Source organism: Diadema antillarum, unplaced genomic scaffold (assembly GCF_040938485.1).
Source record: "Diadema antillarum isolate AM-2024a unplaced genomic scaffold, OU_Dant_1.0 seq00001533_RagTag, whole genome shotgun sequence".
NCBI lineage: Eukaryota > Metazoa > Echinodermata > Echinoidea > Diadematoida > Diadematidae > Diadema > Diadema antillarum.
Window position 1 is genome coordinate 1,905 of NW_027272265.1, and position 113,009 is coordinate 114,913.

The following is a 113,009-nucleotide window of genomic DNA, read 5'->3' on the forward strand; positions in this document are numbered from 1 at the left end:
ATATCGATTGAGCAGCAAATAGACTTCATATGATATTGTAGATGTCGTAGACAGGTAACATCCCTGAGCTCTGAACCATGACAGGGAGAAGAGGGAGTGTGCTCTCGCAATTTGAAAAAGAGAAAATTTGAATTACCTCGACACTTGAATTGTGTCATTATGTCATCTGAAACCGCTATTACATATGTTTGTGGCCCATATCATCACATTAGATGGTAATCAACATTCAATTGATTTTCTCTTTAGAACATCGAACCCATCCATGGGGAATGTGATGAAAAAAAAGGTCATTGTCTGTGTGACAGTCACTCCATATGATGTCTGCACGCATACTTTGCATACAAAAGTCGGTCATTGCCATGTTGGGAAAAAAAAGGCAAGTGTGACAGCAATGAAAAGAAACATCATCACTGCAACACCCTTGTATTTTATCATGGGAGAATCACATTCAGAGGGGAAAATTATGTTTTATGATAAAGGCTGTCTCGAAATGGACACCAACATCAGTGAAGAGAAAAATTAGGAGAATGAGACTTGAGGGGGGAGTTTTGACTGAATGTATTAAAAACAACAACAACAACAACAACAACAACAACAACAACAACAACAGCAACAACAACAATAAATCCTCTAGTGCTGAATTATATGGGCATATATATTTGTAATTAGGCTACCTTTGGCTAGGAAACAATAAATTCATAAGTGTAGAATTATCACTGTTTCCTGTACAGAAAGGAAATAAGTAAAAGGAAAACAAAGAATAAAGGATGAAAGAATCAACAATTTTCCTTGCTTTTTTTTTCCTCCTAGATTTGGGTGAGAATGTGGTTTTACTAACATTTTTTTTTGTATGAATCGAATTGCAAGGACTCATCAAGCAATTGCAGCAAGTGAGGGGGTGCACGCACTCCTCCCCCCCCCCCCCCCATTTTTTTCTCTTGTTTAAAAATAAATAAAAAAATAAAGAGGGGGTGCGCGCCCAGTGCCCCCCCCCCCCCCCGATCCGCTACTGTGACATCACAATCACATGACACATAGTAACATGACAAACTTGGCATTCCTTTACCCCCCCCCCCCCCCTTTATGGTGTCATATTACATAACTTACTACCATTAAAATACCTATTACTGTTCCATCATCTTTGTTTCATTAGTTTCATTTCAGGTGATGGACTTTCCTCCTCTATACTGCCCCCTCTTCTAAAAATCTGGATAAAGAAATAAATCTGCACACATGTTCAGTACTTGGCTCTTGCCGCAACTAAATCCAGCAAAACGTGGACTATAAGTGCATGAAGGTCAGTAGTAGGGTTGTGAAATCTACTAAGGCAGGAAGGGGCATCTCCCTGGTCTATTCATGGTAAATGCATTTGCATAAAGCTCATTTATGATGTAATGAAACCAAAACAAGACTTGAAGGTCCTCCAGAGTAATTTCTATCAATTGACTACTTTCATCCTGGTTGTTTCCCATGGGGGTAATTCTCAATCGTATAGGATAGTTTCAAAATGAGCTTATAGCAATGACCATGAGAATCATTTCAGTACAATTCCTGGCCAATCACACCCAACTTTTTATTTATGATCAATGCAGGAAGTTATGTCTCACAGAATACTTCTAAATTGACATAGTTACTACCATGACAATGCAGAAAGATTTTTTAGGGCATTAAATCAAATAGTACATTTTTTCTATGCCAAAATGCATGATCTTCTATACACTCTGGTTTTGTCAGTTGCACGTGATTTCATGATTGAAATATTTGCAGGGTAATTCTATGCATCTAAAGTTAAAACCCTGCCAGCAGTTTATGATCATCATCATAGAATTACCATCACTGATCAGCAAACATAATCTTTTCTGGTCCTTTTCACTCAAGGTATTCTGATATCTTTTAGCTCCAAATAAGCCTGCTATTAATGTTGTGGTATGCTGTTTTGGGTATTTTTTATACATGCAATATGTCACCTGGTGAGTACTGCGTACGTGCTACATAGTTTAAGGCAACACCAATTAAGACATTTCAGCATAGTGGCCAAAATTACTTCAGGGTTTTATTATATTTTTTTTTCACTTTGCCTTGCCTTGCTTGGCTTACTACCCAAGTCAGAGACTGCAAGGCCAGTATATAGTCAGGGCCTGAGTCACAACTTCTGAATTGATCTGGGAAAAAAAATGATGAGGGGGGAAAGAGGTATAAACTCCTTTTGTATAGAGAAAACAATTCAGACAGGACTGACAATGCATGATGTAATTAATTTCAAGTTCTCACGGATAAACGGTACAAAAAATTTAACATACAGAATGACAGCAGAGACATGTACACTAAAGGAGAATTAAACCCAAATAATGGATATGTGGATTGAGTAAATGCAGCAATATTAGTAGAACAGATTAAAAATGAAGTGTGAGGAAAATCTGTCTATGAGATCCTTGATGCCACATATTGACAATGCCTATATAATATATTAACAAAAAAGAATTCAACATTAGACGCATTTTTCTAGCATAAACAGAAAGCACTCGACTTTCAATAGTCCTCTTTCAGAAAGTAGGGGAACTTTTAAATAGTACCCTTAACATTTGCCAGTATCAAGAGGAAGGAATGTGTACTTTTCATTGAAAATGAAAGTTTCCAGATATCTTTCTTTATTTTCTTTCTATCATTGCCCATGCATGATGTCATGAACCATTGTACATGTACAGGTAGTGTCCTCATCCAGCAATGGCAGCTCAAAAACTTCAAAACTCAATAACATTTGAACAGACAGTCAGATTTCTTCAAACTTCACTGCTGTGTTCTACCGATATTTTTGCATTCACTCAATCCACAGATATATTCAGATTTTGTTTCCCTTTATTAACCCTCTAATGACTATAGGCAACCCAGTTCTCCACAATGTCAAAGGTATCTGCAGATGATGGTCATCAGAAAGTTAAAACAAGGAGACAGATTTAACAGGGCAGTGCAGATCTTACCAACAAAAAAACAAAACAAAACAAAGAAAAAATCTGACAGCTATAAACTACAATTGCTTCTCCAGAGTACTCCTTTGGGCTATTTGCAACAACAGCAACAACAACAGCAGCAGCAGCAACAACAACAAAGCTATGACATACAAAAACAAACAATGCTTTCAGAATACAATGTACTCCACTACTGTATCTATGTCACAAATGCCATATTTTGTCACATAAAACATCCATGACTGCTCATGAAAGTTCAAGGGAAAAAATGTTCACTGCTCATGGTTCAAAACAGAGAGTTCCAATCAATGTTAAAAGATGTAAATTAAAAAAAAAATAGAGAAAGAAGTTGGTAAAGCAAACAAAAGAGGCATCATTGTCATATACTTCAAGACATACATGTCATTCAGAGTTGGGAAGATGAGTGTCTTATATGTATATTCTCTTATCATTTGGGTGTACAACTTTAAAAACGGCTAATTAAATGTTTTGAATGTATGTAAATAGGATAAGGAGGTGATGTGAGTTGATGGTGATACAGTGTAGTTATTCATTTCCTTGCTTTGCATGTACTATGATGTGCTAAATCATTGGAGTGCTGTGATGTATTAACAATGTCAATGTCAGTTAAGATTGTATGCATGATACTTGAAACTCCACACAATGTTTTTGATGAGAACAAATATTGAGAGAAACATTCTCTCTGGAGTCTTAGTTGGGATTTAACATAAAATCCCACTATCCCTTCCTCAGAGATATCCACTCTGTTGTTTGTAAGTTCATTTGGGCACTTGACAGGCACACAGTATGAAAATATGCCACCAGGGAAAGAGTTCCTGCCTTGTCCTTATGTCCCCCCCCCCCCCCACTAGTTTGCACAAAATAGATAGGTTCCTGTTTTTGTTTAGTTTTTTTTCTTTGCTGATGGTAGACTAAATAAAGTCTAAAGGTTATGGGAAGTCTTCCCATAAATGGCATAACCTTTATTTAGTTTATTATTGGTAAAAAGGAATAGTGGTTTGTTCGTTTTGTGCAAGTTGGTGGGGGGGGGGACATAAGGAACTCTTTCCGGCAACAGTGATATGCACTCTTTTTTTCAGTCAAAATGATGTCTCTTACCCTCATTCTCTGTGGTAGTCTTCAGAGGGATGATCTTAACTGGCTTTATCCTTCCAAGACCATAATAGTGAAGATAATTTGCTGGATTGTCTTCTTCTTTATTGGTAGCAGGTTTGGTTTCTGTCGTGAATGTGAGCACATTGATCTCTGCATTGTTATTTTTTGACAGACTCTCCTTTCTTTTTGCAGTGTTTGATGCCCTTGCAGGTAACCAAGACTGCTCGATGTAATTGTTGTTGGGCGAGCTTGTTTTCACGGGTTGCTTTTTATCGTCAGTTCCTGCTTTAGCACAATCATCGCTGGAAGTTTTGTTTACAGCACTCTCTGCATTCTTCGCAACGGCGTTAAATCCTATGTATCCTGTTTTGCGCGTTTCGCTGGGTTTTCTTCCATAATCCCATTCAAACTTCCTCGCTTTCAACGAAACGGTGGTCGGCGTCGAGGTTTTGGGCGCTACGGCTGGAGGTCCTTTCACAACTTTCTCGCTCTCGAAAACACCTGTCACCGAAGCGTTCCTCACGGGGCCCCGGGCCGGTAGAGCGGCGCCGGAGCTGCCCGTTCGAGCGACTGAGGTGTTATATTTCGGACCCACCTTGGTTGTTCCCCGAGAGCCTTCATTTTCTGAGTTCGAATCCACTTCAAATTTCTTCTTCAACAATTCTATCCGCGACGACATGGTGCCGAACCGCGACTTCACCTATAACCATTCACTGTCAGATCTTGAGCATCCTTAGCTCACGCCATATCCAGAATACAATCTGCGTTCATCGATGTAGTGCCAAGTGAAATCTACTAGTATTTCGATTGCGTGAAACCAGGAAGTGGAGCGAAGCGCATTGTTCGTTGTTTTCGCTTGGCAGTAGGGACAATAATACACGTGCGCGATGTGAATGTACTATGTTGGAAAGTTGCATAGCTGCCACCACCCGAGCGAAGTGGCTTATCAACTTCGAAAGAAAGCGCGCATACGTGAGAGGTTTCTGAACTGAAGACCGCTCCGCTCCACAAGTGAACACCGCGGCGGGTTTCGGAGATTTACCTGTCTGACGCTAGATCCGTGTGACAAAAGATGTAGGCCTATTAAATGGTGGTAATCGCAATTACTTCTGCTTTCAATTTCACAAATCCCGTCTGCATGATGGAGCCATGCAAAGTCGAAGAAAGGAGGTGAGAATGTATGAGATGGTTGGTTGGAACTTCCCCGCTGCTCTGCGCATACTAGTAGTTGCGGTTTGAAGAGAATTAGGGAACTGGAAGTGGGGGGGGGGGGGGGGCTCTCATAGCAACCCCGTTTCTGAGAACAGAGCTTTCTTTCTTTTTGGCTGACACGTTTGAGTGGCGTTCTTATCTTGATGCTTTGCCATCAATCAGAATATTGGTCACTCCTCGCCGTTGGTTGATGAGGAAAATATAAGAGGACAAGGTCAAACTTGCGGTCATGGGGCAGTCTTGTGGTCAGAGACCGCCCCACTTCACTTTCCTGGAGTTACAAGTATACGGCCACAAAATTTCGCGTCCTAATACATTAGGCTACTATCTTTTTAGACTTATGAGGAATACACAATATCAAGTCGCAAAATGAGTCGAGGGTTGACTACATTGTGGATAGCCTTCATGAGCACCTCTCTTTTTTCTTTTTTTTTTCTTTTTTTTTGAGTACTTCTTCCTGATGCACAATCATTTCTATTTTGGAAGGAGAAGGTAATTGACAGATTTGTCTGTAAAGTTGGCTTCAGGCCAAGCCTCCCCCCCCCCCCTCTCTCTCTCTCTCTGTTTTTGATCATTACTGAAACACACGTATACAGTGTATCAATTTTTACATTCGGAAGCCCGGAGTAAGGAGAATTGCCGAAGCCCCCTGAGTCTCAATACTGTTTTTAGGCATATCCAAAATCTAATATAATAAATTAATGCAATATCTACAAAAATATTCATTTTGTTAGCACAGTTTATATTCACAATGTTAAGTATCCTTACCCTTGAGGTGTTTTAGTATTACATGGCAATATACCAGTTACACACAAGCAAAACTGGCGCAAAAAAGTTATATGAATATAAGTGGACAGATATGACAAACGCATTTTCAACATGTGGGTATATATGTGTGTGACACTTTTATAGAACGAGGCATTGAAAGAAAAAATCGAAAAGAGAATTTAATACGGGGAGAGAAGTACGTAAGTATAGGGGCTGCCAGGGAGAAGGGGGTCGACATTCAGTCATTAATAGAACGTTTAGAAGTTTGAAAGTGGGAATTCGCTATCTTTGTATCATTCGTATCATTGGATTTAATTGACACTTTTGCATTTTACTATTGCCAAAACTCGAAATATGTTATTCAAGCCGCGGTCTGCAAAGTTGTTCTTTATGCTGTTGTGCATGCCAGGGTTAAAACTGGTGAAGGTCAAAATTCCTTCAGATTCAACAGGCAATTATAAATGAATGAAATTGAATTGAAGAGAATTATGGACTCAGTTGGAAAGACGATGTAGAGAAATTTCAAGCCCAAACATTATATAAAATTTAGATTGCTCAAAGAGTAACTAGCTATATTGATACTCGTTTGTTTATCTGTTTGTCTGTCTGTTTGTTTGTTTGATTGTTTGTTTGTTTGTTCGGGGTTTTGTTGCATTTTGTTGCTGTTTTTGTTGTAGTGCTAGCTAAAACTTTCCGCAGAGTATGTTACATAATATAGAAGTTTAATTCTATTTCTAACTCAGGATATTATGAACGTGGCCCTTACATGGCATTATTATTTTTTCTAAACATTACAGCAACATCACACAGTGGGTTGCATGCGGCAGTATACAGGGTTTGTTTTCTGGTTTGGTTTGTTTGGTTTGACAAACAAACCCCATATCCGGCGGATATGAATGAAGCATCTCACCTGCCCCCCCCCCCCCCCCCCCCCCCCGTAATGCGCGAAATGAGTCATCAACCACGTAATTATACATGATTGTACAAAATACGTTGAATACGAAACACACAATGTTAATTTTGTTATGTGTAATAGTAAATTGTGTTGGAAAGAGAGTTGTCATACAGGCCACACACTCTATTATCTTTCGCTCTCGCTCTTTCTCTCTCCATTTCATTCTTATTTCGTTTCTCCTCTTCTCATTTTGTCCAATATATTCAGTCTATGAATGTTTTTTTCTTTCTTTCGATGATTGCCGCTATCAGTCTTTATGTACCGTTTGTGTATGAAACATTATTATGAATAATCTATTTCAGTTGAAACGCATATGCACTGAATCTACATCTTTTCGTCTATTGATCTATCTATCTATCTCTTTAAGTTAACTGACTTATCTCTTTGTGTTAACTGATTTCTCCAATTCACAAATTGTCATTCCTTTAATTACATAACCAAGTAAGAAATAATCTCACATCCGCATCTGGGAATCTACACCCTACAAACAATGCTTCTATGTAGATTCCTCATATTTCACATGTTTTATTGTCTTATAAGCTGTACTTGACAATTCATCCAGGCTTTTGTACTGTGATGTTTATGTTTTATGTATTTGTTGAAATGTGGAATATGGAACGATAAAAAACAAAACAAACTTTATTTTCGTCTCTTTATGTTCCTTGGAATACGTCCGTTCTTTACACTGTCACCATGTTCATTTCCTTTCACTTTCTTCCAATCCACGTCTCTGACAAGTCTCCTTTCCTTTTCAAAGTCTAGCGCTTTGAAGAGGAAATTAAAGTGTAATCTGCGCATACAGACGAAAGGGGGAAACGACTTCACAGTACCATTGGTAGAAGTGAAAGTTATTCATTATGACGTAGACTGTGGTCGTACAAGAGCCAGTAATAAAAGCACACACGAATGACTATAGCGTTTCGGTTCCAGGAGTATAGGAAAATTAACGTTGATGGCGCTATTCTACTTTTATTCCCAGAGCCTTCAGGCTCGGTCTGCTTACTCTTGGAGGTTGCAAGCATAAAGACAATAATATTTTTGTATTAGTATCTTGCTTGTTGTTTAATATTATGGCGTTTTCGATTCAGAGTAGATAATAATTTATTCCAGAAACATAGTTCTTATTTAATTTTTGTTTATTCAGTGGTTTTGATAATGCATCAAATAGATGTGTTCCCTTTATAACTTTCCCCTTTTTGGCCCGGTATGTTGAGCAGGCTTGCTGCGAATGCAAAGCAATGCCTAGGCAGTTCCAACACCCCGTGGGAATGAGTCAATACCCGTAGTTATGGCAAAGCCACTTATACGATGGTAAAAAAAATAGATGAATAAAAGTTCCTTCCCATTAGTTCAATATCATTAACACTTTGCTAATGAATACGCAAACAATTTTAGCTTCGTGTAGTGTGCTCCTGCAGTATGTTATTTTCATTTACTTAATAGGTTTAAAGAAAATTTAGGTTTACAGAAGAGTAACTACGTCACAAGGGATTCGTGAGTTTTTTTTTTTCTGGTTGAGATCTTGTAAGGGGGCATTAGTGAAGCATGAATTAGCTTGTTGTTGACAATGGATATATTTCATACTCTGTCATTTATCAATCGAGAGAGAGAGAGAGAGAGAGAGAGAAGAGTGGGGTGATATAGAGAGGGATGGGGCAGAGAATGTGAGATGTATATCCTTTAAACCCTTTGCATTTACAAAGACAACCCCCCTAAGAAAAAAAAAAAAACAACAACAACAAAAACCAACATGTAGTTACAGGCGTGCGTAAACTACCTAATGATCGCATTCAGCCGACAGTGCTGAGAGGTCGACGTTAAAGAGTAACGGTGTTTAGCGGCTACACTGTCATTATTAAATCTGCTTTCCGTCTCCCCGAATCGTCCTCGCGATTACTAAGGAAGATTACACGTAGATTATCGTACAAGTTGAAAGTTGCGAAAGTATCTGACATTCCCCGCTTTCACAGCGCCAATTAGTCCCATTTTGTTTTCACACAATGCTTCCGGAAAGGGGGTTGACAAAGTTCTTTTCATGTGTACCGAAGGAGATCAAAATGAGTGCTTCCGTTCACGCGATTTCCTGTTCAAGACTATAATTAAACTTGGACAGCAGATCGATAAAGCACGGAGTAATAATCGTCCGACACAGCAAAGACTCGAGGGAGCGGACAAATCAATGCGCAGTCTTAAATAACTAACTATACACTCTCAGGAAATAGGTTTAACTTTGCACCTTTAAGCGTGACACAGTTGTAGCACCTTTACGGGTGCAACTTTGCTCCTTTCTGGTCTGGAAGGCGCGAAATTGCACCAGCAAATGTGCTGCAAATTGTGTTACACGTAAAGGTGCAAAGTTGAACCCATTTTTCTTAGAGTGTACACGAGGTACCACAGTATTATTTTGTAAGGACTGGACGGAGTTGAGTTCAGAACCAACATAGAAAGCATAACGTTATACAGGTATTGCTATATCTCCCCCTAAATTCAATAATTAAAAATGGAAAATGTACCTGTACGATCTACCGTCTGTCATCTTTTCATTTATAACAATTGCAATTCATCCTTTTCCTTATTCTTTATTTTTTTTTTGTCGTTGTTCAAGTCGATTCAATCCTTTTCTTCTTTGGCGAAATTCGCTGACAGCATTATGCTGTAATGCTGTACAAAACGTTTGTGCCGAGAAAATATGGCAATACCGCATAGTAATATGAGACTATAGTGACGACGGTATCGTAAAAGGAAAAAAAAAGAAGAAGCACACAACAACAACAACAGCAACAACAACAACAACAACAACAACAATGATAATAACAGAAATTGCATACTCATGTATCATATATTGTGCTGATTAATGATTCATATTTCTTTAAGGTCGCAAATGAATACACTAAAAACTAACGCCCTCTCAGTCAGAGTGATTGTTCACTGAATGTAACTGAAAACACCACTGATCTCTAAGTATACATAGAGATCAGTGAAAAACAATATGGGAGCGCAGACCTCCGCCAAGCACTTCATTTCCTCCCATTTTGTGATTTCCACCCCAAAATAATCGAGACAGTGATCTGGATCACTACCTAAATTTACTCATCTGATCCTTGTGTCATTATCAACTTATCCTGAAAGGATAATCTAAATTTGTCATAAAGTTTTGACAAACCAACGCCGGCTAAAACATAACCTCCTTGGAGGAGGTAATTAGGTCATCGTAAGCATTTTTACATAATATCATGACTTGTAACTTCTTTGACGTTGTCGCTGTATCATTTGAACGCCCACAAATGATTAGATTAGCGCCTAATGAGTTGCAAGCAAATTGTTTGTTTTGTTACAAGTCCTTCGAACAGTGCTCTTTGATTAATCCTCAACTGTTCTAAGGGAAATAGCGCCATCTAGTGTAGTCCCTCTCTCTCTCTTTCCCTTCTCATCTAATCAAAATATATATATATTTTTTTAATTCTTGTTCATTTTCCCGTCCAGTATTCCACACTGGCCACATTGTGTGTTTCAATCATGATTCTCCAAACAAACGTTTTAGTAGTTTTTGAAAATCATTATAGCACACGAGGTAGCGCTTGTACTGAATATCACTGACCATGTTATTATCATTATTATCATTATTTCAGCAGTTTGAACTACATTAAGTCCAAGTACCAAAAAACCCAACTTTATAGTGTGTGAGAAATAATTAATAGTAAACAACATAAGAAAAAAAAACTCGTTTGAAAATTTAAAAAAAAGTAAAAGAAGTTGTGAAGTACCTTTTTCTTTTCTTTTTTTTTTTGGGGGGGGGGGGGTGTCCTGATACAGCCAACCAAACAAAATCACAGCAATCATTTGATTATGAAGTAAGTATTCATGTTTACTTACTTGCAACCACGTTAAGTATTGATTTATTTAATGCCTAACTGATTAGTTCACAATTCATGAGAAAAGTCATGAAACGTAAATAATATAGAGGGAATGTCATCACCAGAGGCATGCAATGAAACCCTTACATAATGAACTTTCGAGTATTATTCATGTTGAACCATGCACACCCACAAACAGTACAGTACTCTAGTAATATACAGCTGTATATACATGCATATGAAGAGTTTGTTCACAAAAACCGATAAGTCCATATTTGCCAAATGGAGATATTTGCGATTAAAGGTCAAGAAAAATAGAGAGAATAATAAGAAAATTTTTGCTTCTTTTGACCATAACTTCAAAAATTTACCTTTATATGTAGTGACCAATATATCATTTGAAAGGTATTATTTTGTACTTTATGACAGACACCGTACTTCAAAATCTTCAAAAATGGACTTATCGGTTTTTGCGAACAAGCTCTTCATATATATGTATATACATATATACATATACATATATATATATATTTATTTATTTATTTATTTATTGTGTGTGTGTGTGTGTGTGTGTGTGATAGCAGATTATGAGATATCTGTGTATTCGTGAAGGCGATGCTTGGACTGAAACAACAATATACTGTTTATTACGGGACTTAAAGGCATAATTTCCCATTTACAGATTGAACAAAAACCCAGCATTACTGCTTCAAAATAGTTCTAAAATGTGAGTTATGGATAGAAACAATCAATGTAAAAATTTGAGCCAGTATTAATCGATGTTACGTATTGTTGAACATACTAAATTTGAACAATAGTTATAATAAAAATGCTTCCAGACTAAACCGTCTACAGTTACCGTTTAATGAGAAAAAATAATGATATCTCGTTATTTTCTAAGCTCTATTGAGAAAATTTTGTATGGTTTGATGTTTTGTGATAGAACTGACCGACACATATGCATCAAAAGTGATATCTTGAACATCTTTAAAATCACTACTCCCAAAGGTAAACAAGACCTTTAAAGCCAACTACACGACACATTATGTAACAATGTTCAAATTGGTAGGCTGTTGTGGGATTCTATCGCCTTGAACCCTAAAACAGCGTACCAATGGTACTCAAGGAAGTGCTGGGTAGCGATTTTCCCCTGTTTGCAATCGTATCACACAGTTTCGTTTCAACTGCCCTGCCTTTTGACTGACCAATGAACAAAGCCGAGCGCTGAGATTGCCTATGACTACAAACTTTTTGATGAATATTCATATGACCGGCTTAACGCACGCCCACTTTCTGTCACGTGATTCAACAAACCACAACCAGGTACGCGTACCACCTGACCGAAAATCGTGATCATCCGGCCTGTGCCGACTGAACAAACTCGGTTTGTTACTGAACCCGCAGAAAATCTTACAAAGATGTCGGCCTTTAGATGTCCTCCAGAAGCAATACTTCGTTCTGCCGTTAGGTAAGCAGTCATTGTAGCTGCATGTCGTCTTCATGACTTGACACTAAATTTTAATGCAGCTTGCTGTGCGATCGTTATGCCACCTCGCGACACGAATTTCGCTACTGATCCACCACCGTGGACCGCGGCACACGGCCACGGATACACAACACTGCTACAGCAACCCGGCGGCACACACATCCACTGTATGTGGGATGGTATAGCTTTAGTCTACGTATAGTATGAGGCGAGGCAAAGAGACTTTGCACTCAGTCCGATTCGTAGGGATTCATGCTGGATTATGAACATAGATGCAATTTGACTGACTCCATAGCCAAAACAAGCGTAATCAAACTCTTGTTTTCACAACTCCGTACTCTGTCTTATGACATGATGTTGCAAAAATGAAGATCACTCGCTCTTCCACCAGTGTTATGTGCAGAAATGTAGCTAAACTGAATTAGGGTATCGTGCTTGTTGGGTTCAACAAAATGAAATGTAGATCTATTCCATAAACACAACACAAGCATAATCACATCACTGCTCTAGTTAACTGCGACCAGCAGCCCCAACGTACAACGTACAGTGTTGGGGCTGCGCCGTTTTGGCCTCGATATTTTAATGTTGTATCAATCGGGTGCCGTTCCGGCGCTGTATTTCCTTAATTTTTCAACAAAAACTACTGGGAATACTTACATGGGTGGACTAAACCTAAATGATTCACATCGGCGACTGTTTGATGCATTTCATTGCTTATGATACAGAAAATGCTGTCTTATAAGGCAAATATCTTCAGCTCACCGATGCTCACTAAAACTCACAATCACTTGCACATGCGCACACAATGCATTCAGTGCAGTGTATTGACAGCTGTATTACTCGCTACATGATGCATATTCACCGTGCGATGATGCATTATTCATATCCTTTTGCGTCCGTAACGTTGACGTCATTGTTTACGCATGCGTAGATGCGTACTGATGGATATACACGTTCAAAATAGCAGCAAAGCTCTCCACTAGGGCAGACCACCTACTCCTAAAAAATGTGGAAAATTATTCAGTTTCCAGATAAATTGGTGAGAAGGACCAAGGCAATGGGGTAGTGTATATTTCATTTTATATTGTCACTGTGTTTATGATGGACATTTAGCCATGGTTTATTTGTGAAGTTGCCGTATATGTGGCAATAGGGAGTTGTTCGTGATTCTCACTTGAACGAAACTGCGGGGTAGCCGCCAGGACCCCGCCGCAGAGCGGCGGGTCTCCGGGGCTATGCTCTAGTCTGTAGTCGATATACTATAAAACGTGGAATGTTCGCGTGCATTTTAATTTTGCGAGCATTTTAATTTCGCGAGCGCTAAGATTCGCGAAATTAAAATGCACATGCCCGTACTTGTCTACACTACATCTACATGCATTGAACGCCAGTGGCAATTCACGAAAATTTCAGGCCACAATACTAAAGGCCGTCATCAGCACCAATTCGTGAAAATTTCATGCCTCGAATATATCATGTTTTACAGTAGACTACTGGATTCCATACATCACATGTTTATTTTAAAGTGCTCACACAGTTCTGATAACAACTCTAGCCCACTCAAATGTCAGTCCCACTGTCACCTGTCACAGTCACTGTGATCTCACTAGGTTAATGTGCTACATTTTTACTCGAAAGCAAATATAGATCAGTTCGGGAAACCCACTCACAAGGGGGGCCCCTCCTTATAAGTAACCCGTCCCCCTTATAAGTAACCCCGTCCCCCTTATAAGTAACCCCCGGGGCACCCCTTATAAGGAGTCTCCACGCTTTTTTGCAATGCAACGCGAAAATGAAAGGACTGCGGCAATTCGCTTGATTATGTCCATAAAGCTTCACAAGTTTCCTAGTTACTCACGAAATTTGAGCAAAATCGGTTTGAGGCATCATATCTAAAATCATGGATTTAAATGCGATGTCAAACGACCCATGCGAATGCTGAAATGCGAGCGATTGCTGGCGTGAGTGTCGCCAGGCGCGGCGGCGCGGCAATGCTTGAGTGCAGACGTGGCGACTGAGTACTCAGTCGCCACGTCTGCACTCAAGCATTGCCGCGCCGCCGCGCCTGGCGACACTCACGCCAGCAATCGCTCGCATTTCAGCATTCGCATGGGTCGTTTGACATCGCATTTAAATCCATGATTTTAGATATGATGCCTCAAACCGATTTTGCTCAAATTTCGTGAGTATCTAGGAAACTTGTGAAGCTTTATGGACATAATCAAGCGAATTGCCGCAGTCCTTTCATTTTCGCGTTGCATTGCAAAAAAGCGTGGAGACTCCTTATAAGGGGTGCCCCGGGGGTTACTTATAAGGGGGACGGGGTTACTTATAAGGGGGACGGGTTACTTATAAGGAGGGGCCCCCCTTGTGAGTGGGTTTCCCGAACTGAGATACAGATATCGGAAACTTTGTGGCTCTGCTCTGGTGGTAGGAATGATGTCAGAAATACACATTTTAAGCGCTATGATTTAGGTATTGATTTGTGATTTTAGAGTAGAATGGAGTTACTGTTGCCTGTCGTTCGCAAAGTCTTCTTCATGAGTGAATGTGCATCATTATTCTAATTCTGGAGGAAATAAAAATCTGATAAATATTAACTAACCAACTCCATCCTCATGTCATTTCCAGTTTATCAATGTATCCGACATATCAACAAATCCTGAGTAAGTGACAGAATATGGACATTACAATTTTGGTAAATCAGTCAATTTTTCCTGATTTCCTACCTTTTCACCGATATTTGATTTGTCTCAATCTATTTCCAATAATCTGCTGGAGAGATGGTGAAAATATCAGCCAAGAGATAAATCTGTTCTTGAGATAATTCAGTCAAAAGTTTGGGTGCAGTCACTTGTATGTACAGAAGATTAGATATCTGAGTGCAATTGGTTTATCAATGCAAATACAAATATTACCACATTAACATGCTTCATTTATAGAAGTATACATTTTTTTTTCTAATTTCAGGTTATTCATAGAATTTGAAATCTAAACATGCCTTCAGAAAGTCATTTTTTAACAATATCAAAGCTTGCTTAAAATTCAATTCGTATGAAGATGTCGTTTTTTTTTTATATTCACCTTATCTGTGATGTTTTCAGAATAACATGGTAATGTGTCACATTATCCCCATCTTCCATGCTGCGTCTAAAAGTCTATCATGCATTTCTGTTCATCTGCATTATTTTCTGTGTGCGTAACCTTTCAGATATGCATCATCATACCATGCTAGGACGCCTCTTGGAAAACATCCCTGCGTCAGGTAGATATACTCTCTACCCCGCAGCAAGATTTGCTGAAAAGGGTCAGAAGTAGACATACACTGCACTTCTCCTAATGCACGCTTTGGCTGCAATGACTTTCCTCACACGGTGCAACTAACTCAGCCCCCCTTCATATTTAAAATCTATAGCAGAATCATTTGAATTAAATGCAGTGAAATGTAAAAGTTTTAGTGATTTGCAAATACAGTAGTTATCATAATTACTGATGTTATATTTCTCCAACTGTTCTGCTTTATATTGAAGCAGTGTGACTGTATTACAATTCCATAGATTACTCAAATTGTAATTGTGGAAAAAAGTATATATAGGCAGAACAGAATGTTTCATTTTTGGCTGTAGAAGAAAGTTTGCAACACTGCATTTGTCATCTCTTTCTCTAATTTCATTCAAATATTGTCATCTTTCTCTTTCTCTCTTTATGATTAATCTGTAGCCATGAAAACCACTTCAGCTGAAAGACTTTCTCAAATATGGAATTACTCCGTGAAAGAGGAAATTGCTTCATAGGTGAAAAAAGAAAATACTTTATTGTGTTTTAATCCATGAGGCCAACATAGTATGTTTCTGATCAGTGCAAAGCATATTGTCCTTGGATCAAGGTGATTCTAGTTTAGATGATTGTAGAGGCCATTTGAAGCTGTACTGCAAGCAGTTATAATGGTGAAGTTTACACTGCTAAAAATAGTGACATTGCTATTGCAACAGTTGTCACTAGAGGGCAGCATGCTTTATTAATAGATATTGGTTACTCTGACAATGGTTGAGTTTATGGTGAGATGCAAATACAGTATTTGTGTGATACATTCGAGCATAACAGTTTTGCTAAATGGCAGTGTGTCAATCAAAAATCTATTGGTACATTTTTCAGTCTGTTTATACAGGATTTTTTATTTTATTTGTTTGCTTGTTTCTTTGTGTGTTTTTTTAAGAGATCAAACACACAGGTGTGCTCTCAGTTCAGACAGGCATACAATGTAGTTCTGAAGCTCAGTTAACCATTGAAGACATTTTGGACTACTCCATATCATTACACAGCCACCTCTGTTTGTAAATTAAAATAAGAAGATGTGATTTCATCACTGATGGAAACATCTTTGAGTACATGTTGATGACATACTGGCAGAAGTCGGTAAGAATTGAAGGATTACAATGATTCATAGCCCTGTATTCTAAATTTTGTTATGATGTCTATAATTCTTAGTTCCTTTCTCTTTGTTTTCTTTCCTGTCTCCTACCTAGTGCTAGGAGCATCTTGAACCAACACACTTTTTTTTTTCTCATACTTCTGCCATTTTTTCTCTATAGTGTTTAATTATCATCATTATAGGAAACACAGTTCTTCTGCTGGCAATCATCTAAAATTTGTTTGCTTCAAATGAGTTTAACTGAAATGAGCCAAAGTACTGACCCCCGAGAGACATACTTATTACTACTACCGATTAGCTATGATAAACAAATCTATTTAGCTGCAGTGTAATAAGTCTTTTTGGTTTGTAGAGTGCCAGTTAATAAATACAGAGAGTATCTGCATGGTATATGGCATATGAATTCATTTTTTCCTTTTTTTAAAAATTTTTTTTCTCCAAGTTTAATTGTAAATACTTACAGTGTTTATCAATTCATCAACAGTGTCAGGGTCTCTCCCCCCCCCCCCCCATCAAAGTTTATTTTACTCACTTTAAATTCTTTGTTGTTATGGTTGCTGTTGTGACATTCATAAACAGGAAGCCAGGATGTACAGGTTGATGTACACAGCCATGGATGCAGCAATCATCTGCAGGGTATTTGTATGCTCCGCCTTTGTGAACAAATGGCTGTAGTGCAACAGCCAAGCGACTAATCAGCCAAGTTTGGTGTAATGTTGTCTACTTGCCCTATTTATATACGCCCACAAGGGGAACTTTTTTTGGGACTGGATGCTTCGAAGTGCCAGATCTGGGCTTGGATGTATACATGCTCCTTTTGGGGCAATGCCATGTCATCTTATGGTGGGAGCACCATGGGTATAGTTGATGAGACCAAAGATTTCTAAACAGAATATCATGGGTTCAAATTTTGCCCAATGCATTCATCATTGGGGAAGATGTATTGCTCAGTATGTGCTTCTTGACCCAATAGCATCAATCGATGTGTGTGGGTAATGCTGTAGTAGTAATAATGACAGAACCATTGAGAAGAGCAATGCTGATGCAGAAGAGGCTCTCCTGCATAGATAACAAATATTATCATAATTGGTATTCGTGATACTGTAAAACGAGGAATGTATGCGTGGATTTTAATTTTGCTAATTTCTTGAGCACCAACATTTGCGAAATTAAAATGCATGCGAAAATTCTTGCCTACACAGTATGCATTAGATGCCAGTTGCAATTCGCAAAAATTTCATGCTGCGAGAAAGGCCATCGGCTGCAATTCGCGAAATGTTCATGCCGCGAATATATGTGACCATGTACCTCAAAACGAACATAAAGTCGCACACACTGATTTTGCGTGAGGACTGAAAATGAGTGAAATGAGTCAACCTACCCGAACTTGACTTTTTCATATATTCTGAAAGAGCAGGTCTTATTTTACAGTATGCTAAAATTTGGTATCATAAAATGGGCAGGAAAGTGTGTTTTTTTAGCAGTTTATCTCGAACATTTTTGGTAGAATAGTGTGATTAGGTGTATCTTTAGAATCCCTTTTTCATTTCTGAAAAACCTTGCCCACACTCTTCACTTTCAACTCTAATAACTTTTGAAAGGATAGTGCTACTGCTTTGAAAGTTGGCATTAATTATGGACAGAATGTGTTAATGAGGCGTGCTTAATTTCAGTTTAATCTGATAATCCCTTCATTGTTGTTACTCTGGTGGTTTACTTCCTGTTTTTTGTCCCATTCATCGCACAGCCAGCACGGTTTGGTAAAGATTAAGCGCTTGAATAGACACTGTACTTCAGAGCCTCTTTTCTCAGTTCACACTTTTGCTGAGTTTGTGCTTTCTTTCCAATATTTAGATAGGTTAGGAGAGTCCATTTGATTTGAGTTTATACATCATTTTAAAGCTTAAAGTCTGCTCTTTTAGAATATGTTTCTTAACTGAAAAATTCATGTCTGGCGACTTTTTTGTTTGTTTTGAGGTGCAGGGTCACATATCGAGTTTTTACAGTAATGATGATGATAGTAGTAGTAGTACTAGTTGTTTGTAGTAGCAGTAGTAGTAGTAGTAGTAGTAATAATAGTAATAATGGTAGTAATAGCAATAATAATAGTAATAATAGTAATGATAATGAAAACAATAAAAATAATAATAATAATAATAATAATAATCATACTAATGATCATAATATTACCTTGATAAAGTTTCAAATACTATTTACACGGGTTGTATAAAGCTTTGAAGAATTTCCAATAATGTAATATTATAGAAATTTTAGACAATTGATTTGGGCTTTTAAACAAAACAAAGCATTGAAATATGATACCTTCATTTCCTGTACCAGCCGCACAGAAATGCTGTTAGTGGGGTTTGTTAGCGCTATCAAGTCACTAACAAATCAGCCACTAACAGCACAGGCAAAATGACCGCACAGAAATGTGCGTAATGATCTATTTATAGATTGATGCATCTTGTTGATGCAGCGGCAGCACAACGCAGTGCATTGTTGTCTTCGTGAGTGACGTGTATTATTTTATTCGTTCATTGTCGCCTTCTTGAGAGCATGGCTGGCGCCACGTTTTCAAAAGTGGGTGGGGGGGGGGGGGAGGGGGGGGGGAGGGGCCCATTCTGGGTTTTCATGAGCTAACAAAAACAAAACAAAACAAAACAAAAACAAAACAAAACAAAACAAAACAAAAAGGACATTGGGTGCCACTTCCGAGTTTCTTCAGCTGACAAGCAAAAAAAATAGAATTAAATAAATAAATAAATAAATAATAATGATAAAAAATATATGTCTTCAGCACATCTTTCTCATTCCACTCTGGGTTTCTTCTGCTGAAAGGAAAAAAAAAAAAACCTAAAAGAAAGGTCTTCAGGGCAAAAACAAAGGCCTTGCCGTGCTCAAAGGTTTCATTCCTTTCTTCTTTTTTTTTAGCATCACTTCCGGGGTGACCGGGGCCCAAAATGGTGACACCCTATGTAGTCCTACGGGTGCAAAAAAAGCCCCCCCCCCCCCGCTTCCACCGGCCCTGCAGAGCTGTATTTGAATTGTTCATAATGGTGCAGAATAAAACAAAGAGAGTTGATTTGGTTTGGTGTGGTTTGGTTTTATTTACGCATTTCCTTTCTCCAGATACAATAACAAATGGAAACAAAGTGATGAACAGTGTGTAAAAAAAAGGAGAGTACAACATACAATGTAAAAATCAATACAAGAATTTCTCAATATTAAAACAACATCAATTTCTAATAACGTATAAAAGAAAGTAACATAAATTATGTTCAGGCATACTGTGTTTATGTGTGAACAAAGGAAATCAATTCCCCAAGGGGACAGTCATCATAACCGGAGCTTGACGTGGATGAGGCCCTATCTTGTATACGAATATAATACAACACCAATATACCTACATGAAAAAAAAACAAAACCTCGTACCGGTAATCTTAACGTTGTATACCAATGCCCCCCCCCCCCTCCCCCCCCAAAAAAAAAAAAAAGCTCCAGACTACACTGTTGATGGATTAAATGTTACATGGAGTAGGCCTACTACAGTTTTATAAGGCACAACGCCTGTCAGGAAGCATTGTGCAATGATGCTACACAGATGGTTAGACATTTGTTCAAATGAAACTCATTTCAAGGAAAAGAAACACACTCAACACATGTGTGACAAACATGTCATTTTATTTCTTTACCAGTTATGTGAAACTGCCATCTTACTTTGTCAAGACGTACTCTAGACATACCTATAATTGGGAAAATCATGCATAATGATGGAGGCAACCTGTCGCCATAGCGGCATTTCTAGTTACATATTATGTATACAATACTGTAAAACATATATTCGTGGCACGAAATTTTCGCGAATTGGAGCCGACGGCCTTTTTCGTGGCATGAAATTTTCGTGATTTGCCACTGGCGTTCAATGCATATAGTGTAGACAAGAAATTTCGCGTGCATTTTAATTTTGCGAATCTTCGCGCTCGCGAAATTCGCGAAATTAAAATGCACGCGAACATCCCTCGTTTTACAGTAGTTGTAATAATAAAGTTCATCATCATTGGCTTTTATGGGTATGTAGCCTATTTCACCATTAGAGGACAAGTCCACCTACAAATGTGGGTTGAGTGAATGCAGCAGTATTAGTAGAACACATTGATATGATCTGTGAAAGTTTGGGGGAAATCAGAAAACAGGTTTAAAAGTTATGAATTTTTAAAAGTTTTTGAAGTCACTAGATGAGAAGACTGCTGCAGTGTATGATATGCGTAGAACGATATAAGGAAAATATAAAGAGAATTTCACGAAAAATTTTCACAGCAAAATCTAAGTCGCCCACTACCCACCACATTCTTAATTAGGTCTAGGTCGATCTATTTTGAGGTATGTCCACATGGTATAAAAAAGGAGACAACTGAAGTTACAGCGCACGCAAGAAATTATTCACTAACATTGTCACAATCGGTTCCCCTGGCACTGTTAGTGAGTTGCACCACTGTACCACTGTTGTTAGCTTCTGTGCAGCCTTGCGCTGTTAGGCTAACAGCGCTGTTAGTGAATTTGACTAACAGCACGCTTCTGTGTGGCCAAATCGTCGCTATCAGTGCTGTTAGTGCGCTGTTCGCGCTAACAACGTTTCTGTGCGGCCGCCCCTGCTGTATGAATTTCAAAGCATATTGTTATTTTTTTTAAAGATAGATTTGATAAAAATCAGTGTTGTTTTTTTTCTGAGCCATGCTGCTATGGTGTTTGAAATTGTCCTTCTATATTTGCAGGCCTAATCTCCTACAAGGTAAATTGTGTCTAACCTTCAATGTCTATTTTCTTTAAATATTCAAAGTTTTCAACTTCTGGCTGTCTTTTAATTGTGCTATCCCTATGGTGTTTATAAAAAAGGATGAGGTCAAACAAATCATACATACTGGAAAACATACTGAACTCCAAATGCTTCCTGAATTCATCGGGCAGGCATAGCATTGGATTACACTGTCAATATGATCCATATATAATGGATGGAAAGCAAATGTCTTAACCCACTGAAGACTAAACCCTACTATACTCGGACAGGTGTCTATGGGAAATGCCTATTATACTGTAAAAGCGGATATTTTTGCATGAGTAATTTTTCGGCTGGGTAAGACGAATTTTGCATGTTTTTAATTCCACAGAATCAGGACATTAATTACTGGAACATATAGCATGCAAAAATATTAGAGTGCTTTTATTTTTGCGCTAGCTTCTGGTTGCGCCAAATGCATGGAAATTTTCATTGTTACAGTGGCAAAATCAGCTCTTCCTCAACAGGTTAAGTGAGACCCAAGTTTGACTGTATACAGGAGTATCTAGAGCATTTGATATGATGCTATGAACAGTCATAGGCTGGGTTGTGAAAAACCTAACTTTGAGTTAAACATGACATAGAGTGGCAACTTTGATTCATTTCCTGGTGCACCAAGTGTTTTATACTCTCTGTCTATTTTGGGGTTTCAGATCCTCGCTGATTTAATACAACCTTCAGCCCTTGAGAAGCTTTTCAACATGACACATGCAATTTGCATCAAGAATCTTTTGCTCGGCCGTACTTCCTGTCAACTCGCGAAAAAAGGTTGAAAAGTGCAAACGAGCAAATTTGCAGGAATTAATCAGGCCGACGTCGAGCACCAATCCACATCCATGCTCTGCATTAAGCAAATTTAGACTCTCAGTTTTACTTAGTGTGGATTAGAAATCCTTGTTCGGAGGAAATAACCCCAATTTGTAAGCAGTCAGATACTCAAGGGGCCTTAGAAGAGAAAATTGGTGTTCAGTTTAAGTTTTGATGGAGGCTTGTCAACTCCTAAACAGGACTGCATTATAAACACACTGGCACCTTAAATACCCTCCGTATCACTTGTGTCGTGCAAGGCCTACATATGTAATAAGATTCGGAGCATGTTCTTGTATTAATGTTGGTTCTGTGCAGTGCATGAATTTACCTTATAATGTATCTATAGTTTATGCTATAAATTGATATTAAATGGCAGGTCATTCACACCTGACCTACATAGCAGAAGATGAAATAATTTTTGACATTCAAATTTTCTACGTTCTTAAAACTGATGGTTTCATGACACATATGGTATTTGCTGCTGTACTCCTGAACATGAATGTGTACTTGGTACTTCTATTTGCCATGCATTGTCACAGTTGCCAAGAGATTTTGTTTAGCGGTCGTATTTACCTGTTTACGCATTGCAGTTTTTTTTCTTTTACTTTATACTTTGATCGTGGCTAGTGCAGACCCCAAGGTTGAAATCCTAAACGTTTCCCTATTCTCCGTGGTATTTCTGATGACAAATCAGTAATTAGTGAATTGAGTCAGTTACATCAGATTGCAATGTTTGTGCAAACTGTCAAATTCTTGTATAGTTTTCCTGCTGAGATGGCAGAGAACCTCTCTGTGTTGAGATGTTTATTTTGCCGCAGCTGATATTGTTGTCAGACAGAGCCGCAATTACAGATTGTTGAGATGAGCCATATTGATAGCATGACATCGCCTCATCAATTGGTTGTGTAATGGGGATGTTGTAAATTTGTCCCCCCGGCTAACCCGCTGCGCTGCACGGAACGTCCAATACACCTGTCTCTCCACAGAGCTATTTCGCTGCTGTTCCGGTACGAGTTGCATGACGTCTGTATATATGGCTTGCAATTGCAGATGTCATCTGACCAATTACAGTGGTCAGTGGTAATTTCCCTTCTCAATTTCAAGATGGGCTTGTATTTAGAGGAATAGCGTTTCAAGGAAAAATGAAGGACAGTCGACTGTATTCATTATAATGAATGTTTAGTAGCATTTCATCAATCAAACCCGATGAAAAAGTCTTGTTACAAAAGATGATTTCAGTTGGGTTCCCCTTCCACATGTATAACTATACATGTATGTAGTTTCTGACAGAAATTTTATCTAGATGTCATTAGATGCCTCTTTTTACAATTGCAGTAGATTTGATTTTCTGCAAGTTACCTTTTTGCATATATTTTTTTTTCCAGTTCTTGGCATGCATGTGTCTGATATTTCCAATTTGTTGAGGAATGACACGACTCTTTTAAGACCTTGACTGATGATAGCAATTTAGAGAAAATCTGGGAAAACAGAATAGGATGTTGAATCAGTTCCAAACTATTTTGAGCCTGAAACAAATGGTGTATGGCTTGATCGAGAGCCAGGTACATGTACTCCCTCTTCACATCTGCTCTGGGATAATTAGGTGATCCGAGAATCCTCTCGGATCACCTTCTGTATCTGTACTGATTCTTTGTTCTTCTTCTTCTTCTTCTTCTTCTTCTTTATTTCTCCGCAAAAGTTGTGTAGAGATGAGCTCAGAAAGTGCATTGCCTATGAATGTCAAACTTATACCATATGTGTATCATGTCCCAAAGACGACATGTCAAGTAAAATCGTAGTGATCAGTCGACCGTGACGTCACTATGACGTCATTATATGAAAACACATTTTCAATCATATCTCATTAATGGAGTGGAATTTCTCAATGAAATTTACGTCACATAAATTTCAATTCAAGGGAATTCTACCCATATTTTCAAAATTCCTCGCATCGTAAAGACGTGCGCGTACGCGCGCGTTGAAATATTTGTATGCTCCAATCAAGCTCAAATTTTTTTTGCATACGTTTCAGACCATTTGGAGCATTTTTTGAAAAATTGAAAAAATCGGACGGACGCGTACGCGCGCGCACATATACGCACGCACAGCTCATATGCAATGAAAATTTCCCGTTTTTTCACTTTGATCGGATGTGTGAAATGTCAAGGAATATTTCTACCAAGTTTCAAGTCAATCCGACTCAAGATGACGTCATACGGGTCCGTCAAAGTTGAAATTCCGCGCGCGCGTCAATGGCGATATACAGTGCAACAATGCCAAAAAACTGCCAATTTTAAATCCAATTTTACTCGTCAGGATGGACGGTGACCCCCCATTTTTTTTACATATTCTGAAAGCTGATGAGTTGTACATGTCATTTCATGGGTTGGCAATGCTGGAAAAATGATTAAAATATATCAAATTTCTTAATAAAGTTAAAAAAGTAAATTTTCAAAATGACGTCATCAAATTTCAAGTTCATTCAAGCATATCTCACTTATTCTTTAGTTGATTTTCGTCCAAATTTCAATATGTTGTAGCTTATTAAATGGTCTTTCAGATATATAATAACAACAATTTGATTGGATGACGGCATCACCTCGTAAAAAGGGATTAAAAGTAACATTGTTAAATTTGACCAGTTTACGTGTTATCTCTATGGGAGTGCAGTTTTTCTGGAAATGAAAACTGACATGACTATCTTTATCGAGCACTAGCTCACTTATGCTTCGGTGAATTTCTCCCATATTTTAGTATGTTGTAGCTGAGACTTTGGGCTATCGTAAATGTGCCCTTTGTTTTTTCATACGGAGTCGGCATCATGCCCAAAAACTTGGTTGAAATTAAAGCTTATCTTCCATGTATTTTCATATTCCTTTCTTTCTGCAACTTTCTTTGCAATAACTCAAGAAAAACAAGCTCTATCAGCCCAATATTTTGCACATGTTTAGTTTATGTCACGTACATTATTTCATAAAATAACAACTACTTGATCGGGTACCTTCTTGGGTATGTAAATTAGGGTCAAAGGTCAAAAATGTTTCATCCTGTATCTTGGTGAATACATGTCTTATCTTTCCCATATTTTGCATACTTAAAGACCATGTTACAAGAATCATTTCACAAAGTAACTACTTTTTGCTCAGACGCCATCTTGTCTGTGCAAAGTAGGGTCAAAGGTCATATGTACTTCTTTCTTTATCTTCATTATGACGTGTTATCTCTATGGGAGGGAATTTGTCTAGATGTGAAAATTGACATGATTGTCTTTATCGACGACTAGCTCAATTACCCTTCGGTGAATTTCTTCCAGATTTCAGTATGTTGTAGCCAATGTAATACTCTTTAAGTTTTGTTCAATCAAAGTTTTAATCGGATGATGTCTTCACCTCGTGAAAATAGATATAATGTAACCTTGTCAAATTTAACCAGTTTACGTGTTATCTCTACGGGAGGGAATTTTTCTGGAAATGAAAATTGACATGACGGTCTTTATCGAACACTAGCTCACTTACTCTTTCGTGAATTTCTCCCAGATTTTAATATGTTGTAGCTCAGACTTTGGGCTATCGCGACTATACCCTCCATTTTTTCATACGGCGCCGATATCACGTCAAAAAACTTGGTTGAAATTATACTTATCTTCGATGTATTGAGATATTTCTTTCTTTATGCCACTTTCTTTGCAATAAGTTAAAAAAACCAGCCCCTATCACGCCCATATTTTGCACATGTTTAGGTCATGTCACGTACTTTATTTCATAAAATAACAACTACTTGATCAGACACCATCTTGGGTATGTAAATTAGGGTCAAAGGTCATAAATGTTTCAACCTGTATCTTGGTGAATACATGTCCTATCTTTCCCGTATTTTCCACACGCAAAGACCATGTTACAAGAATCATTTCACAAAATAACCACTTTTTGCTCAGATGCCATCTTGGCTGCGCAAAGTTGGGTCAATGGTCAAATATACTTCATTCTGTATCTTCGTTATAGTGTATACCGAATTTGGTACCAAAGATGGCAGACCTGACTCTCTTTTCTAAATGGGAATCCAAACATCACACGGCCAATGTCTCTAAACACAGATGAAACCTATATGGTCATGCCTATTGCGATCAGGACTCGAATCATCGATTAAAACAAATCGGATCACCTAATTTGTCAGTCTTGACAAATTCCAAGTCTAGTTTAGATGTGGGCTCTGTTTAACTCTATCATTCCCATCAGTGATTCAAAATGTTATGTTTATATATCATTATGCAGTTGGGCTATTCCATGCTTTTCATTTTAATAAGGAAATTTATTGCCAGTAGATGAAACCTACAGCTAGCAGAGGTTATGTTTTCAATTCCATATGTTTGTCTGTCTGTCTGTTTGTGTACAAGAAATCCAACTCGAGAATGAATGAACAAATTTTCACAAAATTGCAGGATGTGTTCATAAAGAGGTAAGAAAGAAATTATTAAATTTGGGGGTCATGGGGTCAAAGGTCAATGGCCATAGGGATCATGATTAAGGACATGAAATAAGCTTGATTCCCACCCCCCATAAAAGATTGAGAACAGATGATTGAATTTTATTAAACTTGCAGGATGTGTTTGTAATGAAGTGAAAAAGAAATTAATTTGAGAGGTTAAGGTCAAAGGTCATAGGGGTCATAAAGGATATACAATAAGTGTAATCTCCCAATAACTCATGAACAAGTGATTGGATTTTCACCAAACTTGCAGGGTGTGTTCATACTTCATAGTAAAGTAAGAAAGAAACAAATTTAGGGTCAAGAGGTCATAGGTCATAGGGGTCACAAAGGACATAAAAGAGCCTAATCTCCTAATAACTCAACAATGGATGATCAGATTTTTACCAAGTGTATGGTATAGATTTCCCTTTACCTCTATAATTGTCGTACAGATACTGTGTGTAAATTGGTAATGTTACAATTGTCCGCTCTCTCAGAGTGCTTCTCTAGTTTTCTATTGTATCTATGAAATGAACAACCTTGCCCAATGGAAATGGCACAAGTAGCTGCCCTTACAGATTGAATGGCATCCCTGCCAACTATTCTTTGTAGGAACATCTGTATTTTTTATTTTCAGGAGAGAAACACTTTATTCTACCTTGTGTTATTATACTCACGAACATCTGTTAATAATGGATTGTGAGAGTTATTGAAATTCATATTTATTTTTTTTCCCTTTAAATGTTGCTTTCATTTGTTCTTTTTTTATCTCAAGCCTCAGAGTTGGCAGATTTGTCCTTTGAACATTGACAAGTTAGCTGCCATGCAGCCGAATTTCCAGTAGTAAGCGGTAATAATTCTCTGCTAGAGTGCAGAATAAGCGAGCAAACAATAGGCAGTGTTGGACACTTCTGTTGTTTAAAAATACAAGCCCTGTGTTGCCATAGTGCACAGTGTGCCAGCAAATATTGGTCTAGCCCAGGATCCAGTCTGTGGGCTAGACTTCTTCCCTCCAGTAATCTAGGGATCAGCCACCCAAGTACCATCCCATGCACTTTTAAATTTGGAGGAGGGGGGGGGGGGGGGATAGGCTTTGATGTGGCCATCATTTTTGGTGTATTGTGTATGATGATGACAATCATGGTAGTGAAGGTGGTGATGATAACAACATCATGATAGAAATAAAATGATAATTGTTGATGATGATGATGATGATGATAATGATGATGATGATGATAATAATTATTATTATTGTTGTCTCAGTGAGGAGGAATAGAATGGTTGCCACTCCAGACTTTAAGGTTGGAAAGTGAAAGAAAATTCACACATGTGGATTTATTTCAATCTTAAGTGGAGTGTGTGTAATCAGACTCTGCATGCTGTGGACTGCTCTACTTATTTCCAGTGTTTACCAAGAGTTTTGATAGTGAAAGATTAGATTTAATGTATTTGTAATATCTGTTCTATTATTATTTCATTTTGCATTCTCTTGAACGTGTACATAAACAAAGAGTGTGTATGGCAAATATTGAGAAATATATATAACTAATGTTGAAAAGCCTTTTCTCCTATCCATTATTTAGATTTATTTCTAACAGGTTTTTCTTTTTTAGTTATCATTTGCTTGTCACTTGCTCTCTCTCTCTCTCTCTCTCTCCTGATGAGCATTTCAATTTGCCATAAATGCCTTTGGCTAGAATATTTCTACTCATTGTAAGAGCATGAAAGTCTTAAACTTGAAATCAATTTTTGTTGGGGAAGAGAACAAAGAAAATTAATTGTTTGGGGAGAAAAAATTGGAAGTGCAATTTTAAGGTGTATTTCATGGGATATTGGACAATGTTCAAGGTGGGATTACTGCGTCAGACAGTAACCGATTTACTGTAAGCAATTTTGCCAAACAACAGTAGTGACGTGTTCATCAAGCCCCAGGAACCAATACAGCACTTTACCAGGAGCTACAAAATGTAAGATATTTCTTTTGTTTGACATGTTTTGCCATGGAGAACACACACACACAAAAAATGTACTTAGCATTCTAAATGTCAAATAGCTTGTGACTCCGTGGCTGTTTTAATAGCTTTTGTGTCAGCCCATTAAAACAGAACTTGTTTACCAAATTTATCAAGCATGCTAATGCACAAGAATCAAGTTCCAGCAGTTTAATTCACATTTTTGTCCCCGCCGGATAAAGGGCCTTTTGGTTTGTGGTGACACATAGACCACAAGCTATAACTAATTGGGCCTAGAATGTGTTTGAGGAGGGAGCAGAGAGGTAGGTGCTCCGATGGGGTTGGGCTCCCCCATCAAAGGATCTCAGAGGGGTGTCATGCATGTCTAAATTTAGACGCCGGCTCGTCATATTTTTTGCTCGATGACACGTCCATTCGTGGTCTGTGTAATACACAGGATGGTGTGTTTGCTGCGGCAATGTTCGGGAGAACATGACAAGCAGAGACGTGCACAATTCTGGCAGATTCGAAAATTTCCTATACTTTTTCCCTTGTGGTCTTTCCAGCTATGAATTGTAACTAAAGGGATGCTGTGAAAGGCGGAAGTGGCTCTGCTGGTGCATTTTGGGAATAGTCATCCAGAAGTCATGTAATGATCATAATTTCCATGCCCTTGTATTGTATTTTCACAACAATTATAACCTTTTGTGTGTGTGTGTGTGTGTGTGTGTGTGTGTGTGTGTGTGTGTGTTTGCATTTTAGCCCATCGGAGTATTGGAGAATTTTACTGAAGAAATTATTGTGCTGTCATCTTTAAATTGGCAGCTCTGAACTTTACTGCATGTTTTATTTGGGAGGACGATAAGGTGGAACTGGTTAAATTCCTTAGATCTGTTTAAATAAAAGAAATTGCTTCAAAAATTGCCAAATTTCTAGGGATATTAGAGGTGAACTGCAATCTTCTAAACTTTATGTTGCCAAGTTGAGAAACCATCATGAATTTACCGATCAAGTCACTAATGAAAAATAAAAAAACACACACACAAAAAAACTCTTCATAAAATTGTATGCAAACAACACAGGTTTCATACTATATAAAATAATTCGTCATTCAAGTGTGTAGTGTCAGTATTTTTACATCCAGCCAATGCTGAAAGTACTATTATGTGAACAAGTACGTACTAGCCCTTGGCAGTATGAATACAATTGAGCACTGCCTCCCTCTTTGATCATGATGGTTGTGTTCACGTGCAGCCATTTTTACACTTCTATTCATGTACCAGTCTATGGCAGTATGAACACAATTGAGCACTGCTAAATTTTATCCTCCATCCTCATCAAGTTATACAGTGTCTGTTAGTTTCTCTTCTAAACAATCATAAAGTGAAGTGCTTACAATTGCATGTAATGCTCTTACATTATTATACAATGAACAGAAAGTCTATCATCCATTTGCTTAAAAAAAAAAAATGATTATCACACAATAGCAGCGAGAGTCCTTACCAGCAAATACCAACTTTGCAACTTATTGACAAATTTGCCCTTCATGTAAATAAACACTGATCTTACACTTTAGTGTAGTAGCTATGATGGAAATCATGAACATTCATACTCGGGTTGAATATGTTGTATGCCCATGATTTTTTGTTGTTGTTGTATTGGCTATTACTCTCAACAGTGAATAACCAGTTTTTTATTTATGTCAATGAAGGACAATTTGTCAGTCAGTGACAATAAAGACAACTCAATGCAAGAATCAATAGTTAGGTTCACACAACATTCCTAGCCTTGAAGATCATCTAGCTTGAAGCTTCAATTTTTTAATTTAGCTCCATGTAGACATACTTGAAAGACACCAATATTAAAGATTAGTCAGTGATTAGAAGGACAAGACATCCTAGGATTTATGCTCTCTCCACAAGCTTCGGGGGGGGGGGGGGGGGGAGGGGGGTCCTCACGTATAGTTTAGTGTTTTGTGGACATTATAATCAATGAACTCAAAAATTAGCATGACCTCTCCATGAACCCTTTTACCCCCCAACTTCCAGGTCAACGTCCAGTGCGTGTTTTACACTAATGATTGCACATTTTGGGTTAATCATTCGTGCTGCCTGCATGTATTTCTTCCAGTTCTGTGGTTTTATCATCGAGTGGGTCTCTGGCTTGAAAATTAAATTTTTAAGACTAGGTGTCGTGTGGATACATGTTGTAGTTTAATACTACAAGCTAAATTATTGAAGTTTACAAGATTTGAAGATTACAAACATTGACTCGACATGACTATTAATTTGAATAAATAGCCAGCGTGTGCGTGTTTGCGTGTGTGTGTGCGTGTGTGTGTGTGTGCTTTTGTGTTTGTGTTGATGGGGGGGGGGGGGGGGGTCTTGGAGGACAGAAAGGAAATAGCTGACAGTCTTAAAAGGCTACCTGACAAGATTATCTGTCTTCCTCCCCTGAAGTCAAATTGAGTCAGGTATGAAATGCAATCCCCCGACAGGGCACAAGAAAGACATAAATGACCTGTTTTGCCCTTATAGCATCAAATGGCCAACTTCCCTGTCCACTCCCAGCTTTCCTCTCTTGCAGATGCGATACCCTGGCGTAAAGACATCGTTTTTTTTTTTGAACAACAGTATCTCAATCGCAGGTAGCCGTGAATTCAGAAATAGAGATCCTGCCGGTGTGACTGTTAAATTAAGTTGGAGATATTTTGCTTTTATGGATTTTGTTGATAGCTTTTCTCTGTTTGTTTTATCATTTTATTCTTATCTGCAAATTTGGACCATTGTTTCATTGTTGTTAGGGGTTCATGAATCCCCCAGGCACTAGCAGTGTTAAAACAGAAGAATAAATGACTAATATTGTAGCTGTTCAGTTGGGCTACTTTGTAGATACAAGTAAGTGAATAAAGGGCGATACATCCTATAACATGGCTTTCCCACATTATCATTTTGCCAAGCTTTCAGCCTTTCTGGATGCAGCTGACACGCCTATCATGCAACTGTTACCTGTGACATTCCAGACACCCTTTAAACTGTCAAAATATTTGAATGATTATCCTCTATTCATGTATGATATATTTACACTGATCTACTTGATCCACTATTTAGACTACATTTGACTTTCTATGAAGGCAATCTGTATATCATTTCCAATTTGTGTTCACACTCTAATTCCTTGTGACTTTGTTTGTTGCACTACAGGTATGGTGCAATCAAGGTCAAGAAAGGCCAAAAGCGTGACAAAATATTGAGAAGTGTGGGAAAGCCACAGTATTGAATGTACCTCCTTTCATTCACTCACTTCATGATGTATGCCTTGATTATACAACATGTTGACACCTCACATCATACATTATACTATTAAAAAAGTAGAGATAAAGTATATCATGCACACTGCATACACTTGGAGATAAATAAACAGATACACAAACGACTTATTGGAAGTGGGCACTCAGTCAGTCCTTGTTGTAACCTCGTAGTGAGAAATCAACAGGAAGTTGCCGTCAGGCAGTATGTTTAGTCAGTAAGTAAAGAAGCGTAGGGCTGATATCATTTCTAATTACTGCTGTGTCATGGGCTTGAATGCAACCTTCCGCCAGTCAGGATTAGATGTCACTTGCAGGTATGTTTGTCATGTTATGAGGGCAGAGATTTATTCCGCTTCCCTGCAAATCATGATGACATGGAAAACTTTTTTGATAATCAACTCTTTTTGCATTCATTTCTTTTTTTAGTTAAAATGTTTTTTAAATCATCCAAACTCTAGGAATACGTAGGCTTTAAAACAGATGTAAAAAATTTCCAGACAGACAGTGCAATATTTCTACAAATATAACTCTTGAAGTCCATCAGTACTGACTTATTTCCACCACAGCTCCACTTTACAAAGTAAGGAAATGTTTTAGACAAAAAAGGAAATTTGAAGAAGCATTGCAGTGGGATGCAGGTTAGAACTTGGTATCATGTTGCCATGGAGACAGCAACATCTTTTTTTTTTTCACAGAGCAGTGTTTGTGTGTCAGGTAGTGCATTTCTGTATGCTGCAAATGATGAATGCTATAAAATAAACACAGCTAAAGTTTCAGGGCACTTGAACCATCTCGAGGTTCATGCATTCAAAAATTTTGTGAGTGCTCACAAGTTTGTCCCTCAAGGAGCCCTCTCTGGAGCTGCCTTGTGTCCAGGAACAGCGGTCCTGCTTTTTTTGGCAAGCTGCTTGTCATGAGACATCCTGAAGATGATTCCACTACCTGTCAGGAATGGCGCGGCTGGTGGCACCAGGAAGGAAGCCAAGATCGCTTCTTCCCCCATTATACAGCCGGAGGATTAGACGGAGGCTTTTTCTCCACTTCCACTTTGGATCAGTGGTATTATTTTCAAAAGCCCTCCAGTGTCTGGGTTTGTGGTCATTGGACTGATACAGGACTCTCCTCATTGGAACCTGGATCCCTTGTTTTTAAAGTCTTTTTTCTGTGTCGTTTAATATGCAACATTTGCAACCATCAATAATTTGCAGATGCTATACGGCGTAAGCTAGACTTTAAGCAATCATTCATCAATGTTCTAGTGGTCAGTCTTAATACTGCAGGACATCTTATTAGCTTTTAGTGATCATGCATAGATCTTTGTATGACCATTCTGTGGCCTACTGTATCTTCCTGGCATCATACAAGGGATGAACTGCACTCAATACAATGCATCTCTTGTAGGCCTCTTGCACACCTCATACCTAGAAATATGATCATTAATGATGTTAGCATATCATGGAATTCAGAAAGGATTTCAAACATGACACTTTCACATCCAATCCATATTGATCAAATGATTAATAGTCATTCTCATTTGTGCCCATTGATATTTTTTTATTGACATTTGCTTTGTGTGATGAGATTGTAAGTGTAACAGATAAAATTGGATCTTTTCTTTTATCTAATCCCTCCTCCTTTGTTGGTTGTCCATTGGTTCAATAACATTTTGCATTGAAGGTCACATTCAGCAATTGCAGGGACTGCCAAAAAGTTTGACCAAATTCCAAAATGTACAAAAATGAACAAACAAACACATTCATCTTCAAGCTGGAACATATGCAGATGATGATGGTGATGATTGTTATAATAATAATAGTAATAGTAATAATGATGATGATAATGATAATAATAATGATGATGACGATGATGATGATAATAATAATAATAATCATTATTATTATTATTATTATTATTGCTGTTGTTGTAGTTATTGTTATTGAATTTGTTATTTTTATTATCATGATCATTTTGATGCAAACTGACAGCATTTGCAATAGGGGAAAAATTGCCTCCATTCAGTCGACCTGTCGCTACTTTTGGTAAACTCAAGATGTAAAATGCTGGTCTTTTAGTCGGATTTACTTGTCATCATGTAGATGCGGCTGCCAGTGTCTCACCAGTATGTAAAATATAGATGGCTTTCCCACTCTGCCAGGCGATAATAGCGTGTTAAATTGCACATCCCTCTATCCGTATGGGGTGTGAAAGGACGAGGAGTTGCTGTGCTGACAGGAGTCAGGCGGAAGGTGATCTTAACACGGGAAGGCGTGAATATCTGCACCATGGAAGTACACGTCTGTGTCGAGGGGTCACAAACTTTACTGGCGCATCCTGAGCATTGTGGTAGCCTTTCATGAAGTCCCTATGGACCAAACTTGCAATTTTGTGCGTGGTATGACAGGGACGCACAATGTGACATTGGATTAACCGACTCCGACATCCGATTTGGTAGGATCAGATCAGAGGTATTTCTTTCTAAGTTGCTGGTGAAATGTGGGTTTTCTAATTAATCAGTAAATTGGCATACAATGTGAAATAACATATTGATATTTTTTTTTCTTTCATGATATCATAGACATATTTGTGATTAAAGCAGAATAAACTGTTTTTATGTAGTTTAGTAAAATACAAACATTGCCAAAATATGGCGAAAAGCACATTTATACAGACACCAATATTTCCCCTAGTACTTTTCTTAAAGAATTGTTTTTTTTTTTCTGAATATGTAAAAGTTTCATGACTTTGAAAATGGCCCTTGATGTATTAAACTTTTCTCCCCTAATGTTATGTAGCTTCATCAAATATGGAAATAAAATTGTTTATTTCAGATCATGGATTGCACAGATTCCAGTGCATTCTAGAATGTATGGGCCATTTAAAATCAACCACATCAACAACTACTTAGAGAATGCCGTGATTATCCCTCTGGATGTGGGTATCTAGCACTCACATTAAAAAAAAAGTTTGTTTGTTTGTTTTCAAGTGTGAAATTTAGTCAAATTGATGAAATCATCAAAATGTTGGCCCCAAAGAGCTTTTCGGTATCATTTTAGAGCAACTTCTCTCAACTTTACTCACACTCAACTGCTGTTGTAATCCCTATAATGCCAGTCACCCTACAGCCTCCTACTGTTGGCCTCTTCAATTGGAGCTGTGTTTGACCCTCTAAAACCCTGTGACTTATAATTTGTTGGGGGTTAATCTTTGACACCCTGAGTTAATTTTTTTTTTTTCATTTAGTGAACTTTGCATCTTGTATGTATTCATCTATTTATTCATTTTTTTTTTTTGGGGGGGAGGGAGGGGTGTGGAAAATTAACAGCTGCACGATGACTTTAAGGGAATGATGATTCGCCACACTATTTGCTCAGAGGTATATCCCTATCCCTCCCCCCCCCCCCCCCCCCACCCCTTTATCCTAATCTTCAGCTTGCTTTTTGCATATGCCATGTAGTGCTAATTCACTGGTACAGCTTGGGCTGGTGAATCCCAGACAGGCAGATTGTGCATCATAGTCAAGAGGATTTGAACAAGCAAACTTTGTCAGTTTATTAGCTGCAGTGTTGTGTTAGTATACACAGACATGTAACTCTTAATTTACATGCCTTTCCAAATGCAAATTCACAATGAGTTGTGTCTTTTTTTTTAACCTGATTTTGCAAATAATGACTAAGAGTCTATGTGAAACTGCATCAAAATTGGAATTGAGCCCCAAAATTTTTCAAATATTCCCTCTGTTCATGAGACATACATCTGTACTTCTTTAACATGTTACAGTAGGTCTGTTGATTCTTGTGCTGTATCTTCCCACAATTTCCATAGTTTGCTATTAAATCTAGAACATTAAATTGTGCTCTGTAGGTTCTTTTGGGGAATAATTTTTTTCAACCTCTCAGAGACTCCAACCCAAAGCACCTTCTGATCTGGAGATTCTCCCACCTGAAACCCCTAGCAAACGGGAGACTCCAACTTGATGTGTGCGAAGCGTGAAGTTCCTAGGGTTCTAGATGCTCTCTGGTGCTATCTAAGGCTTATTTTTTCAACATACGATAGAAATAAGTACGAAATCATTTCCAACAGGAGACAGAGAGCCAGGGCGGGAGAAATTAAATCTCAAGCGGGAGAACGGGAGATTTTGCAAAAATGGGTTTTCGGCGGGAGATCTCCCGTCAAAAACGGGAGAGTTGGAGTCTCTGACCTCTTATCAATGACAAGAAAACATTCAAACAAAGGCAAAGAGATTAAATAAAACAAGTTACAAATTGATGACTTTTTCTCTAGTACTACAATGTTATCAATATTATGCATTGTTCATTGAGGATTTTTGTTTTTTCGTAAATATCTCGAGCAGGTTATTGTCAAGTTTAATACATTGTACATCTGCATGTGGTAGTCTAGATAATAATTATATAATCTTTTGTGGAGTTTAGAGATAAGTATATGATAGTCAAATTATAAAGAGAGCTCAAAGACCCTAAAAATATAACTGTTATTCATATGTTCAAACACATATGATAAGTCACATCATTGCAAATTGTACTGTAAAGTGGAAGCTTTTTAGTTTCACCATTGGATGTGTTTAAGTAAAATTCAACCTAATCATGATTCAGTGATGAGTGTATTACACACCTATTTTGATATCTCCCAAATGATAAATGTGTGTCCTTATACAATCATGTAGTGTACTTCCTTGCTTGTTCAGTGGAGGTTACATGACATTTGCTCCTGCGACAATTGCTCCGGTCAAATTTTCTCTAAGGACTTAAGGTTAGGGCTGTGATGGGGTTTTAGGTTTAGTTTGATGTGAAGACTAGGATTAGGGTTAGGGTTATATTTGTGGGTAGAATTTATGGTTGGTGTAGCATGCAGACATTTCATGGGAGCAATTGTCCCAGGAGCAAATATCATGGAACATCGGTGGAGCACAAAATTCACAATTTCTACACCTCAAGCAATGCCACATCCACAGTAGGCCTACAGCACAAGTCCTATGTGTATTTGGTGTAATGTTTGAATGTGTGTACGCGTAATGTACACTTGTTTTTCTTCTTCGAAAGTTAAAGGAACACATCATTATTTTTTGTGTGCATGTGTGTATGTGTGTGCGTATGTGTGTGTGTGTTCTTGACAATACTATTTAAAGTGGTGTCTGTGTTTTTCTGGAAGCACGTATCGCATATTGATCATTTATAGATTCTTGCACTCTGCAGTGAGATTTGACACTTTCAGTTATCCCGCTTGCTTGGAATGTCGAGAAATTAGATTAGAACTACTAATTAACTCCTTGAAAACTTCCAGAGTTTAGATCTGGACTGCAGTCAGTAATGTGTCATTTTATTCAATTAGTAGCAATCAGTGCCCAGGAGCCCTAACCTCAGATCTGTGGCAATAGGAAAGCAGATCAAAAGACAGGATATCCCCTTGGTTCATGCTAACCAACATAAAGAGTAGTCTAAATTCCAACCACCTACATTTTATTTGTGTCCTATCATAAATAGCTGCAATCACATAGCATCATTTAGAAGTATGCGAATATTTCGTAAGGTTTTTATTTTCACAAATTTCGTGAGTCGGGTGCTATTCACGAAATTTTAGACATGCGAAAATAATGACTCTGATACTGATATGAATGTGACGCACACATATACAGTATACATTTCTCCGTTCAGTACGGTATAGTCCACGATCGTGAATTTAACCACTCGCAAAATCATCAGGAAGTCCCGATTCGCATATTTGTCCCTTCTTTCATGACTAATTTCTGAAATAAACTGGATTTTTTTTTCTTCAGTCTTTTTCGCAATGCCTGCTCATTTGCTATTTCTCAAATCAGTAGAAAGTTTGTATATGAGACTACCAAATCAAAAGTGTGCATGTTATTCACAATCATGCATACACACATGCACTTTATATACAAACGTGTGCAGACATACAATGTATAAAGGAAAAGAAAAAAGATATGCTGTGCAGATGATAAAGGTAGTAATCAATATCACATTTGTACATTGTATGTCCTTTCTTTTTTGATTAAAAATGCAAAGTTTTGTCAAAACAGCCTGCTGTTTCATGAAAGGTATATATTACTACATAAAGCCAGAATTCAGGTTGTTGAATCATTGGCAGTGAGTATCATTTTGACGTGCATATTACGTGGGTTGCTATTTTGAGCTACAATCAGACAATAAATGACTTCCTTCGAGACTTCTCCGCTGCTTCACACATTTTACTGTGCTAGAAAGATGAATGACAAAGTATAGAAGGAGCTAGGTTTCTGAGATAAAAATAACTTTATTGTGTTCAATTTTAAGACTGAAAAACAAATGTAAGTTATGCCTTGTTATTTTGGGCTGACCCCTGATATTAGTTTGTGTGTGCGTGGTTAGATGTGTGTGTGTGTGTGTGTGTGTGTGTGTGTGTGTGTTTGAGTGTAAGTGCATGAGAGAGTTAGTGTGCGGTACACATGCGCGTGTATTGTATAGTTTTTTTAGTTTGAGTTTGCGTGAAGAATCTGAGGTATTCATCAACGTAGATATTGTCACCTTTATAATGAGCTCTGTTTTGAGACATGATTATTATTATTTGTGGTACTGGATAATATTACTCTAATGATTAATATTTAATATTTGTATTTTTTTATATGAGCTCCCTTGTGGAGACTTTATGGGCTCCTTTGCGAAGACGTTATGAGCTCCCTCGTGGAGACATCATGGTACATATGATATTCCCGTTTAATACCTTTAATATTTATTATATATGTTTTATGTTAGTATTGTCTGGGGCAAATTATTTGTTGTATAGGGCCCCATTTTTTCTCTCTCCTCTTTCTTTAAAACACAACAACAACCTTGTTACAGAAAATTTTTGGGAGGGAAAAGGGGGATAGGTGTTGATCAAGCAAAGCAGAGAAGAAGAGACACCCTCTACAGTCAGTCCGCAGCGCGAGCGAAAACGCACGTATTTATTCAAGTCGTATGCACGGCTGAGCGGTGCGTGCATACGTAATGAGCAGATACATGTTCATGAATAAATCCGTGTAGAACGAGTATTTCTCGTCAGTTTTCGACACTTTTAGTATCGACTGAAAGAAAAAACATAAGCAAATATGCTCATGATCAAAATAAACGGAAAAAAAGAATATAGAATATTAAAATCCCTCTCGAAGTTCGGTATTGTATTCAAAAATATTCCTTCACGTTTGACGCCAAAAAACTAACCTGAAATCTTTCATGCCCCTCTAAAATATGGTAAAGACTATGTCCGCTAAAGTATATAGTATCACAATAAGGGCACGTTTTCCCATCTTCATTTCAATACGGGTCAGGAACTAGCAAAATTCAGAGGCATGTCTAGCGTCGAGTTTAAAAAGATTATCCTCGCATTCGCACCGGATTTCCGGGTCTGTGATTGGTCGAAATCTGGCGCAAGACGCGGCGTGTCGCATTGCGTAGTATCCATTGGCTGCTGACTCAATGCTGTGACTTTTAAATGTTAGGTTCCAGATTGTGATCGAATTTTCACTCTCTATACAAAACTTGAACTTTACACAGGAACCAATGATGTGTATGTGAGTGTGCACTTACAATGACCCTGAACAATGGACCTGGCTGCCACCTGTCCCGAGCTCTGCTGCAAGGCACATGAATGCTTAATCAATTATTCATGTGGATTGCCCCGAGCACTGCTAGTCTGAATTCTTGACACAGGGTGAAATGCATGCACATGAAAGAAGTAAGCACATGTTTCCATGTGCTTGCACACACCACATTTCAGAATGAACAAAGACTAGCTGCGATAGTGAAATTCCTCATGAAACATTCCAATCCTGGCCATTGTCCACGACCATTGTCTGGGTATCAACAACACATTCCACGCGTGTTCATTCACTACCCCACTTACAGTAAGAAAACATAATTTGCCTTGTTTTCAACAGGAAAATTCACAACCTTAAAAATGGTGCCCCTCCTCGTTTTTTAATTGATCATACTCGCTCAAGTTTCACGATTGTGAAATCGAAGAAATTACGGAGATCTATTTTCAATACCAGTCAGGAACTAGCAAAACATCAAACTATGATCTAAAAGCTTCTTGAACATTGGCAAAATAATCGTTTACTTTGATGCTAAAATGGACTACTATATTGACATCAAAAATAGGGAAATTAGGTATCAAATTAATGAGCATAATCAGCTCTATAACTTAACTAACCATCCTGGGTCAAACAATGCACTGCGAGAGCTATGAAATCTGTTGTTGCGACCTCTGCAAAAACTCTCGCAAAGTATCGCGAAATCTCGTCAGTCTCAAGGGCACAAACTGCGTAAACGTGATTCTGAATAAAATTGTCGTTCGTGCCTCATTATCGCACACGCTGCGGACTGACTGTCTACCTGCCGCATCGTCGTCACGACCGGGAAAGTCATCGGCTCGCGCAAAACCCCCTCTCAGCTGCCGATGGATTGGCCATGGTTTGGGGGAATTGAAAGTCAAACAGCGATCGGCAGGGAAGGACGGGAGTGGGAATTGTCCTTTATAAGTGATTTCCTGATATAGCAGAGCCTGTATGCGTAGATTTACGAGGCCATGTCTGTCTGCTCCCGCCGATGGCATTGTTTTCTACCATGCTAGCAATGTTTTGGTAGCGCCATGCCCTGTGTGCATGCCCTTGGTCACAGAATTTGCTTTCATGTTACACGCCAAGTGACAAATTGCTGTGCTTGTATGATAGAGCTGTCTTTGAATGGGAATGTGTGTTTGTGTAAATGCAAGGAGAATTTGGACTATGTACAGCTTAATTGCAGTAATTATGTTCCACGGATGGCCCTGGGCATGGTACCATGGGCTGGAACTTCATGTAATTATGCCCCTGCAGGGGATCTTAATTTAGAGCCCAGTGCTCAATCACGCACTCAAGGCAATGTGTAATCTGTTTTGTACAGTGCTGTTAGGGTTGATAATTGAATGGATGATAACAAATTCCTACTTAGCAATCCTGTAGTATTCCTGTAGTCAAGTAGTCTCATGAATTGTATTGAAAGGAACTGTAGATGACATAATTTTTTGAAATTGGACACTCATGCGCTTCCAAGCTATGCGTCCTTACATAGCTTTTATGTATTACTCATGATTTGCCACGTATTAATTAACATGATTTCAGCTGAAAGTTTTCAAGTACTGAAAGCTTTCAAGCTCACATTTCTAGCCATGGCAATACTGAAAAACAGTTTCTTCCAATTTTTAGGAAACTTCATCCCTATCTCCAAGCTAAGAGTTTGTTATTAGTATAGCAAGTGGCAATCTTTTCCCATATATGTGTGGTATATCAGGATATAAAGTTATTCCCTAATGTTCCAGTTATTTTGTTCACTGTGCAGTTGCCAGTAAAAAAGATCTAGTATATTGTAAAAATGATTTAATATCATATATCTCTTCAAATCACCAAGAGAATTGTTAGCTATTTAGGTTTACTACCTTCAGATGGGAAAAGTGATAAGTATTCAGAAAGAGGCATTCAGAGGATGTAGGTATACCCCCCTCACCCCACCAGCATTGTGCTGCACATCTGTGTGCAAGACTCTTTATCTGCATGATTATTCTGAAAATCTGCAGCTAAATTTTCTATCATCGCCAGCACTATCATCATCATCAACACAAGATAATTTCTTGTGAACTCTATTTGATGTGAATACTGTAGGGGTATGACCTCATGTCACAAATTGATTCAAAACTCGAAATTAAATATCGAGAAAGAATACAAATTTGGGTCAATAAGTATTGAGTTTTTTTGTAGTAAGTTTTCTTCACTAATTCAAATGAAGCTGAAAATTGTGTCCTCAAGAGAAATAAAACAATGGCCTCAAAATACAATTGACAAGAAGTGATGTGAAATACTCTGCATTAAATAGTTGTTGTATTATCAATCCCATCAGTGTGCAAAGTTGCAAATGTGGTGAATCGTTTGAATTAAAAATGACATTTTGAACTTAACAAGGGATGGGAGAGAGGGGGAAGGGTTGAGGGGAGCCAAGGAGGTGAGAAGTGGCTCAGGAAGGTGCTGGGAACTCACCCGCTCTTTTCCAGATAAGGATCAAGTGATGCAGTGGGGCCCAGCAGAGAGCCATATTTCCAGTAAAAATTTCCAACGTGACGTCCCCGGCCAGTTCATGGCCGCAGCCGTGATCGACGAACTCCGCAAACGACTCCCGTGCTCTGCGCTGCCCTCCTATGGTGTCCTATCGCCGGTGGCTGCCACAAGTTTAGGTTCAGAATTCATGCTCCTTGGCAGTGGCTGATGGTGCTTCAACATATCACAGTTAATAGCTCATCATGTTCAGGCACTGGTGCAGTGCAGAATATTTTATCATGCGTCCTGCAAGATCATTCCAAGTTCACGTACTCCGTCGATGAAGGCCAGTGAGTTTCTGTAAGTTCTTATCAGTGTTTCTTTCGCCTTAGGATGCTCCTATTATAGTCCAAGTTCAAATGAGATTTCTGATGATACACACTCAACAAAATTTTTGCTGCCTTTTTTAATTCCAAATCTTCTTCACTGTTTTCCCAAGACCGTCACAGAGCCCTATGCAGTGTGACTCGTTTTAATTCAGTCATTCATCTATTGGTGCGAAAGTTCGGCATAGTAAATTAAAAAATCCTCGACAAGATCAATTGCGACAGCCTCCGAGAGAGAGAGGGGGAGAGAAACATGCCGTGGAACACACAAATTAGTGAGAGTCACACTGAGAGATAGAACTCGCGGGCGCCATGATGTAACGCTTGACAAAGCCTCTTTGCCGGCCTTCTCCAGCACGCCACTACTCTCCCTCACTGGCATGCTAGCGCTGCGCTAATTTTGGCTGTACTGCAAGAGAGGGGAGGGGGGATGGGGGAAGTGGTCCATTTTGATTCCTGGCAGGGGGAAGGAAGCACAGTAAACCACGGTAGAACAACAGGGGGAAGCACTTAGCAACCGTCCCTTTCACCCACTCCTCTCACCTTCTCCACCTCTGCATGGGTGCATGGGAGTTGAGGGAGGTGAGCAGCAGGGATGAAAGGGGTATCATAAAAAGGAGATATCAGGGAAAGTGACCAGAGGGTGAGATGACAGCTTCTGAGTTGGAAGGTGTCATGAATTATTCCATGGTTTACTTTATGCCACAATATGTATATCCTGAAATACATCACTAAAAACCATGACTCTAATCTCTATATCGCTTGGACTGAGTCTGCGATTCCTGTTTTTCTGAATTTTCTCATGGAGAGATGATTTTTGTGCGATGTTATAACCATCATAGTACTAGTACACTGTAGTTGTAGTCGTAGATGTGTTGGTGATGCTGACAGTAAAAACAGCAACAATAATGGCATCAATGCAAATGATAATGCTGATTATAATGATTGTGATCATGATGATGATGATGATGATAATAATAATAATAATAATAATAATAATAATAATAATAATAATAATAATAATGATAATAATAATAATAATAATAATAATAATAATAATAATAATAATAATAATAATAGTAATAATAATAATAATAATGATAATGATAATAATAATAATAATGATGATAATAATAATAATAACCATAATAGTAATGATTGCTGTATGTGATTGAAATAGAATCTTAAATGTTGCATGTGGAGAAGACTTCATATGATCTTGGCTATTTTGCAGCCCAGTTTCACGTTTCTCATTGCTCTAATTTTGGAGACTCGCGACCAATCCTCTCCCCTTCCCACATCATTTTTCTCCTGAAAAGAGCAGAGATCTCATCCAAATAATAGCTGATTTTGTCAGGACCAGCCCAGACGAGGATGGGATGTGCCCCACCCTTTCATAGAGAAATTTGTCATTTTTGCGTTGCTGTCACGCGCAGGACGATAACCTGCTCGCCAACGACTCTCATCATAAGGTGAATCGGTGGACAGGTGTTTTCACTTTGTCAGAAGATTAATGGGATCACGTTGTCTGGCGTGACCATGCCATTCATTGAGAAACTAGCCCTCCGAGCCCACTGGCAAGTCAGTGCATCCACTGTCGTGCATTTGGGTCTGACTAGTATACTAGAAAACTTCAGACCATTTTGCTTCCAGATCTATTTTAGAACTTGGAATGGTTCCTGGAACTACTGTGCTACAAGGAGACTTTATTTTCCTTGTATTTTACATTATTTGTTGTTGTTGTCTCTTTCAGGAAATGACATAATCTCTGTCAATTAGAGCTTCCAAGAATGAAACTGTCCGGAGTATTCTCTTCCGTGAAATGTGATGTGAATGTTCATTTCATTATAATCTTTGGTTTTGAAATCATTCAGAATGAGGAAATGTGTCGAGATCTGTATATTTAAAGTTGTTGTTTTTTTTTTAACAGCTGGAAAAAAATATTCAGTTATATCATCAAGTTTTTATGTTTCAGCAGCTGCAATCATTGTCAATTTTTCTTGATTCAATGTACGATATGTGTATAAAAAAAAAATTTTAGCAGAGCACAACAGGAATTTGGTGCACTCATGATGAATGAAATTGAAACAAAATACTACTTTTTGGGTATGTGATTTGTATGATTTTCTATTACCAGGAATATGCCCTTTGTTCGTAATGTAGACTAACGTGAAAAGGATATGTATATAGATAATCCCACCCTGGTTTTGTTTTAGAAAGACATCACACAAAACCACCAATCCTAATTTAGTATTGTGTTCAATTTTGTGAGCATTCAGTGAGAGCAGCTTTAAAGGGATGATACAGTATTGGTGGAGATGAGAACTGGGCTTTTAAATTTTTGCGAGATACCAAGAAAACACTTATGATATAGTACAGAGCATAACGTTTTAAGAGGAATTCAAAGTTTATTTGATGAAAATCGGGTTCGGAATGACTGAAACATCCAAAAACAAAGTAAAACAAAGTGATCATAATAAAGTGTGGGTCCCACACTTTATTAGAATCGCTCTTTTTTGGATATCTCAGCCATTTCAAAACCAATTTTCTTCAAATAAACGTTGAATTCCTCATAGAATTACATGCTCTTTCATATTCCATAAGAGGTTTCTCATTATCTCACAAAAAAATGTTAGAAACCTAAAATTAGGTCTCAACCAAAACTATACGATCTTTTTAACCACAAACCTTGTGTGATTTGACTCAGTTCTGCAGTGTGCACTGATCCAGAATGCGTGCATTCTTGTCCAAGCAGGAGCAAATTTTGCAGGCACGTTATCTTGAAATACTGCACATTGCCAATTTACCACAGTGAGACTTGAAATGATATCGATATTATCCATTCATCACCAAAAGATGCCTTGAAGTTTGTACCATCAATAACACAAAATTGAGGCTTTAAAATCTACATACATTTTAATACCACAGGAAGATATGCTTGTTATCATTGTACAACTAGGAAGACTCCGTCCACCCCATTGTTTGGCTGCTCATCACATGCTATTCCCTTAAAGGTACAATTACACCTTTTTGCAAGCTAGCATACAGATGCTATGAAGTAGTTTTTGATAGCGCACAATAATGTTATAAACCATTTACAGAATTCCCACAGCTTGGCCATCAATACTTGCGCTACATTCACCCGTGTCAAAGACCTGGTTATCCAATATTCAGGCCTAGGCTGGCACAATGCCTGTCTACTTTTGAAGTGTTGTATAAAACAAATAATGAATGCAACTGATTGACAGATGTGTTGCATTGACAAATGATTGACAAATGTGTTGCATTTCATGTGTTGCATTTCATGAATTTGAATAAATAATGAATGGTCTTTACTCGTACAATAATAAGAAATAATAGTGACCTTTTATAATGCGCTGAAGTCCATCAAGAATGATGGTCATGGCGCTCTTGCATAACCGACAGTACATAATACAACCATACAATATTCAAATACGATAACTTATCAGAGCAAATGAAATACAAACAAAAACAAAATGCTTTTTCTATACATAACAAAACTAATCTCAGAACATAAGAAAAGCCCATCATGTACGAAATATGCAGTAACGTGTACAAAACAACTTAGATTATGACAATCATGCTTCATTCACAATTGAGAATTAAACAGATGCGTCATTTCAAGATTTCATGTTTGATGCAAGATGCGACGTACAATCTATTCAGCAGTGCTTCTTCCGTCTAATCTAAGTGCTTGCAATGCCAAATTTACAAATAGTGATTAGTCCTTATTTGTGTTATGGAACAAGTTTTGTATTCAAGATGAGACACTAGTACTATTTGCAAACAACAAGACTTTCACTATTCAAGTGTGAAATCCTGCACCATCACACTTATGACCAGTCACTCACTTTACAAGTGTGTCTCACATTGGCAAGACTTAGATTCGGCTGAAGAGGCCGACTGGAGTTGGACTATGATAGGAATGAGAATATCAATTGTCATGAGAACAATGCAGTACTCTGATGACAACGACTGAGTAAATCCTGTCTTGATCAGTAGTTTGATGGCAGTTTCAAAATGAGTATACTCACACTCCAAGCTTTTGAAAGTTTGGTCGAGTCATTATCAGGAAACCTTGTTTGTGACCGGTACCAACCAAAGCATGGAGAAGTCACCTGTCATCAATATCCCAATTTCTAGAAATTCTTCAGACTCTGTGCTTTCTAGCGGTGTATAGTTTGCCCCAATTCAGTCCGTCCATTGAGGACGGACTGATTTTGCTACAACACGCATTTCCCATAGACACTGCCCGAGTATACTCGGGACTCGTCCTCAACGGGTTAACCAGGTGAGGATGAGTCCCGCTATACTCAAGCAGGTGTCTATGGGAAATGTGTGTAGTACTAGTAGCAAAATCAGTCCATCCTCAATGGGTTAAAGATGTGCCACAGATTCAGTAAGTGAGCTGGTCTCCAATTTTACTCTGTTTTGTATGTCAAAAATTTAAGATTTAATTGCAGTCACACATCCAGAAGGTTTCACATTCAAATATGATTGCTGAATTCAAAACTTTATAGTATTAAAGCATTGATTATTACATTCCAACCCCCCTCAAAAAAAAAGAAGAAGAACATTTTAAACTAATAAGCTGCTTTTGCATTTTGTCAAGTGTCGTGTCAGCAACTTCATCATGGTAACAAGGCTATAAATTACTTATGATTTTCAGTTGTAATGCAGCAAAGAGATACATTTCATTTCAGCAGAGCATCTTTTTCTGGTCAGCCCTAGAACCTTGGCCAAAGACACCATAATTTTTTGTTAGTATGATGGCTGTGAGCTGCAGCTGATAAATACTAGGTGAAATTTGCTTGAGGAAGTTTGTTTTCAGTGGAAATGTGACGTAAAGGCTTATCTTTCCAAATGGTCAATGTAAGTTGGAGTGACCAATGAATTAGATTCAGCCTTGCTCCTCTTTCCTTACTCCCACAGAGGTTTAATTCAAAAGCATGCATGGTGCTCTGGTACTTAATCATTATGTTACCTGTTGATACTGCACTTAATTCTCATACATGTATGTATTTAGATCATATTGTCTAGGTGGTAATCAAAATTATGAGAATTGTGAAGATTTGCTACTCCCTGCCAACATAGACAATCGGTATAAAATGGGACTGGTGTCTAAGCTTGTGTTTACAACAAGAACCTCCCTGTCATTGTAGTAATGTTAAGGATACATCCTTCTTAGTCTAAACAATGTATTTTTGTCTTCGTAATGCAGACAGACTGGGTCTTCTATCCTATTTGTGCTTAATTGTGCTACTGTAGAAACAGAACCCCCCCCTTCAAAAAAAACCACCACATTTTCACAGCGGTTTTCAAAGTATATTATCCTGACTTTGATTAAAACATTTCTCACTCACTATGTGTAAAATACAAACTTCCTAAAGCAAATTCTACCCAGTCAATCTTGTGAAACTGAGAAGCATGACTTTTGACACAAATCAGTTACTATGAATTTAAAACGTATCTGCACTTTAGAGAAAAATAGGAGAGAACAAAACTTCCTTACAATGTCAGTTTTATTGAGTTTATTTGGATAATGACATTAGTCAACGAAACAGTCGGCGAGCTTTCAAACAGTTGTATAACTATGAAACAATCTATTAAAATTGTAAACACATAAAGACATTTGCAATACTTCTCTTACCAGTACGGTTCCAATGAAATATCTGCATGCTAAGACAAATGAGAATTCTGCCCACACACATAACCCTAACCCTAATCCTAATCCTTACATCATACTAAATGTAAAACCCTATCACATCCCTAACCCTAAGCCGAAGTCCATCCTTGGAGAAAATAAGATTAGAGCAGAAGCAATTATAAGTTACAGGAGCAAACGTTGTGTCACTTTGTCACACTTTGGTATGCCAATTTGCTGTATATTTTTGCGTGATTATTTTTTCACCCCTGAGTGGCTCAAGAACATATTCAATTTTTTTTTAAATTCATGCTGCACAATTGTCAACCCATTGAAAATGTGCAGAGAGAATGGTGAAGATATTATTGTGGGTTTTAGAATTCGTGCTGGCCAGAAGTAGCATGAAGTATGCAAAAATTTATGCATTTACATATATTTATGTGCACTTGAGAAATGCATGTAGCAGTACCAGAAAGATTGGAGGCAGGGATAGAAATAAATGGGGGAGGAGGTGGCAGATATAAATAAAAATTGGATTAGTAATGGACTGAATGTTCTTTACTTTGTTCTGGAATGTTGCCATGGTTTTTGGTGATTGGCTTTTTTGATGAGCAGTGTAGGTATGGCATGCATGCAAGATAGCCAAGCTAGAAAGACCAAGCTTCATAATAAATGAATGTATGAACCTTTGCAGAACCCCCAAACCTTGAGCAAAGTGGTGACAAATTTGCAAATTTCCACCAAATGTTTGACATGTATGCTCTGTCATAGCCTGAAGCTGATCCAGTCCTCTGGTGAGCTGTGAAAAGATTATGACATCTAATTCTATCTCGATTTGCTTTACTCGATCAGTTATGGTCTTGTTGAGACATTGGATGAGAACCTTACCTGTTTGTTCAAATTGAGCTCGTAACGCTGCAGCGGTCCCTAGACGTGGAAAAGTTGCCGATTTCCTTCCACGCTCCATTTTTTTTGAAAAGGTCTCAAAATTACTGTGGATTCCACACTAACAGAAGACAGTGGTATAACTTCTCACACACCTGCCTTCTCGTCAATCAAAATAGACGAGAGGGTTTTCTGTCCATCACCAAGTATTTTGGATGTGTTGATGATGGTAAAGTCACTTCAGAGATGCACAATCACAGTGTTTCTTAGCTTCAGCAAAAGTCTTTGAGTATTCCGAAATTACTTCCATCACATGCAGCAGGGATGATTGGCGAGTATCACTTTGTCAGTGTGACACACTGTAGCAGCTAGAGACGAGAAAAAAAGTTCCGCCAGTTTTGTTGTTTGTGTTTTTCAGACACCATTCCCTATCGCTGTTTTTGCACTCTCCCGCTGTGTAATCTCTTCCGAGTTACATCAGGCTTGTCAGATTTTGGAGAAAAAAAGTTTTTAAAGGCACTTTGTAGAAGGTAGGGCCTAATCTCACGACATTTCAGCAGAAACCCACAGCAAAGAATCGTGTCATTACAGTATGTAGGCCGTACAGTCAAATCAGTACCAAATTAAAACCTTCAGTGTACTTGCACAAAACACACTCTGACGTCGACTGGGAGGAAATGGAAGGGAAAACGAAAAGATAGACACAAAATGAAACACAATAATTCAACACTGAAAGGAGTTGAGACCAGAAGTGCCATGTGTATGTTTGGCCTCAAGTTGAATTCCGGTGGTTCACGACTAACAGGATTTTGTTTCCCTTTCGTAGCATAATAAAACCAACCAGGCTTTACATTACACAGGAAGTTGTGTTCGCACTGACTGCCCGATTAAATTTTCTATGGTGACAGCTTTGCAACACGGCCAATGCTTATTGTTCATGGAATCACATGCTTGTCTATGCTCTGCTTCACTGGGTCCTAATTACCTTTTCTTTTCTTTTTTTTTTTTCTTGCTTGCTTGTTTGTTTCCTAGTCTGTGTATCCCTGTAACTAGTCATGGTAACTTTATTGTCTGTTAATGTATAACTATCAGTCGACCCCGTGGTGCCATAATTGTCACTGGAACAACATTGTTGTTGTGTAATGCATTTTATTTCTCTCCCATTGACCAAAATCACACCTTTTCAATATGAAGTAGAAACTGGTGATATACATGTAGGCATGTAATATAGATTGCATCTTTTAATATCTGGGATACTTGAAAATGCAGAATAGCTATCTCCCTTTTCAAAGCATCAACCATTATTAAAGCGGATATCATTCCTTCTTATCTCTGATTACATGGTGGTTGGTTTCTATGTCAAAGATAGCTCTTGATTTCCTGATTATTTCTTTTCTCATACACAGTGCAAAGCGAAGATTTTTTTTTTTTTTTGGGGGGGGGGGGTTCAGAAAAGAAAAGGGAAAAAATTGTTAGGAAAAGGGACTGGGCATCTGTGAGTCTTTACATGAAAATCCACACCATATTCTAAAAGAATTTGAGATATGATTATGGAGAAAGTGAGCCAGCCGGTTTAGACCTTCCTTTAAGATCAGATTATTAAGTTAATGAAAGACTTGGAATTCTAAACTCTGGTTTGTTTTCATGATATATTAATATCAGTCACACCTTACATATATGAAAATCAAGAAACTGCATCTTTTGCATGAAATTGTGTGAGAGTTTTAATGATTCAGCAACGTATACTTTGTTGAAAAGATGAAATTATTTTATGTCATTTTCATAAGGAAACCAGTGATCAAGTAGCATTTCAAGGACTCATCATCACCTCATACAATTTGCATTTTTGATTGTGACCATCTTCCTTTTTTTTTGAAGCATGTTAAAATGCACTGTTCCATAAAAGAGTGATATCAGTGGAAGTTCTATCATCTTATTTTATTCCAGTCAACTTTAATTTGGGGCCATATTATTCCCATTTTAGTGATGTTCTCTTTTTTTCTTCATTTTTGTTACCTTCATCCTTACCCACTCTGTCAGAATGATGCAAAGAATTAAAGGGATGGTATAGTTTTTGTTGAGACCTGGCTTCAAGTTTCTAATTTTTTTGGGTGAGGTAGTATGAAACCTTTTATGAAATATGAAAGAGCATGTAATTCCAAAAGGAATTCAACATTTATGTGATAAAAATTGGTTTTGAAATGGCTGAGATATCCAAAATAATGGCTACTAATAAAAGATGGGACCCACCTTCCCACCTTCAATTAAGATCTCTTCGTTTTATTTTCTTTTTGGATATCTCAGCCATTTCAGAACCAATTTTCATTGAATAAACTTTGAATTCCTCTTAGAATTGTATGCTCTCTAACATTTCACAAGTGGTTTCTCAGTACCTTGCAAAATGTAATACACTCAATCCTCATTCCCACCAATACTATACCATCCCTTTAACTTTGTGTGTGCCATTATCATGAGCAAGCTGCTTGTGTGTATTGCCCATTACATTTTGAGAAGGTGGTACATGGAGAGTTAAGCTGTTGGTACAGAAAGGGTTAACTCTTTGCGTGTTGATTGGCACAGGAAAACCCCATAGTGGTGTACACACTGTCCAAAGTCCCCGGCAGAGACAGGGTTAACCCACATCTTCCGACCTATCTCCTTGCATAGATGAGGAAACAATATGATGTATCATGCACTGCACAATGTCATCTGGAGATATCAATGGCTTTTGTCTTGAAAAGCGATACATTTTGACTTCAAATAACCCTGCCATTTGGCAGCATCTAAAATGATTTTTTTTTTTCTAAATCTAATTTTCTCTCTTCTCTGAGAGCATTTTTGGACATAAGTGGAATGGTATGTCATTGATTAAGAGTTATCACTTCATGCTCTACTTGGCATACCTATTTTTAACACCTCAATGGTACCTCAATGATAGCATGTACAAATCGAGATAACTAACGTGCATATTGAAAATTTCAACGTCATATTGCAAGGGAAATTTATTTCGTCCTAATCATTTGGCCTATGCGATTTGGAAAAAAAAAAGACAAATATACTGTACGAGCTGAAATTTTCGCGGTGGTTTTATTTTCGCAAATTTCGCAAATCGCCTTTGAACTGCGAAAATAACAACGCGCGAATAACTAAGTTCAGTTAGACCCTCACAACCACAAAATTAACAGCACGAGAAAATGTCCTCCAAGTAGTAATTCGCGAAAATATCTGTACGCGAAAATTTCAGCTCGTACAGTACATTTTTGTATGTCAAACCATACTTGTTCAGACTTTTAATTGTGTCTGATTAGAGAATGAATGCTCTTAAAGGCTGAGCTGAATTTCTATTCAAAATCACTTAATTACCACAAACATTAAAATTCTTCATTTTTTAGAATCAATGATAGGAGAATTAAGGTTTTTGACAATCAGTTAAAAAAGAAAATTCACTAACAATGAAATCACCCGCTGACTTACAGATCAATCTCGTACATTTGTATGTGATTTTACAACTACTGTTTGGAGTGTGAACACAGCTCAAAACAGCAGGAAGTGCCGATCGGGATAATGGTGTATTCTTCTCAGCATTTAAATCTCCCTCTCTCTCACCCCGCGCCTTCCGTCACTCTGTACCATCTTTTCTCTCACATATATTCATTCTTTGCTTTCTCTCTCCCCCCATCCCTTTCTCTCTTTTCCCTTTCTTTCTCCATCTAAATCCACCTTTGTCTCCTTGGATACCAACGAGCTTCTACAAAGTGTATTTATCTCCACTCATGTGTACACATCACTCACCTTCTCTGTTTTTCTTCTGTATCTTTTTTTTTTTTTTTGGGGGGGGGTAGTATTTTGATGCTTGGTATTGTACATGCTATGTTCTGTTTAAAGGTGAAAGTGCTGATTTTTTCTTCAAAATGGACACATTGTATGGATAAGAAACATATGGTATAACACTGATATCTGCCAAAAAAAAAAAGGTATTGCAGTGTTGCAGTCTCTGAGCTTACTTAATAGCGATTACAATGTTGAACAATCGATTACAAATTGGGCCATGCTCAGTATGCTGCATGAGAGTGGATTGAATGCAACGTCAGTGTTATGGGTGTGATTAGTCACACGCATTGATGGTGACTTGTAGCATTTTACCTTCTCACTGTTGAACATGGAGGATAATTCAAGAATAAAAGTCATGTACTACTATTGAAATCTTTTTACGCTTTTAATCTCAAAATATTCCAAAACAGCTCATGATCCTGGGAAATTGCATCAACAAAACAAGTTTCTTGGTAGACCATTTTAGTGTAATGAAAATTCCAAATGATGGAAGATGAATACGTACCGGTAGTCTTTCGAAGAACTATGTTTTGTATTTCCTGTTACAGCCATGAAAATTATATCCTTTCATTAGCTTGTATACTGTAGAGGCAGGTATATTCAGACCTTTTCTCAAAATAGTAAAACTGGAAGTATCTTTCTGATGGAGGGGGGATAAAATACTATAGATTTATTTGGAACCCCGAAAAAATTCCAACCGTTATTCTCAGTACAAAAGGGGAGCGTATTTTTGAGTGACATGGGTTTTTTTTTTTTCATTGTTTTTTCATACTCCAGAATGTATTGTAAGATTTCATACATGATGTTTGGAGACATTATACTTCAATCACGCCAAATTTTGTGACATTTGCAAAGAGAAATATGACCTAAAGGGTGACTTCTTGAACAGAGTGAAAAGATTAAAATCATAGGTATAAGTTTTGTAGAGATTACACCCACAAAGTGTAAGATGAGGAAATTATGGGACTGAAAAAAAAGTCAAGCACATGTTCTCATGAAACTTGATAATGGTCGCAACTACATTCAGTTTATGGATATTCAAATGAGATGAGGTTTGTGATGTTGTATCACCTCACAAATTCCCCACATTTGTGTTTTACACCAGGAACTTTGATAAAGATTTCTATGTAGGTCACGGGAGACTTGTGAAAGTGAAAACTTTGACACTTGTTTTCATTCGAAGCCAACATTACCACTTCCAAAAATGGCTGAGTATTTAAGATTGAACTATCTTAATTGTATGCTTGCTTAAATAAAACATCTATGATTAAAGTGTTTGCTTCCGTGTATACACAGAATATTAATGCCAACTTGTATGAAGTGGCATTTCATAGCAGCCATTTTGTTCTTTCAAGTGTTACCCTAGTATTTGGAATTTTGAACACAGATTTTTGGATGTGATATCACAGCTGTGCAATTAATTAAACTTTCCTTGCTCTGAGGGGCATGATTTGCCTACTTTTGATTAATAGACTGATAACACAGCTTTGCCCAGATGAGACATCAAAAACTTCGACATGATGCCCAAGGAATTAACCCTGTGAATCACTATATTGGACTCATCAAAAAAAAAAAAAAAATTGTCAGACTCTACATCATCATAGATACATGTGTATCTAAATATGAATTTGGCCATGAAAATTTGGGTGTTGGTGTTACAAGGGGCCGCTAGTTGCGTGGGGAGTTTTGATTAAAAACATACTTTTGTTGTTGTCATGTGTATTGCATGACATCAATAAAGAAGCACAAACAAGGTCTTATAGTAAAAACATAGATCTCGTGTGCCTGCAGGACTGTGAATTTTTTGCTGTAATATGTACACTACAATAAGTGAAAGAATGCCCTGAGGAATACAATATACAACACTGCACACTGGCACTGGTCTGATGGTCCGGGACCAATAAAAATCACTGTGAGTCCAGCAACTTTTTCAGGAATGGACCAGTAAAACATGGAAATACTAGTTGACAAGTTGGACCAGTAGAAAAAATGGGTTAGCGTGCAGCCCTGCAATATATATCGGGCCATAGCGGTTTCCATCAATAGCGAACAAGATTGAATTACGTGCAGCTTGTAATGCATGCCGTTCAATACTACTGCTTGGACACAATTCTGTCGTCACAGTACTAGCAGCATTCTATACCACCACTACTGAATGGGGAGGGCACTTCTGGAATAAAAGTCGTTATACCGAACTCTGTTATTGCACACATTCAATCTCAAAATACAACAGAACAGCTCAATATCCTGGCAAGTTGTGCCAGCCTGACAACTTTCTTGGTAGAGCTTAATATCGATATGTTGCAAGCAACTTCCAGACGTATGTTAGAAGGTGAATTTTGAGTCCTGCCAAGTACTATATTTTAGCTTTAAGCATGACAGTATACATACTTTCACTTTTATAATTCATCGGACAGAACTTTCCCCGAACACTAGAACAGTGCTTCCTTTCTGTTTCGTGATTGGAAATGAAATAAAGAAAGTCTATGAAAAGGGTAAGTGCTCATTTATTTCCGCAATAAGTAAGATTAGATCTTTCACATTGTGATGACAGTTACATTGCTACTGATATTGGCAGAGCTCAGTGTTCTCTTCCTTTTCACAGGAATTTAAGGGTTGTTGCTTGATAATGTTGTGATATCCACAGTAAAAAATTCCCAAAGTTATTGTAGTCTGTTGAAGTCCCACAAGACATGGATTTGTTTTTATTAGTGTGGACATTGTCCTAATGTATGTGTAGATGCGAGAAATATTGTGCCAACTCAACTCCACATAGATGGTGTAATATATCTATTTTTTCATTGTTTATTTTACTTATTACCACATTATTCAATGCCTCAGTAAGTGCTACATATAAAGCTGCTCCAAAATTTGTGACACAATCAGACATTTATATACAAGTCAGTGATTCCATCTCATTTTGGCATTTTTTTTAACATTTTTTTTTTTCCTGACAATGTGCATATATAATTGCTATATTTGAAACACTTACACGTTATCATTCTCTGTATAAAGACAATACACTATGTTAATGCTGTACTTACTGGTGACATGATCTCCAAAAATCAAAATAACATATTGTAATACCTCCATTGAAAGTTTAATATGACAGCATGCATATTCTGTATGGCTATTTAGAGTGTATTCTGTGACATATTACATTATTATTCCCTACCTTTTCAAGGTAACTGTATTGCAGCTGACCTCAATTGAAACCACACACACAACTTTATCACATGTTTCATCAACAGGAAGGGGAAATGTTGCAGCAACATAAAAAGTTGTGGGGTTGAATTGGAAGAGTTCCGAAGATCTTTGTCGCATGGAGGTTGAGTCATGTGTCCTAGTTATGATTTCTGCTGTTGACAAAGAGAGCCTATATGGCATTTTGTTATTGTTGTTGTTGTTGTTGTGGATGATGATGTGTAGCGCTGAAATATGTTTTCAGATCTCCCGATGTTTGCTTTTGGCACAGATCCCAGGGCCTGCTGAGTAGGACTAGGCCCGTGGCTGGGCAGGTCAGGCTACATGACGTCAGCGGTGCCTCCGCCCAGGCCAGGCGCTGGTACCGAGCTGCGCAGTGCACCGAACTGGGAAAGCCACTCTCCGTGGCAACCCTTCCATCAGTGGAGGAACTTGGGCCGGGAGAGGTTTGTTTATCAATCTTCTTCTTTCAGTTGCTGTCAAAATGTGACCGTGCACCTCAAAACGAACATAAAGTCGCACACACTGATTTTGCGTGAGGACTGAAAATAAGTGAAATGGGTCAACCTAGCCGAACTTGACTTTTTCATATTTTCTGAAAGAGCGGGTCTTCTTTTACATTATGCTAAAATTTGGTATCATAAAAAGGGCAGGAAAGTGTGTTTTCTTAGTAGTTTATCTGGAACATTTTTGGTAGAATAGTGTGATTAGGTGTGTCTTTAGAATCCCTTTTTCATTTCTGAAAAACCTTGTCCACACTCTTCACTTTCAACTCTAATAACTTTTCAAAGGATAGTGCTACTGCTTTGAAAGTTGGCATTAATTATGGACAGAATGTGTTAATGAGGCATGCTTAATTTCAATTTAATCTGATAATCTCTTCATCATTGTTACTCTGGTGGTTTACTTCCTGTTTTTTGTCCCATTCATCGCACTGCCAGCACGGTTTGGTAAAGATTAAGCGCTTGAATAGACACTGTACTTCACAGCCTCTTTTCTCAGTTCACACTTTTCCTGAGTTTGTGCTTTCTTTCCAATATTTGATTAGGTTAGGAGAGTCCATTTGATTTGAGTTATACATCATGTTAAAGCTTAAAGTCTGCTCTTTCAGAATATAGTCTTAACTAAAAATTCATGTCTGGCGACTTTTTGTTTGTTTTGAGCTGCAGGGTCACAAATAAAAACTGTCTAAGGCCTCAAACCGTTGTAGATTAGTCTCAAGTGTACTCAGACAGGGAATGCGTGTTATGCAAAATCAATTACTGTAAAAGTGGAAATTTTCGCGCTTTTGAAATTTCCACGCTTTTCACGCAACTAGAAACTAGCGCAAAAATAAAAGCACGCGAATATTTTTGCCTGCCATATGTTCCAGTAGTTGAGGTCTTGATTCTGTGGAATTTAAAACATGCAAAACTCTTCTTACCCCGCTGAGCGCGAAAAATTAGTCGCGTGAAAATTTCCACTTTTACAGTAGTCCTCATTGGGTTAATTTTCCTTTTGGGCCAATGTTAGTGAGTTACTGTTGTTTATAATTTCATAAATGAGAGTAATTTTTGCACATACCTTAATATCTCTCCAGATAATTAAGAGTTCTTATTGTCACACTTATTCAGTGGAATGCGAAATTTCAAAAATGTTTGTATCACAGAATATTCTACACTGGCAGTATACGAATAATTTATGAGTTGTGAGTGCATAGGGCACGAATATCGCACGAGGCGCGAGATGAGCCACTGGTCTATTCAACAAGGCGCGTAGCGCCGCGTTGAATAGACCAGTGGCGAATCTCGCGCCGAGTGCGGTATTACGTGCCCCAATGCACGAACAAAATCATAAATTATTCGTTTTATACAACACCTTGTCCACAATCACAATACAAAATTAGTGACCGCCAACTCAGGAAGGCCCAAAAATAAATGTAACAATTAGGCAGAGAATTGTAAACCACCCTGTGTACTGCTTTCAAACACTCGTCATGATTCGACCACACAGTCACAGGAATCACGAACTCCGCAGGGTCTATACCCATTCTACGCTAACGTTAGATCAAGTTAGGCCTGGCTGTAGGTCGATCTGAGATGTCGGTAGATCTAGTAGTAGGTCTAGACCTTGTCTATTTCCAAAAATGATTTTGTATAAAAACACAGAAAAATAATCAAATTACGGTTTCTCAACTTGAAATGAAGTCTTGATGTTGGGTTCACTGTGGTCCACGTAGCAGATCAGAGTCAAAAGTAAAAACACAGCAGTACCGCTAGGTGTATACAGGCCGCGATACATGCAACTAGCTAGGTAAAGTAACTGCGCGTACACGTTAACGTTGCAGTACTCCGCCGCGCCTGGTCTGTGAGACTTACCGGCAGCGCAGCGCAGCCGGCCAGCACGTACAATGTAGTTTGCTGGCGCTTTGCTACGGGTGTGAGCCACAGAACTCTGTGAGCGGCCATGCATTAGTAGCCCCCCGCGAAGCCGTGCTATAGTACCTTCGAGCCGTGCTATAGGCCCATGCCAGGGGCCTATTGTATGGCTGTCACTCTCAATGAGTTTGATAGGTATTTTCTATTGAATGTCATGTGACATGTTCTTGGCCAATCACAATTCGACATCATTCTGAGGTGTTGTATAATAAATACTGTTGCACGTAGAGAGATGTTTAAAGGCAATGATTAAGCCATCAATAAACCAATGTGATTAGGTCATGACGTTGTTTATTCGAGCCGTTTCAGCCTGAGTGGATTAACACCTTTAGTCATGGGTCTGCTGCTAATCTCGGGATTTTGAGTTGATCTGTTCAATCCACAACCAATGTGGCTCTAATATTTATACAAACAGCAACACTTTACTCAGAAGTAACAATGGGATGTGTTTGAGGTTTAAAATGATCTCATTCAGAAGTACTATTCACAAGCATAATAACATATTTTTAAAAATTATGAAAAAATCTCATTATTATTATTTTAGTAATTATGGTAAAAAAAAAAAGCCACGATGTGGCTGAATTGGCAATGCGATCATTATCACGATTGCAAAAATTTAGCGGCCACGATGGCAGTGTGTAATCGTACATCTGAAGAACATAAGAAGGGTGTTACACAACACCGTAGCCTGTAGTATACGTCGTATGACATTACCCAACGGTATGGTGGAGTGCATCATTTACCACATTATGTGCAAATGTGTATGAGACAGCAACTGAGACACAGAAACAGTGTGTGCATATAAATGCTGTTGAAGTTTGCAAATTGTTGATTCTGAACTTCGCGTATCAATCATATAAAGCAATTCAATGGATACTTTTACCGTTAAGGCACGTACTGCTCCTATTCATTGGATAAGCCGCATGTTTCAGGAATGGGACTTGCAAGACAAGTTTGTAGCTGGTTGACCTCATGATTGAGAACCACAGCGCCTGAATTAGCAGTTAGTATCAATAAATGAGTTATGAATAATGCATAAATAAGAATATAAACTAGTGATTGCTCACCTTAGGGTAGCTTGTTGTAAATCTCACAAATGGCAGTCACCTCATGAAATTTGCAAGAAATAAAACCTCTGCAAAATATGTGATGTATTCAGCCGTGATCATTAGCATTTGATAGAATGTGTTATGCTTATGTATAGAACCTCAACCTTATTGGAACATAGTGACCAGAATAAGCTGTTTAAAATCCAGACCCTACCTGCATGTCATTGCAAGTGGAGATTGGTACATCACACTGAAAAAAGAAAAAAATTAGTGTCAGCCTTCATTTCACAGCCTCTTATGTTTAAATAAGATCACTCTCCGTGATGATTTTTTGTTTTATATGTCTGTTTGTATATAATAACCATTCAAATATATGTCAAGATATCTGCACATATATTGTCAGTCATTGGCGTGGATTAACCTTTAGAGCTCAGCCAATGTCTTCCTGAATGTGACTTTTTTTTTTCTTTTTCTTTCTCATTACCTCTGCCAAAGAAGGAGTTTAAGTGATCATCGGCATTGGTTTGCCTGTTTGCAAAATAACTCAAAAATTTGTGGATGGATTTGATTGAAACTTGCAGGAAAAGTCAGTAATGACACAAAGAACATATTAATTTTTGGTAGTGAACTGGGGATTTTTAATGTAGTTTTGAAGGATTTTTGATCTTTTGGCATATAAGGGCAATGAACTTTGGAGTTCAAGCTGCGCTTATTTGAGGTTTGCTCTCGCGCACTAAAGCGTGCTGTGCTCTACTCAAGGTGCCGTGCAGCATGCAGGAAGCTGTGTGACGTAAACAAAAGGCTTCTAATATATTGGAAAAATTTAGCTGCTTTTCAGCATGGATATTTTGGTTGAAATGAGCTGTTTGGCGGAGGTCTGCACTCTCCGAGTGCTTTTCGAGTTGCGTCAGTGACAGTACATTTTGTAAATGGCAGGTGTGGCAATAATATCAATGTTGCCAAGATTTGATATTAGCGATGACCAGTCAATTTTTTGTTTTGTCTTCCTGTCAAAGGTGAAAATTGCTGTCCACAGTGTCGGGGTCAACTTTGGTGACCTATTAATGGTGATCGGCCAGTATCAAGAGAAGCCGCCCCTCCCTTTCTCCCCTGGGTCCGAGTGCTCGGGCGTGGTCATGGAAGTTGGCGAGGGAGTTGAGACGGTTGCCAAGGTGAATTCCTCACTTTTGTTTAATACAAACAAACCTTTTGTTTCAAACCCTGAAAAATATTTAGTCTGAAATCTTGCAGTTTCATTTTTTTTTTGAGAAGTTAACTTCAAATGACAAATTATTGATACAAACAGCTAAAAGCTTCAAATGGCTGATTTTATCCATCATCTTTTGTAAAGTCTTGTTTCATAGTTCGATGATTAACTATTTTTTTTTTAATTCATTGGTAGATTGAGTGAGATGTAATATTAGTAATGGAATCGAATTGAAGCCAATGCATCTCTGCTATTTGAAAAAAAAAATTGTAGAATTGATATACATTTTTTTTTTTGCTCATTTCTTTATGATTATGCAGAGATTGAATTATTTACCTGTCTAATCTCTCTAATGTGAGATATGCAGTGAAATTCAGAGATACCTATTCAATGAAAAAATGATAATTTATGTAGAAAAAAGTTCCAGGACTTGATTGGTTAAATGTTGTAGAGGAATCTGAATGGTATAGGCCTACACCAGAATACATTGAAATAGTATATCACATGGAAGGTCTACCTAGGTACACACATGCAAATCATATATTAGACACAACCAACACTGCTGTCTTAACCTGAACATTATAAAAGTCACAAACACACATACACACACACACAAATAAAACAACAAGAACAACATGCAGAACAAATATTATGACATAATCTTTCTGAGCAGCAGTGAACCATTTGATGAGTATAACTTGGAAATCTCCTGCGCATTGACCCCTAAATTAGCTATCATTTGCTTATGCACAATATAGTTTTAAAAAAAAAACCCACACAACAACAACTAGAAAAGTATTTGAGTTTGATGGTCCAATCCACCATGCCAGTACTCACTAATGCAGGACAGGAGGGTGTTCACAATGGTCCTCGCAGTGTTGCTGTCAAAAATGTAGTACAGTAAGGAATGATCCATCGTTCGAGTGTCGCTTCAGACGGTGACAAGAATTGTTCCAGTTGCAGAAATGATTGCTACTTATCCTGTCCGGTGCAGAATTAAAGGAAATACAATCAACAACCTTTGATCATGAAGACAAACATGCACAAAGACACAGACATGCAGAGAGTCCTTCAGGCAGAAAATGAACTCCAGTACATGTCAAGTGTCACATAGAGAGATGCTACCATAACGTTGTCATTAATGATCCTGAAGTGCATCAAAATCCAGATCTTCATCAAGATATGACCCCAAAGTTTGAAATATGTTAAGGACGATTTATGGAAATGCTATGCAGAGTTTGCATTCAGATAAATTGTATGAAAAACAGAAAAAACGAGCAGAACTTGCAAAATACTCTTCTACTGCACTTCAAGGGAAATATGAATCAGTTCTTCATAGCGTGGTTTGAATCACAGGGGACTAGTTCCAGTGAGGGTATTCCTGAGAAATTGCAAGCTGCGATTACTCAGATCAAATGTCGTTTTCAGTGTCAGCTTGCTCCAGGAGTAGCCATCCAGGAAAGTTGTAATGAGATTTTTTTTTTTCTGTATGCTGTGGCATTCACCAAAACTCCCCCAAACACCCTCAAACTCCCTCAAAAAGTACTCTTCCAAGGGTGTTCACTGATAATTTCTGTAGATGACAGCTGGTATTAACAGACTTGTCTGCGTGGGGGATTGCTAATTTGTGGGGGGACCTGAACTCAGCTGAGAAACCTTCATGATTTTCATTTTTACACACCGGGATTGTGCAAAATAAGATTGAAGGAAAAAAAAAAAAGATATACTCTGGGCACTTTCATAGAAAAAGTGAGATGAAAGGACAAGTTCAACCTTGATCGTACCAGACCTGTGAATCAGATCTGTTTGATCATGTCACGTGCCTGAAGGACTCGCGGGGAAATATGCATTGAAGATTGAAGGGATGTCTGGGGGTACGTTGTAAAAAGGGTGTGTAATGCTCCTCCGAGTGAGGGGAGAATAAACAACTCTGTAGTTTGTCTCCACCCTTCCTGAGTGTGGCCCAGCAGGGCTTTCAGGGCAAAGAACTTTCACGCATGGCTACGTACATATCTCAATATCTGACACTGCTCATGATTAGACTGAATGCTCCATGATCTGGGGAGATGAGATGCTAAACCCATTCCCTACCAGGCTCCAAAATCCCTGCATACGTTGTACAGGGCTGTCTGGGGTCCCACAGTCCATGGGTTGAAGTCATTCATTTCTCGTCAGTAGCTGTGAAAGGAATTTGGGCCCTGCCAAGATTGAGCAAAATTTTTAAAACACAATTATTCTTTTTCTTTAAAATGAAATCATTATCCTTGAATTTCCTTTTTTATGCCTCCGCCACGAAGTGGTGCCGGAGGCATTATGTTTTCGGGTTGTCCGTCCGTCCGTCCTTCCGTCCGTCCGACCGTCCGTCCGTCCTTCCGTCCGTCCGTAATGAATTTTGTGGACAAGGTAACTATCAAAACCTGTTGAGGTATCCTAATGAAACTTGGCATGTATGTGTATTAGGGGGTGAAGTTGTGCCTATCAACTTTTGGGTGCACATGCTCAAGGTCAAAGGTCAAAAGGTCAAGGTCAAATACATAAAATTTCACTATTTCCTTCATATCTACTGAATGCCTGAAGATATTTTCTTGAAACTTAGTGTATACATGTATTACCCAATTAAGATTCTCTGGTGAAAGTTTGGGTCATGAGGTCAAAGGTCAAAGGTCAAAAGGTCAGGGTCAAATACATCAAATTTCACTATTTCCACCATATCTATTGAATGCCTAAAGATATTTTCTTGAAACTTAGTGTATACATGTATTACCCAATTGATATTCTCTGGTAAAGTTTGGGTCATGAGGTCAAAGGTCAAAGGTCAAAAGGTAAGGGTCAAATACATAAAATTTCACTATTTCCACCATATCTATTGAACGTCTGAAGATATTTTCTTGAAACTTAGTGTATACATGTATTACCCAATTAAGATTCTCTGGTGAAAGTTTGGGTCATGAGGTCAAAGGTCAAAGGTCAAAAGGTCAAGTAAAAATATTAAAACTTCTTTTTTTTTCTCCGTACCTTGGAAAATTGTTCAAGGTATCTTCATGGAACATAGTATATACATGTACTGACTGGAAGTGATTATCTAGAGAATGAAGAGTTCATCGGGTCAAAGGTCAGGGGTCAAAGGTCAAGTGCAACACTTCAAAATTTTACTATTTCCCTCATATTTATGCAATGCCAGCAGGGTTTTTTTTTTTTTTTTTACACTTGGTGTATGCATGTGTAACCTAATAGACATTCTCTGGAAATTTTTTTTTCTTCTTTTTTTGCCTCAAAGGTCAAAAGGTCAAAGATCAAGTGAAAGTGCTGAATTAACTTTTTCCTCCATATCTCGGAAGTGGCTAAAGTTATCTTGAAACTTAGTACATATTATTCATGTTCTACCTGAAAGTGATTATCTTTTGAATTTTAGGGTCAAGGGCCAGATGAAAATGGTAACAATTTACTATTCAATTCAGAAATTGCACGTTTTCTCCACACCTGTACCTTGAAAATTACTCAATGCCTAAATGTATGAATGGGGCAAAGTCAAGTTAAAGTCCTTAAATCCCTAGATACATGCTCTCCTATTCATCCAATTAAACCTAGGTCAAGGAAGGTGAACATTCAACACATTTGTGACAAACTTGTCATTTCAATATTTTGCCAATTTTGTGAAAATGTAATCACACATTGTCCACATGTACTATCTAGACCTATTGGGAAAATCATGCATTATAGCGGAGGCATACCAGTCGCCAGAGCGACATTTCTAGTTTTTTAAATATCACAGAGCCCTTACTTTAAGTATATAACAAATAAAATTGCCGAATGCATATTTTATTCATTTTGTTTGTAGTTTGTTTGTAGTTTGTCTATTTGTGAGTATATACTCACACCAATTTGCATAGATGACTCTGAGCATCTTAGCTCTCATCAGCACGTTCTAGGAGATAAATTTTCAGAGTGTGGTCTCACTTAGATCTTGTTTTACACCAGTACCACCAGTTGTGTGAAAATTTTGAACACCTTGTCAATGTACTATGTATATGTAACACTCCTCTCCTGAAGACTAATATAGAAGACCAATATCCTTTCTGTGAGATACTGTAAAAGTGGTTATTTTCATGTGAGTAATTTTTTTTGTGTGTGTGTGCTAAAAAGCATTATGGGTTTTCAACAAGATTGAATGTGCATTTGTCAGTAAAGGGGAAAAAAATTTTCATTTCTCCCTAGGGTGACCGTGTGGTGGCAATGTCATCAAAGGCTGGATGTATGGCAGAGGAACTCATCACCAGTGAAGCAGTAAGTATTATATACCTCATTTCTAGAATCCTCTCATCTGATTGGTTAAAAGGAGAGTCATGAAAATAACTGTGCCCTATTTTTGAGTTACTGTGACCGGGGCCCGGGCACAGTTAGTAAATAGGTTTAAGAGACAGTCGGGACCCCGTACACGTAGATCGCTCATATATACGCACCAATGATACGACCGCCGCGCTGTCGATCAGCATTGATTACGAGTGCTGTAAAAGCGACTAGAATCTATATTTTCGGTATATAAAACAAATAATGACTGCTTGATATTCGTGTACAGTTAAAATTATGTAGGCCCTCGGTGATGTGAAAACCATAACCATGCCCTCAGCTTCGCTTCGGGCATAGTTACGGTTTTCACATCACCTTGGGCCCATAATTTTAACTGTGCCCCTCATAGTAGTCATTATTTGTATACTGTAAATTAAGAGACAGTGACAAGGTCAGGTAATTTTTCACATTGGCCAATCTCTGTGAAATCATTGGTCCATTAATTCGTGGAAGAAAAATTTATCTTGTTGGTATCATTAAAAGCATGCATGTGGTATTATTTTCCTTTTTTTTTGGGGGGGGGAGTGCAAAAATTTCCTCACAGCAAAGTAATGTATATTTACTGGCACACAGAATGACTTATTTCTGAAAATATGTTATTTCTCATTTTACTGAGTGCAATGAGAGCATGGGACAGACTGCAACATGGAAATGCAGTGGATGTTCTATGGTTTTCCCTATACCCTGCAAAAAGGTCTCACTACACCATGAATTTGATAGCTGTGATGTCATTTTGAAAATAACATGCTTTTTTTTATGTGAGGGAATTTCCACGAATCTCTCTCTCTTTTGGGATGCCATTGTTTTTGGCTTGTAGTTCCAGATGACATGAAACGGAAACCAATCAGTTAGCATGTTGTCACTTCTGTTGGCCCCCCCCCCCCAAAAAAAAAAAAGGTGCTTGCAGAGCTAATCGGGTTTACGCAGAGCTGTCAAAGTCTTCACGTTTAGTTGGCACTAGAAACTCTCGCGACTTTGTTTGACATTATCAGATCCCGGCAGTCAGCGATGGTTCGCCATGTCAAACACAGTACTTTGTAATCGTTATTGACGCCGACATCGTGCACTCTTACGAAATTTTGCAGCATGCCCGCCCCTTGTTCCTGTTCTGAAAGTTGAGTGATCGTTTCTGTGTTGGAAGAGGGGTAAGGTCTCCTCTGCAGGTCTGTGAATCATCCTTGTGCGTGCTTTTGGCACATGAAGAATATAACAACAGTTTGATTTGCCGCAAATATCTTTTGATCAATATCTATCACGCAGTCACTTAATCAATATTTAGATGCACATATGGTGTTAAATGGCCCATGTCTTTAGTGTTGGAACACCACTACCATGATAGCAAAGCTGTCATTTTTAAACATTGACAATTAGAGTGAAGGCTGATGCCATAGGAGATATGTACCTCAAGGTTTAGACCATGAAATAATTTCTCAGCAATTCTCTCGTTCTGGATTTTCCACCGTGAGATGAAGTGTATGTGTGCATCGCTGCGGTCACTCATTTCCTACAAAATTTTGAGGATTGCTATCAAGAAATTGCTTCGTCATCAAAACCATTGAAAGCATCAAAACAGTGAAAGTTAGTGCACACAAATCCAATTTAATCAACAATGGAAAATCAAGTGAACAAATTGTGTGTTCAGTTTCTCAGCTGTATGTGCTTTGCTGCAAATATGAGACATACATTTCTCACTCAGCTGCCATTTCTGTATTAAATGGATGAAGAGGATATACATGTAAGCTGCAAGAAGAGTCAGATCATCATGTTTCCCTGTCGTGAATTTCTGGGGGGAATTTCATCCTTCTTAGCCATTATCTGATTAAACCTTTCACTTTCTTTTTCTCTCTCCTCCTCTTTCTCAATCTGCCAGGAAGTCTGGCGCATACCAAGTTCGCTGAGTTTTCCCGAGGCAGCATCCATTCCTTGTAACTACGGGACGGCGTGGCTAGCTCTGACCAGAAAGGCGGCCCTTCAGGCTGGGTAAGGCAGGAATGAGGTGGTGGCTGACTCATGCCAATGATCTGTCCTTCATGCAGCAAATTGCCAACATCTATTACATTAAAAGTGTGTGCACTACCCATTGATTATGATAGACAATACATGTAGTTTATAGATTGGTGAGTGTGACTTTCTAAACAATTTAGCAAGCCATGTTTTCCACCATTCTTTTGTGCACAAATGAGTAATGTTGAATTGTTCTCTTTATTACCATGGTGCTTAGACTAATAGAATGAAATATTGTATATTATTAGAATCTTTGGGTCTCTCATCACACAACAGATAAAGCACTGAATTGTTTGTTTTTTTTTTTCATTCTGCAATTAAACGATTAGAGACAGAATTGGAACTATTTTGGGTGCAAAGCAGTGACAAATATGTGAAACTGCATCTATTTTTATCCAACAATGCACATTTTCAAATTTTCACACCACTTGTATGAATGGCATTTTCAATGAAAGAATAGGATTTGCTTTGAAGCCATTGTATTGTAACCAACCCTGCAGTCACATTACTACTTGCGATGCAGGCAAGTCCTGCGCTGTGGGAATTTCTCCTCAAAAACCATAATGTGAACGCTCACTTGGACTTGGGCTCATATGTGAGTACTGCTGTAACCTGTGTTGGAAACTGAGCATTATACAGTTTCCTTGGTGAAGAAAACTCATAAATAGGGTGATAACTCCCTCCAACCCTTCCAGTTTATAAAGACCTTGGCTTAATCTGTCATGGGCTCTGCCAGGAAAACCCTCAGAGGCGCCCTGCTTATGTCCCGTGTGTGAGGAGCAACGGTCGACCAGCCAAACGATTACTGTTCACATGGGAGCACGGGACACAAACAAAGGCTTTGCCAAGGACAGATTCCTCTTTGGTATCCTCCTTTTATCCCTTCTGTCTATCATTGCATTTGATCTGATGTCTTTCCCATCTGTGGAGAAGGAACTTCTTTTATCTGTTTCTTTTTTTTCCCCCGTAATCCGTTTGACAGGAAGTAATTTATTATGCCCACTCTTACCACGATGACAGTTTGATTTAGGATCGGCCGCCCCATTTGTTACGTTGCACGCAAGCTCTATGCAGCTGTTGATGTGAGACTGTTCCAAACATGAGCTTAGCCCCCTCTTCCCTCTCCCCCTCCCCCCCCCCCCCCCATCCTCTCAGAAAAATTAGTCATAATTATGTAGCCTCTCGGATTTTGGCTCCTCAAACAAGCACTTGAGATGTATTTCTACTGAAATGATTTTGGACCATCCTTCCGCCCTGTCCCACCTCACCCATTACTCTCGAAGCTTCCTTCATTACCTCGGATGGATGTCAGCCAAGACAGCTCATCTTCAGGGTCATTGAAACAAATTACGACATATGCATGCACTTTTTTTTTACAAATTGAAAACAGACAAGATTGATTTTTGGGGGGAATTTGATAAAAGAATTGACAAATTACCATTTTGTGAAGCATTGATTTCCTTCTTCAAGACTTTCACTGTCTCAGTAAATAAATTCAGTTCAATTCAGTTCAATCCAATTCTCTTTTCTACTGGATATTATAACATTTTAGTACAGTGTGAGCTAAGGGTGATTACTGGGAGAGAGTTCGAGACTGACACACAGGGGCATTAACCATTCCTTTTGCCAACTTGAGTTCATAAAGGTTAGAATGAGGGAGGGGTGGAGAGTGAGTAGAGTGCAGTTACATGGGGAGACGAGAGTTGTATGTAGGCATAGGGATTCGGAGGTTTAAAGGGGAAGAGGGGAGGAATTTAGTGATATGAATTGGGAGGGTAAAGGAATAGATAAGGGTAGATATAAAGGGTAGATTTTATCAGTGGGGATTGAAAGGGAGAGAAGGTTGGAATTTAGCAACAGGGGTGGGGCAGGAAAAGGGAGGAGAGAGATAATTAGAGAGAGGGGGAAATGTAGAAGATCAATTAACCCGTTGAGGACAGACTGATTTTGCTATATCACACACTTCCCATAGACACCTGCCCGAGTATACATGGGACTCGTCCTCAGTGGGTTAAAGGAGGGTCATAGGGTCATAAGAGAGGATGATATAGTGACATGGAGAAGAAAGTTAACTAAGAGTGATTAAAGGGAAGGAAGGTTTTAATTATTCTGGCATAGTAAATTTGCTTTATATTATCAGTTATATGCTCTATCTAGTCATTATTCCATTTTGGCCTAATGTCAAAAAGGCTCTGGTGAAAAAAAAATGACATCAGTGTTATTGACCCCCTTATGTAAAGTTCAGGTTTACTAGTGTTTTGTATGTTTTTGTTTCCTCAAACATTATTAACTCTTGACTCTAGGAGATTTTGAGGCCTCCACAAAAGTAGAAAAGTAATCTGATTAATGTTCACTTTAGAATATGTACAATTGTTAATGTTCACTTTAAAATATGTCCAATTATTAGACCTGTGCTTATTTGCCTTCATGTCAACGAAAAGCTAGAACCTTAATGTCACTGTAAATAAATTAAGGGTCTGCATGTGTGTTTGTGTGTGTGTGTGTGTGTGTGTGTGTGTGTGTTCTGGGTGATCAAACAGAAAATTAGTTGTTACCATTTGAAACTGGTCAAGATTGATTTTCAAATGAAGTATAATTTTCCCTCTCATATGATAAGTTTCAATATTGAACAATGATCCTTCCTGTCCCAAAGTTGTTAACATCCACCACACCCTATGGCGCATAATGAATAAATGTCACCAGCACTCAGTTGTAGGGACAAGAAGATGTCACCATTTCCAGCTGTAGAAATATGCAATTGTTTTGAGCTTTTCATCTTTATAAATGGTGATTTTCATTTTCTTTTCTTTTTAATAATTTTTGTAGTCTTACTCATTTAAGAAGGAGATGAATTTAGAAACTAATGTCTATCAAAAAATCATTTTGATGTGAGTTTGAACTTGAGCCAACTGCCGTGTGAAAAGTGCAGTGTTCAAATTAAGTATTAAAAAACAGAAATCACTGGCTATAGCACTATGATACCTCGCAGTACCCATGTTTTTACTCCTCTTCAGTGGAAGTTTGACAAAATGAATTTCCTTTTCCCAGCAAGAAGTAGTGACTCATTCATTACTTTGTTGTGAATCATTTATCTTTTTTTATTTGTTTATTACTATTATTTTTCTGTTTTAAATTTGCTGTGCGTGCTCTTCCATCATTCGCATGTTTCCTTCTCCCATGAGGAGAAAGTGATCTAGAATTCAGGAATTGTGAATTTGTGGTGTTTTAGGATTGCAGCTGGTAAAAGCTGTAACTTGACCCCTGGGGAGTCGTGTCAAAAATCGTGTGTACTCGTCGCTGTCTGAGACGAAATAAAGTTCCCTCCAAGACTGTGACTAATCATGCATGATTTGCTCCAGTTTACACCAATTTACTCTAATTTGCTCAATTAAATATCCTCCTTGTAGCACAGTAATAGTTACTTTCAGACGGGAGCCCTTAACCTCGAGGTTAGAGCTTGTAGTTAGGGACCGTGAAGACGCACTCGTAGTTAGCAAACCTCGAGGTTTGCGCAATGTTTCGAGCCACGAGAAATCTTATGGTTAGCGCTCTAACCATGAGCCGCGGGGGGTCCCCACTCGTAGTTAAGCACCGTGTGGACACAAAAAACAACGAACTCGAAGTTAAGAGTGACCTCGCCGTGAACTCCAGCCCCCACAATTTCCCTCTGCTTCCGGGTCAACCTCCCACACGTAAATACACCACAAATACACTACACGTGCGTGCGAGGTGAAAAACCTATGACGCACATCACAACAACATCATCTTTTCTTCCCATGCGCTTGATCTCTGAAACTGAACACGTCGAACTCGCTACTGTATTCTATTTTCTTCTCCGACGCTAAAAAATTGTTTTCGACGAATATCTTCATAAAGGCATAAAATCATCAGTGCAGTGCTATCTCTGCATACCATGACAGAGGGAGCTGGTGCTGCCGGTGGGAAAAAGAGTACCGGTAAGCGAGTCCGACAGGGTTGGACTAAAGAAGAAATAGATGCCTTGATAGCAGTGTGGGCTGAAACTTCCGGTTTTGTGGTTTTAACATCGAGTGGGACCCACTCGTAGTTATGGGGGGCAGAAGCTTAACCTCGAGGTTAAGATTCGTCGTGTGGACACACGTCGTAGTTAGGGGGCAAGAGCTAAACCTCGAGGTTAGGGCCTGCCGTCTAAACATAACTAATGATGTTGATGTCAAAGGGGCTTTACCACAAGCATTATTTCTTTGATTGCCAGTTATTTAAAGAACTAATGTGAAGTCATGTCTGGGCAGAGATTTCCCAATTTGTTCAACAAACCTTCTTCAGAGGCACATGTCATTGTGCACAAGACTGTCTTAGATGAGATTGCATTGGATAACATCCAATGACTTCCTTCATATTCCTTTGTTATCTGTTAATCAAGGGAAAAGAAAGCAAAAACCAAAGTGTGCAAGAAGCAGGTGCAAAGTGAATATAGGCCTAAAGAGGTAGTAGTGCAAGCAGACATAAGAGTGCTGCCAATTTGCACATTCCATTCAGAGAGCTCATTCTTCATATTAGAGACACACTTTGCCTTCTGCAGGTCGCTGCTGTGCTAAGTATGATATCAACACTGGTCTGCAACATCTATAATATGATAGAAGCAGTTTCACTATTTTTTTTTTCTATGGACTACAGAGGTCATTCGAATTAATGATGAGTCATTATTCTAACAGATTGACAAATTACCACATATCTATGTAAATAATCACCAAATTAATCAGTATCTTAGAAGTAGCCATGATTACAAATCAGTGTGCTAATCCAACACACTACTAGTTAGAGAATCTGAGAAAAAGAAAATGCAGTTTTCATTCATTTGTGTGTTTTTTATTGTTGTTTGTTTGTTTGTTGTTGTTTTTTTGAATGTGCCACTTTCATTGAATGAAGGATGATATCTCTGGAGCCATTTTTTTTTTTGGCAAAAAACCCCCCTGTTTTCGTGGAAAAAGCTGATTTTCCAAAATTGTATACTACACATGTCTATTGCAGGATAAGTGAAAATACTGTCTCCCCCCCCCCCCAAAAAAAAAAAAGAATAAATAAATGGGTCTTTCAGTCGTCATAATACAGTAATGCTGTTTAAAGATTGCCTTCCCTGTGCACATATACTTGTACAGAGTGTATGTAGCTCAATCACAACAGGAGCCACTGAAGTGACATTCACTAGACTTGGGACTGATTCTCTGTTCTTGTGGGAGCTGAGAATTTTTCTCAAAATGTCCATTCCATCTGACCTAGGAGCTCACCACTTTGTTGCATTTTGTTTCTGTATTCTTTGCCTCTTTGGTCCACAGTGAGAGTTTGCTGGTGACGGCTGCTGCAGGGGGTGTGGGACTGGCTGCTGTGGAGCTGGGCACAAATGCTCTTGGTGCAAAGGTAGATATTTAATTCTCTCCTTCTCTTCTTCTTCTTTTTCCTTCTTTTCTTCTACTGTTTCTCCTTTTCTTCTTCTTCCTTTCCTCTCTCCTCTTCCTCCCTCCTCTTCCTCCTTTCTATTCCTCCTCATTTCACTTATTCTTCCTTCTTTTCTACTTCTTCTCTTCTTTCTCCCAATCCTTTTCTTTTTCTTCCTCCAACTCCTTTTTTTCTATCTCTTTCTCCTCCTCCTCTTCTGCCTCCATTGCCTTCTTCTTCATCCACGTGGGGTTTAAGACTGCATAAATTATACATCTGTCAAACACAAGAACCTCCACTTTTGGTTCTATCCCTTGGAGAGAGTTCTGGCGTATCAGTGCAATTACATGTACCCCTGGAGGACAATTATCCCCCCTGCTAAATACTGGTTAGTGATAAGGTTAGAGTAAAGAATAGGGTTAGGGTAAGGTTTAGGGTTATGAGTTTGGGGTAGGGTTAGGATTAGGTTAAGGATTAGGGTTAGGGTTAGGGTTGGGGGAAGGGTCTGGGGTAATTGCCCAGGGGGTAATTGCTCTAGACTGGAGTCCTGGAGGGTAGGCTAAGAGACTACAACAACCTGGATGATTTCGCTGTGAATTGATTTGGATGCCTTTTGTTTGTAGGCGAGCATGCCACTGACTTATCCAGCTCATTAAAGGACAAGTTCACCTTCATAGACATGTGGGTTGAGTGAATGCAGCAACATTAGTAGAACACATCAGTGAGAGTTTGAGCAAAATCGGACAATCCGTTAAAAAGTTATGAATTTTTGAAGTTTCTGCTCAGTCATGGCTGGATGAAAAGACTACTATAGCTTGTGATGTCACATGAGTACAACGATATAAAGAAAGAATAAAGAAAATTCAACATATTTCCATTTTTCTCGCATAACAAAAGAACACTCGACTTCTCTCTTTCAGAAGGCACAGGGAATAATATTACCCTTAACATATGTCAGTAGCAAGTCAAAGAAATGTGCACTTTATTCAAAAAGTAAAGTTTTGTGAAATTCTCTTTTTATTTTCCTTATATAGTTGTATGCATGTGACATCATACACTGTAGTAGTCTTCTCTTCCAGCAGTGACTGTGCGGATACTTAAAATATTCATAAGTTTTGAAAGGACTGTCCAATTTTCCTCAAACTTTCACTGATGTATTCTACTGATATTGCTGCATTCTCTCAATCCTTATGTATATGAAGGTGGACTTGTCCTTTAAGTACCATAAAATATGAAAGCAACTCATTGCCATCCTGCATTAGCAAAGCGTTACGAACATTACTGCTCATGAATTTATGGCATAGACCCGATGTGACCGTTTTAAGAGTTTACGGGGGTAAGGCAGGAAGAAGATAAAGGGGAGATTCCATTCTGTAGCAGCCCAATGTAATGAAAGTGATCTCTCAGCACGGAAGCATATAAAGATTTTTGATTTATGACTGTATGACATTAATTGAATTGACAACAGATCAGAAATTTTGTTATGCCTTTTTAGTCTATTTGAGGATTTGTTGCCTACCCCTGACTATTATTCATCCATATGTAACTGTTAAATAATAATCTCTGGCAAAATGTTTTCAGTGAGACATTTACTAATGCACCACTGGTGTTTGGGTACTTCTATTTGACATCTCTTTTTTTTTTACATGTTTCGTGCTCCTTTCAGCAAGGAAGGGAGATTCATTACCACAAAAGTTTTGCAGATTGGAAGCATTTCAGAATGATTTTGACTCAGTTGACATTTATGTGTTCCCCACAAGGCCTCTCCTAGTTTCAGGATTCCTCTGTAACTTGATTCGTATGTCAGATAGAAATGAAGGAAATCTTGCACATACATGTATTCTCCCACATCAATTATAGGATTCCATCCAAAGGGAATGGACATTAACCCTTTGCTCCCAAGACATTACAATTTTCAGAATTTGGTACATTTCCATCTTGCTTCCCTTCAAAGGAACTATTTGGAACCGAACAGTGAACCCAAAGTTGTGACTGATTCAGATCTGATCTAGTCGGGAAGAATACATAGGCATTCAAGATGTATTCTAGGATGTGGCAAGGTGGACACTAGATATCGTTTCCCAATGACTTTATAGTGAAACGGTTCCTATGTGTAACTTCTGAGGACTATTAAATTCAAATTCAAATTCAAATCAAATTTTATTTCTAATATCACATCTTTTCTTTCAATATAATTTCAAGGGAAACAAACAGTGTATTACAACAATATATAAACATACGTATATAAAACTGTTTTTCAAAATAATACAGCAATGTATAAACATACGTATATAAAACTGTTTGTTCAAAATAATACAACAATGTATAAACATACGTATATAAAACTGTTTGTTCAAAATAATACAGCAATGTATAAACATACGTATATAAAACTGTTTGTTCAAAATAATACAGCAATGTATAAACATACGTATATAAAACTGTTTGTTCAAAATAATACAGCAATGTATAAACATACGTATATAAAACTGTTTGTTCAAAATAATACAGCAATGTATAAACATACGTATATAAAACTGTTTGTTCAAAATAATACAACAATGTATAAACATACGTATATAAAACTGTTTGTTCAAAATAATACAACAATGTATAAACATACGTATATAAAACTGTTTGTTCAAAATAATACAACAATGTATAAACATACGTATATAAAACTGTTTGTTCAAAATAATACAACAATGTATAAACATACGTATATAAAACTGTTTGTCCAAAATAATTGTATTATTTGAAAAGAGAGGCCCACACAAAAGACAAGCTTGTAGAGATGTGGGCCACTTGATCCCAAAATTGTCCCTAAAATCAGTTGACTTGAACTTAGGATTGATTTTATAGCTTGGTGAAACGGCCCCAAGGTTCCTGTCCACAATGAGTTTTTAAAAAAAAAAAATGGATGACAGGGTGGCTTTACTTACATCATGTGGTGGTTAGGAACACCTGTTTGAGTTATGATATGAATAAGACATTGCGCATACAAGACGAATAGGAGTCATCATCATCATCATTCAGTGGCGACAGCAATCTGAAACCTGTGTAATCCGCATCTGAAATCATTGAGTGATTTCCTCCCTCCCCCCTTCTCCCCCCTTCTCCCCCCCCCCCCCCCCCCACCAAAAAAAAAAAATGGCAACATGTTATATACCGTTTAATTCAGTATCATGAAAATAATTGTCAAAGAGAGAAAATTATGTTCTCAATTTGTATTTTTGATTGCATACTTAGATATTTGTGAAGTGTTTTGTGAATACATGGGCAGTAGTCTCAACTTAATGAGAGTAATAACCAATCAGATTTTGCTGTGGATTTGGTAATATTTGAATAAACACTGTCTGTGAATGTCATGGAATATTTCATCTTTTAATCATGTACTGTGATTAGTGTGTAAAATTTGCTTCCACCGACCCCCATTGCAGTCAAGTAGAGAGTACTTTATCCTTAGGCTAGTTAGATAGCAAGATCCATTGAAATGAATTCTATTTTTAGAGCTGCTTTTTTTTTAGGTCAGGCTGCTTTTGAATCAGGTACTAACATCTAAGCATGCTTCCATGAAAATTGGGTTTCCATGACAACGGCAAATCTTGTTCCAGGTTTTATGTTTGAAACTTCACTGACTTACCTATTAGCACTTGATACCTCACATGCAGTGAAGGAGTTGACTTTCACAGGTTTCCTTGATAGCTCTTCATCTCAAAAGTAGGACAATTTCAATAATACCAGCATACTAGGAATGAGACTCACGTGAAGTGGCACATTTGAATTAATGTGTTCTTAGTGTGTTCCAATTATCAATGAATGTTCCTGGCTGAAGTATTCTGTCCCAAATTGTACATCTCTTTTACTTCTTTTGAAAATTCAAATTCTGTAATGCAATTTTGTTATTATATCCATTAGATGCTGCAAGGGATTAGACAACATCTGTGGGAGTATTAGAAAGCCTGCTTTAATAGGGTGGGAATCATCAATTTGAATAGATTAGTGAGTTAATATTAAGTCAATTTCATGATGTATTGATAGGCATCCATGATCTTCACCCTAACCAACAAGTATTTTGCACCTGTTTTATACAATTGGATTTTTTTTTAGCCTAAATCCATTAGAATATATGCTGCATGCATTAGTTATTGCTAGGTTGGGCAATCTTAAGGGTTGTCATAGGGTAACTTCGGTTGTGGAAATATGCATCAGATTTGAATGCTGTGTGAGAGTTGGTTCAGTCATTTTGGAAGACCTGTGCCCCAAGAAGCTAGAGCCAGTATGACTAATACCCTGTGCCGTACATCGTGTTGTGGATAAAACACAGGTGATTGGAGCAGCTGGGGGACAGGAGAAGTGTGACCTCGTTCGATCCAAGGGGGCGGTAGACTGCATCGACTACACGTCGGAGAGTATCAGGGATCGGACCAAGGAGCTGACAGGCGGGGACGGGGCTAATGTTATCCTGGATGTGGTCGGTGGAGACGTTTGGAAGCAGTGCCTCCGCAGGTACAATGTATACAGTGCATACCATATCTGTCACTGGAATACACTTTGGTGGAAAGAAATTTTGATAGTCTTTTTCAAAGGCTCTCTTGCTTTTACAAGTAATTACAAGAGACAGGGACATCAATCAGGGGGGGGGGGGGGGGGGGGGGGGGGATTAAAATGTTTGGGGCAAACATTTCATTTGCCCACCCTCCCCCCCCCCCCCCCTCCCCCCCCCCCCCCAAAAAAAAAAAAATAAATAAATAAATAAAATAAAATAAATAAATAAATTAATGAATAAAATAAAAAATAAATAAAAATGAATAAATAAAATCAAATAAATAAAATAAAATGAAAAATAAAAAATAAATAGATGAAAAATAAAAAAGCCTGAGCCTAAGATGTGGACACTTTTCTTCTTTTTTTTTCTGCGAAGTATCCAAACATTTCCCCGAAAGGGTGCACCAGAGTGCTTAATTTCAGGTCTTAACCCATTGACGACGGACTGATTTTGCTGCAACACGCATTTCCCATAGACCTCTGCCCAACTATACTCGGGACTCCTCCTCAACAGGTTAAAGTGTTTTCTTGTGTGGAAGGGGAATACCCCCTCAGATCCTCCCCCCCCCCCCCCCACTTTGTGGCTCCGCTCCCTTGCACATATCTTCCATGGTTTGTCCCCCGATCATGAAAACAGATCGATGCCCCTGGCAAGAGGAACAAGCAGAGAGTCATCATCAGTCAGGCCGCCAGCATTATCCATAGATTGGCAGCTTTCTCAGCTTTCTTTTGAATCTCTCTTGTTTGTGAAGAGAGATGGCAAAGTACATAGAGATGAGATATAGCTTCATTTAAAAAAAAAACAACAACAACATTAACTGGAATTGTCTTCTATGTCTCATTTGTTAAACTTTGATAATCATGTAATTCAGCACACGTCAAATAACCTTCAATGCAGTAACGTAGATTCAATCATATGCAAGCAGAATTCATCAAATTTCCTTGTTAAACAGCAGTGATAATAATGATGATTATATGGTATCATTTATGAGGTGTAGCCTGATACCTGGGTGTAGAAGGACATCATGGATAAAATATCTCATCTAGGGATATAGGTATCAAGCATGTTGTAAGTGGGGATCTCCTGTTTTAAAGACTAAGAGACTTGTCCTCTAATAACAATGATGATTTTTATGATACTACTGCGGCTACGACAACTACTGCTGCTACAACTTCTACAACTACTACTACTACTACTACTACTACTAGTACTGCAACTACTACTGCTACAACTACTTCTACCACTACTACTACTACAACTACTTCTACTATTATTATTATTATTATTATTATTATTACTACTACTACTACTACACCTATAACTGCTGCTACTTCTACTACTATCACCATCATCACCACTACTACTACTTCTACTTCTACTACTGCAACTACTTTTACTACTACTCCTGCTGCTTTCAGTTCTAGTAATGGTGAGATTATTAGTAATTACTGTTTCTTATTATGTACTTTTACTGCAAGGTTTACTGCAAACTGGTCAGAGTTCAGTTACAACAACACAAAATAAATGTACATCGTCATCATGAAGAAAACAGTTTAGTTTTGAGTTTCTTTTGGAAAGTTTCTTCTGTATCACATAAACAGATTTGCTATGGTAGAGTGCTCCAGAAAAAGGATCCAGCATATGAGAATATATGAGAATGTACATTGGACTGCCTTGGTGTTGTTTTGTTGCTCTGTTCCCATAATGCTCCCATGTTATATATAATGAGTTTTCTCTTTTCTTTCTCTCTAATCTCTCTAACAGCATAGCATGGGAGGGCCGTGCCGTCATCATCGGATTCGCCAGTGGCGAGATCCCTAAGGTTCCCGCCAACATCATCATGCTGAAGAGCATGAGCGCCACGGGGCTGTACTGGGGGCGCTACGGCCTCATGGACCACCCTGTCTTCAAGAAGTCTGTCACCGACTGCTTTGAGCTCTACGAACAAGGCAAGATCAGGCCACACATCTGCAAAACATTCCCCCTAGAACAGGTGAGGATGAATGCATTTCAATATGATTGATTGATTGATTGATTGATTGATTGATTGATTGATTGATTGATTGATTGATTGATTGATTGATTGATTGATTGATTGATGGATGGATGGATGGATGGATGGATGGATGGATGGATGGATGGATGGAGGGAGGGATGGATTGACTGATTGACTGACCGACTGACTGATTGAGTGATTGATTGATGGATGGATGGATGGATTGACTGATTGACTGATTGATTGATTGATTGATTGATTGATTGATTGGTTGATTGATTGATTGATTGATTGATTGATTGATTGATCGATCGATTGATATTCTGCAGTGAAAAATCTTAGTACATTGGATATTACAACAAATATAAATAAACTATATTACAAGTACACCAAAAGACATTGCACAAACTGCTACTGAAACTGAAACATGTTGACATACAATATCACATTCTGCAAAATAGAGCTAAGATGTTATATTCTAAGACCCTGAAGCAGCACTTAGACAGGTTGATCATATTGGGTGTTATCAATTCGAAAATCTGATTGTAATTTTTGGGGCGACTTACTGCAGTATGTCCCCTGAAAATTTACAATCAGATTTTCGTATTGATAACGCCCAATATGATTAAATTTTTTTAATGCTACTTCAGGGTCTTAAAATATAACATTTTAGCTCTATTTTGCAGAAATCCCCATTCGATTTGGTTAAGCGGTCACAGAGAAATGTGGATTGTTGTAAAGCATGTCATGAATCGGATTCTTCCGAGTTTAGCATTTCGTTGATCTTGTGTGTGAATAATAGATAGAACTTGGACAGAAGAGATTCCCGACATCCTCTACAAAATTCCGTATTTCTCTTTGACCACTGAAGCAAATCGAGTGGGGTTTTCTGTAAGATGTGGGCAGTGAGTTATAGTTTCATACTCTGAATTTGTATTTAGATTGATTTACCATTTTTAAAGATATCATCGCGGAGGACACCGTTGTAATTTTTGGGGGACATACTGTACAATACGAGTGTTCCCTCTGAGAAATGTATGCTTCTGTAGCTTTCTTGAATTCAATGTTCTGATGAGATTAAAACACTGATTTTTACCCCCTCCTCTTTTTTTCTGCAGGTTAATGAGGCATTCCTTTACATGAAGAATAGGAAATCTACTGGCAAAGTCGTCATCACTGTCCAATAAGAGGAAACTTCTTAGATTAACATAGAAAGAAAAAGAGAAAGAGAGAGAGAGATCGGAAACAAGAAGTCAAAAAAATGAAGTGACATTCTAATATAGGAATTTGTTGTTTAAATCAAGTCAATTCATTTGTAATTGTGTTGATGGATGGCAGGTGTAAGAACAATTTAATGATTTAACAATGAATTCAATAATGGACAGCCCTTATTATAATGCTAGTTGAAAGACATTTATATGAATGTAATGGCATGACTCAAAGAGCAGTGGTATGCTTGTACCAAAATTTTATTGTTGATTATCTACTTTAATTTAGAGTTTGCTGTCAGAATTATATGTCTTTATATATCATACGTGGAGACAATGATATTTTAATATTGTAAGAAGTTAGAAATTCACTGCAAATAATATGTAGATAGTTTCAGTGCCGTAGGTAGTTACAGGGTCCCGAATTCTATTATACTGAAATTATGAATCTTTTATTATTGCAAACCTCATAAGAAATTCTTTAACCTGTTGAACACAAGTCTTGAGTATACTTGGGCAGGTGTCTATGGGAAATGCGTATTGTAGCAAAATCGGCCCGTCCTCAGCGGGTTATTAATAATTCTTCAATGTGACATGGCTTTGGAACAGATCAAAATGCTCTGAAGCAATTTGGCGGCAGTCATCTGAACTGTCTTATATGTAATATTAGCGTAAGAATCATATTTCGAGGTAATCGCGTTTCAAGTTTACACATATTCCAATCATGATTGCTACACTTTGATGTCGGGCATTTCCAATTATTTTTGTAATACGCCAGACTTTAATTCTTACTTCAACGTGTGATGCTTTCATCAAATTGTGTTGTTTGGAAATATGCAAAAAATCGCAAGAGAGGTACATGTATGTTTTTTCAGTCTGCAAAGACTATTGTCATTTAACATTTTGTGTCTCTCCAATATGACAGTTTTGTTGACTGCGTGCACAGTACTTACGTGCACCGAAACGTTGTATATCACTAATATTACATGCAAAGTCTATGTGCCCTATACAACGGTTTGGTTGACCGTGCGCACTGTGTTTGCGGTCATCCGCATTGCAGTCATTGCGTTTTGTTTTTTTAATGCAAGCACCTGTGGGGAAAAGTAATTATTGAAGCAAAGTGAAACAGCAAGACTATAAAAGTGATAATCACACAAAGATTTCACCAAGTTTGAAGATGAGAATTTCACAATATGAATAACGGAATGTCCAATTGCCCAAATGTCAATGAATATTGAAGTGACAGAAAATCTCAAACTTGAAAATTTGACCAAATATAGGATATAATTCAGTTGGGATGACCGCCGACAAATCAATCCCTAGAAGCATTTCAATGGTAACTTGGAAGAAAAATATCTTAACGTCCATTCGTATGTCATTTCATCAAATATCATCTTTCCGTATTTGTATTATGGTATTCATTAGAAACACCCTGAACACTTTCCTAGCCAGATGTTAAGGCATCCACACACATTAACTTTTATCAAATTTCACCTTTATTAAAGTGCTCAGGGATATATGTATAGCAGAAATAAGAATGATTGCAGTGATTTGTTCAGTTTCTCTCACATACAATCATGTAGACTGCCATTTTTAAAATTTGATTTGCTTTACTTTCATCTCTAAATTTGTTCTGAAAAAAAAAATCATGTCTGTTAGCAGTAATTGGGCAGAGATTTATTGCAAGTGATAATACATATACATGTATTACATTTGTCAAAGTCAAAATCAGTGTAAACTGATTTTGGAATAACAACTCATGAATGAAGAGTAGTTGAAACAATGGAAATGTGGCATGTACAAGTGCTTAAGTACAATATGGGAATATTTATATCTTTTCTAATAACTGTTCGTGACCTGAAGGACTGAAATGTATGTTTAAACATTTGATATACCAAACACTTTCCTTCTCTTTCAGTCCATGTAAAATTTTTCAGAGAATTGCAGAACAATTTAACAGATTGAGACAAGATCAATGGAAGCAAAGAAGTATGTGAAATATGTGCACAATTTCTGCCCATTTAGAGCAGAATTATCTTTTTTGAAATAACACATTCCTAGAATATGTACCTGATGTCTGTCATTTTTAATTGCTCCAGTAGGAAATGTACAATATTAATTTCAATTTAGTGACAAGGAATGGTATGCATGTAAACTTTAATTTTGTTCACACGATTTGAAAGAATGTTATTCTTTGGTATTTTTATTCATAATTACAGAATGTCATGAAGATAAAGAGCTACCATGTCTTTCTGTTTGGCATCAATTTATGTTACATGTGTAAATGCTCTTAATTTTGTATACTTATATGACATAAAGACCTATTTTGCATCAGCTGTGGTTACTTCTGTTTATGTTGGCATATGTGTTGCCAAAGAAGCACATACTCCACCCTCAACAAAAGTCCATTGATGCATGGGAGTGGATGTTGCCATGGCAACCCCTCCAAGAGTCTTCCTATAGACCCCACCTGTTATCTTACAGCAGGTCTCATGACTACATCTTCAGTGCCTTATATAGCTTTCACTTGATGCTCTCCCAACTTAGCCTAGTCATAAGTTTTAGGAGCCCCAGGAGATGCTGTTCCTGGTCCTCTCAGCATCATCAAACTTTTGGAGATGGAACATGGTTTTGAAAAAGTGGATTTTGTGCATCAGCTGACACAGCTATGAGTTTGGCATGAAGAAATGGATGTGTTTTCTGAATTTTCTGGTGAGATGTCATTTGTCAAAAGATAAAACTTTGGTTAGTTCATCAAGTTGAAAAATGAGTTGTTATTTCATTTACAGTACAGAGTGCCAAGAATTCAAATTTATAACAACTTCTTTTTGCTTTTAAATTTGGGCATCTTGTGTATCACGGTAATAATGGCATAAATTGGTAGAGGTTCATTAGTTGGTGGAGCAGTGACATGATAGTTCATGATATCCCAAACTATAAGATGTAGAATAAAATGAAATGTGAATGAAAAATCAGGTCATCTCTCCCCCTGGTCAGTCAGTCTTGTTTGAGACATATATTCTGCATAGATATGTTACAATTCAGCCATGTATGATGAAAGCAGATACTGTCGTGTCAGTAGCACTGTGATTGTTTGTCTAAAAGTGCTAGCAGTGTTTGGATTTACTGAAATATTTTGGTACATGTATATTACAAGATCTTCTGATGCTGATTAAATTACAACACAAATGAACATCATTTCAGGTTTCTCTTGTAAATTGTGTTTGTTGTGTTTGAAAAATCAGTGCTCATGTTTTTCTCAACTTTACATTATTGTATGTATACATGTATATATATCTATAAAAATAATATAGACATAGATATAGATATAGATATAGATACACATACATATAATAGAGAGAGAGAGAGGGAAAGGGGGAGATTGAGAGAGGGAAGGAGGGAGAGCTAAGATTTGTCAACTTGTAAAATTAATGTTGACTCGACGCACAAAGAAGAAACAATTTAAAACATGGGACATTTTTATTGTGTCTATCTATGTGATGTGGCTTATGTGAACATGGCTCGTGCTAGGTTTAGTATTATGTAGGGCCTACTGTGTATTCATATTCACAACAGTAGGTCAATATAAACTCCGTTAGAGATGTAAATTCGACGAATTTTCGCCTATAGGGCTTTGTCAAGTCAATACATTTGACACTTTATTTTGAAGCAGATCAAAATAGAAGATGCGTCGTCACTGGTAGGGCATCCATAACAAAATGCGCACATACACAAATAGCGCACAAGGGCGCACATACACAAAAAGCGCACAAAGTAGGACGTCACAAAGAAAACTAGGAACCTTCCTATACTTTCTTAGGACTCCGAGCAGAAACTGCTGTTATTCATATATATATATATATATATATATATATATATATATATATATATGTAAACCAAATTTTCGACCCTTGCATGGATCTTCCTCAGGGTAACAGTGATATTTGTATTTGAAGCTCAGCACAGAAAAATAATGTCAACTTGCATTATGTCAACTTGTTTATATATATATATATATATATATATATATATATACATACATTCACATTTATGTACATCACATATATATATTTATGTTTTATAGATTATACACTCGCATGAATATATATGTATTGATATATAGGGCCTATATGTATACATAATTAATGATGTCCAATACACTTTCAAAAGCTCCTGATAAGAAAATAAACATGAACTTCACATTGGCTCTGTACAGAAAGCATATCACAGCTAGGCCCACCACTAGCAATTAGTGCAGGGAATGTGTGTGTGTGTTTAAAAGAAAGTGAACTTTTGTATAATTCTATGATTTTCCTTAAACCGGTACAGATGTTTTTCAAAGCTATTTATATTTAATGGTACGATGTAGTAGGCCTATGTGTATAATTACACTATATATATATATATATATATATATATATATATATATATATATATATATATATATATAATGATAGGTGTGTGTGTGTGTGTATGTATGTATGTAAGTGTGTGTGCAGAGAGGGACTTCACTCAAAACACCATTGACATATGGCATGTGGTCTCCTACATAGTGGAAGAACACAATTCTCATTTCTTTGATTTCAAGTTCAATATATTTGGTATTGCCAGTACTTTTTATCTGCTCCACTTTGCCAACCCCCCCCCCATCCACAAGCATGCAGCTCTTATCCTCACTCCCCCCCCCCCACCCACCCACATACACACACACACACACACACACACCACAAAACAAAACAAAAAACAAAAACACAACCCACAGAGGAAAGATACACGAATTGAAAGTGGAAAGAAAAGGAAATCTCGCTTAATATTATGATAAAAGATAAATTACGCCTTGTTTGAAGCCTCCACTCCCCCCCCCCCCCCCCCCCTAAAAAAATACATGTAGAGTTGAAGTTAAAAAAAATAGAATCTAGTAATGTTTGTGCACCTTCATGAGTTGTAGGAAACAATATACACACGATCGCACACCACGTGGGTTTACGCGGAGCAGCAAGTTCATGTGTGTGATCGTTTATTGGGCACGCAAACTGTACCGCCAGCTTGGCGGGTCTCTGTGTGTGTCTGCATCATGCCTGTGCTGTGTGCTACTGGTCGCACGTTGCGGCAGAGCGCGGCGCTCTAGCTATCATCTTTGGTTGCGGGATCCGGACGTGTCCGCGACGGCTACATGCTGGTGGTGGCGTTGGGTACGGGTCGGCCGGTCGGTCGTGTGTGTGTGGATGGCTAGTGCGCGTACGTGCCTCCAAATAAATCCGCGATGGCGACGCCGAGCTGCTCCGAAAATCCGAACACTGATGACGAGAAAGACGCTACAAATCCAGCTCTCCAGATGCAAAGAGTGCTGGATACCTTCCTTCAGTCCTTTCTGGCCTCGAGCTCTTCTGCAGGAGGGAGCGATGGAGACCACATCAATAACAATATCAAGTTTTGTCAACTGCTGACCGAGGTAAGCGAGAACCGCTTCCAGGTTAGCAGCATTGTGCGTGCCCCAAGACAACCCATCACTAGTATTCCATAGGTTTGCTCGGAGCATGCAGCGCTCATCGTGGAGCCCGATGCCGAGCCACCGACACCAGCCAATGCTCTAACCTCATTCGTTTGTTTTGGTCCTCGAGGCCCTAGCCTAGTCTAGACAATAGAGGTGTACTGGAGCGGAGCCTGAGGGCTCTTGGCAAAGCGAAGTCTCTTTTGTTGTATCCCGTAACTGATTGTGTTTACTAAATGTGGGCCAGATATTAAAAGTGATTGTTTCCGCCAATGTTTTTGTCGGCGTTTGTTTTTAAATTTTACTGTGTAAAGTTATGCACTTGTCAATTGTAGTCCCGGCCCCTGGGTACCCGGGGATGGCCGGGACTTGCAACCAAGTTGGGCGGGGATTTCAGCATTTTTGTCGCCTGGTTGGGTCGGGAATAGACCGGGCTTTGTCGGGGGAAATCCACTCAATTTGCCCCGGTGGGCCGGGGATATACCGGGGTGTTGTCGGGGGAAATTCAATTATTTTGCCCCGGTGGGTAAAGAATGGACCAGGATTTGTCGGGGGAGATTCACTTATTTTGCCCCGGTGGGTGGGGAATAAACCGGGGCTTGTTGGGGGAAATTCGCTCCAACCAAATGGCAGGGATTTGGGGCGGGAGTTTTGGCCGAGATTGTGCCGGATTTTGCTTGAGAGTTGACCGTGCACCGCGTAATTTGTACCATTTCCAGTACGACGGTAATGTGACCATAAAAATTTCGCTTGACTAGCAATTCCCCGCTATTGAGGACTCGGTAACATTGCCCAAAAGTCGCATAAACGCCTGAATCACGTAAGAAAATTGAGCCTTGCGTGAAACATGCGCGATTTGCGCATTTCATTTGTAATAATAGAAATAATTAAATTGTCTGACGTGGAACCTTCGTATTGTCCACCGATGTGCACCGGATCGGCGCTTTACGCGATCCATGCGGGCTCGGTCACACTGCCCAAAAGACGCGTTTAAATCGCATAAATCACGTAAGAAATTTGGTTTTGCGTGTTTGTCCGTCGAGAATTTGACCATTTTTGCTGATTTACGCAATGAAAATCACCGATGAATTGCGCAAGAACTACGCGGAAAGATCACGCAAAAATCACTAATATAGCGCCAATTATAGGCTACGTGAGTTGTTATGATTCATCGATCAGTATTTCATAAGTATTACATGCGCTTATTTGCGTGTTCTGTGAGAGATACATACGCCGATATTTTTTTTTCAGTGATTTTCAGTGATAGGTACGTAGGTGTTACAAGCGCGAAACGTGTCATCATTTATGTCTGCTAATCGTTAGTGGAAAGTCAGTGAATGCAATAGCGGCAACATTTTCGTGAACTATCGCTGATATTCCTTGCATATTTCGCGCATTGTTCGCGTAAGAACCACGCAAACTACGCAAAAATTACGTAAAACAGCACAATACTGCGTATACTTTTACGCGAAGCCGACTTTTGAGTTGCTCAAAACCCGGAATTGTGGAAAGGTTCCACATCAGACAAACTCATGAAATGCGCAAATCGCGCCTGTATCGCGTAAAAGGCTCGAATTTCTTACGTGATTCATGCGTTTACGCGACTTTGGGGCAATGTGACAGGGCCTCAAAGACTCAAAACTTGGCTTCGCGTAAAAGTTTACGCCGCGCAGTATTGCGCTGTTTACCTACTCTGTAAAAAAATTGAGTGAAAATATTCACTCTTGAAGGAGTGAATACAAAAAAGAGTGAATTTAGAGTGAAATTGGAGTGAATTTTGGGTGAAAATGTTCATTTTCACTCGTTTTGGAGTGATCTCAGGGATCACTCGAAGATTTTGGAGTGATCCCTGACGTCACTCTAAAAAGAGTGAAAACAAACATTTTCACTCAAAATTCACTCCAATTTCACTCTAAATTCACTCTTTTTTGTATTCACTCTTTCAAGAGCGAATATTTTCACTCGTTTTTTTTTTAGAGAGTAATATTTGCGTAGTTTGCGTTGTTCTTACGCAAACAATGCGCGAAATGTGCATGGAATATCAGTGATCGTTTGCGAAAATGTTGCCGCTATCAAGTTCATAATGTGCGAATTATGCGCGATTCATTAGTGATAAAGCGCAAATTATGAGTGATTTTCCGTGGACCTCAGTCGTCGCGCACAACCAGGAATTCGCCCTATTTGGAGCCTTTGAGTGCCTTTGCACTGAAAGTGCGTGGTTTAGTGATTTTTGAGTGATATGTCCGTAGTTCTTGCGCAATTCATCGGTGATTTTCATTGCGAAAATCAGCGAAAATTCTCATCTGACAAGCACGCACAATCAAATTTCTTGCGTGATTCATGCGTTTACGCGACTTTTGGGCAGTGTGACCGGGCCTTGAGGGTCGGGACTTGGCCGGGGATTTCTATGCAAATATGCCCGGCTTGTCGGGGACTTGGCCAGGGATTTCTGCACAAATATTGCCCGGACTGTCGGGGAATTGGCCGGGGATTTCTACTTCAGCTTTGCCCGACCTGTCGGAGATTTGGCCGGGACTTGGCTGGGTGGTGTAACATCCGAAAATTGGAAGTGGGATGCAAGTCCCGACCATCCCCCGGTACCCAGGGGCCGGGACTACAATTGACAAGTGCATTACTAACACTAACAGGAGTTACGAGTTCCAACAATCAACATGTTATTAACAGATTTCATTTTGATGAAAGTTGTACCAGTAACAGGAAAAGTCGATACTGAAACAAGGAATAAACGTTTAAAGATGATTTAGATTTGGTAGTGATCAGGGAATTTGTATGAAATTTAGAAGGATTTAAAATTTAAAATATTTTGCCAAAAAGGGTCAACAGGTCAGTGAACTTGGCCTTGCCCAACAGGTTCAAGAATCAAGCTGCTAGCTGTGTGTAGATTCTAACGTGTTAGACCTATTTGAAGTGAATTAGAGGTTTGCATACGCACTCTAAAGGTGGATGCTGATGACATGAACAAAAGGTTTCTTTTGGGAAAATTGGGCAATTTTCAGCATGCCTGCATGGGTGAAAATAAATGAGCTGCTGTGTGGAGTTCTGCCCTCTCCGAGTGCTTCTCTAGAAAGTTCAAATAAGAAAGAGTTCCTGTACACACTACGCCATGGTTTACCTGCTGTACGATACGTACACAGTTTAAGCAGCGCCTTGGTCAACACAGCACAAGCGCAGATCCCGAGCGTTAATAATTCATGTGGCTCCAGAACCCACTGTGAATGCCTGCCACTCACTCCCGATTGCTCAGAGAATGTCGACATCTCGACTATCACAGTGCAATCGCAGCAAGGACAGAGATAGATATCTTGGCCTCTCTAGTAGTGTAGAGCTCTCTCCTCTCCGCTGCTCGCTTGCTAGGTCTTGCTGCTGATTGGCTGAGCCATGGCACTGCATTGGCTGTGTGTCTTGCTCGTTTTCCTGACTGCACAGCATGCGTGGTCACTCCAAGCTCACTCTTGAGACCGGTTTCCACCCTCAACCTCGCTGCGCACCTCAGAACTATCGGGTAGGTCCTTCGCTACGGAAATCTAACAATTGTTGAACATTGATAGTATGCACTTCAGGCATCCTCGCACATACGTTGCACACACTCACACATGTTAAATTTAGGATCAAAGCACAGATAAGTTGCTCAAGAATTTGTGAAAATATGCCAAGAGATCAAAAAAGATATGCATGTATGATCAAAATTACTCCTTTGAAGGTATACTCCTGGCACAAACTGCTGGAAAATTCAAATTACGAGGAAAAGTTATCATTTTGTTTTCCAAGGAGTCACAGAAGCAAACGGAAGAGTATGTGGTATTTATTAACATAAAGCTTATGAATGGAAGAAAGCTAATGAAGAAAGGTAATGTCATCATTAGAAAGCATTGTGGGAAAACAACCCGACCAATGAGGAAAAGCTTTTCACAGTTGAAAGCAATAGCAAGCAGATCAGCTAATACTAGCTTGCCATCATTTGTTATGATACTGGATAAATGGCATGGTGCGTGCAGTGTACTGAGCGAGACATGACGTTAACGCTCGTGAACGGTGGCAGTGCGAACCGCAGTGATATGTAACCCCTACTAACCTAGGCCACTGGGGTCTGCATTACCCTCGGACACTGAGATCAATGTTGCCATAACCCATCTCAGACATATCTCAGACATTTCAAAACCGATTTTTATCAAATAAACTTTTAATACCCCTTAGAATTGCATGCTCTTTGACATCTCATAAAGTGATTTCTGAATATCTCGCAAAACGTTAAAAGCTAAATCCTCACCCCGACCAGAACTGTACACACCCTTTAATCATCCAATAAGTCTGGCCAGCTCACCAATTGCCTTGGGAGGGGGGGGGGGGGGGGGGGGGATGTTGTTTACCATGCTTTATGAATTTTTTTCTCCAGTCCGTGTGAAAAATTAACTAGGGACAAAATTGCACAAATTGTTGTTTGTATGATGTCCATTGACTGATTATTGTCTGGTGTAGACTTGCCCAACCAGACGTCATGTGTAGCACGGTGTCTGACAATGCACCATACACCAACCGAGCTAGACCCCTCGACACAGCTACAAAACTTTAAAAATGTCTACATTCTAGCACAAATTTTATGTTGTTGTGGAGTGTATTTATGCACAAGCTTCTTCCACCCTATGCTTTCCCAGGTCACAGAGTCTTTTGATATGCACCAGCGAGCTGCCAGCATTGCTCCCCTGCAGGCATTAGCTGGGTTCTACTGCATTCTCCAGACCATAGAAGCAGCCACTACATGCTTTTCCCCAGGTCACGAGCTCCTGTCTACTGTTTGCTGCAGACTCTATGAGTAAGTCTATCTGTGTGCTGTGAAAGAACTTCTTGGACACTTGGCAAACAAGCAGACAGACAAAGCTGTGCTAATAACAATTGACTTATGTGTTCAAGAACTTCAGCAATAAATGTAGATGCAAATTTTAGGAAAATGAAAATGTTTAGGTGTCTTGACAGTCTGACTGAATCGTGTTCACTGTTTAATCTTTCAGTTCAATCTTTGTGTCAGATACAATGTTTAGATAGGTTTGTCATTTGTGTTGTCTCAAAAAGTGTTTGTTGAAGTGAGTTCAAGACAGCTTTGCTGATGAGAACTGATCTGAGGCCTCTTCACTAAGTAAATGGAAGTTGTTACAAAAAGTAGGTGCTTCATTATCTTATGTGGCAGGCAGCATACCAGTGAAGATATCCAGTTGATTTGACTTTGTTCTGTTTGTATTTCCACTCTGACATATCCCTTGTCCAGATGCTGTGTGTGCCTCATTCTTGACAAAGACTGGCTGAAGCTACCGGCCTTCACTGTGGAAGTTGTGGCAAGCAAGTTTTCCAGCCTCCACGAGAGCCTCAAGCCCTGGGCGCAAGACAATTTCCTGAATGTCGCCCTCCTAGCCAGGGATCCATTGGGCAAGGAGCCAATCTGCAAGATTCTTCCTGCAGAGAGCATTCTTGACAAGATTCAAGGTATCAGTGGTAGTTTCATTCTGTAGGAGTATTCTTTCTGCAGATAACATATGCGTACGTAAATTATTACAAAACATAGTTTTTGTGAGTCCTTCAGAGGAGATGGTTTATTGGTTCAGTTCATTTTAAGGGAAAGCTCAATTTGCTTAGATGTCTCATGTGAGTACAAATGGAAAGTCAGTACAGTTTGGTCTTGAAGTGTAGTTTTGGAGACAAGGCATGAACAATGGAAAGGGTCAGGAGGGGTTGATAACACAATGTTGCTTTAATGTGCTTGAAGTGTGGAACTTGGATTGTTTCTGTGAAACTCAGATTGTTTCTACTCCTCCCTCTTTTTTCCTTTTTTTTTTCATTTGCCAGTTGACAAGTGCCTCACTAGGCAGGGGGACTTCCTACTGGAGCGGCGGGTCAAGGTCCTACTGGAATCTGGCCACCATGCGGCGGCTCTCTGCCTGGCCAGAGCCTGCAGCTCCCATCCCCAGCTCTGCCGCAATCCCATCTTTTGTGAAGTCATGTGCCTGCTGTGTCACAGCCAGGGCGACTTAGAGGGTCTTGCTTTGCAAGTATGCTATCATTTAGGAATCCATCATTTAAAGGCAAAACATAGTTCTGGTACGCCTGCAAAATTGTTAAATTTCACTCCAAAATGTACATGTATGCCTAAGAAATGTGTGGAATAACGCTGTAATCACAAGATATTCGTTGGGTACCGACGGAAATACAAAATATTAACCAAAAATGTTTGCATCTCAGAGCTTACCTGATAGGGTCAGGCTAACTCAGACTCAGGGACAACTCAGCCTCGCTTTGACTGTGGGGCCGAGTTGTCCCTCTGGATAGTAAAGTGTTGTACTACGGGAGTGCTACGCAGTCTTGCTGGTCGCAGTTATGGACGGAGTTGATACAACACGCGCATCAAAGAACCTCTTTGGTGTGCATACAAAATGAACGTGCACCTATGTATGGAATATAGCGATCACGAACTGCGTATAAATTGTCTGAAGTAGGGCCGAGTTGTCCGTGAGACAGAGTTAACCTGGAGCCTTCTGGAATAAAAGTCGGTAAACCGACTTTTACTTTTGATCTCAAAATACTCCAAAACAACTCATCATCCCGGCAAATCACGTCAGTCACTTAAGATTCGTGGTAGCCTCTTTCGATATATTGCAAGCAAATATGAAATGGTGCAAGATGGGTTCTCAAACCCTTACCAGAACTATGTTTTCACTTTAAGTCATAGTAACACCTGTCAGAAAGATTTAACCAATGTTTGATGGATAGAAACTTTGCAAAGAGAGACTTGTCCAATGTTTAACATGTTCTCCGTCTCTGATTGATGCTTCAGTCACTAAAGTTTCTTGGTAGCCTCTTTTGATATATTGCAAGCAAATATGCAGGGCTCGACACTAACGGTGGCCTGGGGCCACCAAAAACGCACGTCGGGCCACCAAAATTTCAGAAATGAAGCATTTGGTGGCCTGATCGGGCCACCAAAAAAGGTCGGATGTTTGCCTTTGGGCCACAAAAAATAAAAGTTAGTATGGAGCCCTGAAATATGAAATGGTGCAAGACGGGTACTCAAACCCTTACCAGAATTATGTTTTCACTTTTAGCAGTAGTTACACGTGTCGGATAGATTTAACCAATGTTTGATAGATAGAAACTTTGCAAAGAGAGACTTGTCCAGTGTTGAACATGTTCTTTGTCTCTGATTGATGCTCTCACGAGTAAGAGTAGGGAGTGGTTCATCGATTTACCCATAGCATGTCAGCTAGAATCTATCCCGGCCCCAAGTCTAATCATCAAGACATAAGCCGATACAGACTGACAAGTACAGGAAGAGAAAGACAGAAGTTGGAAACAAAAGGCTTTATTTTCCAGCAAACAAAAATTATACAATCAAAGGACAAATTTGTCCAGTGTAGTCTATTCCATGTTTTGCTCATGCACAAAACCTTCCACCAGACTGGAAGTACCTCGCCAGACAGGGAATTTATTTCCCCAATTAGAAATGGAAACACATGCAAACAGAGATCAATAGATTTAAAATTTTGTCTTTTGTCCGATGTCCCTTAAAGGCTATCCACCAAGGTGTGACTGCTGCTTTGCTGGCATAAGGTATATTAGATAGGAAGTTTTTGAGGAGTTGTTTTATCTAGAAAGCAATGGGGTTATTGGCAGTAGTTTTGTTGTAGGTGAAGGCATTTTTTTTTCTTTTTGTTATAGAGATAATTTCATTGAAAAGATATGTTAAAGAAAATGCAATTTTCTGTTAAAGTCAATGTAGGAGGTTTTACAAGGACACCAGGTAGTGATTGATTTATATATCTGTATAAATTTTTTGTTTACAAGAAACTAGATAAAAGATAAAAAAAGACATTTTCAGACACGTTCACATTTGTGACAATCTTTAAAGAAATGGAAAACATTGCAAACAGCTTTGATGAATAGCGTGTCTGTTAAGCGTGAAAGTTGATAACTGTATTTGACCGTCCTCTACTCGATAGGTAAATCAATATCCCAGTGTTCAGCATCTGATCCCCGTAGCCGAGGGCCTTGCGTCATACTGCCCGAGTACAGCCGTCCTGGTGTCGAGATTGCTGTTGCTGCGATTGTGGGAAGAAGAGAATGCAGACATTGCTGGCGTGGAGAAGGTCACCAGTCTCTGGGTGGAATTGACATGGAAACTCTGCGCCCACGATAGCTTGCAGTTTGCGGAGGCTTTGGACAGTCTACACAAGCTGACCGATGACCCCCTCTTCCTGTATTACCTGGCCAGGATGGCCTTTGACAAGGTGACCATTGCAGTCAGTTTGACTTTATATTTCAAGTGCTGTTGTTTTTTGTGTGTATATGTGTGTGTGTTTGTGTGTGCGTGTGTGTGTGTGTGCGTGTAAAGGGTAAGTGCAGTTGTGGTGCTGCAGATTTTTCTTTTCTTTTCAAAAACTGAGAAATAAGGGGTTTCTAAAGCTGTGGTTTTTTGCTGTCATGTTGCATGTAAATAATTGTCAACAGGGATATGATCATGTAGGGCAGTTGGTCACATTTATTTCATGTATTCCACAAAATGATACATTAGTGATTTGATTCTCAGTGTTTGTTTGGCAGGACTTTTCCTTGTAAAGATTACCTCATCCTGATTTTTCAAAATATTTTGCTTCAGATGGAGTGCCATTAAAAAGAAAAGCACCATTCGGTGATAGTAGGACCTGTGGTTTTCTTGCTGTCAATCAATATCAACTGTAATTCAAATGTTATGGAGCTCCTCTGTGTTTTTGTCAGCAAAGTTCTATCAGGTGACAGAATCCACACAACAAGATACATACTTGAATTTTCACTTTGCCATATGAATATCTGCTGGAAAGGGCCCCTGAAATCCAAATGCATGTTGATTTGTGTTGATTTATGATACCCTCAACATCACTTTTGCGGTGAAACAAATATCTAGAAACATACAGATGTACCATATTATATTTTTAACAATATTTTCTTATATTTTTCTTCAAATTACTTGGGAGCACCCACAAAAAATCCTTCCAAACCTCAGATAACCTCATATGTCAATCATTGCTAAAGTACTTAAATGTTTAACAAAGGACATTGGAATGCACCTTCCCCTCGACTCAGCATAACTTGCATGTTCCCTCGCCATGTCTTTTGTTAGTCACATTACTATCACAGAAACATGCAAGATTATGTTCTTTTCTCTATCTCTTTCTCTTTGTCTACCTTCAGGTTGGTGTTGGGGTCATTCCAGTCCTGGTATCTCTCTGTCTGGGTGCCTTGAGAGCACCAGAGGTGCACCCCAGTGAGGACATTGTCACTGCCACAAGCATCGACCTGGGGAATGAGGCCCACTTCCAACTGCTGTCCGAACTTTTGGAGGATGACGTCCGCATGCAGAGGCTGTGCCTGCTTGCAGTATTCTACATCGCCCCAGGCCCCAAGAACTTTGCCAGTCTCAAGGAGAACTATTCCTCTCCGACCCACTCAACAGGTCCTGCCAGGCTGAACTCCTGGCAGCAGCAGTGGCTGATCCAGAGTGTTAACTACTTTGTGCCAGGAACTGTAGCCCTGACTCTCTCAGAGGACTGGCCCAGAGTGGAGCCTGTTTTCCGCAAATACGCGCAGAAGAGCAGGCTGATTATCTCAGAGTGGCTCTTGCTGAAGGGCCGTGAACGAGCAGTGAAACTCTTTTTGAAGCCTGTGGTGTGCGATGAGCAGATTGGAAGGCTGTTGTCTGTCCAGGAAGGTAAGATGCGATGGAAGCAGTTGGCCAAGGGGTGTAGGAAAGGACTGGTGTTGAAGGCCGTAAGACATATGGTGCCAAAGCTCCCAAGACCAGAGGCAAGTGTTGATCCCCTCCAGAGTTCTTCCACTGAGAAGCCACCAGCCTGCCTTCAAGAGCAGGGTGAAGTGGATGGTGGGGGTGAAACAAGAGATCCGCTTCCAGCGGAGATGATCACCAGTCAGTCTGTCCATCCTGCAGAGGCAGAACTGCCGCAGCAGCCTGCCTGTGTGGATTCTGAAGTGACGGGAACAGTGGAGAGAGTGAAAGGTGACCAATGCGCAGCTGAGACGGAGGATGATGCTTCTTTTGAGATGGAAGTGGATATCACAGAGGAGCCAAGAAGATGTGATGGCTCTCCAACCGATGAAACGTTAATGGCGACAGATGATGGTGTCCAACGAATGGAAGTATCCAGTAGTGAGCAAGCAGAAACATGTCGGATGGGTGTCTTGCCATTGCTTGAGGCTCACAGTGACAAAACTCCACCTTACAAACAAAGTGACATTGAAAAGACCATGCAAAAGGTTGTGCTTCTCAAAAGCGCAGGTGACCTGCAAACTTCTTGTGAGGTGCAGAGAGACCCACCAAAAAAGTTCCCAGGGGCAGCAGTAGTTGTGGGAGAGGAAAAACGAGAGGATAATGGCCAGCACCAAGTAGCATTAGTTGCGTTGAAAGGGGATAACCGCGTGTCAGCCAAGCAGGTGCGAAAGTTCAAACTCAATGCTGCACAAGCAATGCAGATCAAAGGGAATGGCACAACATTCCTGGTTGTGAAGGGTAACTGTGTGCTCACCAAGATTGGGGAATGTCAACAGCATGTTGGTACGGAAAATGACCAGTTGATCAAATCGAGGAAAGATGGAGAGATCTACGAGAGTAGAGGAGGCAAATCATTGTCTTTAGCTGCAGAAACACTGAAGGACGGACCAACTGGTCATGTAAGTGGTAATTCCAGTGATAAATTACCCCAAACTGGATCTGTGTCTGTGATGCAAAAGTGTCAAAAAACTGAGGGTCATTCCAATTGCCGTATACAGGTGCCTCCAGGCGCGCAGGGCACGGTAGAGGTAGCTGTTAGTGCGGGAGATACTGACAGTGCCAAAACAGAGCGCTATCTAACTCCACATTTGAGTCTCGGGGCGAGAAGCACAGAAGCAGTATCACATAACAACAGCAAGAGCCTTCTTGTCGTGCAGAAGGAGAGTGCAGGGAAGAGATGCAAGATGGCTTCAGCACTCGGTTCACGTGACCATGGTGAAGGGGAGAGCAGAGCGTGCAGAGGCTCGATCAAGAAGCAGTCACACGCGACGGCATGCCTGCAAACTCTTGTAAGCAAGAAAAACAAAAAGACTCAGTCTTTCGCTCCTACGGGCAGCATCTCTGGAAACTGTCAGCAGGGAGCCAAGCACTGCATGGCTAAATCTGGAGGTTACACTCAGTCGTGCCAGAAAAATTGTGGTCTGGGACAGGGAAAGTATAAAAAGATCACAATTGCTGTGTGCCCTAGTAATCTTTCTACCTCATCAGATTGCAACAGGAGACAGCTGCAATGTTGGAGTACTCACAATAGTGTCCCAGAAAAGCGTAGGATGCAAAAAACGAATGATACTGCTGTGACTGCACCACAAAGCTCATTGGGCTCCAGTGTAAATAACCCTTCTCAAGAGCATGACAAAGGAAGATGTGTTAGGACGACGGAAGTGTCTGAAGCAGGTAAATCAATGGACTCGGCAGAATTAAAGAAACCACAAACAGAGACTGATTCCATAGCGAGCAAGGAAGACGTAGAGTGCAAAGAAGAGGGCTGCATCCAAGGGAGTAATGGAGCAGTTCCAGGCAGTGGGGATGTGTGTACAGAGGAAGACAGTCAAGATGTCAGCAGTATCACAGATTCAGACAGCTGTGTGTGGCTGAATGTGAAGGATTCCGCAATAGAATGTGAGAAAGGCATGGAGCAAAGTGAGAGTGATGTGCCTAAAGCCTGGACGTTAGGTTGTGAAGCGGATGATGGGGAGAAAGGAAACACCGTAAAAAACGGGCCCAAAGGCAATGCTCATTGCTCACCCAGGAACAGCTGTGCTGGGGAATCTGTGAAAAGAAAATCAGTGCGGTTGAAGTTTCGAAACAGGGAAGCTAGTTCGATGAGAAGTGGCTGTGGTAAACGAAGCAATAAGCGGAGTAGAGCATGTCGAGGCAAAGAAGTCAAGCCCAAGGATGAATTTGTGAGCATCACGATGGAGGATCATGCTTCACAGAGGGGGCTGGCCATGAAGGTGTCATCAAGGACAGGAATCTCAAAGAAGAGAGCAAATGGAGTGATAAAATGTGACCCGGCTGCTGCTGGTGAGAAAAGGGGTGAGGAAAGTGGCAAACCAGAACAAGAGGCTGTGTGTACCTCCCCCGTTGCTGGTCAGGAAGCTAAGGGGACCTCGGAGCAAGATTATAGCGGAAGGCACAGAGACCTGCAGCAGAACCGACTCTTTGCTGTGACATACAACGCCAAGGAAGCACTGAAGAAGAAGCTCTCCCCAAAGGTGCCCTCCCGGAATCGGAAGGGACCAGGCCCACGAACCGCGGGTCCCGTCGTCCTGACCAGATGCATGCATGCCAAGGCAAGGATACCGCCACCTGATTAGAATCGAGCAAGTCTATCCACAGAAGATTGAGTGTCTTTTAGGGAAAAAAATTCACCAGTCTTTCATTGGTTTAGAACGTGACCTTCATTATTTTTTTTAGCGTTGATACATAGATAGTTTGCAATATTTAGAGCAATACAATGATCACCTGACATGCCTCAAATATGCAAATTAGTTTGTGGTGACCGAAAAAGCATAATGTTCTCTGGTGTAAGTTTCTTTGATTCATTCCATGAGGGACTAGATGTTCAGTACTTGTGCATGTTGAGTGGTAATAACTGTACTTTTGCCATTTCTTACTCTTTTGTATGATATCTTTGCAGATTTTTGTCTTGTGCCAAAAGCATTTGTATTTTAGATCATTCAGATTTTACCAGCATTCATGTTGCATTCATATTCAAATAATCAAACTGATCGACAACAGAGAGAGATAGAGAGATAGAGAGAGAGAGAGAGAGAGAGATTGGGAGAGATCAAATTTATGAATTGCAGGAGCATATACATTTCTCACATAAAACTGTAGGAAAAGTCCCTTTCACTTTAATACCCATATGTGTAGATTGCACACTTGTGTTTGAAAGCTACTACTTGTTGATATTTTTGGCAGGACTCAACACTATTTTTTTTTTTTTTCCTCCGGTGGTGGTCCACTCTGGGCACAGAAATATTTGAATTGGTGGCCAAAAAAGGGAAATGTAGGGCTTGAAATAAAAGGAAAAATAAAAATAGATTTTCAATTTTAGCTGCCAAAATTAGGCCACAAAGAGATAATCTTTTTGGAAATTTGTTGGCCAGGCATCAATTTTTTGCGGCCCTAGGCCGCTAGGTCACTGCTAATGTCGAGCACGTTTTATGCATAAGATATAAATATGCAATTTAAATTTTAAATCTTAATACTCATAAGCTGCAGTCACACTAGCAAAAAATTGCAAAGCTTAAGGTCACAAAGTCTTTGCAATCTTTGGTCGTCCGTCCACAATGGCAGCCAAACTTCTCAACCTTTATTTAGAAGTTCTCAAAGTTTGGGCCACCGGTGCGCATGTGCAAGAAAGAGGAAAGAATGTGCCGTTTGACAGCTAGTAATTATGCACACCTGTACATTGCAATTACTGAGCACCTTGCAGGCACTGCCGCAAATGTGGTGGACTGGTCACATGACAAACTTTGCAAAGTTTAAGTTTCTAGCTTTCACACTGTCCAGAGATTGAGAAGATTGGCAGGGGTGCGGGAAATTTCCCTAGTTAGAGTGGGAAGTTTCGCAAGAAGTTTTTGATCACACTGGCAAAACTTTGAGATATTTGAGATGGCAATCTTAAACTTTGTGATATTTTGCCAGTTTGATGGCGGCTGTGGAGTTGATTTCAGAGAGACGATTTGCAATTACTTTGCACTCACATTCTCTACCTCACTGTAGAACAGACATTTCCTTTTATAGTTTTGTGTACATATTCTGTGACAGCTTGAAAAATGGTCACATACGTGCAGTCAATCTCTTGGATGTGGAAACAGTTTTTGAGTGACAAATGAGTTTGAATTCTTTGAATATTTGACTTCTGTAAGGGTTGATTCCTTTTCATTTTCCACATAATTTGATTCTTTTTTAATGCAGCAAGATGGGCTGACCTTGTTTCTCATTTTCATAAAATACTATGTTTTTAGTAGGTATTGGTCATTCATGTACAGAATGATTTGTAGATGTCAATATACTTCCAATTAGTTTTACATCCAGTTATGCAGGCATATACTGTGTTTCAATTCTTCCCAGTTATGTGTACTAATTTTTTGTACTTGTTTTTTTTTAATAATTTTTAGAAAATTAATTTGAAATATGAATAACTGTCTGATGAGTGATCTTTGTTTTCAATCCTTTGAAAGAGGAAATGAGCAATTTCACATTTAACCACAATTTATTTTAGAAGAGTGCAAAATGTTATAGGATGAGAGGTGTCTCACTTGTTGCTGTTTCACCTCCTAAAATGTTCCTCCTCTCCTAGTGTTGTTCGTCAAATATGTGCCATTTAATGGATTTTTTTTTTTATTGTCTTCCTCATATGAAGAGAAGGAGGCATTTACAGTTAATATATTTACTGCTTATCTGGTGTACCCCAGTGTACTGATTAATTTTTTGCCCTCATTTCTTTCAAAGAATATGATTTAAAAGTAGTTATAAAAGCATTACAGGTGAATTCAGTCAAAATTACAGACATCTATATGATGCTTTGCTTGTATACGATATGACACACACATGCACACCCTAGCTAATACAACCTCAATGCAAAAATGCCGAACTCATATTTACACTGCATAATAATTATTTCAATCAGTACTCCGCACCCTTTGTTCTGTGTAGTGTTAAGTGAGGGGTTTGCATGCAAGTGTGCATGCTTTTGGGACTATCTCCCTAGAAGTGAGGGAACTTTGATGTAATGCAAACAGGGATTTTTGGTTCACTCTTGAGAAGCAAGTGTTGCTGTACATTTACTGTGCGTTGGTGTCCATTGTTCCGACACAATGACAAGATGTAGCCATGAAATGCACCAGCGACATATTTTCGAACAGGAACAGAATGGCAAATATTTTCTGAGGAGAGTATTATTATTATTTATGATGATTTTCTGAAGAGAATGTGCATGATAACTGTCACATTATTTTAGATTAAGAAAAAAAGAAGAAAGAAACCAGAATGAAATCAGATTCACTGGAATCCAAAGTAATGACCAGCGTGTATGGACATTTCTCAAAGTCATGTACATGTACATGGTCATGATATACATATTTATTAGGTATGCGTGTGTGTGATAAAAGGGCAGCTGACCGGTATGTGACAACTGCTTTGTCATTTATGTCCTTGATGACTTGATGCCTTAACTCTGAAAAGAACAACTCAGAAAAGTGTGGACAGCTCACAAGACTTATATTCTCTGCATTCGAATGGGCTATTTGTGTGGGATTGTCCGTTTTCTCGCCTCCTATATTGAGGGAATGAATGTTTTCATGTATTGTATTAAACCAAAGTTGATAAGTGTGGGAAGAACGCAAGATGCTGTAGGTAGAGATGTGTTAGTTTTCAGAATTTCACATGCTGAAATGTGCCTCCTGCAGAAGTGTTGTACTTTAATGATGTGTCATGTATTGAATTAATATTTTTTGTTAACTCTTATGTTAAGTTGTGTTACGGAGGCAGGAGAATTATCTACATGTACTGTGATGTATCAATGCCTGTGTGTTTGTTAGAAAAAACGTGTCAATGCTAGTCATTGGACAAAATCAGTGGAGGAAGAGAGCATAGCATGTTCTTCATGAATGCAAAAGTTGTTTTGCAGCAGCAAGTATGCTTCAACTTTACCAATTGCATTTTTGATTTGGTATTGACGGAATTTGATGTGGCTAGCTGTAATATTGTGTGTATATAAAACAAGAATAAAGCTCAGCACTGGAAGTTCCATAGAAAGAGATCTAATGATAACAACAAAAAATGAGAGTAGCAAATTCAATCTCATTTTTTTTTTTTCTTATGTAATCATACCAGGGGCCCGTTTCATAAAACTTGTCATTAGTGACAAATTGTCATAGATGTGACAAGCTACTGAAATCCTTGCATCTGATAGGCTGAGAGCAAATTTGTCATCGAAATGTGGCAGTTGTCACTGATGACAAGTTTTATGAAACGGGCCCCTGATCTTTATAAAGTGAAAAATGTTGAAATTGACTCTATTACCAGGACTTCCTTCAGCAAATTTTCCCTCTGCCGTGATAGAATGCATACTTATTGCCAATGACATTCTGAAATAACTGGTCTTGTTTAAACAGAGCAACTGATCTGGAAGTTTGATTTCCTCAAAAAACCAATGAACAACTCATATTATGAGCTGTTAATATTAGACGACACAGAAAAAAAAAAAGAGAAGATGTATTTCTGTACATACAATGCTTCATAACTCAGTAATTGTGCATTTGCGACAAATTGTAATTCTTGCCGTATTCTCATTTGACTTCAAAAGATTCATGATACATTTTTTTTTTCCATTAAAAAGATTATTGTCCACCAACTTTGGGTTTATTATTTGCAGCTTGAATGACTTAAAATTGTTTAAAGTGTGTTGCTGATATTATTATTGTGGCCTATGATGATTTTTTTTTTCCTTCTCTCTCTCTCTCTCTCTCTCTCTCATTCTCTGTTTAAATCTGTATATTTATTATTCAATCAGATATTTGTTAAATTATTCAAGTATAAGATACTTGTTTGTTCACAACTTTTCATTTCAAGTATTTGCATAAAAAATCAATTGGTGAGGACTACTGAAGGCTTTAGTTGTGAAAAAAGTAAACTTTTACACCACTCCCACAAGTCCTACAGGACTTCGCTACTACAAACACACAACAAACAACACTTATGTCGATATACACTGTATAGCACTAAGACAAGTTATAAAACATATTGTTTAAATTTGAGACCTGTTCAATGCTAAAATTTGCCAGATGCTTTTGAACTTGACTTAATTACAGTCACTTACAATAAATAATCATTTTTGAGCAGTCACTTTCAAAATATTAGATAATCATTTGAAGATGGAACATACTTGTTGTGGTTCTAAATGGGCGAGTGTAACATTGTCCATGTTGCTTCTTTCAGTTCTCAAAGAGTAAGGTTCTTTACATTAAAATACACTATGTATGAGAGATGACAAACTTTGAACATGTATCATAAACTTTATCATGTAAACATAAAGTTCTGTTCAAATTTTTGAAGTTGCTCTCAAAATTGTCTTCCTCTGAACTCAAAATGTACTCCTCTGAACTCAAAATGTACCTTGAACTGGCTTGATGCATTGAGTGTGCAGCATGAATTATTATATTAAAGGCGTCGGCATATCCCCAAGTGAGGGAATGTTTTACAGAATTACTTTTTAAAGGCAGACTTGTGAATGCTTATGAGAAATTACCGGTATGAACTGAAGTTCTACCAAGGCAAGAACGCATGGCAATACAAAAACTTCAATGAGTCCCATTAACCCATTGCATACAGAAACCTGATATGCTATATATTGCAATGAGGAATGATTACAAAGGGGGGGGGGGGGGGGGGAGGGGCAGTAGGTTAAGTGTGGACTTGATCAATTTGAATCGTATATTTGTATTTTGAACTACAGGGAAACCGTGCTATAATCTCGCTTACAATGTGGTACTGTACTGTTTATTAACAAGGTAAATTTGGTGGTACTGATTTTTCCATTACTGTATTTAGATGGTGTCTTAGTACATTTACAAGGTACCAGGTGTAACATAATTGGCATTCCCGGCAACCCTCTTATAGCGTGTTTCCCAGTACTGTTGTACAATGTAATTGTATTGTTTTGACAAGCATGAGGTCACGTAGGCAGATAGAACATTACGATGATTAGCTAATAATCAATAGTTTTCTTTCTATTACAGCTCACAACAACTTGTAATCCTGACTTTTATTAGATAACATCTTGAAAATTTAGAACTGTCATGCTAGTATTAGAGTTATATTGATCATACATGTATATTATTATACTGATGTTCTGCAAAGTTTGTTGTGCAAGGCATGTTTTTTTTTTTTTTGGGGGGGGGGGGGGGTTTGTTTGTTTGTTTTTTTGTCAGATTGTGAGAGCATTTTATAAGCTGGGAAATACTGTACATGTTACTTGAACTGTATTTGTCCTTGATATCTTTTCCAGCAAATTATTTTACTGTTGAGGACATGTTTAATAATTATACAGTGGTGGTACTGCATGTTTGGCATATGCAGTGTGCTCAGTTTTCAGTTTGCTGGTTGTGTGTGTGTGTTTACGTGTGTCTGTTTGGATGTAGTTACTGATTTGATGTGTGTGTCAGTAATTGCGCCTGTACTTTCAACCCTGATGCCTACACAAGGTAGGCTATTGGGGGAAATCCTGCATGGATCTGTCAAGTTTGTTTTTTTGTCAAACCGACATGGAAGACTATGCACACTCTGGGTGCAGTCATCCTAACATTATTAGTCAAGCCAGGCTAGATCGCTGCTTTCGGAGAAGGATGTTTTTTCTAATTCTCCATTTGGAGTATATAATTTCTTTTCACTTGTACTTTTGTACCATTCATCAATGAAGTGGTTATTGCCCAGTACAAATTTTGAGAAGTAGACAGTGCAATGTACTACATACAGGCAAAAATAGCAAAAACAAAACAAAACAAAACAAAACAAAAAACAAAAAAAAAAAGAAATAAAAGAAATAAAACCAAAACCAAACAAACAAACAAAACAGCAAACAAATGCCCAGTCGTCTGGAATATGTACACATACTTTTGTTTGACTGACTTTTAATTTTCTTTTCTGAAAACATAATCCACACATCTTATAGGCCTACAATGACAAAAAATGACGGAGGATCACTTCATACGCATATCACAGAGAAGCCTACTGTGGTACACGTATTTCAAACAAATCATGGAGGCATATTTTTGGGTTATACAACAATGCATTACAATTGTTTAATATACATTGTACTCTTCAACCTCACTCTCTCAGCCGTGCTCGCCCCCCCCCCCCCAAAAAAAAAAAAATGCCCTATTGTACAAAACAACATGTTTCCCTGATGTCTGGCTAGCCACTGCACAGTTTCAAGCTACAAATTTGATGTCTTCAGAAGTATAACAATACCCCTCATAAGAACAACTGCACCCATGTGCAAGAAGGATCAGAAAAGGTATTGGCAGAATGGTGGTAATGTGCTGGTATGACAAATTGCCACTTGCTTTGCTCGTTTGTGTTTCTGCACCCTCGCCTCCCCCCCCCCCCCAAAAAAAAAAAGACGTAAATGGCAGAGCAGACCAGAACGTTGATTGCATGTGTCTCTGTCACCACTTTCACATTAGTCCCTGCATCATGGGGACAGTCGCTAGTGATCTTATCTTTTTTTTTACGACTGACCGTCCACACTGCTATCTGGACTGTCCTTGAGCTGCGGGGGCAATCGGGGCATGGGGCGAGCCCTGCCACTTGAAACCAGACTTTGTGCATGTCCACATTTGGTGAATACAGCTGGGTGTCATCAATTACTGACCAAGTGTGTTCTTGCTTTATGCATGCAACTGAACTCAGTGTATGAAAAAGATGTGTGTTTTTAGGCGGGTATTGTATCAGTTCACCAAATGGAGACTTGATTTTTTTTTTTTTTTTTCCGAGAGTGGAGGAAAAGTTTCAGATCAATGAAAATTTGAGCAAAATGTATAATGTTGCAACCATTTGAATGTCAGTTACTCATTGGACATGTTCAATCAGCTCTAAAAAAAAACCACAAAACAACAAAAACAAAAACAAAAACAAAAAACTTGAAAATGCTTGGCCTATCTTGGTACTGCTCCTGGCCTGATCTTTAGTCTCCTTTCATTAAAGTGTGAAAGAAGGGTATAATTGTGTGCAGTATTTTTAGCTAATTTTTATTGAAGTTTACAATATCAGTTTAATAGTGAAATTGCTGTTTTCACATGAGATTGTCTGAATTGTCTATTGGTGATCACAATGACTCAAACAAAAATTGCAAAGTGTATGACATGAAGCCTGAATTGTGTGAATAAACTGGAAGTAGACAAATGGAAAAATAAAAAAATACTGACCAAGGTCGTTCTCCCCTACAAATTTTGTTCCCGGACCCGACTTGCTTCATAGGGATGGGAGACAAGTGCCAGCAAGCGTTCACATTTATGGTTTGGAGGGTGAAGTCCTGCAGCATGAGACTTTCCCTGCGACGTGGGGATTAATGTGATCGCGGGGTGTGTGTGACTGTATGTCTCGTGTCACTGTGTGTGTGTACCTTGTTCCATGCACTGCACATGGACGGCCCCCACCTCTTACATACTGCATACACCATATATCTAGTCGAGTCATATGAGTCTATTTTCTATTTTTTTATTTCCAGTAGTAAGTGGTTGAATACGCAGTTGTGGAGATTAGTAATGAACTGAAAGATGCATGCCTGCACATATTGGATTCCTGTCCGGATCAAAGTTAATATTTTCATATATTTTTAAATTTGCGCATAGCACACGACTCTCAAAATCTGTGAAAATAAAAACCCTGCGAAATACATGGCATATACAGAATTGGTTTCATCCACTCTTGGCCCACTAGTCATGCTGGCAATGAAGGCACAGACAGTGAACAACTGTTGTACCTACTTATGTACGCACAGACCGTTGACGGTGTTGTGGATATAGAGTACGGGTGAAAGTTGATCTATCCCTTTCAAACCAGTGCAAAGTATTGGGGAAACTCCCCAAGAAATGATACAGCAAAAATATACTATCTTTCATCTTCACTTTCAGACTAAAAGAAACCAAAGCAACATCCTTCCTAAGGTTTAAATCAACATTATGATCAGGAATTAATAATGACCAAAGTCGCATTTTACTCACGAGACGTGCATGATAAAAGTTTGTCATATCCATGTTTGTATTGGTAGGGGTTTTTGATAATTTATTAGGGCATGTGATGCAAGACTTTTTTTTTCCAGATTTGCTCCTATTTTGTTAGAATGATTAAGAACAATTGATGGAAATCACGTGATCAACCTGTCCAAATGATTGGTTGAAGTATATATATATATATGAAGTGTTTGTTCGCAAAGTACGATAAGTCCATTTTTGAAGATTTTGAAGTACGGTCTCTGTCATAAAGTACAAAATAATACCTTTTAAATGATATATTGGTCACTACATATAAAGGTACTTTTTTGAAGTTATGGTCAAAAGAAGCAAAAAATTTCTTATTATTCTCTTTATTTTTCTTGACCTTTAATCGCAAATATCTCCATTTGGCAAATATGGACTTATCGGTTTTTGCGAACAAACTCTACATATATATATATATATATATATATATATATATATATATATAATAATGTTTGTAGTCCGCATATTGGTACCAGTATAGAAAAGATGACGAAGTAGGGTAGTAATGCATTTCAGTCCAACAGTGCTATTTATTCAGACCAAATTTTCGACAAATACATATGTCTTCCTCAGGGTCGACAATGACAATTAACCTGATGAAGACGTACAAGACGTATGGTATTCGTCGAAAATTTGGTCTGAATAAATAGCACTGTTGGACTGAAATGCATTACTACCCTATGTCGTCATCTTTTATATACAAGCTGTATATATATATATATATATATATATATATATATATATACATATGTTTTATATATATATATATAGAGAGAGAGAGAGAGAGAGAGAGAGAGAGAGAGAATGAAAAAAAAAATTGTACAGGTGTTCTAATACAACACATGCAAAATGACACATTGCATATTCCAATATGCCATAATATATTCTGCAAGTATAATTTTTCCTGCATCAACAACAACATGAAAGGCAAATTCATATGGGCAACTAAAATTAGAATAAGAAAACACCTTGATGGAAGGATATATACATCATTCACCCGTTACATACACTGAACTCTGTAGTGGAAGTGACGTTACGTGCAGTGCTTGAAGCCAGTGCTTTGCTTTAGTTGGCGCTGCCATTTTAGGACTCCACCTTCAGGCCCCGCCCACTTTACTATACGCTACTGTTGTGAAGAGGGTACGCAGAAGAAGCGTGCGTTCCTCAGTGAAAAGTCACGGTGGTGTAAATTATGGGGCGCCAAGTATCGCATGGGCTATTTCATTACGAAATGGCTCTTTAGTTGACAAAATGAACATGTCCTAACAAAACAACTGGTTTTATGACAAAATGAACATTTCTTCAATGGAATGACTCATTTCAAAATGCCATTTTGTAGACAAAATTACTCATTTCGTAACGAAATAGCCATGTGACACTTGGTACCTTATTGGTGCCCCATAGCAAAGTCCCAAAATGGCCGCTACCAGCCAGCACTTCCGGTGACTTCAAACTTGAACCCACAGTGCAACAAGCGTAGTGGCTTTTCGGTGTTTAGTGCGTGCTAAGTGCGCACAGCGCCCCTTCCACTATATAGAGTTTAGTGGTTACATACAAGAAGAAAAGCCAGCAATTTCCCTCCTTGGTGGCAATGAAGACTTTTCTTATTGAATATTTTGGCGCACTCTTAATTCTGGCAATATCCTCCAACTCGCAAAAATGAAGGCTAAAGCTACATATATAGTGAATACAGCACATTTAATGACGCAAATTACGACCGGTAAATAAAGCTCCTTTTGTACACTACAGATCTCGTTACATCTTTCTGGTAGTGTGAAGATTTCAGTCCATTCGGACACTTTTTATTTCTTCCTCTGGTCAAGTGGTAATCGGGGGTCAAAGGTTAAATTTGTTATCAGAGTAAACACAACATTCTTCGCATACAAGAAGGGCCTGTTTTTTGCACATCTGAACATACATTCAAAACGACAACAGTAAGGAAGAACAGCTGTTAGCACCAGCATGTCTACGTATATGTTGGTCCAACAGCATCTTCAGAAATAGAAGAAAAAAAGAAATCTGATGATTATCAAATATGCATCTTCCAACAAAATGGTAATGTAATATATCATAAAATTACACACATTTGAAATGAGAGTCCATTGAGCAACATTTTTAATATTCAAGCAACAATGCCAAGATCTTTCACAATAGTCTCTGCCTATTACTGCCATGCTTTCTTTACTGTGTGCAAGAAATATGATTATTAAAAGTGAAATCTAACCGTTTCCCTGCAGTATTTAAGAAGAATTGCAATTTTAGCTATCAAAGTGACAAAGATTGCAGGCGCATCACATCTCTGCCTGAGCATTGTGGTGATAAGCTGGCAGGCCAACAGCAATCCAAAATTCCTGCATCTCCTGCCTGATATCATATAAATCCCCAAACGATCAGGTGCAGCAACTGTTAAGATTAAGAGGAAAAGTAGCACATAGTACATCACACGTATATTTCATTTCTAGTGTCCATTAAAACATTTTTTCTTTCTCTAATACACTATATCAAAGACAGAAAAAAAAACAAACCTGTACTGAGCATACATGTACGCTGATAGTAAAGACTGAGGTATATAGGTGTGGAGGATAAGTGGCTAATTGTGGAAAATTGGAAATTTTCGCTTGAGTGCATTTTATTTAGCTCGGCCTGGTAAGGTGAATTTTGCTTGTTTTCAATCAGGCAGAATCAAAATTCAAATCAAAATCAAATCACAGCAGTATTACACCGTTACTAGTGTAACAATTCCCCCCCCCCCCCCCAAGGAAAAAAAAAATGTGTTCTTATTTTTGCACTAGTTTCATGTTACACTAAAATGCATGACTATTTCCACACTGCAAAATTGTTCACTTTTACAGTAATGGCCTGCCTTCTAAACAACCCTGGGTACACCCCTCGGTTCAACGCGAATAAAACCCCTTGTAGCCCATTCACAGCAAAATTAGTTGAATTATATTAAATAAACACACAGCACTGAGCGAGGGGACTTCCAAGCAGCAGTGATTTCTTTATACATCAGTGATCCGTGCATTGTAGCTACTGCAATTTACATCACTTGGTTTGACGGGGAATTCCAGACCAGCTGAAAGTTAGTCTCAAAAGAAAGAACAAAAAATTTACGAGCGTAACAGTGAAAATTGGATCAAAACCAGATGAAAATATGGGAAGTTATGAAATCATGAAATTTCACTTAAAAAAAAAAAAAAACAGTTCTAGACCAGTTGATATGAATATGCGAATGAGTGAGCTGATGATGTAATCACAATTTTCCATTGATCATGTAGAAAAAACTGACAAAAATTCATTAATTTTTCCTGCCATAAAAGTATACAACATAATGTTACTCAGAGCTGAACAGGTTCAAAATACTGTATATGCCGAATATTTCGCGAGATTTTTATCTTTGCAAATTTCGCGAGTCAGGTGCCATTCGCGAAATTAAAGACACGCAAAAACAATGACTCTGATCCCGATATGAATGTGACACACAAGTATACATTTCTCCGTTCAGTACAGTACTCCGCAAATCGCAAATTTAACCACTCGCAAAATCGTTGGGAAGTCCTGATTCACAAAAATTTAGACTCGCTAAATATATGGCATGTACACGGTACTGGTATTCATATATATTAAGATTTGAGACTGGGGCATAATTGCATTTGAACAAAGAAACTGGAAATTTAAAGATTTTTTATGTACAAACTATATGGGAAGTTGTGTGAGGATGACATCGTCAGCTCACTCACATTCATTTTTTTTTTTTTTTTTTTTTTTTTTTTTTTTTTTTTTTTTTTTTTTTTTTTTTTTTTTTTTTTTTTTTTTTTTTTTTTTTTTTTTTTTGGTGTGCGCCTGGTCTAGGTAGCCCCACTCATATCGGGCTCTGTAATATTTCCTCCTGTAAAGTGTTTTATGTTGAGTGTTTTGTATCTAATTTGTAACATAATATTTTTGTTGTTCTTGGGGCTTTCCTAGACAATTTTGGTGCATTCTTGGTGTACGATTTGTTATATTCTCTTGTATTTTATTCCTATGCCGTTCTACTACCCTGTGCCACCATTTTGTACATGGGTGCAGGTACCCATTCTGCATACTTTGCTTCAGTGGAGACTGATCCCTGTGTAGACAGACTCTTGTATTCAGTGTGTACTGACTCTTGTTCTTGAGCAACCATCAATGGAGGAGATTACCAAGCAGCTTTTCATCCATTCTTGTGAGCCGACACAAATTCCTGTGTAAACAGACTCTTGTATTCAGTGTATACTGACTCTTGTACTTGAGCAATCATCATCAATGGAGGGGTTTTGCAGGTGGCTTCTCATCTTTTGTGCAGTCCTGTCACCATTCATTTCATCCGCAGAGGATCAGTTCATTCAACCCCTGGACCTCTTTAAGTGCGTGAATACCACCAAACCGGACTCATGGAAATACCATGGTCATCCAATTGCTTACTATAGTAACCACCATGCATGTTTCCAGCTTTCTATCTTGTTATGTGGGGACATACAGCTGAATCCTGGCCCGACTCAGTCGGACCATCACCAATGCGACAATGTAAGCCTACGTATGCATCATGACTCCGATCCACCCCACCGTGTAAGTTATGATGTTCACGCATTACATGACCTTAATAAAGGTGCCGACCAATTTCTTCATCAAGATGTCTGGCAAAGGATCTGTGAGCTCGGCATCAGACGACGTCGTCGTACACATCGTGGTCGCAGAGCTCACAAACCACATCTATCATCTCGTGTCGTTACAGACCGTCGGACAAGATCTAGGCCTACAGTAAGTGACATATCCTCTGTAACTCGTATTGGTATTTGGAATGCTCGCTCCCTGAACAACAAGTCTGCATACATATCTGACCTAGTGGTAGATGCCAAGCTCGATATTCTCGTTATAACTGAGACTTGGTTAACTGGCACACAAAAAGACGACCTGATAATTGCAGATCTGAAGGCCTCTCTTCCAAACTTTGATTTTGTACACTGCCCTCGAACAAATTCCAGAGGTGGTGGCATCTGCTTGCTTGTCCGTTCAACTGCACGTATTTCCAAAAATGACACTTTCATGTTCTCATCATTTGAGCTCCTTGATGTCACAATCAACCTTTCTCATTCATCTGCTCTCAGAGTATATGGCATCTACAGACCACCTCCTTCTGCTAAGAACAACTTAACAAATAACTTATTTTTGTCAGAATTCCCTACACTTCTGGAATCAGTGGCAATTGATGACCATCGTTCCATTCTGCTCGGGGATTTCAACATACATGTTGATGATTGCTCGGATAATTTGGCTGTGTCTTTTTTAAGCACCATCGACTCTTTAGGATTTCAACAGCATGTTACAGGGGCAACTCATAAAGCCGGACATACGCTTGACCTAGTTCTTAGCAGAAAAGTCGACAATATTGTATCGAATGTGAATCTTGTTACATCTCTGCCCTCTGACCACTCCGCCGTCATCACCACCCTTAACCTCAAAGGCCCGGCGAACCCTAGGAAGCAGATCACCTCCAGAAATCTACGGTCTATGGACCTCTGCTCCTTTAAATACGACATTGCAGCATCACTTTCCCAGGTCAGAGAGCCAGCGTGTCCCTCCGAGGCTGTCCTGCAGCTCAACTCTCATGTAACAAGACTGCTTGACAAGTACGCTCCGCTCAAGACTAGATCAGTAACAGTGCGGCCGAATAATCCTTGGTACACGGCAGAAGTGAAGGAGGCTAAGAGGCGCAGACGCCGCGCAGAGCGCCGTATGATCAAGTCTGGTCTTTGCATTGACAGAGAGCTGTATCGGCAAGAGTGTGAGTCCTACTACAACCGCCTTGCCGACGCTAAGTCAAGGCACCTAAGACAGGAGATTGCTGCCGCAGACACCAAACAACTTTTCAACATCATCAAAAAACTCACAATTGCACATCCGGATTCTGTTCTTCCTGACCATACTTCAAATCTTGTACTGGCCAATCTGTTCGCTGAGTTTTTCGACAACAAGATTAGCACCATTGCTTCTTCATTCCCAGTGTCTCCTGAAATCTCTTTCTCAAATTCCTCTCACATAGATATAAACACCGAGTGTGTATTTTCAGAGTTTGCCTTAATCACTGAGTCACAAGTGAAACGTCTCATTAATTCTCTTCCGTCCAAGTCATGTTCTCTAGATCCTCTTCCCACATGGCTACTAAAAGAGTGTCTAGATGAATTTCTTCCTGCAATAACTCACATTCTGAACCTCTCATTGTCATCTGGCGTAG

General features: G+C 38.7%; 1 protein-coding gene across 1 annotated transcript; it reads left to right on the forward strand.

Moving 5' to 3' along the window:
- Positions 1 to 12,289: 12,289 nt before the first annotated feature.
- LOC139710433 (quinone oxidoreductase-like protein 2 homolog) lies at positions 12,290 to 80,798 on the forward strand. The gene is made up of 9 exons (XM_071622348.1): positions 12,290 to 12,339; positions 56,468 to 56,642; positions 60,679 to 60,834; positions 65,085 to 65,153; positions 67,087 to 67,196; positions 72,536 to 72,617; positions 76,963 to 77,144; positions 78,949 to 79,177; positions 80,299 to 80,798. The coding sequence occupies exons 1-9, from the start codon at positions 12,290 to 12,292 to the stop codon at positions 80,365 to 80,367; spliced, it is 1,122 nt and encodes a 373-aa protein (XP_071478449.1). The 3' UTR covers positions 80,368 to 80,798.
- Positions 80,799 to 113,009: the final 32,211 nt, after the last annotated feature.

Coding starts and splice junctions, on each gene's coding strand:
- LOC139710433 (XM_071622348.1), top strand. CDS start 12,290: ATGTCGGCCTTTAGATGTCCTCCAGAAGCAATACTTCGTTCTGCCGTT. Junction 60,835..65,084: donor GAGTTGAGACGGTTGCCAAG/GTGAATTCCTCA, acceptor ATTTCTCCCTAG/GGTGACCGTGTGGTGGCAAT. Junction 77,145..78,948: donor TGGAAGCAGTGCCTCCGCAG/GTACAATGTATA, acceptor TCTCTCTAACAG/CATAGCATGGGAGGGCCGTG.